At 41.5% G+C, this 123523-nt stretch overlaps 2 protein-coding genes across 9 annotated transcripts; one reads left to right on the plus strand and one right to left on the minus strand.

Moving 5' to 3' along the window:
* Positions 20587–27241, minus strand: LOC109728235 (transport inhibitor response 1-like protein Os05g0150500). The gene is made up of 5 exons (XM_020258599.1): positions 26831–27241; positions 26394–26771; positions 22473–22965; positions 21841–22181; positions 20587–21553 (listed from the first exon to the last, which is right to left on the minus strand). The coding sequence occupies exons 1-5, from the start codon at positions 26941–26943 to the stop codon at positions 21109–21111; spliced, it is 1770 nt and encodes a 589-aa protein (XP_020114188.1). The 5' UTR covers positions 26944–27241; the 3' UTR covers positions 20587–21108.
* Positions 41133–73253, plus strand: LOC109728023 (protein DECREASED SIZE EXCLUSION LIMIT 1). Of its 8 annotated transcripts, none has more exons than XR_002220896.1 (14): positions 42530–43073; positions 43223–43285; positions 43919–43987; positions 44071–44127; positions 44295–44527; positions 50085–50143; positions 50327–50420; positions 56905–56971; positions 58783–58865; positions 59001–59092; positions 62594–62700; positions 65975–66026; positions 72449–72512; positions 72982–73049. XR_002220896.1 is itself a non-coding variant. In XM_020258287.1 (13 exons), exons 6-13 carry the CDS (start codon positions 50096–50098, stop codon positions 73084–73086), a joined length of 660 nt encoding a protein of 219 aa, XP_020113876.1. In that variant the 5' UTR covers positions 41133–41142; positions 43223–43285; positions 43919–43987; positions 44071–44127; positions 44295–44527; positions 50085–50095; the 3' UTR covers positions 73087–73253. The 8 variants fall into 8 exon arrangements, 4 of the variants coding, with proteins under 4 accessions (XP_020113876.1, XP_020113875.1, XP_020113873.1 ...); XR_002220897.1 differs by lacking the exon at positions 72982–73049 and adding an exon at positions 69326–69405; XR_002220898.1 differs by lacking the exon at positions 72982–73049 and adding an exon at positions 66312–66385 and having other exon boundaries at positions 72449–72511.

Consider the following 123523-nt stretch of genomic DNA (forward strand, 5'->3'; position numbering starts at 1 on the left):
ATTATTTATGTTTTAAAAAAATATTCTTAAAAAATAATGTATTTACAAAAAAGGTTCAAAATACAAATAAGTTAGTACTCTCATTTCTAATGTATTTGAAACTTTTGAATTTTGTTTTGAATTGTGATTGATATTTTTTATTTTTATAATTAATATTGTTAAATTATATATATAATAATATTATTAAAAATTATTAATTTATAATTTATAAAATATTAATAATATTATAATTTTATAAAAAATATTAGTTGGCGGAGCAGATTCAGGGCGCCGGTGGGAGGCAGGTTGTCACCCCCCGAGCCCGCCTATTTGGTCGGTTTTAGGCACGCCAACAGACCGCCGAACGGACAGGGTTTTCCTTGTACCGCGGACAGGGTCTCCCCTGTACGTCCAAGGCGTCACAATCCATACAATGCGTGATATTCCAACCAGGAACAGCATACAAACATAGATTGCATAAGGAAAGTATCGAAAATATAAACAACTAAGTTATTACATGCATTCAACTCACTTATTACATTTTACATCACATATCACATTCTTTAAGTCTCTTTTTAGCTTCCAAATACAATCAAGTTTCCAACATAATTATTACAACATTGTTCTTTCCATCACTAAACCCCTAAGCTAAGCCGACTTAGGGTACCGCTATCTCTCTGGTCTCGGTGGTAGAGCGCTAACTATGGAGCTACGCCCTCGCCTCGCGCCGCCGCGCCGCTCACGTGTGAACCTGTACCCCTAAAAACAACATGGGGGTGAGAACTATTGTCCATAGTTCCCAATGGGTACGGCCACCCAAGGAAAAAGCTCAACCCACCAGGTCCAAATGAGGCACTGCAACATGTTAGTCCAACAGATATCCACAAATATTCAATGTAAATATTAAATATATGTTTATGCCTCAAGACATGCAATATGCAAATCATGCAACTCATGCAAGTAGATTAAATGATTCTACCCTCTATCATTTTTCATTCATTATGATATTAGCAATTCTTTATCACTTATCATTCTTTACGACTTGCAACTCTTTATTCTTTGACATTCTTTATTATTTGCTCAAATGTCATTCTTTCCTAAGATTTCATTTACCTTAGCCAACTATGTCACTCGACTCGATCTTGAGTCAATTCGTGATGAATACAAGATCCACTTTCCAATTCTGGGTCCTTTTGGCTAACCCATAGGTTTCGCCTCAACTCTCAATCTGATAGCTAACCCATCAGGCCCTCAGCTTCCTCCCTTAGGGTTCCATAACTCACCAACTCAAATCCCAAATAACGAGCCATCAGCTTCCTCCCGTTGGGACCGTCTTCTGGGGATTCCCCTTCCCAATGATGACAGCTCCGGAGCTCATCGCTCAAGAGGGAGCGACCTCCCTCAAGCCAAGACTATAGGCGAGTATGATCAATCCTTAACTTTAAGGATTCCAATGCTCATATAACCCTTAACTTTAAGGTTGCTATGTCATAATGTCAACTATCTCTTTTTACTTGCAATCTTTAACTTGCATTAGTGTCATTCACACTACTTGTTCTTTATACTCATTTTCATGCCACACTAAGTGTTCATTAATGACACACTTGTAATCTAGCATTGTTGTCCCATTGATGTCACTATTGTAACACTAGTATTCAAGACTCATCAATGCCACTCTCTACATTTATGTCAACATTTCACTTTGTTTCTAAGTTCTCATTGTTATGTAAATGCCACAATGTCACAATTGCACATGCATATACTTTTTAGTACATTTTACAACTTGCCAACATGCATAATTTCATCCAGCATACTCCACAATGCCAACATGCATATTCCATTTATCATATTCCACAATATGTCTATATACATATACCAACTAGCATATTTCCATAATGTTATCATTCATATGCCATCCATCATGTACCAGGATTTATCAACATGCATATTAGCTCTAACATATACTAACAATATGTCAACATGCATCTATCCTTTAGTTCTCCAATGGTAGTCAATACATGCAGTATATATCTCATGCTTTCAACTAGCATCAATCACATGCATTTATGTCCACAATTACAACCACTATATGCATCAATTATGAACCACACTTTACTTTGACATGGAAGTGAGCTAGATATTTTGGTGAGCACAACCCACCTCAAATCGCTTTTTGATTGCTTGTAGTCACTTGCAATCGGCCTCCCACGGCACACGTGACCCGGTTCGGCTCGAACTCGCACTCAACCACCTAACGGCCACCAATCCGCAATCCGAAAATTAATAGTCTATAGCTTGATGCCACGATGCTTCGAATCCGTTCTCGTGATTTTTGGACGTCGCCTTGGCCCTCTAGGCGGAAACGAAGCCGAAACGTCCGTTTCTTCAATATCTTCGCATAGGCTCGACGAATCGCCTAACCGACTTCGCCAACGCGTTCGTATACCTAGCAATTAGGTTTACATAGGGTTAATTTAGATCAAACCCTTATATTTTGCAAAAACCTATTTTTGAGCCCTAAGATGTACTATTATTGTAAGAAATCATCACATAATCTCTTAATTCATGCAATAGTCATCCATTTAGCATCTATGGGTTCCTCTAAATCCAATTCTAGGGCATATAATTCAAAACCTAGAAATCCACCATTTTAAACCTAGCCTCTACACATGCTCCAAATAACCCAAATTAAGGATTTAACATGCTAACAACACATTAGAGACTATTAGAACACTTAAGTATAAGGATTAAACCAAATCCCAAAAGCTTACCAAAATGTGAACGCCGAGACGGAAGCACGCCGCTCAACCGGGCGCACGAAGGCCCGATCCGACGCTCCCAACGCGTTCGCAAGCTCGCTCTCCGCCAACGCCGCGAATTTGAGAGAGAGATCTAGAGAGATGAAGGAGAAATCTAGAGAGAGAAAGGGAGGGTTTCTCTCTCTTCCTCTCCATACGTGTGTGTGTTTTGTGGGGGTGGTGGTGGTCGGCTGAGGAAGGAGAAGAAAAGGGTCAAAATCCTTTTTATAAATAACTCCTCAACACTATTCAACTTTCAGCTCAGGTACAGATATTTTTCGCCTGCCCTTCTGAATGTCCGTTTGGGCTCAAATTTGACAGTTAGGCTCGGTTTTACTTAACTTGACGAAAGAAATTTTAATCTTTTAGTTTCGACCTTGTTTAGTCACCGAAAGCTCTACCGAACTGTAATCTCTAGCAGATAGCAGTCGGATTTTATTTTTCACCTTCCGGGTGTCAGAATGATATGAAACTTTAAATCTAGCCTCATAAAAATAATTCTGACATATTCTCCAGTTTTCATAATTTTCTGACACTGTGCATTTTCTGCTAAAATATAAGCCCCGTTTCTCATAGAAAATTCTAAATTTCTGTTTTCATTCCGATTTCAGTACAAGTCACTTCTGACTTATATTTTACTTCTCTAAATCCAATAAAAATAGCATCTTACACTATTTTTATTTATTTTTACTTTTATATCAAAATCCGGTATGTTACATTCTCCACCCCTTAAAAAGAATTTCCTCCGCGAAATTCAAACCACACCTCAATTTAGCTCCTCGAGCAATTGAGGGCACCAATGCACTTTCCCACTGTGGAATGGCCTCATGTTCATCGGAACGATTCAAAGGCCCGCTACGAAGGATACGAAATCAAACGCATACACGTTTACAAGGCGCAGCACATAAAGTGCGTTACGGCCTCCATGATTCTCGGTGGCAGCGCAAGTCGAAACGAAACGACACTACGCAGTCCAACACTTCGTGCCACTCGGCACCCAAGGCACTCTTCCTTGTATTTACCTTCCCCTCAAAGAATACATTCCGATTCGATCACCAATATTGCTTAGAAGCAATATCACCAGTGCATCGCTCTATCGTGAGTGCTCCAATTCCGCACTGACCCTTAGCTCTAACGTGAGATGGCCCACCTCGGCGCATCCCAATTCCAATCCTCAAACTCCACGTGGCTTGCCACTAGCTCAAGGTCTCACCAAGAGCACTTCATCTTCTGATACCACACGCCACGGTCAACGTCAAATTACCTTCGCAATGAGCTCACACGAACCCTCCGTTCGTGAATCCAAGTCAAGCTCCTCGATAAGGCTATCCGCCAAATAGCTTTCCTTAATTTCACAGGTGGCCCACAGACGGCCAACACTACATAGGCCCACAGCCTAAACCTATCTCAATACGCAGCGTCTATCGCTCGCAAACGCAGACCCAATCATCATTAGGGTGAAATTCTCACTTGGGAATTCGCACACACTCCAACCAGGAGCAACTAAAATCCCAAACCGTTACAAATCCTCGGGTTGGGTCACAATCGTACTCTCGGTATACTATCAATCGCACGACACGCTCTACCGAGCCACACGTACCACTATCGGCTCCTATGCACCTAGTGCGAGTCACCAGCCCTACGAGTGATCCCTGGCATACCTCACACCTAGCAAAGCTCCAGTGCTACTGCCAACTCACTCACTCGGCCGAACCCAGTTCGCACTCCATGAGTAACTACACTCAAACGTCACACGCCTCTATAGCGCTCCACACTAAGTCCAGCATTAGGCAACTCTTGCCTACGCACGCCAACTTTACGAGCACGACCCTCCTACCTCACATCGAGGTACTACTAGGCGCACAAGCCAAACTTGGCATTAATCAACTAATTCCGCAACAGTGATTCTACTTTCACTGTTCGATCTACCGGAATGACATCCGAAATTTTCGAATTACTCGGGTGTCCTCAAATATCATGGCTCAACTCTCGCAATCTACTAATTAAGTTGCTCTGAGAGTCGCTTAACCATTTCCATCTCTACCATGAGTCTCACCATTTCTCACCATAGATCACCACTAGCACTTCGCTAGTGCCATCTGGCTTTATACCTGCACTGGCAGGTACTACGCTCTCACAACACGAGCATGCCCGGATATCTATACTTACCCGTCCACTCAGTCTCTACTATGCTCATGTATAACAATAGTAATTAACCACATAACCATTGCATGCAATGCACCAACTTCATGTCATGCAAAACATATGCTTGCATCAATAACTCATACCTGCAACGACGTCGTCAACAGTAGGGTCCTCAACCTGGGTCGCGTATCTACGGCCACCCGGCGCTCGCCGCGAACCCTTAGGTTTGAAAGTTTTGAGGAGCCCAAGGATCTCTCTAGATTGTATCTATCACCTAGAGGGGGGTGAATAGGTGAAATAGCCAAAAACCACAAATCTCAATGCGATAAAAATAAATGCGGAAAATAAAAATCACACCGAGATTTACGTGGGAAAACTCCAACTTGGAGAAAAATCCACGGAACCAACACGCGAAAAAATAATTCACTAAGAGAAAAGATTACAAGCTGATTACCGACTCCATGGACTCAACCTTTCTTAACCTCCTATGAATCTAGCGCAATCCTCCGGGTTGTCCACGCCCTCACGTTCGAATCCACGAAGCTTCAATCCACGAAGCTTCAATCACTTCGAATCCACGAAGCTTCAATCACGCCGAATCCACGACGCCACTCGAATCCACGAGCCCACGATCCGAATCCACGAACCGCCTTCGTTCACGCCGAATCCACGACGTCGTTCATGAAGAGCATCATGATTATGGTGATCCTTCGCTTAGGAGTATCGTAGAAAACCAGGGAATAGAACTTCAAGCGAAGCGGAGATCAAATCGACATATAGATATAAAAATCCGATATCTTGATTTGACCTAAAAGAGGCTTTATGTACAAAATAGGTTTTAGATGAAATCCGAGCCTCTAGGGTTTCTCAAACATGTACTTTCGTGATGCTTGATATGTTAGAGAAGCCCAATAGCTTATTTGTAGACTTTAGAATCAAACGGAGTCGGATTAGAAAGTTTTCACGATTTTATACTGTGTACCGGTACGCGAAAAGCTGTCACCGGTTACACAATGACGGAACGAAAAATTGCATTGCCAATGTTGATGGCTGTACCGGTACAGGGCAATTGCTGTACCGGTACACAATGCAATTTTTTGGATTTTGCACTGTTTTGGGTTCCGCAAAGTTCCGAGGCACTTTCTAATCCATTAAACTATATGTTTATGATTCTAATGCCTATAACTAAGTATGAATTATCATAACATGAATTAAAACTTTACCTTTACATCGTGATTCACATTGTGAGCTACTTTCCAAAATCTTCGAAATCTTGAATTCTTCAATCTTCGTCAATCCGCTTCGATCCTTCAAGACTCCGACTCACTTCACGAAACTTGCCAATACAAAATCATTAACAATCTCCCCCTTTGGCAATTTCGTGACAAAACTCACAAAACTCAAAAACACATAAAAGATTCGAAGTTCAATTGTCATCACCAAACTCCTCGCGTGTAATCCAAATACAATTTGAGATTCAAAATTACATCAAAAACTCCTAAAACAGACTCTATGACTTAGACGCAACTAGGAGTCTTGAAGTCTTGATTTCCTGCAAAATAATTCATTCAAAAATGATTAACCTTAAATTCTTATACCTTCTCCCCCTTTGTTCACATCTCGATCACATCTCCCCCTTTGTTCTTGAACTCATCATCCTCTGCTTAGTTCAATACCTATCATCTATGCTCTCCACCTGTTCATCTTCGCTCTCCCCCTTTTTGTCAAAAATTGCCAAAATGAAAGCAAATAGAGAGGAAACATACTAAAAAGTAGTCAAGTCCTAATTACAGGCCTAAAACAAAAGTAAAAACATGCCAAAGAAAGATAAGCAAGAAAAACTAAACTAAAACATCATCCTATCATCCTAAGCTCGACGAACGATCTCATATTTCAAAAAATTTGCTTTAAAAATCCATCAAATTAAATTAATTTCAAATAAATTAAGAATTTTACTCCAAAAATCATTGTAATGAGAATAAGATATTATAAAATTTCAAAATATATCGAAACATCGACATTTCATTACCAAAAAATGATCTCAAGTTTCAAAATCATCAAGATGTAACGATTCACGAAAAATGATTTTAGAAATTCGACAAAATTGACACCAATTTATCGCAATCCGTTCAAAATAGAGATTTAACTAATATGATACCGAGGGTGGCTCTTTGAGCATCTTTTTCAAACTAACACCTTATTACTCCGAAAAATTCTAAAATATTCAAATTTTTTTCACCTTTTTTTTTCGGTTAATCGATTCAATCTTCATGTGGTAGCTTCACACACTTGCCGGACGACCGGGGTGGTAGCTCTTTCCTACATGTGGTGGTAGTTTTCACACTCCTTTTGGATGTAACTCTTTCCACATCTTTTTAAACATAGGAGTTTTCTTCCCTTTTTTTTTAATAATTTCAAACTCCCCCTAAATTAGACAATCTCACAATTGAAAATATTTTGACAAATTTAGTCGATTAGCGAATATCCATTCATCATATTCAACACACACAACCAAGATGAAATAATCACCAAGAGATCAAATTTGATTTCAAAATTTTGATGAATATATGCATTAAGAAATCATATATTAAATTATCGTCAAAATAATAAAAACATCCTCTTAAAAAGATTTCCTCCCGAATCAACCACACCTCAATTTACTCCTCGGCAATTGAGGGCCACCAAGCCTCCCACTGTGGAATGGCCTCATTTCATTACGAACGATCAAAGGCCGCGCTACGAAGGATACGCAATCAAAGCTACACTACAAGCCAGCACATAATGTGCGTTACGGCCTCCATGATTCTCTGTGGCAGCGCATCGAACAAACGACACTAACGCAGTCCAACAACTTCGTGCCACCGCACCCAAGGCACTCTTCCCTTGTATACCTCCTCAAAAATACATTGCCTATTCGATCACCAATATTGGCTTAGAAGCAATATCACCATGGCATCGCTCTACTTGCTCGTGAGTGCTCCAATTCCGCACTGACCCTAGCTCAACGGGAGATGGCCCACCTCGGCATCCCAATTCCAATCCTCAAACTCCACGTGGCTTGCACTACTCAAGGTTCCATCCCAAAGAAAGCCACTTCATCTTCTGAACCCACACGCCACGGTCACGTCAAATACCGTTCGCAAGACTCACAGCACAGAACGAACCCTCCGTTCGTGATCCAAGTCGACTCCTCGGGATAAGGCTATCCGCCAAATACTTTCCCTAATTTCACAGGTGGTCCCACAAGACGGCCAAAACTCAGCATAGGCCCCAACCTAAACCTATCCTCAATTACGCATAGGCGTCTATCCTCGGCAAAACGCAGACCCAACATCCATTAGGGACATGCTCACTTGGAAATCGTACACACTGCCAACCAGGAAGCAACTAAAACCTCAACCGTTTAAAATCTCGGTGGGTCACAATCGACCTCGTATAGCTATCAATCGCACAGACACCTCTACCGAGCACACTACCAACTACCCCTCATGGACCTATGCGATCATCCAGCCCTAACAGTATCCTGGCATAACCTCACACCTAGCAAAAGCTCCTATCGCTACTGAGCTTCGACATCACTCACTCGCGAAACCCGTTTCGCACTCATAGTAACTACACCAATTAACCGTCAACAACGCCTCTATACGCGCTTCCACACTAAGTCCATGCCCTTAGGCAACTCTTGCCTACCACGGCCAACGTTACACAGAACCTCCCTACCTCACATCGAGTACTACTAGGCGCACAAGCCAAACTGGCATAACAACTATATTCGCACGTGATTCTACTTCAGTTCGATCTAGCGCGGAATGACATCCGAAATTGTCGATTACCTCGGTGTCCTCAATATCATGCTCAACTCTCGCAATCTACTAATTAAGTTGCCTTAAGCGCTAAACCATTCCATCTCGACCATAGTCTCAACCATTTGCTCACATACGATCATCCTACTAGCAACTTCGCCTAGTGCATCTTGCTTGATACCTTGCACTGCATGTACTGACCTCCTCACAACACGGAGCATGCCCGATCTCTAATACATTACGCCGTTCACTCAGTCTCTACTATGCATGATAAGACATATAATTAACACATAACCATTGCATTCAAATGCACCAACCTTCATGTCATGCACAAACATATCTGCAATCAATAACCAACCTGTCAACACGTTTTTCACCTTCCGGGTGTCAGAATGGCATGGAACTTTAAATCTAGCATCATAAAAATATTTCTGACATCTCCGCTAATTTTCATAATTTTCTGACACTATGCATTTTCTGCTAATTTATCTGCCCCGTTTCTTACAGAAAATTCTAAATCTTCTGTTGTCGCTCCGATTTCAGCACAGGTCATTCCCAACTTATATTTTCACTTCTCTAAATCCAATAAAAATAGTATCTCATACTATTTTTATTTATTTTCACTTTTATATTTAAAATTCGGTATGTTACATTCCGCCGCAACCTCACCGGAGCCATTTAAATGTACACCGTAACTTCATAGTTTTAGAAGTCCGGTACCTTACATATACCCTCATACTGCTAGCATGCTCGAGTACCTACTTACCCGACTACTCGGTCCCTACTATGCAATGTAGTAATAGTAGCAACTGACCAACGATGAATGCATGCTATGCTTCAACTCGAGATCATGCAAGAATATGCTTGCTCAATTAACTCATACCTGCCACGACGACGTCGACAACGGCAGGCCCAGCAACTTGGGTCGCTTATCCATGGCCACTTGGCGCTCGCTGCGAACCCTCTGGTTGCAACGTCCTCAATGGCTGCTCCCCTGACCATGCCGCAGGTGGCACACCCGCAGGCTGTCCCGGAGAGGAATAGGTCGTCGCCAGTGTCAAGGCCCGGCTATCACCTTGCGGACACTCGTCCCGCATATGGCCCGGCAGCCCACACTTGGAACACTTGCCCTCTCGCTGTTCACACTGTTGTGGGAAATGAGGGCCCCCACAAATCACACATCTCGCCGAGGACCGAATGTGATACGTCCCCGGAGCTCTAGATCGAGAGCGCGACTTCCCGGAGGTCTGCTGGGAACTCAACTGACCATCATGTCCACCCACTGGCCGTCCTTTCCCTCTTTCCTTATAATGCTCCTCACGCTTCTCCCGCAGGAATTCGTTGCCTTGCTCTATCCACAAGGCCCGATCCAGGACTTCAGCAAAAGTCTGCAACTTGAGCACCAGCACCGCCTGGTAGAGATCTGGCCGAAGTCCACGCACGAAGCAGTCAGCCTTGTCCTTGTCATCCCGCACCACGTTTGGGATACAATGCACGATACGGGAAAACTCCCGCTCGTATTGCCTGACCGTGCGACTTCCTTGCCGCAGCTTAAGGAACCTTTCCTTGAGCTTCCGCTTCTCGCTATCGGGGAAATAAGCAGAGAACACCAATCCCCGAAATTCTTCCCACGTCATAGGAGGGAGACTAGGCAGTCGATCTCGCTTGACGCCTTTCCACCACACCTTCGCCGACTGTTTAAGATAATGCGCGGCTAGGTTTACCTTGTCTCACTCCAACGTGTACAAATCCTCGAAAAGGGTTTCCATGGAGTCGATCCACATCTCAACGACCCACGGATCCGTATCTTCTCTATCGAAGGTAGGCGGATCAAATTTCTTGAAAGCCATGAAGGCAGCCAAAGCTCGCTCCCTCTCCGCCGCTACCTCTGGACTAATAGAAGTCGGGTCGCCCGACCCCGAAGGAAACAACTCCGCCGCGACTCCCGGCTGTCCTCGACCAGCCACAGCTGGTGCAGCCACCAGCTGATCTAGCGTCTCTTGGAGTCTCCTCATTTGCTTCTCTTGGCGCGTAGCAGCCTTCTGCTGCCGCTACACCACATCAGCCTGTTGCCTCACCACTCCTACGAGTGTGGCCAATTGATCACAAAGCTACGAGTCTCCGCTCGCGTCGGTTTGCTCAGGGACACCACTTGTCCCCTCCCGCGCCGATCTGGACGAAGATCGCCTACGCGGTGCCATCGCTTCCTGAAACAGGACAACTCGATTAGCTCTCGACCAACTTGGGTCGAACACGAGACCACTAACGCCGGCTTAAAAGCCAATCAGGCGAAAGTCAAACAAGGGCGTCTATTCTCGTCACTCGGCTTTATGTTGTGCATGCCCAACATAAACACACTTGGTCGAGAATAAACCATACTTTGAGTTTGCCTTTAATGTCCGTCTTAGAGGTTATGACACAACCCAATCCATTACCTTTCGCCACAACGCATAAGTCCTCGTCTCTCGCGAGCCTTATTCTCCTATGGTTTCACTATCCTAGGGTCTCCTAGGTCTGTCTAAACCATTTTCATCTCATTTTCTACTTTATGCTCTGATACCACTTTATCTGTCATGCCCCGCGACCAACCGCCAATTTGGATTGGGTCGTGGCGCCGCTAACAGACGGCCGAACGGACCGGGGTTTCCCCTATACGCGGACAGAGTCTCCCCTGTACGTTCTAGGCGTCGCAATCAAAACAGAATACAAGAATGTTCCAAATAGGAACGGATGTCAATCTCGATTGCAAAGGAAGTATCAAATACATAAAACTAACGCTATTACAAGCATTCATTAGCCATTACCTAGTACATCTTAGTTTCAGATTACATTTTTCTTCCAAATTACAATCGCATTTATTACATCATTTATTTTACAAGTTTGATACATTTTGATTCATTGCCTTCTAGTCCCCTAAGCTAGACTGCCTTAGGGTACTGCTACCGCGGTCTCTGTGGTAGGGCGCTATCGACTGAACTACGCCCTCGCCTCACGCCACCGCGCTGCACACGTACAACCTGAAAACACCCCAAAACCACGTGGGGTGAGAACCAACTCCATGGTTCCCAATGGGTACGGCCACCCAAGGGAAAAGCTCGACCGATAGGTCCGAGGAGGCACTGCAACATGTTAGTTCAACAATATACAACAGATATATATTCAATTGAAATACATGCCATGCCTCACGATATGCGATATAGAAATCATGCAACTCTATACAACATCTAGTAGATCCATTGATTCTACACTTTACTTAGCTACTCTTAGCTCATAACTTTACTCTAAGGTTTCTATTACCTTAGGATCTCAACTCAGTCCACTGGCTTCTAAGGTCTCTATTACCTTAGCTCAAGCCTCTATCTCTAGCTCATAAGGGTTCCTCTACCCTATCATAGCTAACCACCCGACTCGGCTTCGAGTCAATCATCTGCGGATAGTCCGCGCACTGGCTGCTCAACAGCCTACCGCACTCTCTCTGACTCAGCCTCCTAGCGGCGAAATCGTCGCACACGCTGAATACGGCTCGAGTCACAAGACTTGACCATCGGTGGCGATCGCGTTGCACATACCCAGCGTGAGCTCGAGACATGACATACCGTCTGGCGGCGAACGGGTCGCACCACACCCAACAACGATCATGTCAGACTCAGTCACCTGGAGGCACCCGCATCGTACTTACCCAGCATGGATTCAGTCTACTCTGGCGGTCTGATCCTCAAATGGCTTAACCACTCTGGCGGCGAAATCGTCGCACAAACGCCAGCACAATGGTTCAAGCCCCGGGCGGTGATCTCCATGTGATCGCCCCCAATCTACCCACGGTACCAAGCTCGGCGGCGAAATCGTCGCACGAACGCCCTAGCCTGTACCAGGGACATCATAAGTCCTGGGATTCCGGAATCCACTTACCACAGGTCGAGGGTTCATAGCCAACCCTATACTGTCGACCTAGCTCAATCTAGTGGCTATACCACTATACTCATCAACCTAGGTTCCAACACTCTAGGTTCTATGTCCACATCACTTAACCTAGATACACTTGCTAGGTTCTTATCATCTTTGCCTAGATGTCCACTTCTAGGTTTACTAGTTCAACCTAGGTTTACTAACACTAGGTTAGATGCCACACACCTAGATTGTTCAACTCTAGGTTTACTAACCAACCTATGTTCTTTAACACTAGGTTAGATGCCACTCGATCTACCTAACAACCTAGTTGTCCAATCAACTCTGCTCATACTGGAGTTATAATCTAGTTTATGCATATTCTCCTAGCATATTCCTTAATGCCGATTATGCATTCTCACTTATCATGCTCATCATGCTATCTACTTAGCATTTTCATCTATGCATTGTTGTTACTCTGCATTCTTTACTTAGCCTTTACTTTATGTATATTTACATTCATCATGCAATACTTATTCCTTGTCTACATGCACATGCATCAACATGAGATTACATTGCTAAGACATAAAGGGCGACCTAGTCGCTTCGGTAAGCACAACCCACCTTAATTAGCTCTTCCGATTGCTCGTCGACACTTGCAATCGGCCTCCCGCGGCACTCGGCACCCGTTTGGGCCCGATCTCACAGTTGCCCTCCAAGAGCGCGCCGCTTTGCCGCTTCAAGTGCTAGCGATCTTCGCCTTATCGCTACGGTGCTCGGGACCCGATTTCACGATTTATGGACGTCGCCTCGGCCCCCAAGGCGGAAACGAAGCTCCGAGCGCCCGTTTCTTCAATATCTTCGCAACGGCTTGTCGGATTGCCGAACCGACTTCACCAACGTGTTTCGTTACCTATCAATTAGGTTTACAAGGGGTCAAATGAGATCAATCTCACCTATTTACAAAAACCCTATTTGGATGCCCTAGAATGCCCATACCATCAAATCCACCAAATCGAGCTATGAAATGGGGAAAATCCATCTTAATAACATGCTAGGGTTCCAATAATACCATTTCTAGGGTTTAAAACCCACTCCCAAATAAACTATCATGAGAAGCCATGAAACTTACCTCTCAAGGGAGCTCCAAAGCGAGAAGAAGATGAAGATGAAGATGAGGGAGAGGATCTCCTACTTGGTCCTCTTCACCTTCTCCTTTCCTTTCTCTTTTTCTTCTCCTCTTTTCCTTTCTCTCTTTTCTTCTTTTCCTTCCTTTGCTACGAACAGAGAGAGAGAGGGAGAGAGGCAGTGAGGGAGAAAGAGAGAGAGAGGGAAATACATCTCTCTAATACCCTCTCATATTGTAACAAAATGCTAGGAAGCCCCTCAACTTTTCATCTCTTACACAGCCTTTACTGGGCTGTCTGTGCGCGGAGGGACCGGTCTCCCCGACCAGAGACCGGTCCCCGAGAGCTCCCCCCGACACCACGCATTCGGGAACCGGTCTCTCCCTGAGAGACCGGTCCTCGAGAGACCGGTCTGCCCATCAGAGACCGGTCCCCGAAAGCTCATCTCGCGGGACTTAGCCAATTTCTTGCTCTTCTCACTGGTGTCGCAGGCTGGGACCGGTCCCTCCCCTGTAAGGGACCAGTCGCATCAGCGACCCCGCAGCTTTCAGCTGATGGGACCGGTCTCTCACCTCCAGAGACCGGTCCCCGAGAGCAACCTCAGCCCAAAAATGCAGATTGCATTACTTGCTCTCGCGAACTCCATTCCAATGCACTTCTTGGACTTAGTGCATCCTAAGCTTTTCCAAAGCTTATCAACTCGACCCTTGGTCGATTATGGACGAAGCACAACTCTCGGATTTGGAGAATTCAGGGTATGACATATATAGAGCCCACCATTTTTGTATGTTTAGCACTTATATTTGGGTTTTGTTGTTATGCTACTTTATGTTTATGTTAGTGATTTAGTTCTCTTTTCATCCTACTTGTTATTAGAATCTAGTTGTTGTATGCTCTGATGCTCCTAGATGCACATTTATTATTGTTTTATTTATTGCTTTGTTGTAGACGCCTTATATGTTGTAGGCATATGGCGGGTCTGGACACGCACCGGACAGGCTTCCGCTAGGTCTCGGGGCGTGACATTCACTATGCCATAAGTGTTGTCGCTACATAACATCAAGTTCATCTCTTATTCCGGCACTATAGGATTTCCAATGTTAAGACCCAATCCTTACATATCCACTATATCATGTGTCTATCTCACAATATGATATCAACTAGGAAAGCACATAAGGAATGGAAATACAACAACTACAATCCTACAATGCATGCAACATAAGAGATGCAAGGTCAATAATGCAATCTTAGACATAGAAGGCAGCTCAACTGCTTCGGGATGACACCACCCACCTTCTAATAATGCCGCGACTCTAAATTCCGAGTTTCGCGATTTTTGGATGTCGCATCGGCCTTCCAGGCAGAAACGAAGCTCAAACAGTCCTTTTTTTCAATATCTTTGCGCAGATTCGACGGATCACCGAACCGACTTCACCAGCGCATTAGAATACCTAGCAATTAGGTTTATATAGGTTCAATTTAGATATAACCCAAACATTTCATAAAACCCTATTTTTGAATCCTAGAAACTTGCTATTACAACATACACCATAGAATCCTTTGATTCAAGCAATAATCACCTATTTAGCATCTAAGGGCTCTACTAAAACCATTTCTAGAGCATAAAAACTCAACCCTAGAAATTTACCATTAAAGAACATCAAGCTTACCTCAAAAGCTTGCTCCCTCCAAGCAAAGGAAGAAGATGATGATGGTGTTCTTCCTCCAAACTCCAATCTCCACCAAATTCCCCTCTTACTTCACACCTTAAAGAGAGAGAGGAAGAGAGAGGGAGAGGGAGAAAAGAGAGAGGAGTAGTCCTCAAGTAACCCTCATAAGGCACAACTGCTGAAAACCCCCTCAACAAGCTGTTTAGTTGTAATACACTGAACTTTCGCAAATTGCAGAGTTCGAGTGTGTGGAATGAAATGTGGAGCTATTCTATATGTTCTAAATGACTTGGACAAGTTTTTGAATAAGTTAGAGAGTGATTGGAGGGTTAAAAACGAGAAAGTGCATTGAACTGGCGAAATCAGCCTTTTTCTGCTTGCTGTACCGGTACAGCCATTATCTTGTACCGGTACACCTTGACAAATACGTGGCAGCAAGGGTCTTTTGGTTATTTCACATCTTGTTCTCATCTATTTCATTCCAGCACGTCTCTGGGGACTCAGTGAAGATTGCTGAAGCTCAGAGCAAGCTTCTTGCAGCTTCTTCTCTCTCTCTCTCTAGGGTTTTTCTCTCTCTAGATAAAAGTCGCTGTTTTGCACCGATTTCGCGCCGCGCTCGATTCTCGCTTGTTAGAAGACTCAAGGGAAGTCTTTGGAACGTGGGAAAGAAGGGTTTTATTGTGTTTTCTGTGAGGATACTGCCAGGGAAGCTGACTCTCAGCTTTAGAGAGGTAATTAACTTGATTTCTCTCTAAATTACGGTTTAGTATCGAATTTGGAGTTGTGTTGGCTTTCTTTGCTACCAACTGAATTAGAGGCTGTTTTCAGCAGTAAAGATGACTTAAGTAGCTGTGAATTAGCCCAAGGATAAGCTGATTTGCCACTTGAATAAAGTAATGAGTAATTATGATGCGAATTCGGAACGATACGAAGTTTAATTGCATAATTGATGCAGTTTGGAATTGGTATCTTCGCAGCAGGTTTCCTGATTACATTGAGCTTAATTGGTGACCTTGGGACTTCGTTTACAGGGTGTTCCATCCAGGGGTAAGCTGTAAGTTAAGTTAGAAAACTGAATTCGCATGGTTTCGGCTTTTGGAACTCGTATACGAGCGTTTTGACGCCGTTTACCATTTCTTCGCAGCAGGAATGCAATCGACCCTTAGATTGTTTTCAGCCGAGTGTTGAGGTAATGAACTGAACCAAAACAAGGAAGTAAGCTTCCACTTTGTATCTATTAAGAATTTTGCCGAAATTGGAATTGTAAGTAATCGGCTCGACACGGTTTTGTTACCTTGTTTTCAGCAGGATTGGGACCTTGTTGAGCTGATTATTGGGACATCTTGTGACTGATTTGAGCTTAGTACGAGGTGGGTTTGACCTAACCAGAGCAAGTGGAGCTCCCCTATATTCTATATGTGCTATAGAATTGATACAGTTGTATGATTCCGTGATTGATATAGAACTTGAGACGAGTCACTAGATTATAGTGTTGATCTATATAATTGAGTTGAAATCTCTATGAAGTAGAGAACACTCATGCATATAAGTCTTTATATACATGTTTAATTTGGTTGAGTGATTAATGGACAAGTTATCATGTTTCTAGAAAATAGAAAACCGTGACATCTTTATGACACTTTCTTGACTCTAACGTAGAGAATGACGACATGCTTATGCTTATGTTTATACTGCCAGATGTAAAGTAGCATTACTCTTGCATGTTTATTAATCTAGTGGATACTAGCTGTTATCAATACTTGTTATATTGAGATTCCGATCAAAGGATCGAGAGCAAGAACAATGCTAGTTGGAAAGTGATGAGTAAGACGTATTGAGCTTTAGATTTGCTTGCTGCCATTGTGCTCATTCGCACACGCTTGTAAGGGTCGCTCCCTACAAGCCGGCACTCCGGAATTGGCCTACGCGACAGTTGCTCGCTGTGCGGGATTGGGTGCCGAAGTGGATTGTCGTGGGGAGTATACACTACCACGGGACCATTAGGCGCGGCGCAAGCTGGACTACCTTGAGTAGGTCCCTGTGAATGAAAGGAAAGTGCTAACGGACTTTGAACAGTAATGGCTGATTACCAGTTACAGTGTACAGTAGTTCCTTACACATTTTATGCTTATGTTCATGTTATATTCATGCTTACCATAGTTGCTAAGCTTTATGGAATCAGTTAATTCATTACTGTGGGAAGTATCACTACATATTGCTTACATGTTTATTACTTGTTAGCATTGTAAACATATCATGCAAATTACTGCTTTTATTTTTATTTAGTACATCATGAGCCTAGTGGTGTAATTCGCCGAGACTGACAGCTTACCCACTGGGAACTATTATTTATAGTTCTCACGCCTTTTTCGGTGGTTGTTTTTACAGAGCCATCTACAGGAGAGGCTAGGGATCGTGGCAAGGGAGTCGCGTCTAGCTAGACATTGCTAGGAGCATACTAGTCGATCACCTTGCTACTCGGGCTACGACCGAGGGTGATGTCCCTATGTATAGAGAGACCACCATTGTACCTATTCTTTTGTATACCCCGTGATGTATATGTACTTTGTGGACAGTCACTATGGTTTCACTATGGTTATGATACTTTCTCTTTTAGTCGAGGTTTTGGATTGTACACTTTTTGTTCTTTTGCTGATAGCATATCGACTTGTACTTTGCTCTGATATCAGGATAGGATTTTACTATGCTTCTTCCTATCGACTTGCTTCTTGTAGACGCCTTATATACTGCAGGTGTATGGCGGGTCTGTGTACGTACCGGATATGCTTCCGCTGGTACTCGGGCCTGACATTAGTGCACAGCCCGAACTGGGCTGTTTCGGGCTACGGGGTCCGGACCCTGTAGCTAGGGTCCGGACCCTGAGAGCGTATAAATTCTGCAAATTGCAGAATATTAACATCTTGCTCTCCAAGGTCCTCACTAACCCTCTAAAGTTATTTTCGACGATTTTAGCCTTTCTGAAACGTCCAGAACTCGCCTTCGATCAATTTTGATTGAAGTTTGGTTTCGCGTATCGAGGTTTCATTTCCTCACACCCCTCAACAACATGCAGACTGCATCTGCAGTGCATACCTGTACGCGGGCTGGAGTACCAGTACCACGCAGCCGAGCGCGTCAACCCGAGCCTCGATCAAGCGAGAAAAAATATGCAGGGTACCGGTACCCTCGCGATGTCGTACCGGTATCAGGTCCAATACCGGTACTCAGGCAATGCAGTACCGGTACTCTACCTCGCGGAGCTCAACTCGAGAGCAATCCAAAACCTACAGTTTAGATGTTTTGGTGCAAAGTACTCATCCTCGCTTCTCGAAACACGAGTAATAGGTCGGAACACAGTCAACGACCCTCCAGAAAATGCGAAAAAGCTCAGAACACTAATTGAACACTCGAACCTTACAACTTGCTAAAGTTTAATGTGTTACACCTAATGAAGACGGTGAACCGTTCACCGCCTTCATAGAGCGGTGAAACGGTTCACCGTCTCCATAATGTGGTGAACAGCTCACCACTTTCAGAAAGCGGTGAACCTTTCACCACTTTCTCAAACATTCGAGGTCCCTATTTTCTTCTCAGACATTTGGGTTCACCATCTCCATAAAGACGGTGAATGGTTCACCATCTTATCTATATTTTAATTCCATAGTCGAGAACTTAGAAAAAAAATCTTCTCTCAAATTTCGGAGGGTGTAGGGTCGCACTAAAGACGGTAAATAAATCGCCGCCTTAGTGAAGACGATGAACCATTCGCCGTCTTCAATACTTATATTACGAAAACGGTGAACGATTTACCGCCTCAGTACTTATATTACGAAGATGGCGAACCATTCATCGTCTTCAGAGGAAATATTTGACCTGACTCCTACGTAGCGAAAAGATGGTTAGTTTTCCAAATATAAATTTGACAGAATTATTTCACAAATTGTAAAATTTTAGAGTATTATTTTTTTAAAAAGTTCACTCAATTTCAATCAAAAGAAATATTGTTGAGAGACTTATAATTGAGGGGTCTTTTTTCATGCAGTAAGAAAGTATTATTAAAAAATATTCACATATCACAGTGAGTCAGGTGCAATAATTTAGTTATAATAAATTTTTTGCAACCACATTAGTAAATGGAGGAAGTGCATTTTTACATATTTTTACCTCAACACTCTTTTTTAGCTAATAATGTTACGGGGTTTTGCTTATTTATTGCTTACTACTATTGAAAATTTTAAAATTTATTATGAAATTACCAAAATATCTTTATAAAATTAAATCCCATTAGTAAATCCTTGAGAACACAAGAATATTTTAAAAAAAATATTTAAAATTACTAAGGATATTTTGATCCTTTAGTGATAAATAAAATATTTTTGGAGTTTTGAGAGCCCATCGTCAACTATGCATGATTGTTTCACGAATCTCACTTTAACAGCTGCCATAAATTACCGGGCAATAAATTTTAAAACTAGAAAACAAATACAAATGAATATTTGTATGGTTAAGTAAGAAAAGAAAGAATATTTTATCTTAGGCTTAACAAAGTATGGGCATTGAGAATTGGGAAAAATATAAGATAACCTACTAAACTTTAGATTTTTGTCAGATGACCTGCTGAACTTCTAATATTAATAACAAGACCCCTTAAACATTGACAAATAAGGGAACTACTAATTGAACAGTCGTATTAACGACATCTTACAATAAATCCTGTAAAGCTTTACAATACCCAAAGGAGAAAAAAAAAAAAATCCTACTTATTGTTAAACCAATGAAAATAAAATATTAGTATTGAAGAAAAATGAATCCATCTTCGCTTTTTTCTAGCTTTTTCCCAAGCATTAGAATGTTCTAAAACTTCACAAGATAATATATAAGACATTTGTGGAGAATAACTATTTAATCAGTAATTTTGCTTCTACAGGAGGATTTGTTGAACAACTTGAAAAAATAAAAAAATTAGGAAATTTACTAGCCAAACAAAAGTGAAAGTTCAAGAGAGGTCATCTGCCAAACCTCTAATAAAGTTCAGTCGGTGTTTACACATTTATTTATCCCTTTGAGAATTTGAGATACATGAGATAGCACAAAGCTCATCATTACCAATATAAAGCCATATGAAGGTATAAACACGTGAAATACTAAATATGGCAAAAATAGTTTGGAGAATATGATAGACGATAAGCTTATTGTAAGCATTCATAGCAATATTTTCTCACGCTAAAATCAAAACAAACTAAATTTAACCCAAAAATTCGAATCCTCATGGAAGTACAGAGTTGCTGTTCCATTTCTAAACACAGCTCTTCTAAGAGAACGTAAAAGATCCTCATATACATGAAATATCAGCCTAAAAAATAGAAAAAGAAAAAGGAAAGGAAATACAACAAAGCTAATCTTAAGATTGCTCTCACTAGAAATTTATGTTTTTAGTCATGTAGTCCCTTACCACCTGCTTTGTTTTTATTGACAATTAAAAGCTCTACTCTCAGGTTTACTACACTTCCGAAACAGCTTAAATTGTCGAAAGAAATTGCAAACCTCTGTTTCCCCTTGCCCCATTTTAGCTACCAACTTTCCCCGTCACTTGTGAATAAATAATTTGCGAATCATAACAAAAAGAAAAAAAAAAAGAAAGAATCAAATATTTGATATTTAGAAATTTAGTTACCTCCGTGCTTCTAATTCGATGCCACCCCTAAACAATCCAAACGCACGGTGGTTTGTCAGCCCTCCGCCCAGCTAGGGTTCTATAAACAAAGAGCTTCTCAACGGGGCAATCATTGGGCCGCAATTCCCACGATGGCCTTCCTCCCCTCTCGTCGATCACCTCCACATTAAGCTGCGGCATTTTTTGGGCCAGAAGCCGACAGGCACCTAAAGTGACGGCACATGACGACATCCAAAGGGATCGCATTGTCTCGAGCTTGGCCGCGTTTGCCAGCAAGGGCTTGGCCCCAAAAGGACAATCCCTAATTTCGAGTTTCTTTAGGCTCTTGCAACCAGAAAGAATGTAGTGGAGGCCTGCATCACTATCCCCAGCGAACGCAACCGAGAGCATCTCAAGGCAGTCAGCATAGGCCCCAATAGATTTGAACACACGATCAGTGAGAAGGCCGGAGAGGGACAGGCGGCAGAGGTCCCTGCAACAGGTGGAGCCAGAATCCAAACTTAGGGGGCCAAGGAACTAGTGCATTGAGATGGAAAGATGAAGACAGCTGTTTTCACAATGAGTAGTGCTTTTGATTCAAATAAGAATTATTATTGACAAAATAGATTCACTGAACTTGGCCAGTTTTACCAAGCAACACTGACCTAGTTCAGTTATCATAATTTGTAAGTACGACCCTTTAATAATGAAAACTGTTTCCTTAAACTTAGGAGGGGCAATTGCATTGCCCCTCTCAACACCTGGCAGCACTGCCACTACCTGCAAGACTCGACGATGGCACTGAAGCCGGCGTCGAGGGGTTGGAAAGTGAGGTAGTCAGGGGTATGAGGCTCAAGGATGCAAAGGCGGAAGCGGATCAGATTAGGGCGGTTGTGGGCCACGGTAATGAGGGCACTGTTGGTCATTTGCCGGCAAAAGTAGAGGACGGAGTGAAGCATTGGGCAGCCAGTGGAGACAGCGATAAGGCCACGTTCGGTGAGGGAGACAGGCGGCTGTGCCACTTCCCCATATGGGTCGGACGGGAAGACGCGGAGTTCTTGGAGGAGTTTGCACGAGGACGCCACCACAGCTAGGCCCGCATCCTCGATGAAATCCATTACCTGTAATTTGTTTTTCAATTTTAGTCACAAGAATATTTAAAAGATCTTAACAGCTAATGTAGAAAGATCAATATGGGAATTTTGACTACAGTCGTCTCATAAACTGTTAAAATGTAAGAAACCCAAATAATTCACACTGCCTCACCCAACCCAATATAAACTACAAAACTATGAGAATGGTTAAAAAAGTATGTCCTGCCTGCAACAAGAAAGATAATTCTTTGCTTTAGATAAATTCCATGTGATACAACTACAAAACCAAGAAAATAGAGAGTAATTAGAAATATATACCCATAATTTTTGCAAATTCTTGCACTGGCTGACTAGTTTTATAAGATCAGGGCTTTGTATAGTAGCGTAGCTCAAATTCAGCGATGTTAGACCTTCACAAATAGAGTATAGAGCAGGTAGGTGAGCCGGAACAGCCTCCCAAATCCCAGAGAGGCCTCTAAGACTTTTGCAACCAGAAAAGGCCGATTCAAGCTTATGAAAAAGCTCTGGATAATATTCAGCGTCGAACCGCCCGGTACCGAGGTCAATTAGCTGTGGAGCCCTGCGAAGCAGGATGTTGAGCTTGTCTAGAGGAAAGGCCTGGTTGAGTCCGAGGGTCTTGAGATTGGGGCATCTGCTGACTAGGCGCTCGAGGACGGAGACATTCACCTCTCCTTCGAGGCAAGCAATGTTCAAGTTTACCAAAGAGGTGAAAGATTCAGGAAAGTGGCTAAGCCAATGGGAACAATTTTCCTCGATCATGTTTTCCTGTAGGTCGAGCTCCCTTAGGTTTCTGCAACCAAACAAAAAAGGTAAACAAAATAAGGAAAAAAAAAAAAAAAAGGATTCAATAGAAAGTGTGAAAGCAGCTGTTATGCTCTGGAAAAATATGTATTTTGAAAAGGCGCGAGCTACAATGAGGCGCAAGGACCTTCCAGAGCCTAGGCGCAAGGTGCACCGCGAGATGCACATTTAATAAAAATAAAACATTCTTAACAAGCCTAGTTTAATTTGAAATTCAACATAAAAAGAAAATCCCAAAATAACCATAGGAAAACCAAATAGCCACAAAAACCCAAAGCCCTTGCCGCATGCTCCCGCTGCTGCTTGCTGGCTTGTTGCGGTTGGCAGGAGATGGGAGGTGGGGAGGAGAACACGAGACGAAGAGAGAACGACAAAGAGGAAAGTGGGAGAAACGTTTCTAGATTCTAAGTAGGGTTTCTTTTAAATCCCTTAATGGGTTAGTTTATATTAATAAACCTGAGAACTGGAGAATCAAACCCAAAAACCCAATTAACTTAAACATTACGAGGCGCGCCTGAGACGCTCACCTCGCACCTCTCCTAAGGCGCGTGCCTCAGAGCCTAGCGTACGCCTGAGGGAGGGCGCTGCACCTCAGGGAAGGTTCCCTGAGGTGCTAAGGCGCGTGCCTTTTCAAAAACTATTAGTAGCTTAGATAGAAAAGCAGAGTTTGAAAGAGACCTAGGAAACAAATTACTAAAATTGTACAACAGTGCAAGTGAATAACCAGGTTAAATCAGTAATGAATAAGTCAAAAATCCAAAAACATCCAATTTTGTTGTTTTTCAATATAGAATGCAAGAAACCCACAATGTTTTTTCACTAAAGCTTTGCAAACTGAATAAGTGAGTGAGTTTCATGATACCATAGTTGCAAGATTAATACATGGATAGAGAAAAGGAGTAAAAAAAAAAAAGGAATAGAGTTAGCAGTTATTCCTCAATAAGTTAATGAAAAAAATATATCTGATTGACATCTTCCCCAATATATCAAACAAGAACCACAAGGTTATTTTTCTTCAAAAAAAGGTATTGGAGGCCATAAATGGGAAAAAAAAGTAGATTTAATTTATTTTGGTTACTATTATACAAAATTCTAATTCTAAGTCCCATATATGTATGAAATTAGTTTTTAGATTATGAACAACAGCTGGTTGAGTATAAGACAAAATGTTCTTTTTAAAGGATTAGTTAAGATTTCTTTTGAAATTCCAACTGATGATTCTTTCAGATTAGTAGAATTCCTTAATTTAAGGGATTTGTTAGATTTAGATAATGTAGTAAGTTTTAAATATAATAATTTTTTGAAAATTAGAGTTTACCTAAGTGCCTCATTGCATTCTCTTTCTGGCCTGGGCTTGCTTGATCAACCTCTCATGTCTCATCTTCCTCATCATTTATTTTATTTTTTACGCAGCTTAAAGTGCTGTCATTTATTTATTTTTAAGCAGCTTAAAGTTCTCTTTGAACTTCGGATTGCATCAGTTTGATATCAAAGCCAGCAAAAGATTCTAGCCAAAAGAACACATTGGCTTTTCTATTTAATTTCATCCTCGGTCTTCTACTACAACTTTCTGTTGTCTTTCTTACTTACTCTTTCTCATATACTCTATAATCTGAATCACCATAATGCCAAACTGACAGCTCAGACAAAGCAACACGATTCTCCAAAAATGGCCGCACAACCATCATGCAATGATAGATCCCTAAGAAACAGAACCTGGGTAACCTCATAGCAGCATCCCTAGTTAGAGGCATTTTTTGCAAATACTTACCAATTCAATAAGAAAACTACTTTAATTTTGACACTTGGAACACATGAAGTAGTTTATTTACAACAAAGAGAACCCCGCAATTACAAAGTACACTTAAATTGAACAACCTTATCTCAAGCTGAAAGCATCCTGATTTTGCCATGCACTCAAACTTAATTCCAAAAATTTTGTAAATCATAACATTTTATTCTAACTATTTACTTCCAACATTGCACATTTGCACTATAAAGCACTAGTTGCTTATTGCTGCTTTAGACCTTGAGAAGGCCATGGAACTCGAGGACAACTAATAATGGTTCACACGCTAACACCTAACTAGGCAAAAATTAAGAAACAAATAGCACAAATAACAAAGGTAAAAAGTCACAGGGGCCCTCCAACTATAGTACACTTTTTATGGAAAACCCCTAAACTTCTTTTCTTATCAGAACCCACTAACTTTCATTTTCTTTTATTCCAGTAGTTTGCCTATCTATGTAGATTTGCCAATAAAATTAACAGTAATATCAATGTGAATTTTTATTTGTTAGATTCAATAAGCACACCATAAATTTCACTTTTTCCAATTTGTGCATGTTGTCTGTATAGGTAGATTTCCCAATAGAATTAACTGCAAATTCAGCATCAGTTGTTACATAACAATGAAGAGTCCAACTATAATTACCATTGACTCTAAAATCAAAGCCACTAAAACGGGAGCAAGTCATCAAATCAGCAAGGAAAAAAAAAAAACCATGTTCAGGAAATGCTGATTGAGCGAAATACAGAGACCAAAACGAAAACAACGGATAGTTGAAGGTCCTCTATAGTTTTTTCAACATCTACAAGGCACTATAGAGTTCGAAGTAGTCTTAAGGGCTCCCGTGAGTATGAATCAAACTCAGGTAGTAAACAATAAGAAGCGAGAACTACTTAAAGGCAGAAGCACAGAATCAATGCAGTTTCTTTGCAAGTGACAAGAACAGCATCTTTTTGACAGCTAAGAGCCAGATAGGATAATTCCCAATCCAACCTTAAAAAATAAAATAAAATAAATCTATTTGGCATGAAAAAGAAAAAGAAAAAAAAAAAAAAAAAAAAAAAAAAAAAAAAAACCACAAGAAGCGATTTAAAATCAGCTAGAAACATCAGAAAATTATAGCTCGGATCTTCCCACCCAAATCACTGAGCTACTTTAACAAACTGAATAATTATAATCCCCCCCACGGGTCACCCAAATAAAAAATAAAACAAATAAAAAAAAAATTCACTGGGCTAAGATGCATCTAACTTCAGATCTGGTCAAAATCATATAAACTTTTGTAGGCAGTTCTCCTCTACTCAAATGCAAACAAACATATTTATCCACCAAATTAAGAAAAACTGAAACCCAAAAAAAAAAAAGGGGACTATATCACACTTATTATCAAATTAAACCAACCCATTCAAAATCCTAACTTTTAAACAAATCCAATACTCAAAATGCAAATAAACACTTTACCCACTAAATTAAAATAAAAACAAGAAAAAAAAAAAACGTACTATGTCACACTAATTTTCGAACTAAACCAACGCAGTCAAAATCCTAATTTTTTAAGCAAAGAAACATCAAATAACAAGACGGAGAAAGAAATGATTCAAACAAAAAAAAAAAAAATGGCTTTCACCTGCAGTGTGCGGCGATGGCGGCGAGGCCCGCGGTGGAGAAGCCGTCGCAGGAGGTGAGGGCAAGCACGCGGAGGTTCTTGAAGGCCCTGGCAAGGGCCTCGAGGCAGTCGTCGGAGACGACCATGCGCTTGAGGCGGAGCTCCTCGAGGAGGGGCCACCCCTCGGCCATGGCGGCGACCCAGGCGTCGGCGCCGCCGCCCCAGTCGCCGGGGACGAGGTTGAAGTCGGCGAAGTGGGGCTTCCCCTTCACCGCCGCCGCCCGCGCCTCCGGGAACCGCGCCACCGCCGCCGCGGGCGCCACCGCGTAGCAGTTCCCCACGAACACGCGCCGCCGCGACCGCCGCTCGGCTCGGCGTCCGAGCCGAGGAACGAGAACACTTGCTCCCACACCTCGTCCGGGAACATCGCCCACGCCGGCCCTCCGCCCCCGCACCGCATCGTGACGAANGCCGCGTTCCGATCCGCGTCCGAGCCGAGGAACGAGAACACTTGCTCCCACACCTCGTCCGGGAACATCGCCCACGCCGGCCCTCCGCCCCCGCACCGCATCGTGACGAAACCCTAGAAGATCCCTCCGCCGCCGCAGAGCATTGGAAAAGACCTAGATCGCTCAGCCGTCGCCGATGCCAACTCAGAGAATGGGATCGCGCCGTGATGAAACCGTAGAGCGCTCCACGGCCGTCGTCGCCGCACGGTCGCTATCCGCTATCCGACGGCGGAGATCGGCTCGTCGTCAGAAGAAGAAGCCATCATTGAGACAGAGAAAGAGAAAAGAAGAAGAAGCAGAAGCAGCAACAGCAGCAGCAGCAGATGATAGGCTTGTGAAGGGAAAGAGAAAGTGGTGGGGGTGGGGGGAGACCAACAGACGAAGAATTTTCTTTTCTTTTCTTTTCTTTTGGGCTTTTTTCGAAAATAACCCTGTAAAATTTCGTATTTGCCAAACTAATCCTGTGAAATTTTTATTTGTGAAACTAACCCTCCTCTCGCCACGTGGGCGCCACGTCAGAGGTTCCTCAAAAAGACGGTGAATCGTTCACCGTCTTTGTAATTTTTGTTGTAAAGCGGTGAATGGTTCACCACTTTTAGAAGGCGGTAAACCATTCACCGTCTTTAGTGCAAAATTTTCCTTTCCACCCTTTCCCCTTTCCGCCCTCTCAAGTCCGTCGTTTTTGTGCCCTCGAGAAGACGGGAAACGATTCACCATCTTATCAAGGACACCATATTATGGACTTGAAAAGATTTGCGCAGAGTAGGGATTTGTACTAAAGACGGTGAATGGTTCACCGCCTTATGAAGACGGTGAACTATTCACCGCCTTCACAACAAATATCAAAGACGGTGAACGATTCACCGTTTTTTTGAGGAATTCCTGACGTGGCGCCCACGTGGCGAGAGGAGGGTTAGTTTCACAAATAAAAGTTTCACAGGGTTAATTTGGCAAATACGAAATTTTACAGGGTTATTTTCGAAAAAAGTCCTTTCTTTTCTTTTCTTTTTTTTTTTGCCCCTTGGTAAAAGTGGATGGAGACTCCATCAATTTTTATTGAACGGTCTATATAGGCTCTCTCCGTAACAAATTTTCTTTTATAAATAATCTTACTTATTTTTATAATTTTAAAAATAATTTTTATTGAAATTTTATTGTAAACGTAGATCTGAAATAGGTGGTCAGTTCAGCATTTACGGGTAATTTCTTCGTATGCGGATTCCATTTTGCAATGAATCATTCACCGCGTTTGTAGGAAACGAATGAAAAATTAAGAAAGCAATAAATCGTTCACCGTATTTATAATATACCGAAACTTCGGTAGAGAATGTCGAACTTTAGTCAAATTGACCAAAGTGCGAAATCGGTTGCTTCGGAACGCTTCGGAAAGTCCGAAACGCGTTGAAATGACTTTTAGGGGTGTTAGGGGACCTTAGTGAGCAATTGGGAGTGTTTCTGCACTTTTGCAGAAAAATGTGTTCACGGGGTCCAGACCCTAGCTGCAGGGTCCGGACCCCGTAGCCCGAAAATGCCCAGTGCGGGGCAATGTGAAAAAAGGCTTGTTTGGAGTGTTTAGTGCAAATGTGCATAAGTGGAGTGTATATGAGGGTTGAGAGCTCATTCCTTCTCATTTCCACACACCCTCACACAACACAAGAGCTCTCTCTCTCTCTAAAGGATATCTCTCTCTCTCCAATGGGTGGAAGCAAAGGAGGATTTGGTGGAGAAGGAGGCTAGGAGGTGAAGCCATCTCTTCGAGTTAGCTAGCGAGGAATCCTCGAGTTAGCTAGCGAAGAATTCGACGATAGGTGGTCTACCTCTCTTCTGAGTTTTGTTTGGAGAGGTTGAAAGACTTGTACTATTTTTGTAGAGATCACCCCTTATATGTAACTTGAGACTTATTGTCACGCTCCGAGACCCAACAGAAGTCCGCCCGGTGCGTGTCTAGACCCGCCATACGTCTAAAACATATAAAGCATCTACAATAAAACGACAAATAAAGCGATAGAATAAAGACATCTAGAAGTATCAGAGTAAAGTACAACTAGATTCTACAAAAGAGGAGTAAGCAAAAGGCTAAAATCCACTAAAAGTAAACCATAAGTAGTACATTCGAAATCCGAAGTACAAAAGCTAAAAGTAATACATAGGTGGTCTCCATACATGGGTACAAAACCTCACTCTCACACAACAAACAAACAATAAGAGAGAAAACCACCTAAGCAAAATGTAAATCTTTACTATCTAGCTACGCGACCCCTTTGCCACGATCCCATGCCTCCACCGGTGCTGAAGGCTCTGAAAGAAAACCATAAAACAGAGGGCGTGAGAACTATTAAATAATAGTTCTCAGTGGGCAGTTACTGACTTCAGTGCAATGCTCCATTAGGCCTGAAAACCAAGCAGGTAAGTAAGAATAAATAAGACAAATATTTAAACATGAATACTTACTAAACCATGATATCTCTACTTAGCATGAATTTGCATAAATAATAAGCTACTGTAACATGAATGTACAAGAGTACAACTATCATAATGTCCACAAGCTAAATAGTAAAATGGCGTTGTTTACTATTCTAGTCAATGTCCACTCAGTATACTAAGTTATCAATGTTCCAATCCTGTAGGACCTATCCGTGGGTAGTCCGGCCTGCGCCGTGCCTAATGGCCCCGTGGTAGTCAACATCCCCACTCTAGAAATGAGCCTCCCCCATGGCATCCCATTTCGGCGCCCAATCCCGCACGGGCAAGTATGTGTCGCGATGGCTATCTCCGGAGTACCGGCTTGTGGGGAGCGACCCTCACAAATATGTGCGAATGAGCGCAATGGCAAGCAAGCGTAAAAGTCCGTCTCAAGTCTCAAGTCATCTGTCTAAAACATGGAATGTAACAAATCTCTCAATGGCCTATCACTATGTTATCATGTCTAAAACATGGAATATAGTCGATGTCACAATGGCCTATCAATATGTCACTATGGTACAGTTCAACTGTTTACTAGTTTGGGTGCCTCTTTATGGCACTTTTGTCCAATGTGTTCAAACATGAGTTTGGTGTCCCAGAGCACTTAATTCTAACCATTTCCAACACATGAGACATGTTCCAATTTACAAAATAGAATACTAATCATATGCATGAGTAATACATTTAACCCTCTATTACATAAGAGTCAATTTTTCATAAAACATAACGCATGCATTTTAAGTATTCTAAAATTCATAAAAATCCTATCTAGCATGAATATGCATGCATTTCGATAAAACAATAACTTTTAACCACTTAGGAGAAGATTTCTCCTGTTCCAATGAAGCCAAACCCACCGTGACTTCACGAAACCCTTTGTTTGCGCCGACGAAGGTGCCTACTACGCTCCTAGTACCCTAAAGGTAACAAAAGGAGGGATATACGAATGTTACGAACAATCAATTGCTCAAATATTAAGCAACTCAAGCAAAGGTGAAGGAAACTCATCGAATGCGAAGAAACCTCTCACGATCTCCAAATGGGAATTAGAGGCCCTCAAATCCAACCTAAATAAAGGTTCTAATAAAATCAATAAGGTTCCAAAAGCCTCAAATCCAAAATCCCCATTACTAACCCTAAATCTCTATTTCTAGGGTTACAACTCAAAAATCATGCAAATCATGATCAAAAGAGAAGGAGCAAGCAACTAACCTCTCTAAAAGCTCCAAACAAGACTCAAGATCCACCGAAGTTGAGGCCCTTCCCCCAAGCAAGCTCCAATCCCTTCTCCAATGCTTCTCCAATAGTGAAAAGATCACCCAAAAGCCAAAAGAAGCAAAAGAGGAGATCAATCCTCTAAAAATCCAAGAAAATGAGAAGGTAAATCAAAGAGGGAGAGTGGAGGGGCTCTCTCACCTTGTTCCCTGCTGGCCCAAGCTTAGGGAACAAGAGAGGAGGCGTGGGGTTCAAATAGATAGGCCACAAATGCAAAAACACCCCTCAACTCACGCAGTCAGAATTCTACATTGTGTACCAGTATACGGGAAGGTGTACCGGCACAAAACCCTGTGCATGCAAACCGAGGCTCGAGTTGACAGAAAAATCCATCTGTACCGGTACAACCATCGAGTTATCACCAGTACACTTTCTGTACCGGTACAACCATCAAGCTGTACCGGTACACAACCCCCCAAAATGCAATCCGAGAGCAGCCTAAGTCCATTATTTTGGCCACTTTAGCGCTACTTTAAATACTACAATTCTCGAAATACGAGCCATAGGTCGGAACACTGTCAACGACCCTCCAGAATATCTGAAAAAACTCAGAACACAGATCAAACACTCAAATCTCGCAATTTGCAAAGGTCCAGTGTGGTACACTTATGATGTATTATTTTAAGTTTTGCCTTAGTGGTTTAGTTTCCTTTGTTTCTACCTGTTGTTAGAACCTAGTTATATACTTGCTCTGATATCTCTAGATACGCTATATTTATTGTTCATTTATTCACTATTGTTGCAGACGCCTTATATGTGTAGACATATGGCGGGTCTGGGCACGCACCGGGCAGGCCTAGGCCGGGTCCCGGGGTGTGACAGATCCAATCCTTGCTAACAGAGGATACCCTATCAACTAGGGTCAACAAACACTCGGGAACTCAACTATCCCTATGTTTAAATGCCGTAGTGTTCCACTACACTAGTTTCACATGCAACATATCATTACTTGGGAAATTCCTTTATTCCTAATGTTCACGTTCAAGTGTTTCATCTACACTATATTCACGTGCCACTCGTCCATGTTTTCATCTATTTACATGCCACTCGTTATGTTAGGAAGTGAATTCTCGAAACTCGAGGATTAGACTTCAATTAGAATCGACTAGTTGTCGAGTGCGTAAGCTTCGGAAAGTCCGAAGGTGATTATAATGCATAAAGTGCATTAAAGAAGGGTCTGCGGGAGCACCAGTGCAAAATCTGCACTGGAGCAGAATTGCTCTCGGGGACCGGTCCCTGGCAGGGAGGGACCGGTCCCATCAGGCTGGGCTGCGGGGGTCTCTAATGAGACCGGTCCCTGGCAGTGAGGGACCGGTTCCTGAACGTTGGCCCAGCGAGACTAGCCGAAATTTGGCTAAGTCCCGAGAATGCAGCTCTCGGGAACCGGTCTCTCGAACAAGGACCGGTCTCCCGGGGACCGGTCTCTCAAGCAAAGACCGGTTCCCGAACGCGAAATCCTTCTGCCCGAGATGGAAGGCTCTCGGGGACCGGTCTCCCCGAGCTGGGACCGGTCCCTCACTGCGAAAATGCCCAGAGAGGGCTGGTTCAGAGGATGAAAAGTTGAGGGGGCTATCTGCAAAATGGCCTTTAATAAAGGCTGGGGACCCCTCTCCCCCTCTCATTTGCTCTCTCTCCCTCTCACACTTTTTGCTCTCTCTCTCAAGAAAGAAAAGAAAGAGAAGAAGAAGGAGAAAAAGAAGAAGAAGGAAAAGAAGAGAAAAGAGAAAGAGAAAATCAAGAAGAAGAAGAAGATCATCTTCTTCCCTCTCTCCTTCAAGCTAGAGCAAGCTTGGAGCCTTGGTTTGAAGGTAAGCTCTAGACCCTCTAATGGTATTTCTAGGGTTTGGGGTTTTTGTTGTTTAGAAATGGTTCGAACGGAACCTGGAGAAGATAAGTAGATGGTTCGGGCTCGCAATTGAAGCTCGCACCACGGATTTCTTCCACGTTGCCATTCTAGGGCACGGAATTGGGATTTTGGAAATCTAGGGTTTTGATCTAATCTAATAAGTCGCAAACCTAATTGCTAGGTCCCGGAACGCGTCGGCCAAGTTGGTTTCTCGATCCGACGAGCGAGTGCGGAGAAATCGCCGAATCGGGTACTTGAGGGCTCGCTTCGCCCCGAGGAGTTAGGGCGACGTGCAAGAACCGCAACGTCGAGTTTTCTATCATCGCGGCATCACCAAGAGGTGGGTGGTGACCATCCCGAAGCAACTGGGCCCCCCTTCTATGTCTTAGTACATTTCGATTCTTGCATCTTGTATTATTGCATTATAGGATGATTGTGCATGCCTTCCCTTATGCTTTCCTTGATGATATTGTAGCATGTATTGGATACTTGACATAGTGGATCGATAAAGATTGGGTCGAGACTTGTGAATCCTATAGTGCAGAGAAAGAGATGGGCTAAATGGTTGGTCTAATGTTAAACAAAGAACGAGTGGCATCTAGTCGATAGTAAACAATGGACGAGTGGCAATCTAGTTGATAGTGTATAAGAAAATAAGTGATACATGTTAAACTTGGTGTATACGACGCCTATGGACTACATGATGGTAGTAACCCTAGAGGTTAGGGTACCCTAGAGTGGAGAGAATTGGGTCATGCTCACGGTCTGTTTTTAACTTGTGATGGAAGCCCCACACAAGAAGTGCACTCCGGAGTTGGTCACGTGGGATTACCTATTTTGGGTCCCAAGGGATTGCCTATTTTGGGTCCCGGCAGACGGTCTCGGTTCGTACTGCGAGTTGACCCTCCCTACCTTCGAGATGGCTAGTGAGCAGTAGGCGAGCTTTCAGAGAAGCCACGAGATTAAGAAACAAGTAAATGAGATTGATGAATAAGTGCATAGCTTTACTTTTTGGACATGTTGACGGGTTAGTTGCTTACCATTTCATTGTACATGCATCCATATGTTTATGATTCGGGCATAGTAGTGTAGCTTTACTATCCTGTCTTTACCGCTTTGCTTATTACCTATTTATCTATCCGGTTATCTACTTGTGCCCACTTGGACCTAATAGGGAGACCGGCGGAGTCGGTGGCCGAACCCACTGGGAACTAAGGAAGTTAGTTCTCACCCCCATTTTACTGCAGGGCCGAGCGCGAGTTCACACGGCGAGGATCGCGGTAAGGGCCTAGCGCCCTAGTTGCATTAGCTACCTACCTTTTGCACTAGCTTTACCCTGTATTTATGTTCGAGAGTAGATGCTGTATAGGGTGAGGATGAGAGTGCTTGTACTTATATTTTGAAAGTTGTAAGAGATGGAATTAAATGTATTAAGTCGAATGAATGAATGTAATAGATAGAGTTTCTCTCTTTGCCTACTTGTATGCTTCATATTTGTATCTTGCTCTCGTTTTGTTAGCACTAGTGGTGCTCCCTGTGGTCATGTATTCATGAATTGATTTCCTAGGCAATTCCCTATACATGATCGGTTGGCTAGCCTTGGGCGGACAGGGGAGGTCCTGTCCGTTCGGCGTCTGTTCGATGCGCCCGGACCGGACCAAATTGGTATCGGTTTCGGGGCGTTACACGTTATGTCATTTCATATTCGTCAAGTTCATCACTCGCTTAGGCACTATAGGATTCCAATGTCAAGACCCAATCCTTACACATCAACTACATCATGTATCCGCCTCACAATGCAATATCAACTATAGAAATATATAAGGAATAGGCAATATCCCACAACTCAGATCCTGTTTGACAATGAAACAGCCCCAAAATCAATATCCAAGGTAACATCCCTTCCGATAGTAACGGAAGCTAACGGATCATCTCAACTCGCTCACCAAAGGTGATTACGTGATTCACTAATCAACGTTGCATCACAATGCCTCCACACCATTCCCAATTCCACCACTAGGGTAGTAATCTCAAGTTCACTTCTATAAATGTTGTAGTGGATCAACGCAAAAAAAAAAAAAAAAAAAAAAAAAAAAAAAAAAAAAAAAAAAAAAAAAAAAAAAAAAAAAAAAAATTTCACAAATTCTACTAAGGTCATCTCCTTAGTTTCAATGCTCTTAATCTCAATCATAAGACAATCCATAACCGTTGTCAACGAGGAATTTCCTCCACGGTTCAACTTGATGCCCAAATAAACTCTTCACAAGCCTAGGTCAAGGGCTTGTCTTTGAGAGAATAACTCATCACATTAATCACTTTGTTGCTCATGAAGAACCACTCAAAATTCTTATCGTCAATACTTTCCGTAGCATTGGCTACTCCAGGTGTCCATAGTCACCGAGTTCAGCTCAAGCAATAGAGAGGGGTCAATTCATACTTCACTAGTATGCTCTCTATTGATATCATCTTATATATAACTAATAATCCAAGTGTTAATTCCATAAACTCTTTTATGCAGTTCTATCCAAAGAACTCAATTCCCTTGTGCATAAACCGGAAAATGGAAAATAAATAGCTTGGTAGTTCCCTCTTTGAGCTTTCCAAACCACTCAATCAAACGGTGAGAGTCCCACACTTCAATCACCTCAACCTGCCTATGCAGTCATCCGTCTCAGGTCCTCATCAGGATCTCTCACGGTCATCAGCAACCGGTTCCACAAATCCATCCAGAAGGGCTTAGAATTATAGTTTAGCAAGTCCCTAACACTGGTGGAGTACTAAAAGCTTAGGCAACATCACAATAATTTCGTGATGTCCCAGCCAAACATCAAAATCCGTTTAAGGTATAACCTTAAACTCCAGCACAAAACTGTAATACTCAGATTGCATTTCAATCTATTGAGTACACCTAACTCTCAAGGCTAATTGAAAAGATCAACGAGCCTCTACCACAGGTCCAAATACTTAATCGTGGTTCAATTTAGATCACGATAGTCGACATACAGTCGAAATGACCCAACCGGTCTCTCGACAAGTGAGCGCTTCTCAACGAAGCGAAACACTAGACACAAAAACCTCCCCGCCAATCGAGCTCACAGTTTGTGACTCAGTCGGGAATACAACGACAACTCCTCAAAAGATATCCTTCATTCCGAGGATTCTCAACATCCAAAAAGTTAAAGGCCAATCAGGCCCCAAATCCTCTCCAATAATTACCTGATTTTAGGTAAGGAGATAGTCATCGCAAATAGCGGAATTACATCCTCAAGACGCACTATTTCGTGCTCAAGTTCCCAAAGCGAGTCAATTCAGCTCGCACGACCAAAGGTACAAGGTACCCCACAACTAACCCACTACAAGTAGAGCCAATCCATTTCGTTGGCTCACTGACACCTCTCTCAAGGCAGGGTGTTAAAACGACACATCCGACCATCCAATCATCCTACATGCATCGAAAAGAATCAATGCTAAACAATTCAGCGAACAGCCGATCAAGGGATGCAAATGATGCAATCATCACAACTATGCTCAAATACTAATAGCATTACATATCATGCTACCTGTGGCATCCATCCCGGTCGTCTCAGCTCGCTCCAGCAATTCTGTAGGCGTACATCCACTACGTGCCTCCCTCAATAAAGTCGGTGCAGATGCTTCTGCTGACACGCCATTCCCTGGACATTCAAGCTGAAAATGGCCTGCCTGACCACACGAGTAACATCTCCCTCTATGCCGGGGACACTGAGGGGGCAAGTGCGGACCTCCGCAAATCACACATTGCATTGGCGGTCGACGATGCAACATCCTTTTTCCAACAAATGGACCACGCCCCTGAAATCCACTATTCTTTAATTTCCTTGATGATCCACCGACATGCAACTTGTCGCTCTTGGTGGTCTCCTTTGCTACTCTGGTAACTTCCGTGCCTCTCCCTGCGGTCAAGGCTCGATCTGAACCCTCCTGAAATCTCTTAAGGTCAGTCGTATGCTGGATCAACAGGCTCTCTAATCGCCTGATTCCTTCGTTCTGTCGGCGCAAAGCTTCGGCCTGAAGTAGCGCCACGCTCGACTGTCGCTCCACCACGCCAACTAAAGTGGCCAACTGTTCCCTCAACTCCCGAATCTCGCCGGACCGGGGGGATGTAGGCTTCTCCGACTCGGTCGCCTCGACTGCCGTAGGGCGTGTGGTCAACATTACAAGCTGCAACAAGCATAACAAGCCAGGTTAAAACAACCCATGCTATCGCAGCCCCACTCATAACTACAATATCCCAATCATGCGAAAGTAATGAAGTGACCTCCCACTATTCCTCGATATCACGTTGTCGGCCGCCAACGTGATCTTGCAAGGACATAGATGTTATTCACTTCGATCCAACTCCAACACTTTGGGAGTTACAAATATGACCCAATCATAATACTTTGGCCCACAGGTGGTCCCACAGACCCCGTCTCTCACGTTCCTATCCCTTATCGTCCAACCGGCATAAGGTTTGCTAGGTTCTCTAAGACTCAACCCTAGACTCTGATACAAAAATAATCTGTCATGCCCCGGGCCTAGCGGAAGCCAGCCGGCGCGTGCAGAGACCCGCCGTGTACACCAAACAACCACAATGCACACAAGGTGTCTACTAAAACAAGAAATGAACATAGTAAAGTCCTAACAAGGCTATCAGAGCGAGTGCTATAAAATCACTAATGTTCTATCACAAGAGATCCACAAAAAGATACAACATGTATACAGCTAAATCCAAAAGCCTAACATAATCTCTAAACCAAAATACATAATACATCTTTCTACAAAGCACAAAAAGAAAGATGATGTCGGGTCCCTCTAAAAGAACTCCGTAGGGCTCTAGTTAGTCGCTAACCCTTGCCACGATCCCTAGCCACTCCCGATGCGGATGGCTCTGAAACAAACAACAAACAGAGGGCGTGAGAACTATTAAAAATAGTTCCCAGTGGGCAAGTCGCCGACCTCAGCGAAATACTTCACTAGGCTAACATAGGCATGCTATAAGGGAAATAATTAAACAATTATATGAAAAGCAAGTATTTAAACAAGATTAAACATGGTCATGCCTCCACTACAAATTTAACTATCATGTATATGATGTTCTACTTTCACTTGATCAACTATATGTCAATGTTGATTAACATGCATAATCAAATGTATGCCAATATCCATTTACATGCATATTCATAATATTCATAATATTCATAATGCTACAATGAATGATTATGCCTTTTATTATTATTCTAACCATGCATTATGCCAATCAATATAGGTATGATATACTACCACTAGGGTGTCAATGCTAAGAATGACTAACATAAAGTCCACAATATGCACTATCATGCATGTCCACTAGTCCCACTAGGATGCACTCTCTAGTAGTAGTTTCCACATTATACATTAAGTATCATAGCTCAATCCTCGTTATGGACCTACACGTGTGTAGTCCGGCTTGCGCCGTGCCTAAAATGGCCTCGTAGTAGTCAACATTCTCACTCTAGGAATAAGCCTCCCCTACGGCATCTCATTTTGGCGCCCAATCTCGCACGGGCAAGCTTGTGTCGCGTAGGCTATCTCCGGAGTGCCGGTTTGTAGGGAGCGACCCTCACAAGCATGTGCGAATGAGCACAATGGCAAGCAAGCATGATCAATAGTATCCAACTCTCGGTCATCATGTCTAAAACATGGAATAAGTAGCAACGACCCCAAAGGTCCAATATAGTATCACCATGTCAAGGTTTGTCATTTACTAACCCAGATGTCACTACATGACGTTCATATTTACTATGTCAAGTAAAAGTCACTAGTTCATAAGCACATAACCCTTGTCATTATCCTATTTAGGATAGTTCACTATTGTTCAAGTCTCAATGAGAGTTCACATTTAGACTGTTCTACTATAGCTAAGGAAGTCACTTTCTTATGCCATACGCATAGGTGCTATAAGATATATTAATGTCCATGATGCACGTCATGCATAAACTTTTCTATAAATGCCTCCACTACATGGAGTAATAACTATCATGCAAATGATTTCATACATTTAATGCTACATGCAGTTATCTCTATTAAGATTCGGCCCAAAGGCTTGTATTCACTTTTCCTCATGTCTAAAACATGGAATATAATTATCGATCCCTAGATCGAATGCATTATTAGAATGGTAAATACTAGTTGTTCTACTAATTCAATGTATCAAGTTACCATGTCACATGTTCAGATCTAGTTGTCCATCTAGGTTAAATACACCAAGTTTAGCTTCATGGTGACCTTATTATGTTCTATATCACATTCTCACAACTACCTTGTCTACAAAAAGTACAATGCAAGAAATGCTAAGTTCCATTCAAACCACATTCAAATAGGTTCACAAGATAGGTCCCTATTCTCTCTAACATGCTTTCTACCCAGCAAACATATGTCATATAGAATACAAGTTCACAAGATACCTCTACTATATCGAGTATAACTTTCTACATGCAACATATATGTATCATATACTTTATAATTCTATCATGTCCCAATATGCAAGGATATACTTCCTAAGATTGCATAAGGAAGAAATCATCAAGATATGTCACTCATGCCCAAATCCACATATATGCCCCTACTACATAGAGCATAAATTTCACTATACATAACATGTATGTATTATGTTCTCATAAATTCTAACATGTCATAATGAGCATGAAAAAGCAACTATTTATGTCTTAACCCCAAGAGGAAGACATAGGGGGGAGTTCACCCATTTCGGTGAGGTCAAACCCACCGGAAGCTCTTCGAACTCCTTTCGTTTACGCCGACGAAGGAGCCCACACGTCTCCTAGCTCCCTAGAGAAAATTCTAGGAGGGTTAGACACAAGGAACAAACACCCAAAGTGTTCATCTCAACTCAACCCAAGAATAAGGCAAAACTTACCTATAGTATAGAAACCCTCTTAAAATTCCAAAAGGAGGCTAGATCCCTTCAAATCTATCTCAACGAGTTATTCTGCACCTATCAATTAAGCCCCAAGAGTTATAAATCAAAAATTCCCAAATAAACACTAGATTTCTCATTTCTAGGTTTCCAACAAAAAAAATCCCCCAAAACAAGAATCAAATGGAAGATCAAAGTTACTAACCTCTTTAGAAGCTCCAAATCAAGTTAGGAGTGAGTTAGGGGTTAGAAATCCTTCCTCAAATAAGCTCCAATCCAAACTCCAAAGCTTCTCCAATGGTGGAAAGGTCACCAAGATGCAAAAAGGAAGCAAATGGAGAGATCAAACCTCAAATCCAAAGCAAAAGAGAGGAGAAAATAAGAAAAATGAAGAGGAAAACCTTACCTCTTCTCTCCTTTGGTTGCTGCACAAAGAACCCCAGCCAAAGGGTGTGGGGTATTTGTAATATTGTAACAATTACAAAGAGAACCCTCAAAAACATGCAGACTACATACGGCACTGCGTACCGGTACACGGGAAAGAGTACCGGTACCAACCACTGTGCGCGCAAACCCGAGCCTCGGGTTGGCAGAAAACTGCACTTGATACCGGTACAAGCCCGATGCTGTACCGGTACTCTGCCCTGCAGAGGCAAACCCGAGAGCAGCCAATAATCCTGCACTTTAGAGGTTTGGTGCTAAGTTTAAAACCTTAATTCTTGGGATACGAGCCATAGGTCAGAATACTGTCAACGACCCCCCAGAATATCTAGAAAAATTCGGAACACAGATCAAACACTCGAACCTCGCAATTTGCACAGGTCCAATGTGTTACACTACCAGTCTCCAAGCTTCCCGCACCTATAAATAAGCTAAGGTCGATTGGAATGAACGACACAGCAAAATGACCAAAAAGCCCCTTACCAACTGGCTTTGCTGTTTGGAGTACCGGTACTCAACTTGGGTACCGGTACTCGGCCCTCATTCTGTAACCTCGCGCGCTGGGTACCGGTACTAGCCCGATACAGTACCGATACTCAACGTCAAACTGCGCAAACTCGAGAGCATTTAGTTATGTAATCCCTCAGAGGTACCGGTACTCCTCCCAGGTATCGGTACTCAACATTGAAATCATGCACTTTGCAGATTTCAGTGTCAGAACTCCACTCTCGCACTGCGCCGAGTCCACTTTGTGCCCAATTTGTGCTAAAACGACTTCGACTTGTCCCGATACCCACCAGACCTGTCAACAAGCCATAGATACTGAAGTCTCACAGACAGCCAAACACCAGGGACACTACATTACAGTGTGCCCGCTCTCTGCCTTCCATCCCTTCGACTCTTTTCTCTCATTTTTTTTCTTTTTTTTGTTTTCTATTTTCTCATTCTCTATCCCCCGCGCCTCTTCCCTTCCTCTTCTCTGTCTCATCAATTCTAGGGTTTTGTTTTCGGTGTCGTGTGAGCTCCATCTCCCTCCTCGTTCTCAATTTGCTTGTAGAGTTTCTCCTTCAGATTCGTGGAAGAAGAAGCTAATAGAACGGCTTTTTCGGTGGAGAAAGCTAATTGGACAAATCCCGGTAGAGGAACCTCTTGTGCTCTTCTCAGAATCACGAATTGCGGGGCTATAAGTGGCAGCGGTGGCAAGCCACGCCCTCCTCCCGACCCGATTACCGTCATGAGGGGCCATCGGGCGCTCGTCATGAACACCTGCTTCCACCCTTCCCACCCTCTACTCTTTTCTGGGTAAAGCCTCTCGTCTCTCCCTACACCCTCCCTTTCATATCTCCCTCCCTTTCATATCTATTCTTTTCATTGATCGAATTATTTGTCGGTTCAACGCTGCAATAAATGGAGGGCTTCGTGTCTGGGACACACACAACACCGCACACTATCTTCCACCTTGTACTCTTCTTTACTTGTTGCCATCTATTGTGCCTTCTTCTATTTTTAATTTACTTGTAATTGACGACTATGTATTTAGTGGATCAGTATGGTCACAGAAAAAAAAAAAAATCCTTCTAAGTCATTTTCTTATATGAAGGTACTATGTTGTAGGTGAAATATACTATCTATGATAATCACTGGGGCCTTGTAAGGAGCTAAAGTTATTTTTTAAAAAACTCTCCACGAAATTCAACAAAAATTTTGAGAAAAATAGGTGAAAAATATCTCAAAACAAGAAATCTTTGTCCAAGCTTCAAATTGAGTCAATGGGGCTTCAATTCCAATCTAAATGAATGTTTTAAACACATCAATTCTAAGTTAAAAGCCCTTATTTGAAAATTTTCAAAATAAATTCTAATTTTAGCAAAACTAGAAATACTATTATAACCTCTCAATTTCAACAAAATTAGAAATACTATCATAACGTCTCAATTTCTGCAAACTAGAAGTATTAAGAAGCTTAATAACCTTGATTCAAGCTCTAAACCCCAAATCCAAGTGTTGAGGATAAAAACTGGAACAACAACACTCCTTTTAAGCCCTAACTCTATACTCAACAAGATTCTAGTTAAAAAGAGAAGGAAGAAGAACAAAAAAAAAAAAAGGACAGTTAAACTAATCCCTATACTAAACAGTCCCTAAGTGGAAATGCAAGAAAATGAGGAGGAAGGAAAAATAAAATAGAAGAAGGAAAGGTGCCCGACCTCTTTACTGCTGTGTACAACAGTGGAGTGGAGAAAAGGGTTGCATATATAGATTGCAACAAAATCCCAAAAGGTCATCCTAAACTCAGAATTTGCAAACTGTGTGAAAGCAGATTTTACATTATTGAGTATCAGCGCACGAGGCTGAGTATAGATACACAGACGAATCATTTCGATACTTAGGTCTAGTTTCTCAAAACTCGAATGTTGTACATAATAGCTATCTAATGTGTACCATTACTAAACGAATTAGTAAGATACTCGAAAAAAGTTATGCAAAACTCGAGAACTACTCCATCCAATCTTTTGGTGGGTATGAGTTACCCTAGTATCAAATTATAATAAAACAAATAAAAAATACTTAATTTTCTTTTAAATATATATATATATAAATTATATCAAAATAAATAATAAAAAAATAATTATATTTTAACGAAACTCCTACCCACCATACTCATCATGTACTTATTTTACTTTGGATATAAAAATTCTTCAATCCAAACAACCTCCTTTCCTTCCACGTTAATTTTCTTGGTGGGTTACAGTGGGCCGGCTCCCCGCCTGCCGTCCCTCCGCCTCCTCTCTCTCATTTTTCCTTTTTATTTTTATTTTTATTTTTATTTTCTGTTTCTTTTTGCCCGTCCGTTCCTCCGCCGTCTCATTCTCCATCCAGTGCGCCTCTCCGCCTCCTCTTCTCCGCCTCCTCGATTCTAGGGTTTCGTTTTCGGTGTCGCCCGAACTCCACCTCCCTCCTCGATCTCCATTCGCTTCTGGGGTTTTCATCTTCGGATTCGTGGAAGAAGCAGCTAATCGAGCGGCTTTTGCGGTAGAGGAAGCTCATGGAACAAATCTCGGTATAGGAACCTCTCGTGCTCTTCTCAGAATCACGAATTGCGGGGCTATGAGCGGCGGCGGCGGCGGCGGCAAGCCACGCCCTCCTCCCGACCCGATCGCCGTCATGAGGGGCCATCGGGCGCCCGTCATGGACGCCTGCTTCCACCCTTCCCGCCCTCTACTCTTTTCTGGGTAAAGCCTCTTGTGTGTGTGTGTGTGTGTGTGTGTGTGTGTCTCTCTCTCTCTCTCTCTCTCTCTCTCTCTCTCTTCCCTGGCACCCCCCCTCCCCTTCACACTTCATATTTGTTCTCTTTATTTGATCGAATCGTTCGTTGGTTCAGCTCTGCAGATGGAGAGCTTCGTGTCTGGGACACAGCACAGCACCGCACGCTCTCCTCCACCTTGTACTCTTCGCTACTTGTTGTCATCTATTATGCCTTCCTCTACTTTTATATGCTGAGGGCCTGTTTAGATTTATGAACATTTTATTCAGCACACTTGTATTTGGTGGATCAGTATGGTCACAGAAAAGCATTTTTTTGCTTTTAAGTCATTTTCTTATAATAAGGCATGGGCACCACATCGCAGGTGAAATACACTACCCTTTGCAAGGAGCTAAAGTCGGCTCCTAGCTAGCAATTATAAAAGAAAATCCTGGTCGTGCATTGAGTAATCACCGGAAAACTTGTTCTTACACCTTGACATAGCCTGCATGTTAATCGCTTAAAGTGTGCACATTGTATCTGATAACTTGCTTTGTAGTTAAAAATTGGATTTTATTGTTTGGCTTGGCTTTTTTTTTTTTTGGTTATCTAATGGATAATAATGGATTTAATTGACGGTTCTAGATTGTGGGCATAAAAGATTAGTTTCTTATCTATAGGTATAATGAAGAAATGATATTTAAATAAATAAATTGTATGTGTGATGGTCTTACACGCGGTACATTACACTATAAATTTCATCCGCGCGACGAGCTTGGAGAGGCCTTCTCTCCCTAAGCTTTACTTATTTTATCTGGATTTGGCAATTTCTAGGGCTCATGGTGGAGGTGCTGGCGTGTATTCTGTTGCGACCAATTTCGCCATAGGCAACAAAGTTGTGAGGTGGCTTTTGTTTTCTTTGCAATTCTCTTGCTCTTTCCTTTGTGTAAGGTTGACTGGTTATTGTAAATTCTTAATTGGTGTAGTCAAGGTAGAGATGGAACATGTAAATGTTGGGAGATTGAAGAAGCTGGTCTGTCTAGGTAAAAATAACTCAGTTTTATGATTAAAGAGGGTTTTTGTTTTACTTGTTTTTTATCTTATTTTATTTTCTATTATAAATGAAGGGTAATGTAGGGTTTCTTTTGGTATGGTGAGATTGGGTTAGTAAGCTTGGTTTTTAACACATATGCTTGGATTATGTTGGTAGGAAACCTTTGGTCACATTTAGAACGAACTCGTACCATTTTTGCAAGATTTCGTTGGTGAAGTCTGCCTCTTGTTCGTCACAATCTAGCAAAGCAATCCCTGCAAGCGAACGTATTGTGGAATCTGATTACTCCATTAATGAACTTGAAGAAAACAAGAAAAATGGTGTTTCAAAGGAGAGCATTAGATTTTCCGATGTCAATTGTGCGGAAAGATCTCAAGCACACCTTAAAGGTAGCTTACTCCTTTTTTTTGACTTTTTTTTTAACCGACCCTTGAAAAATTTATTATTTGCCAAATAACCATGTTAAAATTTTAATTAGCAAACTAAACCTATTTTGTCCCGCCACGATGGAGAGAGAAGTAAAAGATGGTAAGTTGTTCACTGTGTTCAATAGTTCACCGTGTTCAATAGAAACTTTAAAAGCGGTGAGTCATTCACCGTCTTTAGAAAAACTTAAGGTTATTATTGTCGTTTGTGGAATTTTTATGTAGATAGGATTTTTATGGGATTGTTATGGTTGTATGTGTGATGTTGGGATTTCTATTTGGTTATGATTGTATTGCGGGTTGTTAGAATTTTTGTGAGTTTATTAGGATTGTATGTGGGTTTGTTGGAATTTTTGTGTGGTTATTAGGATTGTATGGGGGCAATAAGAAAGAAACGGTGAATCATTTACCATTTTCTCTCTAAAGAAAATAAGGGTAAACAGTTGACTGCTTTTTAAGTTTTATTAAAGCCGGTGAATCGTTCACTGTTTTCTAGTTTTTGCTCTAATCTGGCGCTAAGTTGAACAAAATAGGGTTATTTGGCCAAATAAATTTTAAATAGGGTTATTTGACCAAATATAAATTTTTTTAGGGTTATTTTGAAAAAAGTCCCCTTTTTTCCTTTGCTGCTTTAGTTCAAGATGAGGAGATGAGATTTGTAGAATAAAGCAAAATCTTACGCAGATGGCTACAAAATGTAATTTTAAATCTTGCGTTTATGTGCTAGGAAATCAACTTTGAGGCATTACGCTTATCAATACATTGTTTGTGTCAATGCCTCGGTTCAGAAGCTCAACTAGGCATGCGATAGATTCGCTGCATAGACAAAGTTTGCCCTGTACGTGCAAGGCGTCGGGTCACAAGCAACCTGTAACAATGTTATGATTTCTACAATTTAAAGAACTCTTTATTTAGGCCTTTGATCCAATGACAATTTAATTACAATTACATAGGAACGTTTACTTATCGAAATTACTTTGATTGACTTAATACTTAATGCCTCATTTTAGTTTCCAGACTGCTACTAATTAAATTTTGGACTACCAGATTCTAACTATTTCATAGATGCCTCACTGCGTGGTCTTCTTATCGCAATCTAAAAGTCACCCAACATCTCATAACTATTTTGTTTTAGCTGTTATATAATTTACTTAATGTGGCTACCATAATTGGTTAGTTCAAACTAATACCAGTTTAATCCTGATTACGCAAAAATGTTTAATTGCATTTTAGGTTTGGGTCTCATAGTTTGATCCCTTGATCTTCGGTGTTGGGTCAGCTTAGGGTTTGGCATGATTGTGAAATGCACATACGAAGCCTTTACTATTGTTTTGTGGAAAAACTTAATTATTTTGAGTCATCTTCCTAGTCTATACAGGGAGGCTAATTTTCTATATGTTGATTGCATATTGTTATATTGGCCTGTCAAGCATATGAAACCGATAGAGATTTGAGAAGGAAAGATGGTACTTCGTGGTAGCTATTGAATAGGTAGGAATAAATCGTCCAAGAATTTTCCTATTGTTTTTATCCATTTGAATTGTTAGGACAAAGATGGTCTTTATGTTTTTTTTTCTGTTGTTTTTTTTCCCCATCCATTTGATACTTTGTCTTCACTTCTAGTCTGTTTTCATCTATTCGAATTCTTCTATTTTCCCTTTTGTGTAAATATTCGACAAGTTTTTAATTGGCACTTGAACTTTTAGGTTCCCTAACTATTGGTGAGTAGAATTTGCAATCTAAATCTGACACAATTTAGTGTGGTTTGGGTCCTATATGCTATACCACTGTAATGTGTATACTAGAAACATGGCCTGATCTCTTCTTTATTTGGACTTTCAACTAACGACACTACTTAATTGTCGTTGTTCATTCAGATCTTGTCTGTATATATGTATGTGTGTATGTTAAATTGATTTTAGGTAAGAATGTTGTTGGATTCCTTCTAAAGCTCAATCACCAAGTGGGAATCCTTCAGAAAGAGGAGGAAGAAGGGTAGAGTGCGAGCGAGTGAGAGGGAGGAGGAGAGGAGAGTTCTTCTTGGGGGGGGGGGGGGGGCGGGAAGAGCTAGGCTTGACCGCACCGCATAACGGTCGCTTGATTGCACCGTATATGTGGTTGCGTAGAGCGCTTTTTACAGCAACGTTGTGAAATGTTTACAACTATGTGAATTTAAATTATATGGTAAATATTTCGTAGTTATGAACATTTGAACACTTCGAGAAACTTATTACTTTTTATGAATGACATTTGGATTTTCCTTTTAAATGATTTTCTTATACTTAACTTTGTTCTAATTGAAAAGTAGATTATATCTCTCTGGGAAACTAGATTTTTCACAAAACCGTAATTGAAAAGTAGATTTCTGAAAATTAGTTTTTTACAAAATCGTGAATCAAAAGCTACCATGAAATTGACAATCCAACTGAAGAAAAAGGAGTTAAAAAGGCTCTACCATCATCTTTATATTTACTAATGATGATTCTACGAAATATTTATGTTCACACAGCTATTCTTGGCGCTCTTACAAATGTGGTATGCATCTATCGTCTGCGCACGTGTGGCGCACAATCAACGGTCGGCATTGTGGAATCAAGATCGTTGGTTCACCCTCGTAGTAGATCCTATATACCCTCTATTCCTTGCCTCCTCTTGAATAATTTGGTCCATAGCAATACGACTCAACATCTTTTCCCACGTCAGTGTTTTTCTCCTACTAAATTCTTGATTGTGATATTAATACGTGCTCAAGATTTGGTTGAAAGCACATTAACAATACCCTTTGTTATTTGTGCCAGGTCATGCTATATTTAGTTCTCAATGTAGTGGCTTTACACCTTCTCTTCTAATGCTCAATCTAGTTTGATTATTTTCTGAGTCTCTTCTTCTTTTGCCTAGAGTTGTTTTACTTGGCCATCTTTGATCGTGGCTACTATTTGCCTTGTGAGGCGACCTCGTCGCTTCATCTCCACTCATGCTTGAATAGAGATATAAAATAATGTGGCATGCATAGGAAGTTGAATCCATGACTTTATAAAACTGACTTAAGATTGACTCTAGGATTGTATTACGTAGGAGATTGATTTGTTAAGAAATGATCCAAGAGTAGAAAATTAATTACATTGCAGAGAATGAAGCGTTTGATGTTGAACATTGCTGCTGAATGAGAGCTGAGATGTCCTTGCCAAGGAAGGAGATGACTTAAGAATGTCTTTTACTATTGGTCGTATTTCTTTTTTTTTTTTTAAGGTGCCATTTCAGTTGTATTATTGTTTGTCATGATACTTTTAAACAAAGATTTAAGTGCCTATCGGCACGGGCCATATCCATCGTGCCGTATCGTGCCAGCAAGATATCGGTACGATACAGCTCCCGTGTTGATGGTACAACTCAAAACCCTCTAGTCTTTAAATTAGAAAGTAATTTTCTTAATAAAGTTCAAAAGATTTGATAAAAATACATAATAAATAATTGGCATATTTTCTTGCTAAAGAAAATAAATATTTCATGCCATTATGCGTCGGCACACATATTTTTTGTGACCTGCATGCATCGGCACCACCCGGCAGGCACCATGCCGTATCGTGCAAGCTAGTTTTCGGCACGACCCCGTCCCACAATACTTAAGTCCTTGCTTCTAATTAATTTTGTCAATCACGAAATGATTTCAAGGTTCTCCATCTTAAAACATATTTCCTCTAATGGAATTGGAAGGACCATGCATTTTCAGACATATGCTGAAGATTCCAAATATAAAAAGGAATTATATGTTGTATAAGCAATGAATTTTCATTATTATGATATCTCTTTGCCTTATACCTTATTAAATTTGTGGAACCTATCCTAATTGACCCTTTCTTTTGTTAGTATCTAGAAAGGACAATCACACCTCAATATTTTATAAAATACATTTGAATATCTTGCTCATGCTATTGAAGTTCTTACCTATGTAGGGTTAAAAGCATGGTGAAAAGAGCACCCCTCTAGGGTTTTCATTAGTATTTATAAACAATGTATAAAAGTAATACATTAGATATATATAAGTAATATACTCTAACATCCCACTGTAATTTGAGGATCCGGTGGTCGGATACGAAGATTGGTTTGCAAGATTGCATAATGGGAGGTAGATAATGGCTTGGTGAAGAAATCAACTAGTTGTTTGTCAGAGGAGATGTGAAAGAGATGGTCTCCACATTGATTCTCAACTAGGCGTGAGACGTGAGTCTCAGCCCCTCAGGGAGTGAGCCGCGTGCCTCAGACGCGCTTCATGATATTTACGTTTAATATGTCTAGGGTTTAAGTTTTCGGGTTTTGGGTTTCTTCAATATATTCTAAAATGTTAAGAAATTTGTTTTAAAAAAATTCCTAATTTAAACGCTTTCTTTTCCTTTTCTTTTGGTCGTTCTTTCTTCCATCCCCCAATGGCAATAAGTAGTAGCGGTAAGAAGTAAGAAGCAGCAGCAAGCACTTTTAAGTTGAAAGTTGAAACATAGTTTTTTTATTTTTAGGCTGAGAACATTTATGCATGCGGCTTCTTTACTTTTTTATGATTATTTTGTTTTTGTATAGCTATTTTAGAATTTTTTTTAACATAAAACATTAAAGCATCTATTTAAAATAGGCATGTTAAGAGTGTTTTCTTTTTATTAGATATGTGCCTCACCTTCTTGAGGCGCGTGCCTCACCTTCTTGAGGTGCGCGCCTCACGGTGTACCTAGCGCCTAGGCTCCATAAGGTCTTTGCGTCTTTTTGCGCCTTGCACCTTTTTGAACACTGATTCTCACAAAGAAAATGATGGTCAATCTCAATGTGCTTAGTTCAAGTGTGTAAAATAGGATTTGCAGCAAGAGAGGTGGTGCTATGATTGTCACGGTAGATTCAGATAAGACGCCATGTGGGAACGCTAAGGTCATGAAGTACTCATCGGATTTAAATACTGTCAGCAAGAGCAGAAGCATCTGCCCGATATTCAGCTTTAAAACTCGATTGAGATAGTAAATTGGTTCTTCGTAGAGCAAGAGATAAGATTAGGCCCAAAGAAAATACTAAAACCAAAAGTATGTGTATCAGAGCCAACCCCTCGCTAGGGGATAGAGATCTAGCCGCCACCAACATTCTCGTCGTATTTCTCATTGGCAATCTCTTTCTGTATCAATCTCTCCTCCCTTCTATCTTTCCCATCCTTTGTTCTCTACTGCAACTAGATCTTTGCAACGGTGTCCTGCTACAGTGCCACTATAGTATTGTGCTGCAATACCGCTACAATATTGTGTTGCAGTACTATTGCACCATGAAAGCATGGCGAAAAGAGCACCCTGCTAGGGTTTTAATTAGATTTATAAACGATGTATGAAAGTAGTAAGGTGACAGTCACGTGACTCACGAAATTAATAATATATCATAATACATGAAGTATATAATATACTCTAACAAGGGTGATTGGTCATTCTTTTTCTCATTGTTATTTCTCTCATCACTTCCCTTTACCTTATATAATTTGTATGTTTTATGTCCTCAGACTTTTCAACAATGGGTGAAAGAAAATTGATGGCTCTTGCTGGTGAAGACTCTTCTATGGTGAGCACATATAATCCCTATTTTTCCCCAATTCTGAATTTCAAGAATGGTCACCATTTAATGACACTCATTAAGATGCGCCGGGTAACTTTTACATGTAGGCATGCATACTGCATGGCCCAAAGAAATAATTGTTTGTAGTTTGTTAATTTCCTTGCATAATTTGCACTTCAACATGCATAGGTTGAAATATGGGACCTGGCAACTGCGAAAAAGTTGATGCGTTTCCCCCAGACCAGCAATGTTGATGCTGCTAGTCATCCTACGATGCAAAGAGGTTTGTTCTTCTTAAATTTGGTGTGTTAGCTGCTTCTTTGGATGGACATGACATAGGAAGTTTGTGCATTAGTATTTCTAGTATCAAAACTTCACTAGTATGGAGAAATGTTTTGCTGGTGGATTGTTTTGTTGGAGATGCCATTGCTTTCCATGTACCTTTTTGTTTTCATTGTCATTTTTTTTTCCTGTTTCTCTCAAAGTGAATTTTTTCTTGCCCCGTCTTTTCTCTCTATTCTTTTATCTTTATGGTTCTTTTGTTGTAATTCAGGGTCATAGAAGTTGTGAAACATGTAGAACCATTAGCTATGCGAGCCTTGCGATATACACCGTAGAACTGTTGTATTGGTGGATTGTTTTGTTGGAGATACTATTTTTTTCATGTACCTTTTTGTTTATCGTTATCTTTTCTTTTTCCTTTTTCTCTAAGTGTATATCCTCTTGCCTCACCTTTTGTCTCTATTCTCTAAGTGGTTCTTCTATTGTAATTAGGGTTGTAGAAGTGTTAAAAAGCATTAGCTACGTGATCTTTGCTATAGTGCATATTTGCAATGACATTTACTTGGCATATGTGCTTTGTTACTATCCCATTTTTATTGATAACCTAGTTAACTGAATAAGAAATGGTTAATGTTCACACCTCGTGTTAATGAGCATTATTTTTCAACTTGACGCTATGGAAACTAGATTTATTATGTCTAACTCGTGGAGAACCTGCATTTGCAAAGAGCAACTGTCCTAAATTGTGTCTCTAAGATATACATTGTGGATGAATCAAAATTATCAAAACTTGACAACATATTATCGACATCAATCACGTCCATCAAATTTTGGTTTATACTATCGAATCATTTATGGGCAATCAAATCCTGATTAATATTGAATTAATTAGGACTACTTGTTTTTGTAAGTATATTATTAAGGTTGTTGTCGAATATCATTTCTTTGTTGAATATACTAATTTATAAAATGGTAATAAATCTTATTGAGTTAATTAATTATTTCTTCTTATTGTAGCATAGGTCCACATATTTTTCTCCATTGGAGTTTGGAAAGGTAATTGCATAATCCTGGGGGCCTGCCCGTATATACTACATAAGGCATTTGGTTGGAGGGAGGGACAAGAAATTGTTCCGTGCACCTAGTGTGTGTGTATATATATATAGAGTAGGTCTACTCTATTAGGAGCACAGCAACTCTTGTGCTTTTAACTTCCTAACCATCCATCAATTATGATGGGTGGTTAGAAATAATATCTCATTTCTCTCTTAATTTCTCTTCTCTCTCTCACCCTAACCATCCATCAAAATTGATAGATGGTTAGGAACTTAGAAGCACAAGAGCTGTTGTGTTTCTAATAGCACAGTAGTCCTGCTCTATATATACATATATATATGTTTTAAATACTGCACCTTAATATTTCGATTATTAATATTTTAAAATTAAAATATCATCCAATAGATTTGATTACTAATATTTAAATAGTGTATGTATAAAAATATGTATTTAAATGAACTATTAATTTATGTATCAGTTGTTTTAATAATCAACTGTAGATGAAGGACAGTTATTTAATTTGTAAGAAATTTGTGTCTAAAGTATATTATTTATTATATGTAGGTTTCTAATATCATTGCATGTATTAAATTAGTTAATATGATTTTGAGACCTCTGTTATAAAGTTTTGGAAGTGCATATGAGATGTACTGATATATCGGGAAGGGGGGTGGAAGTCTGTAGCTGCATTAGATGTATAGTAATATTTCTTATACCACACCTTATATTTTTAGATGATTACTATTCTATCTAATAGCTGTGATCTACATCATCTAAAATTTTTTTGTATTTAAAAACTTTACTTTTCAAATTAATAGATGTAATTTACATTATCTAAATATTTTACATATAACAAATTAGGCATTTAAAAACCTATTATTTTGCCATCAGATAATCTCAATAATCAAGGGTAGAGAAAGGGTCACGTTTGATTGGTAAGAAGTTGGAATTCAATTTATAAATTTTAATAGGCTAAAATGAAGAAAACCCAACTATGGATATTCGCTTTTCCACTTTAACCCCATCTTTTAAGACCCTCTATTTTATCTCTTTAAAATTTGGAGTTGTAGCACTTAACCCAGCCCTGTTATAATTTTATCACTATTCGTGCATAAATTGTGTGGTACAGCCGACAAACTTACAGAGATGCTAGTTATCTTTTTGGAAGTGATGAAAATGCATAAGAATCTTATATTTTCTCTCAAATTAGGTAACTTCATGAAAGAGATCCCCGGCTAATCTTTCGTCATTTCTAAGGGTAAAATGAGTATATTGGTAATTACTTAATTGTACCACATAATTTATGGATGGAATTGTGATGAAATTGTAACATTTTGCGTTAAGTGCTACAACTTTAAATTTCAAATGGGCAAAATAGAGGTTTTATAAGACGGGAGTAAAGTGCAAAAACGGATATTTATAGAGAGGTTTTCTGCATTTTAGCCTTTTTAATACGTAGTCCTTCTAAATTCATGGAACACATTTAATGAGTTGGACTGTGATTTTTAAATCTATACAATTTTAATTGTGCGGTGCATAACATGCACCTAAACCAAGGATTTAAGTGCCGTAGTTATGCACCTAAACCAAGGATTTAAGTGCCGTGGCACGGGGTCATGTCGGAAACTTGCCGGCATGGTACGGCACGGCACGGCACGGTGCGTGCCGAGCCGTGCCGGTCAAAAAAATTCTTGTGTGCCGACACATAATAGCATGAAATATTTATTTTCTTTAGCAACAAAATATTCTAACTATTTATTATGTCTTTTTATCACATCTTTTGAACTTTATTGAGGAAATTACTTACTAATTTAAAGAATAGAGGGTTTTGAGCTGTGCCATTGGCACGGGGTCTATATCGTGCCGGTATCTTGTTGGCACGGTACGGCACGGTGTATACGGCCTGTGCCGACGGGCACTTAAAACCTTAGTCCTAAACCAAGGATTTAAGTCCCGTGGCACGGGGTTGTGCCGGAAACTTGCCGGCACGGTACGGCACGGTTCGTGCCGAGCCGTGCTGATTCGTGCCGGTCAAAAAAATTCTTGTTTGCCGACACATAATAGCATGAAATATTTATTTTCTTTAGCAACAAAATATTCTAACTATTTATTATGTCTTTTTATCACATCTTTTGAATTTTATTGAGGAAATTACTTACTAATTTAAAGAATAGAGGGTTTTGAGCTGTGCCATCTGCACGGGGTCTATATCGTGCCGGTATCTTGTTGTTACGGTACGGTACGGTGGATATGGCCTGTGCCGACGGGCATTTAAAACCTTAACCTAAACACATGATGCAGGAAATAAGTTTTCGTGTGATGTCTAGTCCATGGTATGAACTGTCAAATGCATGCTCCCATTGAAATTATTGCCTGCACCAGGTGTACGCTAACTCTCCATATGCCACACCTTATATTAGATTATTAGTGTTCTAAAATGAAAAATCTAATCCAATAGGTGTGATCTACAACATGTAAAGAGTCGACATATGGGAAGTTGTATATTCAAAATCTACTAGGCATCGCATAGTCCTAATAATCAATGGGTAGAGAAAGGCTCAGTGTTTGATTTGTAACAAAATGGAATTCAAATTTTATAATTTTTGACATGTAGACTTTTAAATTCATATAACACATTTAATGAGTTAGAAATCTCAATAATAAAATTTTAGGTGTGTAGCGATAACATCAACATCCAGTGCAGGAAATAATTTGTGTGAGACGGTAGAGATGCAGGGCGTGGTATATACTGTGTCAAATGCATACCGTGCGAAATAGGTGTGGAAGGCAAAAAGGGGAAATCCAATGTGTCGTGGTATGAAGTAAGGGTACTGTAATGATTTCACCTGTTATACCTTTCAATATATATAGTAAATACACTAGGACCTTGGATACCGTGCGAAATAGGGACTACGAAATCAACAAATATATAACATGTATATAGCATCAAAGTTGGTTGTTCTTATTTTGTCATATTGTGAAGAAGCCTCATCGGTCCTCCCTGTCAGTCAAAGAAGTAATTAAAAGTGAATGGTCAAATCATTTTTCATCATCTCTGTCAGTGTTTTGCATTCTCTTGTTTTTCCCACCTCTCTCTCTCTCTCTCTCTCTCTCTCTCTCTCTCTCTCTCTCTCTTCTCCCTCTGATTCCAAGCAACGTAAATAGTATACAGCATTATCGTAACATTCCTACTGCTTAGTATGAGCATTATTACTGTACTTTTCAGAATTCCGAAGGCAATATTGTGTATCCTATAAGATGCTCTCAAAACAGTGTGATGTGATAAACAATATCCTGAACGCTTCTACACTGGTATATATATTTATATATTTCTTTTATATTCTCAGAACAAATAGTAGGATATACAACATATTCCAGCACTGAATATTACATTTTTCCTATCAGGCATCGTTGTGCTGCTGACATCAAATTTAGATTCAAAGTAGATGATCATGCACTTAAGCAGGAAATATTTGTAGAAAGGAGTTACAGTGCCAGATTCACTCATCCACTTATTTATAGTCTAAGATTGATTCAAGTGCAAGGTTGCACATTCTTTAGTTTTTTATCCAATTCTGTGCCTCTTTGAATAAAATAACTCCAGCATTTTGTCAAACATTTAGTGGCTTGAGCCATCAATACCATATTAGGAATTGCTTTATGCATTTTTATTTGTGCCCAGTTTGCTACTTTGCTGCATGAAGAATTAGCAAAAGAAAGAACTGAAGAAGTGAAATACTGCTTTCATAAATCCTGCCCTCTACATAATTCATCAAGACTTTAAAAGAAAAACTTCTCAGTTTTACTAGGGCCAAATGAGTCATTTTTTTCCACAGTATATTTTTGGTAAGCCATCTGTAGTTTTGGGAAGCTAATCAGTTTTGCCTCAAAAATCTGTAGATAGAAATAGAACAATGAGGACAAAATATATTAAATTTACAAAAATAAAGGGCATATGAGAGAAGAAATGAACAGTGAAGGTAAAGTCCTAAGCAGACTCATGACTCATGACTGATTGTTGCAAGGATTACACAATGCTATTTGATTTCAGATCTCTTTCTAAATGGAGGGGTAAATAGATGTCAGTGAAGGATGTAATGTTAGAATAATAAGAAATAGTCTCTCTTAGAGTAGACTGTATGTGTTTTCTTATAAATGTAGCTGCTATGGGTATACAATGTGAATGTTTAAGTGGTGATCAGAAGGATTGTGCAACTCTTTCGGTGACAACTAGCGGTGTCAACGAGCCGAACACGAGCGAGATGGGGCCGGCTCATGTTCGGCTTGTTTAATAAACGAGTCGAACACGAGCTGGCTTGTTAAAGTATCGAGCCGAAAAATTCAGCTCGTGTTCGGCTCGTTTATTAACGAGCCGAATACGAGCTAGCTCACGAGCTGGCCAACGAACAATAAGTTAAAAGAATTAGATTAGATATATATAAAAAATAAATTTATAAAATCTTATCCATTAGATTTTGATCTAATGGTTGAAACTTTACATATAAATGAGCCATTTTATAATTGAGCTTGCCTTTATATTTTTATTTTGCTAAAAATTAAATAGTAAAAATATATGTTATGTATATAATTATTTATTTATATATAAATATATACAAAATTAAATTAAATAAATTGTATAAATATAAAATATGTGTATTCGAGTTGTTATCGAGCCGAAGACAAGCGAGTTGACCCCAGCTCGTGTTCGGCTCGTTTATTAAACGAGCTGAAAAATTCAGCTCGTGTTAGGCTCGTTTGCTAAACGAGTGATTCGATCTCGAGCTCATTTCGAGTCGAACATGAGTTGGCTTGCGAATGGCGAGCTGGATTGCCAACCCTAGTGACAACTGCATGCCGGTGTGTCGTACTTTTAGAAAGGATTGTGTGCATGCATACCATGCCGATGAAAGTTGGTTGTTGGCATGATATATACTAGGATCTAGATGGTCTATGCCAGACCATGCTAGTCTATGCCTGTGGCGCATGGCATTAAAATGGCATATGACGTTTCGCTTGCTGTTTAAGTAACCCTGTGGTATTACTGAGACCTAAAACATTTTGCCATGCCAATATTATATTGAGGTAAATGAATGTGTATTTGAAGTAAAAGAACTGGTCGTGTGACATAGTAGACAAGTAGACAGGTTCTCTTATTTTTGTTCTTATTTTTGCATGCAAGAATTTGCCAGTGGCTTGTAGACTTGTCTTGTTGATGTTTCTTTGACAAATTACTTGATTCTATTCTTTGATCTCCCACTTAAGCTCAATTTTTATACGAGTATCCACTCATGCTGTTGAAACTGTTGCTTATCTGTTACCTATCATTTTTTTTCTTTCATCTTTTTGGTCAATGATTTTGAGTTTACTTACAAAATAGATTGTTATTTTATTCATGAGCTGATACAGTCTGGTTTTGTATTTCTATGTAGGAATGTGTATGGCTATTCAAGCTTTCATACCATCCGAATCAGGGTGTTCCCTAAATCTTTTGTCTGGGTATGCTAAGGTTTTGTATATTGAAGTTTCTAGCTTCTCGAATTATTTTATTTTCAGCCAATAAATCCCTTTGACATCTGTCAAAATGACTTTCTTTCAGTTACTAAATTTGTTGATTACATGCTAGTAGATACTGGCCTAATTTATAGTTATGTCCAAGTACAAATAAGTCAGCTAACTTTTTTGTTAACATGACACCGACAAAGCAAAGCACTTAATTCCCCATCCTTGTGCTCTCTCTCCCCCCCTCCCCCACCCCCTCCCCCCTACTCTCTCTTTAAGCCTTTGTATCTCTACAAACTAGCTCTCCTTCAACCTTTTCCATTAAAGCCAGAGATGACGATGTATTTTTCCTGCTTTGGTTGCAACTGTGATAATAAGTGAGTATTTAATTTTCATTGATATCTTTTTGTTTTCTTCTGTTATTTTACAACCTATCATTCCTTGTCTCTAGGGTCATTGCTCGTTTTCTTTATCTCTTATTATTGATTTGACTTGGACTCTAGGTTTGCAGAATTTCAAGTTGGTTGTAGCTATAGTTAGTAGTATCTAGAATACTTATTGAAATATAGAAATGTTATTTTGAAGGCATGTAGAAGATGCCAAACTATGTGCCGTAGCTCTACTGAATGTTGCTCCACAACATGTGTCATAAATTATAATGTGATGTGTCGGACGTATAATATATAAAAAGATGAGAAAAATTTGTAGTGGCTAAGAGAAGTGAAATATAAAAGGTTTGTACTGCTCCTGTGTTTGTTCTTTATTATAAAACTGTGTTAGCATAGAATTTTTCTCTATCTGAGTTACTAAATGCCTAATAATCTCAACTTTCATTAAGTTCACTAATTCTGCAGAAGGGATCAGAGTATATTTACCAAATCTAATGAAACTACATTGTATGCTTTCTATATAGAGGTTATAACTAGGGTGTAAATACTTTGCAGTTGTGTGAAGTCTAATGTTAGGATTGTAATCAAAGTTATTGCAATGTTAACTGACTTGTATAATTGAGTAATGTTCTCTGTGTTAAGTGGTGGTTTATAGTTTATCAAATCCTTCCCACAGGCTACAGCAGATTCCAATTCTCTTTGCTTATCAAATCCTTCCTGCTGCAGATACCAGCTCCCATGGTTATATTAGACTTGCGAACCATTAACCTGAAGAACTGATCATGGTTCTGTTTGAAGAGTTTTTCTTCTATTGTTGGTGCACCTTTGGTTTGGAAAAGTTTTACACCCCACCCCCCGCCAACAAAAAAAAAAAAAGAGTTCTATTGTGCTTTGTATTTTAAGAAACCGGCCCATTCCAAGAATCCCTGTATATAGATGTATATTGTACACGAGAACATAGTGGAAGTATCTTCTCAGTATATTTTTAATGTTTAATGTTTAGACTGTCTTTCTAGCTGACTTGTTTGAATATTGGGTGTGAAAGCCCATATAAAAATTATGGGAATACATGAAATTTGGTCACATATCTTCAGAACTTGATAAACCAAAACGAATTTAGTTTGTTTTTTACAAATGGTTTAGCAACTGTTTCATTTTAAGAAACCGTTGAATTTGTTTAGTATCTATCCAATTCCTCTAAACTGACTCAAAAAATCCGTGTGTACACCTACTGCAATCTGTAGATATCTCCTGTCAATTAGCCAGCTAACTAGTTATAATAATGATAATTAACAAGATATCAAGTAAGTTACTAATTTTGCGTGTACAGATAGTATTCTTTCCTCTTTGATTATTTGATTCTCTGTTTATTTTGTAACGAGCAATTATTTATAATATAAAGTCTTTTCTTTGTGATAGTTATGAAGATGGAAGCATGCTTTGGTGGGATATACGAAAACCTAGTTTACCTCTATCTACTGTCAGATATCATTCTGAAACAGGTTTGCCATCATGATATGTAGCTGTTATAAAGTTGATAAATTTGTAACTAGGGAGATATCTCAGAAATTCATCTGATCTCTATCTATTTGTCGAAAATACTTGATGCACAATCCTAATGAGATTCCTGGTTGCAGTTTTATCTCTTGCAGTTGATGGGACATGCAGTGGTGGCATCTCCGGATCTGCTGATAACAAAATAGTGATGTTTTCTTTAGACCATAGAATGGTATATCATGATGCCTGTTACTAGAGTAAAGTATCTCTACAACCAGATACTCTTTTAATTTATTGCTGTTTACTTGTTTCGATTTATTCAACCTTGTTACAATTTTTTATTTATTTATTTATTTTTTTTATTTAGCCTCTTTTTCTAGTGAGAATATGGAACTGCAAGGATATGTGCCAGGGAGATATGTATAATCTGAATGTACATATTACTACTATTAAGACTAATGCTATAAAGACTAAAGCCCCATATGGCTGAAGCACAAGAAAATTCAGAACAAGAACATTCTACTTAGGTAGTAATTGTTGTGCCCATGGCTCAAACTCGGTTCAAATTATTGGAGAAGATGTTTCTAGTAGCCCGGCCAGTTCGTGTCTACAGTTATTATTTATGTAGTATGTAGAATACAATTTATAAACTAAATTATATAGAGAATATATCATAAAGCAGGGTGGAGAATTTTCATCACTCGGGAATACTTGATAAAGAATTAGTTTCGATTGTGTGCGTGTGCTAATAATACATACCACCTAAGGATGGCAAATTTACCCAGGGCCCCCTAGGGATGTCAATAGTTATGGATACCTAGAATTTTGCCCAAACTCGAACTTGAAGGAGGCGGGTTTACCCGATGCTAAGTGGATATGGTTTCGGATATGGGTATAAAAAATGAAAACCTAATTGATTTGGATTTGGGTTTGGATTTTGTTTGTACCCAACCTGAACCCGAACCTGAATCCGAATTGTACATTATATAATATATATAAATGTTTGATGTTATATTTGAATATGTATTTTGAAAATTTAGATTTTAATATAATATGATTTGAAACATGGAAAGAGAAATAATTGTATTTGTTGGGTTTGGGTTCGGGGGTTGGTTTTAGGTTTTGGTCGTGTTCGGTTTTGAATATGGATTTTTAAAATCTGCTGGGTTCGGGTTTGGGTTTGGATTCGGATTCGGGATTTGGGTTTGGGTGTCAGGTTCGGGTTCGGGTTTGGATTTTTGAAAATCCGCCCCAAAGTTGACCCATTGACATCCCTAATGACCCCACTAACTACCTTCAACATTGTGGGCATGGGAGCTATTTTGGCCCTACTGGAGCGGGGATAGGGAAAGTTTTATCCTTGATCATGGAGGCAATGTGGGGATGGCGACACTACTCGCCCCATAAAATCCCCAATCTCCACCCTAGAAGACCCCCTATATACCACACGTATCTAAGGTATATGCTATGCACATGCATATAAATATGGGTTAATATTGATGGCCTTAATGATTAGTAACATAATCACATGTAATTTTTGTTAGTATTTTGTAGTCAATTAGTTTTACACTGTGATTTTATTACTTTTTAGTTGAAATCATATATCTAATAACTTTATTATCTCACAAAACCTAATTAGTTCATAATTTTTTTTAGGAATTAACTTTAATAATTCATAAAAATTAAATGATTCAAATTCAAATCAGTGTTTGAAAAGGCACGAGGCGCGGAGAGGCACAAGACTCTCTTGGAGCCTAGGCGCGAGGCGCTGCAAGGCGCGCGTCTCAAGGAGGCGAGGTGCACATTAACTAATCCTAGTTTAATTTGATGTTCTACATTAAAAAACCCCAAATAACCATCAAAAAATAAAGAAAACACATGCATATAGTTTAATTTGATGTTCTTGCTGATGCTGCTGCTGTTTACGCTGTTGCCGCTGCTTGTTTTCCTACTGCCGCTGCTGCTAGTTGCTTGTTCTGGCCACGCTGGTTTGCTGCCACTACTAGCACAGCTGTTGTTGGATGCTCGACAGGGAGAGGATGTGGGAAAACAAGAAACGGAGAGGAAGGGGCGAGCGGCTGGTTTTTTTAGGAGTTTTTTGGGTTTCTTTCAAGATTTTCGAAGTATCTTATCAGGGTTAAAGTATAGATACAAATTTAATACCCGACAACCTGAAAATTTAAATTTTTTTGAATTTCTTTTAAGATTTTTAAGTATCTTATCAAGTTAAAGTATAAGATGCAAATTCAAAATCCGACAACTTGGAAACTTGAATAAAAAACTCCTGTAAACTTAAATATTGCGAGGCGCACGCCTGCGCCTGAGGCGTGGGCCTCAGGCCCGAGGTGCATGCGCACGCCTGCGCCTGAGGCGTGGGCCTTAAGCCCGAGGTGCATGCCTCAGCAATAGCGCTGTGCCTCGCTATTGCTGAGGCGCTAAGGCCTGCACCTCGGGCCTAAGTGCCTCAGGCGTGCCTTTTCAAACAATGATTCAAATTAAGGCTAATTAATTAAATTTGTAGCTAAAAGTATCTTGTTAACTACTTTCTTTTGATTTTTTATATTTTTGCAGGGATCCCCACGAGGATAGGGAACCTCTGCAGGAAATCCCAACGAGATAGGGTAGGGGAGTCCCATAGAGGGGTACGGGGCAGGAATGGGGTTCCGAAAGGTTAATGGGGACGGAAATGGGGAAGTGATCCCTGTCTCTTCGCTGTCTCATTGCTATATCTAGATTCTAAAACCATGAATCTAGGTCGCCTTGACATGGCCGCATGAAATTTGTTATTTTGTGATACTTTCAAATGAAGCATGTGCGCCCGTACTTCCCAATGTGTTAAAAATAAAAATGTTTAAACACCATCCTCTAACAGCTTAAACTTTTAGAGTTCAACGGTTGTTTCACATGGTATCAAAGTAGGAGGTCCTGAGTTCGAGTCAAGCCAGGCTCCTAGCATATTAATTTCCTCTCATTTAATTCAAGCCCACGTCATAGGCCGACTAAAAAGTCTCGAGTCCAGACGTGAGGAGGAGTGTTAAAAATAAAAATGTTTAAACACCATCCTCTAACAGCTTAAGCTTTTAGAGTTCAACGGTTGTTTCACACAATGGAACAGTTGGATCTACATGTAGGGAAGCTGACTAGGTGCTTTATAAAATGGTCAATAGTATTCTTATATTTGGTTGACCATCACAAAAGTGCTTCATTATATTATCGGTTCTCATAAAAAGTTACAAAGCTATCAGTCTCCTGTATTTTTGAACTTAGTCATTTTTACTTTTTTAGTCATTTTTGCTCATCTATTTTTCCTATGAGTTGTCACGGGCTTAAATGTGGATAATGAAAAATAATGTGTTGTCCTATAATTGGTTTCCTTGAGTTGGATGCTTTGTTCCATAATATTATGTATGCTTTGTTCGATAATATTATGTAGTTTCAATCCAATGTTGGCAAGATTTTTGCTTCTGAAATTTGTTGCTTTCTCATGTGTAATCTGTTCCTTTTATCTCATTCTAATAATTTTTCTACTTCTGTAAATTTCTAAGATATTTGCTACTAGTAGAAGGATGGGAGATCCTGGAATACTGGAAATACATGTTGTTGGATTCTTTCTTGAATTGCCTTTTTTGACTGCTCTTGTGAATTTTTAACCTTCGTTTCTTTTAAATCTTATTGTGCTGTACCTAGAGCTTCTTTGAAAGAACTTTTTTGCTTTTCTTTTCTCTGCTGACAGGGAACTTGTACCATGAGAAAAGAAATAAGTCTAGAGAGGTCCGGCATAGCAGGCACAGCAATTCGAGGAGACAACAAGATTGCAGCAACTGCTGGCTGGGATCATAGGTTGGTTTTCCCATCAAAATGTCTTCTCTTTCCACTGCCATTGATAATCTAAATAGTTTGTCAAGTGAAAGCTCCCAACAAATTTGTCACTTTCCTCTTAATGAATATACCAGAATTTCTCACAGATGTTGATTGATTTACTATAATGTACTTCGAATCACCGTCGAAGATGATGTTCTATGACAGCAGCCTATTATAGGGGGTGTTTGGCCTAGCTTTTAGAGAGTGATTTTAGGGCCAAAAGTGATTTTTTTCCTCCAATAGAGCGTTTGAATCACCTCTTTTGTGCATTTTGATTATGATTTTAGAATCAGATTTCTGATTTTACAAGCCACAAAATTAGGAGCTAAACCTGCTTCCTAAAATTTGACTCCGATTTTGGATTGAAATTTCAAATTTAAATTTTGATTTTGTATTTGAATTTTAAATTCAAATTCAGATTTTAATTAAAAAATGACCAATTTCAATTTTTAAATATTAAATTGCAGATTTTAAAATTTAAAATTCAAAATTTTAAATTTCAAATATGAACTTTTGCATTTCAAATATAAAATTTAAGTTAAAATTTGAAAATTGAAATTTGAAATTTGAAATTTGAATATTTAAGTTCTAAATTTCAATATTTTAAATTTTCTTTATAATATTTTAAATTTTAATTTTAAAATTTGAAGTTTCAAAAAGTTGAATTTTAAATTTTTAAATTCAAATTTAGATTTGAAATTTTAAAATTTCAAAATTTAAATTCTAAATTTTAAATTTCAATAATTTAATTTTTAAATTTAAAAATTAAATTTATATTTTAAATTAAAATTAGATTTTAAATTTCAAAATTTTAAATATCAAATATTTAATTTTCAAAATTTTAATTTTAAATTTAAATTTTACAAGTTCACTTTAGAAAATTTGCTAAATAACTTTTCGAAATCATTCAGAAAAATTACTTTCCTATCAGACACGGTCAAACTTATACAGCTTTTAAGTAAAATCAATACTCAGAAACTAAAATCGCTTTAGGGAAAATCATGTTTCCAAAAGCTAGGCCAAATAGGCCCATAGACTATCAATAAATCTTCTAGTATTAGTATTGCTATGTGTCACGAATGCTGGGAAAAACCCTGTGTCTATGCTGAACCCGTGTCTGATGCGGACGCTCGTGTCCACCATGGACGCCCTATCAAGGTGTGTCCTTGGCGTGTCCAGTAAAACAAAAAAAAGAAAAAAAGAAAAGGAAAATAAAAGGACGCTCTAATGCGCGTTTGCTAGGAAAAAAAAAAAAAGAACTTGATGCGGTGGGCCTACATTGAGGCCCATTTAAGAAAAGGGGAAAAAACTTATATGAAAATCAAAAAGAAAATCGCCTATCTTCTCTTCTTAGTTCTTTCTCTTCCCCGACTGAGCCTCTCTTTCTCTCTCTCTCCCCCCCCTCTTGTTTTCAAACTTCTCTCTCTCTCTCCCTCTCTCTCTCTCTCTCTCTCTCTCTCTCTCTTCTTAGGGTTATAACTTTTTTTGAATGAGGGTTATTATTTCTTTTTTTACAGTAGGTTTTTTTTTTTTTGAGTACGTGTTTTTTTTTGGAGTTAAGATGATTTTTTTTAGATTTTTTTATTTTAATCTAATATGAAACCTTAATTTTTTAAATTGCTTTCTTCAAATTAATTTTATCCCTACTATATTTTATTAAAAATATTATATTTTGTTAGCCGTGTCCTTGTCGTGTCCATGTCCTAATTTTTTTTGGTGCTATCGAGATGCCATGTCCGAGTCGTGTTGTGGCCTGTATCCTATGTAGATGTCCATGACGCATAGTAGTGTTGTCAAGGGAAATCAAGGAAGTGCAGTTATTTTACATTTGAATGAGCTACTGGTACTATGGTATTCTGCTGGATGACAACTGTTGAGATTTACTGTAATATCTAGCTAGCTATGGGGCCCAAATGGATATATAATTTATTGCATGGCTATATATGTACAAAAGACTTTTCTGTTATTATTTTCCAAGTCGTTCATGTTATGCATGTTAGGTAGAGAAGTAAGAAAAGAAAAAGGGAAACTAAGCACTTGACTGAGAAAAAAGAGATGGAACCAAATCCTGATTCCTGAGTGAATGCAACATACGATGTTAAGCTCTTGACTGAGAAAAAAAGATAGAACCAACTCCTGAATGGATGTGACATATGATGTTTCTTTTGACACTTTGTCCGTTATTTAAGATTTAAGAATTTGTTCTGTTGTGTGCATTAGTTCATATTTTGAGATTTATCAGCGGTCTTGGATTTTCCAGCAGTTGGAGTACAGAGTTGACTGGTTTAATATCATGCCTTTGTCACATTTCGCTTGGCCATTAAGCGCACTTTATCTGATTTAGTACGAGAATGTCGTTCTCTGGTCTTCGAAATGAACAGATTAATGGTAGAGCAATTAAGTGTGCTGTAGTAAATATTTAACTTTTGTGCAATCTGCATATACAGGGTTAAGATAGCTCAAGGATCTGAGTCTCATGCTCCCATGCCACGTAGACTTGTCTACCTTAAACCTTGGGCCCTGCCAACCCTGCAAGCCTCACATCCTACATGCTTGTGGCCACTAGATATGCCAGCATTGTGCTCCAGCTCACATCGATCTAGCAATCTTGCCAAACTCACACCCCTTGCAGCCTTGGCCCTACCTGCTATTATAGTCCTAAATACTAATGATAGTTTACTAATGATAGTTACTAGTCCCTTACTAGAACTCTTGCCACATGCTTCTGTCAGCTCCCCCTTCTTTCTTTTGTTGATGGTAGATTTTAAATGCTACTACAATGGCTTGCTGTTATTGTTCGTGTACGATCTACCACACTGCTGACTGCCTGTCCATTAAAAGCGTATCACCACATCAGCTGATTTCATTGTCATTTTGATTTTACATATATTAGAGATGCTTCAATCAGGAATAATTCAAGCTATATATATGTAAATATAGAGCAGGACTAGGATACTTCTAAGGGCGTGTTGGTTCGCACTATCTTTTCAAGATACCCAGTAATCCAATCGGACGGAATAGAAAAATAAATGCACTAGGTAATCTGCTCGGTAATCTTAGATTCACTTGGGAATGAGATTAATTCCAAAGTGCTAATCTTATTCCCTTGATAGAGGGTTGGTATCTAACATTAATTACTTAGGGCAATGTTTAATTTTCTGACCTTATTACTTTCTCCCTGCCCCATTTGAGAACCATCCCCGATCTCCTCTCTCAACCTAGGCCACAGCATGATCACCTCTATTAATCGCAGGAGCATCGTTCGTCATTTCTGAGGCTCCTTCCTCTTGAGCGAGGTTCGTGAGGTAATTTCTTCTCCCTTTTTCTCCTCCCATCTCAAATTCAAACCCTATTTTTTTGATTTTTGATGGATTTATTGTTACATCATGGGCAAAATCTTTTTAGGTTGTTTTAATGTTGTAAAATGTTGTTTAAATACATTTAGTGCTCTATTTGCTTTTATTTTGAATGGATTTATTGTCTAAAGGAGTTTTTTGTTCTATTAGCTTTGATTTTGGATTGATTTATTGTTTAATTAGTTTCGATTTTGGATGGATTTGGTTTTCAAATAAATTTTATTGTGCTTTTAGCTTTCAAGTTGAAGGGATTTCTTGCTCAAATGGGAGTTCTATTAGCTTTCATGGTGAATGGAGTTGCTATACAAGTGGGTTTTATTATTCTTTTAATAACTTTCATCTGAATAAAATTTATTGTTTAAATAGGTTTTGTTGTTCTATTAATTTTCATGGTGAATGGGGGTTACTATACAAGTGGGTTTATTATTCTCTTTTCATCTGAAATGAAATTGGTTGCATAAATGGGTTTTGTTGTTCAATTAGTGTTCATTGTTTCTTTGGAAAATGTTGTTTTTGGGGCTGTGATGAGAATTTTGTATATGACTGGTCTTTCTTTTTTACGTGTTCTCTACCCAATCATGTTTAATTTTTGTGACTTGTCAACGGTGCATTTTCTCTTCTTTATCATGCAGTAATATACTATATTTGCGTCTTTTTTTAATTAAAGATTCTTTAGCAAATTCCTTGTATAAAGCATTGCCACCAATTTCTTCAGAAAATAAAAAGGAAATGAATTTTGGCTTCCAGTAGTTGAACACTAGGTTTATGCTGTGAGTTGTTTGCTGTAGTGCCATACTAACTTGGGTAAATAGGAATCAATTCACTTAATGTTGCTATCAATTAGAAAAGAACATACTTCCATGGTGTTCCTTTCTACTCAAAAGAACATTGACAACTACTAGAAACATCAAAGAAGAAAAGGAAGATAAAAAAAGGCAGCAACATTGTAATTTTGTAATGAGAATTTATGGTTTTGGGCCACTATGTACCAAGTAGTTCAGATTTGGATCAATTTGGGTTTTGGAATACTCTAATCTAAAAAATCTTTGTGATTTTGTTTTATTCATATTTGATTTTTGGGAAAACTTCAAATACCACCCTTATGGTTTCACACTTTCTCGCTTTAGTATCCTGTGGTTTAAAGTGTATCAATTTATTGCCCTGTGGTTTCGTTTTTATCTTTTTATTAGCGATTCCACTAATTTTTTTCGTTAAATCAGTAACAAAGTTAAAACTAAAGGGTACTAAAATGAATATTCGATAAACCTATGTGGGGTATCTGAACTTTTTTGGTATATATAATTTAACAAAATATTAACGGAGAAGCTGACGAAAAGATAAAAATAAAACCACAGGACACTAACTTGATATACTTTAAACTACAGGGTACTAAAGTGAGAAAGTGCGAAACCATAGGAGTGGTATTTGAAGTTTACCCTTGATTTTTTTAGTAACATAGCTTTATTATAAATTTGCCCCTGTTGAACTAAACTTCAAACTATAGTTCTATTTTAGATAAGCTGTACTTTAGATAGCTCGATCCAGTGGCTCATGGTCAATAGTATGCCTATTTTCTTGAATTCTATATCTTAAAATCATTATTATAAGTATTATTTAACTACTTTTTACTTTAGACTTTAGTTTGACTAAATTTTTTTTTTATATTTTCTTTATTTTAGTTGTTTTGAAGATGGATCTAACTTCAAATGAATTCCTTCCTGCCCGTGGATGTGAGCATTATAATGATATACTAGTGAATTACCCGCGCGATGCTGCAGATATAAAATTATTTTTATAATAAATTATATATTTTTTAATATTTTTATATAGTTTTATAAGTCTAATTATTAATTAAATAAAAAATTATATAAAAATAATTATGCGCAAAGTAAATTTATACAATAATTTATTTTATAAAATTTATATGAAAAGAATTTGAGATAAATCTATCAAAATAATTTAAGAAAACCAATAAATAAAAAAAATTGTAAAAAAAATTATTTAATAAAATTAATTATAAAAATAAACATATGCACTATATTTCTAAAATTTTAGTTCTGAAATTTAAATTCTATATACAGCGATATTTTATGTAATTTAAATTGCATTTATTAGGTTAGATTTTATTACGCGATTTATTACGCGTATTATTAGAATTTAGAGATTTAAAATTTTAAATTTTGAAAAGTTTAAAATTTGGAAATAAATATTATAATTTAAAATATAAAATATTAAATTTAAAATTTAAAACTTTAAAATTTAAAAATATCAAAATTTTAAATTTTGTATTATATATATATGTGTATGTGTGTGTGTGTGTGTGTCTGTGTGTATAGAAGGAGAGAGAAGAGGAGGGTTGGGGGGACACGTGTCACTCTAAGCTCTCCCCAAACCCTCCTTTAATGTAGATAAATAAATAGAAATAGATATGGAGATGATTAGATCATTGCTGCTTTTAAATTTAGTGGTGGTACTCTTTTATTTTAGACAACACATGAGATACCATTGGAGAGGAAGACACGCATTACAAAGGCACTTCATAAGGCATATAAATATTAGGAGAATAATCTATGACAATAATCTGGCATGTTATGAGAACACTCGTATGGATCGAAGGGCATTTCATGCACTTTGTGACCTACTATCGACCATTGGGAGATTGAGCGGGACCCGAAATATGTCAATAGAGGAAATGGTTACTTTATTTCTACATATTGTTGCAAATGACGTAAAGAATAGGGTAATTAAAAGAAAATTTGGCAGATCGGGGGAGACAAGAAGTATACATTTTCGTAATGTCTTAATTGCTATCTTGCGATGCCATGGATTTTACTAAGAAAGCCTGAATGGATTTTTTCGGAATTCCGGCGGAGTTTAGAAAGGAATATATTGAGTATATTCTAAGTGCACGTAGATAAAGCTGTTTTTTTATTTTGCCATGACTAGGGGATATCAAACTTTGGTATTGTATTTATGCTTTTAATGTCTATAAAGTGCAGAACTTATTTGTTATTTACTTTCTATGGTAGATGTTGCTTTCTTGTTTGGACTTGCTATGGATATTTGATGATGCTTAAAATTTTTTATTTTTGAACAATTGTTGATGATGATGCTATTACTGTTCAAATATTAGAATTTTTGAGCTGTTTGAATATTGTGATGCAAGTTTTGTTAAATTTGTTTGAATATTGTGATGCGAGTTTTGTTAATTTGCAATAAATATGTTAAATTAATTTGAACTTTGTTAGTTTGACATATTTCGGGTCCCGCTCAATCTCCCAGTGGTCGATAGTAGGTCACAAAGTGTATGAAATGCCCTTCGATCCATGTGAGTGTACTCATAACATGCCAGATCATTGTCATAGATTATTCTCCTAATATTTATAGCCTTATGAAGTGCTTTTGTAATGCGTGTCTTCCTCCCCAACGGTACCTCATGTGTTGTCTAAAATAAGCAGCAATGATCTAATCATTTCCATTATATCATTATAATGCTCACAACCACGGGCAGGGATTCATTTGAAGTTAGATCCATCTTCAACATAGCTACAATAAAGCAAATATAAACAAAATTTCAGTCAAACTAAAGTAACAGTAGATAAATAAGACTTGTAATAATGATTTTAAGATGTAGAATTCAAGAAAAATTGGCATACTATTGACCATGAGCCACTAGATTGAGCTATCTAAAGCACAGCTTATCTATAATAGACCTATAGTTTGGAGCTGATTATATGAATGAAACAAAACCACAAAGCTCTTTTTAGATTAGAGTATTCCAAAACCCAAATTGATCCAAATTTGAACTACTTGGTACATAAAGTGGCCCAAAACTAGAAATTCTCATTACTAAATCACAATGTTGCTGCTTTTTTTTTTTAAATCCTTCTTTTCTTCTTTGATGTTTCTAGTAATTGTCAATGTTCTTTTGAGTAGAAAGGAACACCATGGAAGTATATTCTGATTGATAGCAACAATAAGTGAATTAATTCTTATTTAGTATGTCACTAGGGCAAACAACTGACAGCATAAACCTAGTGTTCAAATAGTGGAAGCCAAAATTCATTTCCTTTTTATTTTCTGAAGAAATTGGTGGCCATGCTTTATACAGGGAGTTTGCTAAAGAATCTTTGATTAAAAAAAATAAAAAAATATAGTAGATTATTGCATGATAAAGAAGAGAAAATACACCATTGACAAGTCACGAAAATTAAACATGATTGGGTAGACAACATGTAAATAAGAAAGACCAATCATATACAAAATTCTCATCAGTCCCAGAAACAACATTTTTCCGAAAAACAATAAAAAACGAACTAAACAACAAACCCATTTACACAACCAATTTCATTTCAGATGTAAAGCGAGTAATTAAACCCACTTGTATAGTAACCCCATTAACCATGAAAACTAATAGAACAACAAAACCTATTTAAACAATAAATTTTATTTCAGATGAAGGTTATTAAGAGAATAATAAAACCCACTTGTATAGCAACTTTATTTACTATGAAAGCTAATAGAACAACTCCCATTTGGGCAAGAAACCCCTTCAACTTGAAAGCTAAAAGCACAGTAAAATTTATTCGAAACTAATTAATCAATAAACCAATCCAAAATCAAAGCTAGTAGAACAAAAAACTCATTTAAACAATAAATCCATTCAAAACTAAGGCAAATAGAGCACTAAACGTATTTAAACAACATTTTACACCGTTAAAACATCCTTGAAATATTGTGCCCATGGTATAACAATAAATCCATCAAAAATCAAAAGAATTGGGTTTGGATCTCGCTCGAGAGCAAGGAACCTCAGAAATGGCGATGATGCTCCTGCGATTAATGGAGGTGATCATGGCGGGGCCTAGGTCGAGAGAGGAGATCGGAGAGTAGGGGTGTAAAACGGGCCGGGCGGCACTTGGGCCGCCCGGCCCAGCATGGCGCCATGCTGGGCCGCGACTCTGTGGCCCTATTGCCCGGCAGCCGGGCCAGCACGGCCCGGATCCTAAAGCCCAAGGGCCTCTGACTCCAACAGCTCCACTTTTCCCTCAAACCCGCTCTGCTTCAACCCCTCGCTCCCTCCCTCTCTCCCTCAACGCGTCCTTCTCCTCCACCGCCACCATCACCCTCTCGCACTTGAGCGCCCTCAACCTCTCCTCCTTCCCCTCCGCCATGGGATTCAACCTCGGATCCTTTGCCACCTCCGCCTCCTCCGCCCCGATCTCCTCTCCGCCTCCCAAAATCCCTTCATCTTCCCCCTCCTCTCGGCCCTCTCCGCCTCGATCTCCTCCTCACCCCAGAACCGGGTGGATCAGGATCAAGCCTTCGATCCTGACCCCTAAACCCTCGGCGGCAACCCTCATGGCGACGTTGTGGATGATGTTCGCCCCGGCGTTGTCCCCGCCGAGGAAGACTCGTGCGAGGTCACCGACCTCAGCGAGCCACGGGTCGGCATGCGCCGTGTCCCAGTGCAGCGCGGCCCACGCGTCGTCGTAGGCTGCGGGGAGCGGGTGCTCCGGGGCGCGGCGGTACTCGACAGAGACGACGAGGATCCGCGCCCTAGAGGCAGCCCAAAGCACGACCCGGCCCGGCACGGCCCGTGCCTTCCGGGCCGAAGGGTCGTGCCGGGCCGGAAGTTAGGCAGCTCGGGCCTGGCCCGACACGGCCCGAAATTGAAACCGGGCTGGGACGGGCCGACCACTGGCCCGTTTCAGCTCGAAAAATGTGGGTCGTGCCCACATTACACCCCTATCGGGGAGGTTAAATGGGGCAGGGAGAAAATAATAAGTAAGGTCACAAAATTAAACATTACCCCAAATAATTAATGTTAGATACCTACCTTCTATCAAGGGAATAAGTAATTTGATCTAAGGTTACCGAGCAGATTACCTAGTGCATTTAGTCAAATACCGTCATATTTTTCTATTCCGATTGGATTACTGGGTATCTTAAAAAGATAGTGCGAACCAAACGCGTTCTTAGAGTTGTGACTTTGGCATCTTGAATTATCTCTAATATTATATATTGTTAATTATTAGTCATAATTAGCATTTATATAGTTTCATGAGTTGGATATGACTATTTCGACTTGGGCTAGGTGAGATATAATTTGGATAAAGTTTATCTGAATTACAAACCTTAAAACATCCTAAAAACCTACATTACTTTAAAAAAATGTCAAATGGAATTGGAAGCCTGGAAGGAATCTCTTACTGCATAACTTTCTGAACTAGAAGCTCAGGTTTTTATCGTCTACCATATTTTACTGAAGTTTGAGTTTTAGCTGTTGCCGCTGTCGCCCAGTTGCATTATTGTTTTTGTGATTTGGCAATCTTGCTGTCAATGCCTAATTATTACTGCTAACTGTGCAGAGTGCGGATATACGACTATCGCAAGGGAAATCCTCTGGCTATTCTGAAGTATCACAGCGCTTCGGTATGGCACTGTATTTGCTATTCTACATTACTTTTTTTCTACTCTGTAATTTTGCCTTTTGCTGGTTAAAAGAAATGTCTACACAAATCTAGTAGCTACCCCAGTTTTCCAGGAATTACTTTTCAAGCACATCCTGGTCTTGGAATATTTACATACATACCCATGCAAATATACACAGTTGCATAAATATTCCTGTGAAGTTGATAATTGTGTGCGCCGAAAGCCTTGAACGCATATGCGCGAATCCCCTGCTAGGGATTTCTATGCCAACTTTTTTTTTTTTTTTTTTTTTTTTGCATAAAATCCCTGCCGCCGCCAACTTTGCAATGGTATTTATTTGTCCGATTTGTCCGATTTGTCCTAGTTGCAGGGTATGAATGCATAATAAAATCCTGCCTGTCTGCCCTCTTTGTTTTGGAATTTTAAATTTTGATCTGTACTCTTTTAACTTCTCGTCTATTTGGTGCAGTGCAACGCGGTGGCGTTCTCTGCAGACTCCAAACTGATGGCTTCCTGCTCGGAGGATACGACAGTGGCATTGTGGGAATTATACCCTCCGAAAGGCACAAGTTGAGATTGGGCACAAGTCCGTAATCTGAGAATGAACACTTATATATATCCCCGCTTGTCACATTTTGTGTAACACAACGTTTTGCTTTAAACACGGCGTGTGGCACGTGACCTGTAAATTAGTTCGTTATCTATTTATTCGGCAGGGGAACTTTTCCTTTTATTGGCACAGTTTGGGCTCCGTTTGGATATCCAATAAAAAAAAAAAAGAAGAAAAAAAGCATAGTTAAAAAAATTATGCTATATCCATAGAAAAACTATCGTGTGAGAGCTTTGGAAGATCAAAAGAGCATTTATTTCGCAGAATATGGTAGAACTACAGCCCGAAATATAAAGTAAAAAAAATAATGCTCTTCAACCTAACAAAAGAGTTCTCGCCGTTCTTGAGCTCTTCTCTCCCCTGCGCTTGTCGTATATTAATTATTAAGATAAGAATTTTAGGGTTGTGATTGGTTCGGGTATAAGTAAGAACCGTTTATTCCAGAGATAAGTATAAGTTTAGGTACAAATAGAAATTAGATTAATTTTGCGTTTGGATGAAAATTGAATTGTTCATAAGAATATGGGAAATAGTGTTTGGATGATTAGATTAGAACGAATTGAATAAGAGTTATAATTTTAAGGGAAAACTTCAAAAACCCCCCCTGTGGTTTCACACTTTTTCATTTTAGTACCCTGTGGTTTGAAGTGTATCAAGTTAGTACCCTGTGGTTTCTCACTTTATCACTTTAGTACCCTGTGGTTTAAAATGTATCAAGCTAGTACCCTGTGGTTTTGCACTTTATCACTTTAGTACCCTGTGGTTTCACACTTTATCACTTTAGTACCTTGTGATTTAAAAAACTATAGGGTACTAACTTGATACAAAATTAAAATCACAGGGTACTAAAGTGATAAAGTGCAAAACCACAGGGTACCTAACTATCGGATACACTTTAACCAAGGGTACTTAAGTGATAAAGTGAGAAAACCACGGGGTACTAACTTGATACATTTTAAACCACAGGGTATTAAAGTGAAAAAATTGAACCACAAGGGGGGTTTTGAAGTTTTCCTAATTTTAAATTAAAATTATTTTATCTATAATTAACATCAAAATATTACATAATAATAAATTAATTAAATAAAAATAAAATAAATAGTAATTAATAATAAATTATTAATAATTATACATTATAAATTAATTAATCAATAAAAATTAATTAGATAATATAGTATAAATAATAAATTAATAATAATTATAAATAATAAATATATAAATTAATAATAAAATAAATTATAAATTATAAATTAATAATAAATTATAAATAATTATAAATTATAAAGTAATTAATTAATAATAAAATTAATAATTATAAAAGAATAATACATTAATTCATAACAAATTAAATAATTAATAATAATAAATTATTAATAATTATAAATAATAATAAATTTGTGAGACCCCTGATGTTCAGCAGTGAAGGCTTGTCGACAGCTCTGGAGAGTGTCGAGATAAGTATGAGTCGCGTTCGCGTGAAATAGACGCAAAACGGACTCTGTGCGACGCGAGAGCAGCATTTACCAAGAAAATCTGCAAAAAGCTGATTTTCTGCTTCCTGTACCGGTACAGCCATCATGGTGTACCGGTACACCGCACAGGTTGCGCGCAAATTGCTCTCGGGTTGGCTTCTTGTACCGATACGCGAGCCCGTGTACCGGTTCGCCAGGGTAGGTAGGGGGACTTTTTGGTCTTTTTTCACCTCGTTCGTGTCACCCTTTCCCTCTCTCTCTATTTAGACTTACATAGAGCTGAGAGAATGAGTTTGTACTGTCCTTCTACTCCTCTCTCTCTAGCTTCGATCGTGAGCCAAGGAGGGAGCTCGGGTGGAGGTTTTGCCGTCGACGTTGCGCCGCGTAGCCGTTCGAGGGTACGTTCGTCGCCATTGTGTCGCAAGGAGGCCGGGCGAGCGTGGATCTTCGCCGTTATTGACGTCGCACTGGTGCTAGTCGTGGTCAAGGTGGGTGTTCCGTTGAATTGCTTCTTTTCCAAGCATCATCAAATTCGAGCTAAGTGCTGATTTGCAGATTTTCCAGCGTCGACCGTTGGCGTTTCGGCCCGTTCTCGACGTAGGAGCGTCGGATTTCGACAAGATTTGGTTCGTTGGATTCAGGACTTAGAGAGGAATCCACGAAGTCCTTATTTGCTGGATTTGGTGAAGGTTAGGTTGGTCGAAATTATAATCTCCTCTGCTGCTGCGTTTCGGACAGAATTAATGGATTTCAGTGCTTTACCTTGATGTAGCTTTGTTGCTGGATTTGTCGGCGTTTCGGTTGATCCGGCAGGTTATCCCGCAGCTGAGGGATTTCATCGCTGTTAGGGATTAGCTCTCGAGGTGGGTTAATCATCGGTTTACTCCTAAGTGCCTATATAGTCGACATGTATTCGTGGAGTTATTTTGTGTGTAGTAATTGCTCGGTTCATTGATTTATTATGTTTAATAATCTGAATTGGAGCCTTAGTTATTATCTTTGGATATATATACATGTTGGAATTGGATGAGACTTAGGAGAAAACTCGCGATTATGATCGTCATATGCTTAAACTACCTGATTTAGCCCTAGGGGCCGTTGTATAAATTTTTACTGTTGCAGTATCCTCTTAGTGGGTATTCCAGATAGTTTAGTTTTCAGTTACGCTCATGCTGGGATGCCGAGTGTATTTTTACAGTAGCGTTCAGACTGTTCCGGATTGTTGGGTGCCGTCGGGGTTGACGGTGAACCCATATCGCCTGTTTGGCGTCGGATTGTGCTGAGAGCACATTATCTGTTGGTTGTTAGATCAGTTTGAGTCAGTTACTGGACTTTGGCTTTCGAGAGCCTGATTGAGCTTGACAGAGATATACTGCATACTCGGTTGGGTAGCTCCCACGAGTGCCACTCCGGAGACGGGCGCTGTGCTTTCTCGTTGGTGTCGCTCATGCCGGTTGGACTTGCTCTCCACGGACTAGTAGTGTGGAGGTAGCTGGATAGTCACAACTGGACAGGGACGGATGTGTTCACAGTCCCAGGGACGGGTATGCTTACAGTCCCGATTGGATTGGGTCAGATTTGGTTAGTGTAGAGCATGGTAGTGTAGTGATTCATAGCGGTAGATTTCATTCCTTCATTTACTACTATCTTTACTCCCTTCTGTAGACTTGGTGGGTGGACCGATGTTGTTGAGGGCGGCACCCACTGAGGACTACCTGTTTTTACAGTAGTTCTCACGCCCTGTTTTACCCTCCTGTTTTTGCAGAGCCATTATCTTCGGCTGCTACTGTTGCCGACCAGGATCGAGGCAAGGGCGTCGCGAGTTAGAGCCCTACCAGACGTGCCAAGCTAGAGGTACCCCTACTGCAGGTAGATGTTTATTTTGAGTTCATGTACATAGTATACTTAACTCGTCAGTGCGAGTAGCTCTGTGTTTTTGGTATTGGACTATGTATATGGAACTCTGTTTGTTTAGCTTCTGTTTACTCTAGTAGCTCTATACTACTGCTTGTAGTATTGTATGATTTACAGGTACAGCTATCACTTCGTATACAGGGGAAATTTCTTTGTATACGGCAGATTTGTCGGCGTGCCCAGGGAATGTGTAATCCGGGGCGTGACAGATTAAGTTGGTATCAGAGCTTAGCTTTAGGTCGTTGGGACCTAGAAAACCTAAATTTGGCAAACCTTAGAAAGGCAAGACGGGAGAGGCGTAATTTGTTGCGAAAGTCAATGATTAATTGTTCTAACTCCTCCTAGAGTGGAGTGAGTGACTGAAGGAGTTCCTGTTTTGGCCTGAGAAATTATGTTGGTTGCAGATAACATAATTTTGGAGGAAAACACAGCCCGCCTTCCAGATTTTCGTTGATTGGGTCGAGAGTGTTTGTGTTTCATCTCACCTCGATTTGTTTCTTTCAGCTATGTGTCGTCGTTGAGGTCGACCGTCGTTACGGGAGCGTGCCCAGTTGTCGCAGGATCGTGCGGGACCTTCCAAGATGCCTGAGCATGTGGAGCCGAGTGCCCGACAGGAGCAGAGTGCCCGACCAGAGGCGAGTGCACCCCGGAATTTAAGTGCACAGATAGCCGCCCTGACAGAGGTGACGAGGCGGCAGGGGGAGTTGTTGGAGAGGATGTGCGAGAGGTTAGCTTCGCCCCAGAGTTCAGCACCGAGGGCACCAGAGTCGTCTGTTCCACCTTCGACTACCCCAGTGACAGCACCAGCAGCAGCAGTTCCTCCGCCAGCAGCCGTTCCAGTAGCGCCAGTTGCACCTGCTGGGGGGCCGGTACAGTTGACAGAGGCCGAGCAGGAGCGGTGGACAGAGAGGTTGGCCCGTTTTCGCCGTTTTGATCCATCGATTTTCGATGGCAGTTGCACTGAGCCCTGGGTTGTTGAGGGATGGGTCAGTGAGATGGAGAAGTTATTTGAGGATCTGTTCATTCCTGAGGGGGAGCAGGGGTCTTTGGGAGTCCATTGCTTGGCAGGTGATGCCCAGGCCTGGTGGAAGAGAGTGAGGAGAGAGTAGGGACTGGTGGCGTTGCAGCTGAGATGGCATGAGTTCTGTGGAATGCTGTTTGGGATGTTCTTTCCCAACAGTGTGAAACAAAAACTCGAGGAGGATTTGAAGAGGATCCAGCAGGGGGATCGTCCAGTATAGGAGTATATTCGGGAGTTTACTCGACTCCTGAATTGTGTGCCATTTGTGACCAGAGACGAGGCACACAGGGTCTATCTATTTTAGCAGAGACTGAGACCCGACATCTTCAGGTTGGCGCGGACGCAGAGGTCGAGGACCCTGAATGCGTCCATTGAGCAGGCCTTGTGGGTAGAGAGAGGTGAGGTGTCACTACAGGAGAGGACTCAGGCCGCGGGGCAGAGTCAGGATAGGAAGCGCCCCTTTTCAGATGATGCTGGACCGTCGAGTAGCAGGCGTCCGCCGAGGTCTCCACGATCACGCTCTCAGGGTCGTGGGTCTTCGGGGCGTCAGCGTTCCAGGGGATCCCGTCAGCAGGGACGGACTCAGAGGACACCGCAGTGTGTGATCTGCGGGGGACCACACTGGCCCCGACAGTGCGAGCAGAGAGAGGGCAGGTGTTATGGTTGTGATCAGCCTGGACATATGAGGTCAGCTTGTCCCCGTGCAGCATCACCAGCGCCATCCACTGCATCAGCGCAGTCGGCATCTCAGCCTTCTTTTGGAGCAACTCTGAGTTTCCGTCACGAGGATAGATCGTCTGTGCCCCATCAGGGCGAGCGGCGACAGCAAGCTCCGAGTGGCAGAGTCTACGCAGCTCAGGTGGAGGACTCTACAACAGCCGACCGAGTGGTGGCAGGTATCATTTTGATTTCCGGCATTCGTACTCATACTCTTTTTGATACCGGTGCCTCGCATTCTTTTGTTAGCCGAGCATTTGCATTGTTACATGGTCTAGAGTTAGGGGCATTGTCACAGGCACGAGAGGTGCAGATTCCCAACCATGTGTTACAGGTTACAGAGTGTTGTTGGTCGTGTCCGGTGCAGTTCGATTCTTGGATCATGCCCGCAGACCTGTTGGTGTTAGGGCAGTTGCAGGACTTCGACGTCGTACTCGGTATGGATTGGCTGGTGCGGTACTATGCTACGATCGATTGTGGAACGAGAACGGTGACGTTCCGCGAGCCAGGCTAGGAGGAGTTCACTTTTAGAGGTTGCACGAGCACGCTGTTTGCCACCTGGATATCTTCGGCGAGGGTTCGACAGATGCTGAGTAGTGGATGTATCGCTTTCTAGCGACAGTTGTGGAGGTACCTACGGTGGCGCCGAAACTCGAGGATATCCCAGTAGTCCGCGAGTTTCCGGATGTGTTTCCCCCTGAGTTGACTTTGTTGCCGTCGGAGAGGGAGATTGAGTTTGTGATTGATGTAGTTCCTGTAACTGCACCAATCTCGAAGGTACCTTATCAGATGGCACCGGCAGAGCTGAGAGAGCTAAAGGCGCAGCTTCAGGATTTGATGGATAGACGGTTTGTGAGACCCAGTGTGTCGCCTTGGGGAGCGCCGATATTATTTGTAAAGAAGAAGGATGGTTCGCTCAGATTGTGCGTAGATTATCGGGAGCTGAATAAAGTGACCATCAAGAACAAGTATCCTTTGCCGCGCATTGATGACCTGTTTGATCAGCTGTAAGGATCTTGTGTCTTCTCGAAGATTGATCTCCACTCAGGTTTCCACCAGTTGAGGGTGAGGGCCGAGGATGTTTTCAAGACGGCTTTTCGGACTCGGTACGGACATTATGAGTTTACAGTGATGCCTTTTGGATTGACGAATGCCCCTGCCGCATTTATAGATTTGATGAACAGAGTGTTCAAGCCGTTCCTGGATAGATTTGTGGTAGTCTTCATAGATGATATCTTGATATACTCCCGGAGCGATGTCGAGCACGAGGAGCACTTGAGGACTGTGCTACAGCTTCTCCGAGAGAAGAAGTGGTATGCCAAGTTAAAGAAGTGCGAGTTTTGGTTACGGGAGGTCGCTTTCTTGGGTCACGTGATATCAGCTGAGGGAGTAGCAGTCGACCCGAAGAAGATTGATGTGATTCGGGATTGGCCCAGACCGACGACGGTGACTGAGGTGAGGAGCTTTCTTGGACTAGCAGGATATTACCGTCGATTTGTGGAAGGCTTTGCGAAACTTTACACACCCCTCACTCGATTGACGCGCAAGGGGATTAGATTCATCTGGAGTGAGGATTGTCAGAGGAGCTTTGGTGAGTTGAGACTGAGGTTGACATCAGCTTCTATCCTTGCCCTTCCTGTGATGGGGGAAGGATTTGTGATCTATAGTGATGCATCGCACAGTGGACTGGGTTGTGTGCTGATGCAGCATGGTAGGGTAATTACTTATGCTTCACGGCAGTTAAAGGATTACGAGAAGAATTACCCTACGCATGACTTGGAGCTTGCCGCGGTAGTCTTTGCGTTAAAGTTGTGGCGGCATTACTTGTATGGCGAGCACTGCGAGATTTTCACCGATCATAAAAGTCTCAAGTATCTGTTCACTCAAAGGAAACTGAATCTGAGGCAGCGCCGGTGGTTAGAGTTATTGAAGGACTATGACATTAGTATTCAGTATCATCCCGGCAGGGCGAATGTAGTGGCAGATGCGTTGAGCAGGAAGTCAGTGCAGAGCCTGAGTTTGATGATCACCGAGTAGAGGCCATTACTCGAGGAGTTTCAGCGGCTGAGGCTTGAGATAGTGTCCCCTGGATCTACTGCGAGACTGATGTCTCTGGTTTTGCAGCCCACTCTGTTGGATAGGATCCGGAAAAAACAGAGTGGAGATCCGTGCCTGTTGAGGATTCGAGAGCAGTTAGAAGGGGGCAGGCTAAGGGTTTTGCTGTGGACAGTTCGGGAGTACTACAGTACAGGGACCAGCTGTGTGTGCCTGTGGATTCAGAGATCCGAGAGGCTATTTTGAGAGAGGCTCATTGTTCACCTTATACGGTTCACCCTAGGGGAACTAAGATGTATAAGGATTTAAAGGCACAGTTTTGGTGGAATGGAATGAAGAGAGACATTGGCAGATTTGTGGCTCAGTGTTTGACTTGCCAACAGGTAAAGGCCGAGCATCAGGTGCCTGCTGGCAAGCTTCAGAGTCTGCCAGTGCCCGAGTGGAAATGGGAACAGATCACTATGGACTTCGTCGTGGGATTGCCTAGAGCGCAGGGTGGCTACGATGCGATTTGGGTGATAGTGGACAGACTAACCAAGTCTGCTCACTTCTTACCGGTTCAGATCACCTGGTCCAGAGAGAGACTCGCGCAGCTATATCTGGATGAGATTGGTAGGCTGCATGGCGTGGCGATTTCGATCGTATCTGATAGGGATCCGAGGTTTGTATCACATTTTTGGAGGAGTTTGCAGACAGCCTTGGCTACACAGCTGCAGTTCAGCACGACGTTTTACCCACAGACAGATGGTCAGTCAGAGCGGACCATTCAGACTCTAGAGAACATGCTGAGAGCGTGTGTCTTGGACTTTGGAGGGGGGTGGTATCGACATTTGAGACTAGCTGAGTTTGCGTACAACAACAGCTATTAAGCGAGTATTCAGATGGCTCCGTTTGAGGCGTTGTATGGACGCAGATGTCGATCCCCTTTGTGTTGGAGTGATGTACGTGAAAGAAAGACGCTTGGGCCTGAGATTTTGCTGGAGGCTGAGGAAAAGGTGAGAGTTGTTCGACGACACCTTTTGACAACCCAGAGCCGCCAGAGGAGCTATGCCGATATCAGGAAAAGAGACTTAGAGTTTCAGGTTGGAGATCATGTATTTCTTAAAGTCTCGCCGTTCAGAGGGATTCGCCGATTGGGAGTACGTGGAAAGCTCAGTCCACGCTTTGTTGGCCCTTTTGAGGTATTGGAGCGAGTGGGACCAGTTGCATACAGGATCGCTCTACCCCCGCGACTAGCTGGTATTCACGATGTCTTCCACGTCTCGGTTTTGAGGAGGTATGTTTTCGATCATTCTCACGTGATTGACTTCACTCCACTCGAGATTAGCGAGGATCTGAGATACGAGGAGCGACAGTTGCGGATTCTTGGCCGAGAGACGAAAGAATTGCGCAACCGGGTCATCCCGTATGTGAAAGTGCAGTGGAGCCATCACGAGGAGCGGGAGGCGACTTGGAAACCTGAGACGGTGATGAGGGAGTCCTATCCCTACCTATTCGATGCCCTGAGCTGAGGTATGTTCAAGTTTCGAGAACGAAACTTTTTGTAATGGGGCAGGATGTGAGACCCCTGGTGTTCAGCAGTGAAGGCATGTCGACAGCTCTGGAGAGTGTCGAGACAAGTTTGAGTCGCGTTCGCGCGAAATAGATGCAAAACGGACTCTGTGCGACGCGAGAGCAGCATTTAGCAAGAAAATCTGCAAAAAAGTTGATTTTCTGCTTGCTGTACCGGTATTGTGACACCCCAATAGTCCCACATCGGATGGGAATGATGTTGTCATTGGGTTTATAAGAGACTTAGACACTAGTAATAATAACTGGGCTTAAGCATTTTGGGCCGGTGGTTGGGCCCAACGAGTTATTATTACTAGTGGGCTGGGTCGTTACATTTGGTATCAGAGCCGGTTCACCAGCTGGACATGTGTGGCGAGTCTCGGCTGAGCCAGGGTCTGGATGACGGGCTAGCGAGACGAGTCTCACATAGCCTGGTGATCTTGGGCTGTGTGTGATTGGACTGACGAGGACGTCAGGACCTTAACGGGGGGAGTCTGTGACACCCCAATAGTCCCACATCGGATGGGAATGATGTTGTCATTGGGTTTATAAGAGACTTAGACACTAGTAATAATAACTGGGCTTAAGCATTTTGGGCCGGTGGTTGGGCCCAACGAGTTATTATTACTAGTGGGCTGGGTCGTTACAGGTATAGCCATCATGGTGCACCGGTGCACCGGTACACCGCACAGGTTGCGCGCAAACTGCTCTCAGGTTGGCTTCTTATATCGGTACGCGAGCCCATGTACCGGTACGCCAGGGTAGGTAGGAGGACTTTTTGGTCTTTTTCCACCTCGTTCGTGTCACCCTTTTCCTCTATCACTATTTAGATTTACGTAGAGCTGAGAGAGAGAGTTTGTACTGTCCTTCTACTCCTCTCTCTCTAGCTTCGATCGTGGGTCAAGGAGGGAGCTCGGGTGGAGGTTTCGCCGTCGACGTCGCGCCGCGAAGCCATTTGAGCGTACGTTCGCCGCCGTTGTGTCGCAAGGAGGCCGGGCGAGCGTGGATCTTCGCCGTTATTGACGTCGCACTGGTGCTAGTTGTGGTCAAGGTGGGTATTCCGTTGAATTGCTTCTTCTTTTCCAAGCATCATCAAATTCGAGCTAAGTGTTGATTTGCAGATTTTCCAGCGTCGACCGTTAGCGTTTCGGCCCGTTCTCGACGTAGGAGAGTCGAATTTCGACGAGATTTGGTTCGTTGGATTCAGGACTTAGAGAGGAATCCACGAAGCCCTTATTTGCTGGATTTGGTGAAGGTTAGCTTGGTCGAAATTATAATCTCCTCTGCTGCTGCGTTTCGGACAGAATTAATGGATTTCAGTGCTTTACCTTGATGTAGCTTTGTTGCTGGATTTGTGGGCGTTTCGGTTGATCCAGCAGGTTATCCCGCAGCTGAGGGACTTCATCGCTGTTAGGGATTAGCTCTCAAGGTGGGTTAATCATCGGTTTACTCCTAAGTGCCTATATAGTCGACATGTATTCGTGGCGTTATTTTGTGTGTAGTAATTGCTCGGTTCATTGATTTACTATGTTTAATAATCTGAATTGGAGCCTTGGTTATTGTCTTTGGATATATATACATGTTGGACTTGGATGAGACTTAGGAGAAAACTAGCGATTATGATCGTCATATGCTTAAACTACCTGATTTAGCCCTAGGGGCCGTTGTATAAATTTTTACTGTTGCAGTATCCTCTTAGTGGGTATTCCAGGTAGTTTAGTTTTTAGTTACGTTCGTGCTGAGATGCCGAGTGTATTTTTACAGTAGCGTTCAGACTGTTCCGAACTGTTGGGTGCCGTCGGGGTTGACGGTGAACCCATATCGCCTGTTTGGCGTCGAATTGTGCCGAGAGCACGTTACTTGTTGGTTGTTAGACCAGTTTGAGTCGGTTACTGGACTTTGGCTTTCGAGAGCCTGATTGAGCTCGACAGAGATACGCTGCATACTCGGTTGGGTAGCTCCCACGAGTGCCACTCCAGAGACGGGCGCTGTGCTTTCGCGTTGGTGTCGCTCATGCCGGTTGGACTTGCTCTCCACGGACTAGTAGTGTGGAGGTAGCTGGATAGTCACAACTGGACAGGGACGGGTGTGTTCACAGTCCCAGGGACGGGTATGCTTACAGTCCCGATTGGATTGGGTTAGATTTGACATTTCCTACAGTTGGTTAGTGTCGAGCATGGTAGTGTAGTAATCCATAGCGGTAGATTTCATTCTTGTATTTACTACTATCTTTGCTCCATTCTGTAGACTTAGTGGGTGGACCGATGTTGTTGAGGGCGGCACCCACTGAGGACTACCTGTTTTTACAGTAGTTCTCACGCCCTGTTTTACCCTCCTGTTTTTGTAGAGCCATCGTCTTCGACTGCTGCTGTTGCCGACCAGGATCGAGGCAAGGGCGTCGCGAGTTAGAGCCCTACCAGACGTGCCGAATTAGAGGTACCCCTACTGCAGGTAGATGTTTATTTTGAGTTCATGTACATAGTATACTTAACTCGTCAGTGCGAGTAGCTCTGAGTTCTGTTTACTCTAGCAGTTCTATACTACTGCTTGTAGTATTGTATGATTTACAGGTACAGCTATCGCTTCGTATACAGGGAAAATTTCTTTGTATACGGCGGATTTGTCGGCGTGCCCGGGAACATGTAATCCGGGGCGTGACAAAATTAATTAATTATAATTAATTAATAGTAAATTAAATAATTAATTAATAATAAATTAATTAATTAAGAATAAATTAATGATAAATTAGTTACTTATAAATAAATAAATAAATAAATTATAAGTTAATAAATAAATAAATTAAGTAGTTATTAATAATTATAAATAATAATTTAATTAATAATTATAAATAATAAATTGAATAAATTATTTTATTATTTAAGCAATAAATAATTATTTAAATATATTAATTAATTAATTATTTATTTATTACCATAATTAAAATTATTTTTAGACTTTAATTAACTTTATTCTCACCTAGGAACAAGCTTGTTCCAGGAAAAAGATGTAACAACAGTTCCAGTCTTATACCTGCTTATTTCAAAAATCTAAAAACTACTGTTCTTGAGTACCAAACGTAGCATTTGGAAACAAAGAGGGAAACAAGGACTTATTCCTCCTCTTGTTCCTGAACCAAACGCTATCCTAGGTGAACTATATCTATTTGAGCTTGATATCAAGCCAAACACAAGTGAATGACCACAACTCGTGTTCGACTTTATTAAACGAACGATTCAATTATGATCCCATTTCGAGTCAAATACAAGACGGATTGCCGGCCCTACTTGTCACCCATTATTTGGTTAGCATGCATTAGAGGCTAATAAATCCTAACAACAAGAAAAAAGTCATTTCATCAGTACGTCCAATTTTATATATCTTTACCTGTGCTTTGCGTGCTGTTGTTATAAAATGTTATTATTAATAATATAGTTATTTATCTAACTAAATTTTGAATAAAAATTAAAATTTTAATATATTTAATAATAGGGAAAACTTCAAAAAACTCCCTTGTAGTTTCAATTTTTTTCACTTTAGTACCCTGTGGTTTAAAATGTATCAAGTTAGTTTCCTGTGGTTTCTCACTTTATCACTATAATACCCTGTGGTTTAAACTGTATCAAGTTAGTACCCTGTAGTTTTGCACTTTATCACTTTAGTACCCTGTGGTTTTAATTTTGTATCAAGTTAGTACCCTGTAGTTTTTTAAACCATAGGGTACTAAAGTGATAAAGTGTGAAACCACAGGGTACTAAAGTGATAAAGTGCAAAACCACAGGGTACTAACTTGATACACTTTAAACCACAGGATACTAAAGTGATAAAGTGAGAAACCACAGGGTACTAACTTGATACACATTAAACCACAGGGTACTTGTCACGCCCCAATCCCCGCCAATTTGGTTGGGTTCAGGTCACGTCAACAAACGCTGAACGGACAGGCCTCTCCTGTCCGCCCAAGGCTCGAACAACATGTATAAATAAGCAATCAACAAGAGATTTGCATATATAATACAAGGCTTGCACGTGGGCAAGCAACAACGGAAGTGAAAGCTCTAAGCTAAATATACAACATACATGATATTTGATTAAATTTAAACCAAATACAAGTAAATAAAACTATTATATTCCATTCAACCATCATATCTTTTTACATTTAGCCATGCACCAATTACATGATTGTTTACAACTTTATATCTCTAAATCACCAAAAGAAGTTGATACATGTGAGTATAGGAATGACTACAAAATGCAAAATATCCCCGGTGGCCGCTACTTACGGAGCTAAACCCTTGCCTCGGTCCTCCGCCGCCCCGCTCGTGCTAGGACCTGTAGGGTTAGTGGTGTGAGAACTACAACGAAGTTCCCAGTGGGTTCGGCATCCGACCTCACCGACTTACCCACTAGGTCTATCCAGGCATAGGTATTTCAAGGAAAGAAAAGTAAACAGTACTAATGCATCTAATACCATGCCTGCAGAAGAATGTCAGTGGATACATATGCTTGCTGCAATAATAGAAAATGCATGCATTCTCAAATCATAAATAAGCTTTGGCTCTTACCCAATCTTACCGGTTAACCTTGTTAACCCCAATAACTCACAACCCAAAATCCCTTAATAACGGGAGACTCGAACCTCCCTAGGGACCGTCATCTGGGGGGACTTTACCACGCCCAGTGGTGACCAACTCCGGAGCGCACCGCCCGAGGGGAAGCGACCTCCCTCAAGCCAAGACGTATCGTGAATATTGATCCAATCCTCACTTGAGGATTCATAGCCACTAGTCACAATGCCGGTGTCATGATAGGTCTCTACCTATTCATTTTGGTCACTCTCTAGGCTATACCTGTGATGATGCCATAATTGGTAAAACTATGTTTAACGGTTCATCTCTCAATGCCAATCTTGTTTCTATGTCAATGTCACCTTTGTTTTCTATGGTCCATGTCCAAACCTCACATTCACACAACTTGAGGGTCCAATCACACATGTCCATTTTTTGGTTCTATCATTCTCTATGTTCAACTACGTTAGAAGCATATAAGTGAAGTCAAACCATGTTTCACATGTATCTACCCTACTATGCATGAATGGCTGTATATAGACATATGCTCAATAAAAGGAAAAACAGATATAGAAGGGAATACAACGATTCCGGCGTGCACCCCCCACCTCTAGTAGTCGTGTGGGTGTAGAATACGAAGACTCCCGAACGCTACGAACGTCGGCTCCGCGTCCTATAACCAAGTTAGTGCCCTATTAGGCCGTTTATACATGAACTATACCTGAACATTTTCGTAACGTTGAACGGAGTTGTCCAACATGTTTATTTGACCCCCAATTAGGTTTTTACGGGGTTAGCCCTAACAATGCCATTTAGGGTTTCCACCTAGATTGATCTTGTTGCTAAGCAAAAGATAGCATAGAATCACTTAGAAAGCATTCTAATAAGGTTTCCAAGCTTTTGGAACCAACCCTAGGGCTTCTATGATGAACCCTAACCATCCACCATGAGAGCACTTGAGCTCTTATGGGTTCCATGGAGTTCAAGGCCTTTAGAAGGTTCCCAAGGCTAAAAACAACCCAAAACTCCAAATCTTAGGGATCAAAACCAAACCCTAAACTCATTTATACCAAAAACTCACCTTAGCCCAAGCTCCTCCAAGTCCTTCTTGTAGGAGAGCTTGTAGAACTCACCAAAGCCTCCAAATCCACCTTCTCCTTGCTTCTTCTTCTTCTTCTCCAAGCCCTAGAGCTAGGGTTCTAGAGAGAGAAACAGAGAAAATGAGAAAGGGGGAGAGAAATGACTGTGGGAGAGAGGGGAATAGCCATATAACATGTTGTGACAATTGCACTTAAGCCCTTCCACTTGTTTCATAGTGCACTGCCCAGACTGGGCGTTTTTCGCTGTCGGGGACCGGTCTCCCCGACCAGGGACCGGTTACCGAACGATGGGTTTTCAGGACTTCACCAAATTTTCGGGTTTTTGGCTGGCTGCGCAGCGAGGGACCGGTCTCTCCTTCAGGGACCGGTCTCCTGAGGATCGGTCTCACAGCCAGGGACCGAATGCCTCAGGATTTCCTGGCAGGCTACGCGTACGGGGACCGGTCTCTCCTTCAGGGACCGGTCCCCGAGAACACAAAATCTGGGACTTAGCCAGATTTTGGGATTTCACTCTCTCGGGTCCCTTTGCCCTATAGATAGGCTCCAATGCACTTAGGGCCTATACTCACTCGTTCCACTCCGCGTTCCGCTCATTTCGACGGAACTCGGCACGATTTACGAGGGATGTGGTATGTTACAGTACTAAAATGAAAAAGTATGAAACCACAAGGGGGGTTTTTGAAGTTTTCCCTTAATAATATGACTATTTAAAATCTACTTACAAATATAAAAAGAATTAAATAATTATCAAAGAACGAATATAATTTATCTATTTTTGTTATAAATAACATGTCAGATCGTTGGCGCTAATCATTAATCTCAAAAGCTCAAGCTGTTAGAAATACACAACTAATTCAGTTAAAGCGTACAGACACGGCGTCCACGGGTCTTGATTGTGATTCGGCTCAACCAGCCTCACGCCACTTCGAACATGATTCGATCTAATCTAGCCTCACGTCATTTTGAACGTGACACAGCCAACCTGGTCTTCTGTCACATGGCAGGATGTAAGATGCTGGCCCATTTAAGCAAACATAACACAATATTTAAATTTTATAATAATAATTTTATTATGTTGAGACATGTGGCACAATACGTTGCATTGAATATTTCTTTTATATAATATACATGAAAGATTTCGTTAGTGTTTAAAAAATATAAACACATACAAACGTATAAAACTTATATTAAGGATGGACAAATTTATGTTTGATATCCGGCTTCTAAAATCTTAATTTCACTATCCAATTTTTCAATTTATTTTATTTGAATCGATCAACGGCATTTTGACATTAAAATATAAATGCATTGTTTATTTTTAATGGTTTAGCTAGTATACTTTATGTAATTCTCGCAACTATAAATTATTAAAGTAAATAATTAGCTTAAAATTTCAAATCAAAATATTGTCGACTAAGTCAAATCAAATAAATTGAAAGGTTGGATAGTAGTAAAATTAAAATTTTAAATAATTAGGTAGCTAATTTTCAATGGCCTGTAGTTCATATAAGTTTGGTATGTTTTAACCAAAAAGAAATAAAAAAGGCAACTAAGCTGAACAAGGGCTAAGCTTATTAACTTTGATATACTTGCTTGTAACTAAACATAAGTCACTTCTTTTTAGTTCCCTGAAAAACTAATTATCACATGTGAATTTTGAACAATCTTACTTCTCCGCGTACAAAATCCTCTTGAAAGGCCAACTTAAACTTTTCTGACTAAGTTTTCTCTACAAGAGATATGATAGCATTGCTCTATTTCGTGTAAGATTCGTGTCTGATCAATTCCATTAAGCCGTACGAGATGATAAATACCTGATTAAGAGCAATATATAAGAAAAAAAAAACAGTTTGATTGAAGGATATTATTATTTCAGTGAAATAGCTGCTACAAAGCAAGCTTCCACCTTTTCAACCCAGGTAACTTATTCCAAAGTCTTATCTATTCCACTCAATTTGACCTGATTTAACTATAATTGATCTGTCCGAACCCAAAATTATAAGTCTAATTACATTGTTCACTCTAATAAATTGGACTACAATCTAATCTGAAGTAGGAAAATAAGCGAACCTGTAGAACGCAGCGGAAGTATTCGTTCGTACCTTTTTGCGGGCGCGATTCGTACTAGAACGCGACGAGCCCGGATCGTAGAGATTGATTCATGTGTCTTCGGATTGTCCTTGAAGGTCCTCTAACACTCCAAACTCGCGGTGGATCGAACTACAACCGAGCACGATTTCCAATCCACCGTTCAAGGCTTTCTAGAATAATAGATTAATGGAGGATATGGTTTCTACGTCTCTCTTCTTTTTTTTTTTTTTTCTTATTCTCTTTCTTATTATTTTTATGTGAGATCGCCCGCATATTTGTAAGGGATTCCAAAATCCTAATAGGTGCGTTGTGTAAGAGATAAGGCCAAATCGGTTATTAATTGTTATTCTAATATAACTAGAATTTATCTCTAATTAGCTTTCCAATTTAAAAGCGAGATTAATCCTGATCCAATTAGATAATATAATAACCGTCGAATCGAGCCCGATCATGAGCGCACTCGATTTGATTTAACCGAATGTCAGCATCTTCTACTCGCACATGACGGGATCGATGCCATCATAACCACTTCCTCAACATTACATTACTATTAATTCTATTCATACAGGAAAATGAACAGTGCGACTGCTGGTCAACCTGCATTTTGGGAGCTCTATACTAGAAACCGCATGCGGCCAGCATAGAGACATCAACTCTCAAAATAGAATATTAGACTCGTGATGCTCTAGACTATTGAATTACATCAGGTTCAGTATCTCTAATCCCTCAAAGAGCCATACTAACCTCTATTGTCCACATTATGACACTATACTCATGACTGTTTCGCTATGTTGAAGCGACACAACCTGTTGACAATGAGTCAAAGTGTCTGAATGTAATTGAACTAGTCTTCCTTGAGTCCTCATGCCATTGAGTTGAGAACTGATTGCTTTCCTAGTAATGCCCCATAAAACCGCATCACTCATAGCCGTAGGTAACATGCCAAAGTAGCAACATCAATTTTTTCACTTAATGATATAGTCAAAAGTCACTAAGGACATCTAACATATATAGGACATCGCCTCAAAATAATGTCCATACATCTAACATATATAGGACATCGCCTCAAAATAATGTCCATAAGAACTCACACGATGAGGAAGCAGGGATCCATTCACTCATCTTCTTTATTTTGTCGTCTAGCACGTGTAGTATGAAATACATGCTATGACAGAGAGTCTCAATGAGCGTATGTCTTTCTCAATGTCATACGAATCTTAGCTCAGTCACTCCCGGAGTGTCTAGCCTGAGTTCTCCATTTGCTCGTTATCTCAAGTCGCCAAACGGTGAGCTCACATCCGGCTTTTAATGTACAGGCCATATGAATCGTGGGACTATTCGTATGCGGTCTTATTAATGATCTCATCTTGGTGCCAACCGAGACGGCTTCCATTAATGCCTCAATTTTCGCTCGCTCTCTACAGCGTCGAAAAGAATGATTGCCCGTGTGAGAGGGCCAATCGGCCTGCGACATACTATCAATCCGTTCAACAACAATATAGGAAATATATGCACGTGTGTTAATCTTACCAAATATCTTTGTCAAAATAATAATTTGTAATTAAATAACCAAAAATATCACAAAAAGAAATGGCTTAAAATAATCAACTGTTTACACAATCAAATCCTACGGAGTCCAAGAGCTTTAACATGAGCCAAAAAGGATTCTCTAATAATTGGCTTAGTCAGAGGATCTGCAACCATGCGACTCGTAGAAATGTGTTTCAGGATTATTTCCTTCTGCGCAACTACCTCACGAACAAAGTGATACTTTAAGTCGATGTGCTTAGTCTTGCCATGATATTTTGGATCCTTCGTGTATGCAATCGCCTCCATACTATCACAATAGATCGTCACAGGAATGTAAGTACAAGTGACAACCCCAATATCTCGAAGGAACCTCCTCAACCAGATAGCCTCCTGAGCCGCTACAGAACACGCCACGAACTCCGCCTCTATCGTGGATAGAGCTACGCAGATCTGTTTCTTACTACTCCAAGATATGGCACCATTGTCAAGCAAGAATGCATATCCTGAGGTCACTTACGCTCATCTAGGTCACCAGCCCAATCCACATCGCTATAACCGATGAGACGAAATCCGTACCTTGATAGCACAGCATATAATCTATCGTACCTCTGAGGTAATGAAGTATCCTTTTAACAGCATTCCAGTGGTCCAATCCCAGATTGGACTGAAAACGACTAACCAGACTTACGACATAGCATATATCAGGCCGAGTACACATCATAGCATACATCAGGCACCCGATCGCATTAGCATATGGAATCCGATTTATCTTTTTTTTTTTCTTCAGAAGTTTTAGAGCACTAATTAAGGTTCAGACTCTCACTTTTAGCAATAGGAGTATCAATGGGTTTGCAATTGTATATCTGAAATCGTTCTAAAACTTTTCTTAGATAAGTCTCTTGAGACAAACCTAAAAGTTTTTTTGAACGATCTCGTAGGATCTTAACTCCGAGCACATAATTCGCTTCACCCATATTTTTCATTTCAAAATTAGAGGACAACCATGTCTGAGTGATGACAATCATCTTTTTATTAGTCCTGGCCAATAAAATGTCATCAACATATAAGGAAAGGATTAGACAATATTCTTTGGACCGTTTAACATACACACAGTGATATCCTTCAATCATCGTAAACCCATCTTCAGTGATGGCTCGATGAATCAAATATATCACTATCTGGAGGACTACTTTAATCCATAAATAGATCGTCGGAGATTACAAACTTTATGCTCCTCACCCTTTGAAGGTTTTCTCGTAATCAACGCCTTCTCGTTGGGTAAAACCCTTTGCTACCAAGCGAGCCTTGTACCTATCGATTGAACCGTCTGTCTTGTGCTTAATCTTGAAAACCCATTTATTCCCGATTGTTTTGTGCCCTGGTGGCAAGTCAACCAAGTCTCAGATATGATTTGACTTTATCGATTCTATTTTCTCCATCATTGCATCCAACAATTCCTTATGAGTAGGTAATGAGAGAGCCTCTTGGAAAGATCTAGGCTCAACATCATCATGTGCAGCAATCATGAAAGCTTCCCCCTTAACCATTCCTTATCTAAAGGTAAGTTGTCACGCCTCGCGACCCGCCAATTTGGTCGGATTCGGGGCGTCGATCAGACGCCGAACGGACAGCACCTCCCCTGTCCGCCCAAGGCTAGAACAACAAGATCATGTACAAGAATTGCCCAGGAAAATTCATTCAACATACATGATCAATACGAAGCACCATAAGTGCTATACAAATTAAGAGCAAGAATCACAAGTATCATACAAGTGAAATAAAGAGAGATACATCTAGCTATTACATCACATTTAACCATTACACATTGATTTACATTTTCATGTTCCAAAATGAATACATATTCTTCTCATAATACAAAATGGCTCTCTAAATACATAAGTAACTCTCAAATACATCATATCTCTACGTACACGAGGGTACTCTAATGCATAAGAAAGCTACTAGCTATTAGGGCGCTATGCCCTTACCACGGTCCTCTGCCGGTACACTCTTGCTAGGCCCTGCAACAAAGTTGGGTGAGAACTATATAAATATAGTTCCCAGTGGGTTCAGCCGCCGACTCCGCCGATCTTCCCACTAGGTCCAAGCAGGCACAAGCAGCTAGATAGATAGATAGATAGATATGAAATTGAAGTGCAACATAGTAAAGTAATCTGCACAAGCCGGCATAAGGTAGCGCAAGGCTCGCGAAGGCAAGTGTGCCGAGCGGGGATTCGTGGGGCGCGGCGCCTACGAAGGCCAAGGAGGCGGGACTCAATAGGAATGCTAAAGGGAGGCACGCCGAGGGAGAATTCGTAAGGTGGGTGGCCTACGAGACTCGAGGGGCGGAACCCAATGAGGCAAGCGGTATCGGTATCCGTATAGTGAACCTTGAGAGACTGGACCAATGGTGTGAGCGGCCAGACGTGGCCGAGCCAAAGACGGGGCCAGTGGCTAGCGATGCGGAGCGAGGCTGGTTCGTTTGTATGGGGCCTTATGAGGCGAACCTATGGGAGTCAAGGGCGCGGAGCGCCGTGGCAAAGCGAGGGTCGCCGAGACGGTCGAGAAGCACGGTGTGGACATGTTGGTTCCCTTGTCAGGAGCGATGGGACACGAGGGCCGCACAGGTCGAATGCAAAGCACGGAGGTGCGGAGCATGGACGTGCGGGGTGTCATGCTAAGGTGCTGATGTTGGGGACAAGCGAGCTTGTGGCGCACACTTGGGTGGCTTTTCGGAGGTAAGCCGTTGGACCGAGCAAGCAGGCCGCGTAGGCGGTATGGCCATGGACGTTGTCTGGCGCGTGAGGCACGATGGTGAGGAACTTATGGTTATGAGTGCTCTTCGTGGCATGTGATGTCGCGAAGCCCGGACCTCGACGCTTGAGGCGTGCGGATGGAGTCGCGGGAGCGAAACGCGTGGGAGGCGAGACGCTTGGCTATACTCAAGTTGGGGAGAACTTGTAATGTCCTTGGGGCTAGTGACAGAGGCAACAAGGCATTCGGTTATGAAGCACTCTTGAGGAGAGATCGGTTGGCAAGATGGGATGCACCTAGCTTGGTGGCCAACCTCGGTATTAGGGTTGCTCGTTGGAAACTCGAGGAGTCCAACGAGGGGTTCGATTACAGGCGAAGGGTCGGGCTGTAAGTCTCGCGGAGGAGCAAGCTTGGCAAAATGCTTGGATTGGTATTCCGCTGTTAAGTCTGGGAGACTTGTCCATGGAGAGGACTCGAGAAGGCTGGCTCGGGTGTGCGACACTTGAGCGCCGCGCGGGGATTTTCAAAGCGAAAAAGCTGACCCCGCGACAAGTATGCCTTCATTAATCAAGGATATGAGCTACAATATAGTATATGATCTATGCCTCAATGATCCGATGTATAAGCAACTACATAGTATGCAATCTACACATTCTACTATACCTCAACAATAATGGAAATGAACTACTACATAGTAATGTAAACTATACATGATACTATGCCTCAACAATAAAAGAAATGAGTTACTACATAGTATGCAAGCTACATATGATACTATGCCTCAACAATAAAAGAAATGAGCTACTACATAGTATGCAAACTACACATGATACTATGCCTCAACAATAATGGAAATGAGCTACTACATAGTAATGTATCCTGCAACATGCTACTATGCCTCAAATATCCGAATGTCATATCCAAAAATGCATGAGCTACTACATAGTATACAATCTACATATGATATTATGCCTCAAATAATCACATGAATGAACGAGCTATTACATAGTGCGTCATGCAACTATGCCTCGATAATATCCAATCTCATGGCCAACCCGAAGGTTGCCGACTCACTCTCAATCTCATAGGTGAGGAGAAGCTGCAATCGCACACCGAGACAGTCTGCGGGACAACTATGTCTACCCCTATGTGAAGTACTCCGGAGACCACTGCTTCGGTGGAGCAACCATCGACAAGCGAAAACAGACTAGTGAGTATGATCAAATCCTCACAAGAGGATACCCTATCTACTAGGGTCATGGTGTCTCTACTGCACTAATGCCAATGCATAATGTCCACAACATGACAATTGGAAAAATCTACTATCCCTAGGTTCAAATGCCATAGTGTTCCACTACACTAGATTTGATGCCACTCATTTATGTCATGATGTTATATGTGTTTCGATACACTAAATTGACATGCCACTCGTTCTTGTTATAGTGTCTCTATTACACTAATCCATATGCCACTCAATATGTCATGAGGTTGTATGTGTCTCAATACACTAAATTGACATGCCACTCGTTCACATTACAGTATCTGTACTATACTAATTTGAATGCCACTTGTTTTCATCATCACAAGTCTAAGTTCATCATCATTCGTGTCACTATAGGATTCTTGTCACATGACCCAATCCTCATGCAACCTAAGATCAAGTGTCAAGCCCACAATGCTACACTACCATAGGAAACATGCAAGAAAATGGAATGTAATCATCTACTAATCATATAATGCACACTATCAATATATGAATATGATCAAAATAGAACTTAGACATAAAAGGAAGTCCGGTTGCTTCGGGATGGACACCCCCCACCTTTTATGGCGTTCTGATTGCTCGTAGTCACTTGCAATCGGCCTCCCGCGGCACCCGCCGGCCGGTTCGGCCCAATCTCACGCTCGACCACCGAACAACCACCAATCCGCAATCCAGAAATTAAAGATCTATAACTTGATGCCACGATGCTATGATCTTTATCTCATAATTTTTGGATGCCTTCTCGGCTCTTCAGGCGGAAACGAAGCTCTAACAGTCCATTTCCTCAATATCTTCGCGTAGGCTCGACGAATGCTCAAACCGAGTGCACGAACGCGTTCGGGGATCTAACAATTAGGTTAGAGAAAGGTCAATTGAGATCAAAACCCCTCATGAGCAAAAGCCCTCTTTTTGGAGCCCTAAATCACCATTGATGCAATTAGCTTCCTACAAGCTACTATTCTTGCAATAAATGAGATTAACTACTCTTAGAGCACCATTAAATTCCATTTCTAAGGTATTTAAACCTAATCCAAGCCATTCACCATGAGAGGGGTTCAAAACCTTACCTCTACTAAGCTTTTCCCTAAGCAAAAGGAAGAAGAAGATGAAGAAGGTGATGGAGCTTCTCCTTCTAGCTCCAAATCTCCACAAATCCTCCCTCTTGATCCATTTCTAGAGAGAGAGGAAGAGCTTCTAGAGAGAGAGGAAGAGAGTGTTTTAGTGTTTGGGTTGAGAGAAAATGAGAGGAGAGGTCTCATATCACCTCTATACAACCTTCACTAATGCAGAATTGCAAGAAACCCCCTCAACTTTGTGTTTTATGCACTGCCCGCGCGGGGCTATTTTTTGTATAGGGGACCGGTCCCTGGTAGTGAGAGACCGGTCCCCGAAGTTCCAGAATTCCAGCATTTTTAGAACTTAGCCAAATTTCAGCCTTTTTCGTTTTCGGGGTCCGATTTCGCTCGTTTTCGCTCGTTTGACCTCCGATTCTTTTCAAATCGAACCGAAACTCTCCAAACATGATTTTGAGCGTATTTTCATCATCTTTTCATCCGCGCTAATGCTGGATTTAGTCCATGGTCCAACATAGCCTTCGGGTCCAGTTTTCGCTCCTACGCGCTCCGAAAACGTCCGAATGCTTCCGAACTTTACTGGAATCATTCTAATGGCTTTCCAAACCAACATACCCCGCAACTTCATAATTTTAGAAGTTCGGTACCTTACATCCTCCCCTCCTTAAAAAGAGTTTCGTCCTCGAAACTCAAATCATTCCTTAACTCGACTTATCGAGCAATCGAGGGTAATAACGCACTTTTCAACTCTGGAGTGGCCTTTCACTCACTGGAACTATCCAAAGGCCCACAACGGAGGATGTGAGATCAAACTCACACACATTTGCTAAGCGCAACACCAAAAGTGCATTACGGCTTCGCAAGTCTCGGTGGCAGCGTAAGTTGACTGTAACATACCAGATTTTGGTATAAAAATAAAAATAAATAAAAATAGTGTGAGAAGCTATTTTTATTGAATTTAGAGAAGTAAAATATAAGTCAGAAGTGACTTGTGCTGAAATCGGAATGAAAACAGAAGATTTATAATTTTATGTTGGAAACGGGACAGGTAAATTAGCAGAAAATGCACAGTCTCAGAAAATTATGAAAAATGAAGGATAAGTCAGAAATATTTTTATGAGGCTAGATTTCAAGTTTCATATTTTTCTTACACCCGTAGAGTGAGAAATAAAATCCGACAGCTATCTGATAAAGATTACAGTTCGGTACAGTTTTCAGTGACCAAATGGGGTCGAAACTGAAAACTTAAAATATATTCTTACTCAGTACGTAAAACCGAATATGACTGTCAAGTTTGAGCTCAAACGGACATTCAGAGAGTTCCGGCGAAAGTTATCAGATTTCAAGCTGCTTGGAAGTGAATAGTGTTGGGGTGTAATTAAAATAGAAGCTCTTGGCTTCTTCTTCCCCAACCAGCCGCACACACACACCCGCACGCCACACACACACGCATGGAAAGAGGGAGAAAGAGAAACCTCCCATTTTCTCTTTAAATCTCTCCCAAAATTGATGAATTTGGTGGAGAAGCAAGCTTGGAGGTTGATCTTCATCTCCTTTATCTTCTTCTTCTCCATTAAAGCAAGCTTTGAAGGTAAGCTTCAAAATCCTTTAATGGCATTTCTCTCTAGTTTAGTTTTTAAGCTTTAAGAATGGGTTTAGAGGTATTCTAGCATGCTAATTAGAGGTTTGATGCTTGAAACCAAGGCCCTAATAGTGGGTTTTTACCTAATAGTAAACCTAGGGCTCAAAAATGCTAGTTTTGTAAATATGAGGGTTTGATCTCATTTGACCCTCCGTAAATCTAATTGCTAGGTAAACGAACGTGTTGGCGAAGACGGTTCGGCGATTCGTTGAGCCGTTGCGAAGTTATTAAAGAAACGGACGTTTAGGCTTCGTTTCTGCCTGGAGGGCCGAGGCGACATCGTAAACCCATGAAATCGGATTTGAAGCATCGTGGCACACAACCGAAGACCTTTAATTTTCGGATCGTGAATTGGAGGCCGTTCGGATGGTCGCACGAGAGATCGGGCCAAACCGGGTGCCGGGTGCCGCGGGAGGCCGATTGCAAGTGTCGACAAGCAATCGGAATGCGAAATGAGGTGGGTTGTGCTTACCGAAGCGACTAGGTCGCCTGTATGTGTAAGAGAAATGAGATTTCATATTGATGCATATTGACATAATGTAAGAATGTGAAAAGAATGCATGTTAACATACTATAGAAATACTAGATAAATGCATATGATTAATGCTTTGAATGCATAATATAAAGGGCGTATGAATGTTAGCATTATAAGAACATCATAAAAGGAATCTATGATGACATGTTGTAGAATATGCTGAATGTAATGCATAATGAATTAAGTGCTAAAAGAATGCATGAGATGCTAAGTATGGACTATTTTGGATAATGACTATATGTATGTTGACATATCATGTGATGCTAGTGGTATATGTGCATGATGATATATTATGAATTTACATATTGTGGATTATGTTAAATAGAAAAACATACTTGATGACATATTGCCATGTGGTGGAACATAGTGGACAATCTACATATATATTAGATCGAGTGGCATTAAACCTTGTATCTTGAACCTAGCAAACACTTGTGGTGATTGAGCATGTATATTCTGGTGTCATTCATGTATGTTAGGACCCTATTATTGTGTGAATGTGAGAGTCGGACTTGGACAATAGTAAACAAGGGTGACAATGAAAATAGAGACATGATTGGCATCAAGAAAGTGGTTGTTAAATATAGTTTAACCATATTGACATTGGTCCAAGTTGACATAGAGAGTGGCATGATTAAATAGGTAGAGACCTATCATGACATTGGCATTGTGACGAGTGGCTATGAATCCTCAAGTTGAGGATTGGATCGATACTCACGTTACGTCTTGGCTTGAGGGAGGTAGCTCCCCCTCGGGCGGTGCGCTCCGGAGTTGGTCACCACTGGGCGTGGTAAAGTCCCCCCAGATGACGGTCCCCAGGGAGGTTCGAGTCCCCCGTTATTAAGGGATTTTGGTAGTGAGTTATTGGGGTTAACATGGTTAACCGGTAAGATTGGGTCATAGCCAAATGAGTGTACAACAAGTATGCATTATGAGTTATGGATTTGGTATCCTAGTCGAGAGGATCTAGGGCTGAGGTGTATGTGAGACGTCCATCGCCTCGAGCCTGGTTCTAGTGCGGTACTCCGCAGACGATTGACTCAAGACCGAGTCGGGTGGTTAGCCTTGTAAAGGTAGATGAAACTTTATGATTAAAACGGTGATTGACAAGAATCTAAGATAGAGGAAACCTTAGATATCAAATGGATGAGCTATGGTTAGCAGAATTGAAAGTAGTATCGAATGAACTACTAGTTGGTTGCATAGTTGCATTATTGCATGATTTGCATATAGCATTGCATTATTGCATTCGTGAGGCAATGCATGGTTTTATTCGTTGCATAATCAAGATATATATCTATCTGTTTATTGAACTAACTTGCAGTTGCCTCCCTTGGACCTATTGGTCGAGCTTTTCCCTTGGGTGGCCGTACCCACTGGGAACCATGGAGTTGGTTCTCACCCCACGTGGTTTTGGGGTGTTATAGGTTCACACGTGAGCGGCGCCGCGCCGCGAGGCGAGGGCGTAGCTCCATAGTTAGCGTCCTACCACCGAGACCAGAGATAGTAGTACCCTGAGCCGGCTTTACTTAGGGATGTAAGAAAATGAAAGGAATAAGATTGTAATAATTTGTAATAAAAGCATGATTGTATTTGGAAGTTAAATGTATAATGAAATTGTGATGTAAATGTATCTAAATAATGTGAATGCTTGTAATAGCAAGTAGGTTATACTTCCTTATGCAATCTTTGATTGAAATGTGTTCCTGATTGGAACTTCGTACATTATATTGATTGCGACGCTTTGAATGTACAGGGGAGACTCTGTCCGCGGTACAGAAAAAATCCTGTCCGTTCGGCGGTCTGTCGGCGTGCCCGAAACCAACCAAATAGGCGGGCTCGGGGCGTGACAGATAAGATGGTATCAGAGCATAAAAAGAAACATAAAAAGAATAATAGAAAATGGTTTAGTTGGAACTAGGAGACCCTAGGATAGCAAACCATAGGAGATTAAGGCTCGTGAGAGACAAGAACTTGTGACAATTGGCGAAAGATAAATTGATTGGGTTGTGTCGTAAACCTCTAAAATGGATGTTAGAGATAGATTCAAGGTGTGGTTTATTCTCAACCGATGGTGTTCGTGTTGGGCGCGCACAACACGAAACCGAGTGATGAGAATAGACGTCCTTGCGTGGCTTTCGCCCGATTTGAGTCGGTATTAGGTGTCTCGTGTTCGACCTAGAGGGTCGAGGATTAATAAAGTTGTCGTGTTTTAGGAAGCGATAGCACCGCGTAGGCGATCTTCATTTAGATCGGCGCGGGATGGGCCGAGTGGTGTCCCTGGGCAATTTGAGGCGAGCGGAGATTGGGAACTTCGCGAGTGTTGGCGTCTCTCATGATCTTTGAGAAATTAACGGAATCCTCGCCGTGTTAGATCACTTTTGGTCAGATTGACCCAAGTGCGTCGAGAGAAGTAGTTGGACAAAGTCCAATTGACATTCCAACAATGTTGGAAGGGTTAAAATTGAGTTCTAAAAGAGTTAGAAAGGTTTTAGCGTTGCTCGGCGTGAATTGGAGTCGAAGCGGTGCAAAATCGAAATTCTGGAACATGTGTTACCGATTTAACCCCAGGGGTGTACCAGTATAGTATGGTTGTAACGAAGTAAATTCTCAAGAGTCGAGAGTTGGACTTCGACCAGGATCAGCTAGTTGTCGAGTGGGTATGTAATATACCGAAACTTCGATAACCAAGCATCGAACTTTAGTCAAATTGGCCAAAGTGCGAGGTTGGTACACTTCGGAAAGGCCGAAGGCGTCAAATAATGCAAAAGTGCATTACTGGGGATCTTCGAGAGCTTTGTAAATCAAAATCTGCAAGACTGCAGGTTTTGTGCTCTCGGGGACCGGTCCCAGGTCGGGAAGACCGGTCCCCGAACGCGCAGGCAGCAAGAGGAGAGAAAAATCGGCTATGTTCCCGGTGGACAGCTCTCGGGAACCGGTCCCTGCGGGTAGAGACCGGTCCCCAAGAGACCGGTCCCATCAGGGGAGACCGGTTGCCTCGTGCGTAGGTTGCGCAGACCGCGGGAGAAGCTCTCGGGGACCGGTCCCAGGCAGGGAGAGACCGGTCCCTCAGCACGAAAATTGCCCAGTTTGGGCAGTGCACTGGATAGAAAGTGGGAGGGCCTATTTGCAAATATTGCAACATGTTATGTGCCTTATCCCTCTCTCTCCCACAGCGGTGTGAGCTACGAGAGGGCGTTGAGGACAATGCAACCTAAAGGTTCGCGGCGAGCGCCGGGTGGTCGTAGATACACGACCCTGGTTGAGGAACCTGCTGCTGACGACGTCGTTGCAGGTATGAGTTATTGATGCAAGCATATGTTTTGCAAGATCTGAAGTTGATGCATTGCATGCAATGGTTATGTGGTTAATCACTATTGTCATGCATGAGCATAGTAGAGACCGAGTGGATGGGTAAATATAGATATTCGGGCATGCTCGTGTTGTAAGGGCGCAGTATCTGCCAGTACAGGTATAGAGCCAGATGGCATTAGCGAAGTGCTAGAAGTAATTTATGGCGAGAAGTGAGACTCGCGGTAGAGATAGAAGTGGCGAAATGACTCTCAGAGCAATATGAGTTGTAAATTGCGAGAGTTGAGCCATGATGCTTATGAGAACACCCGAGTGGCTCGAAAATTTCGGATGTCATTCCGGTAGATCGAACAGTGAAAGTAACATCACTGTTGAGAGAAAAGCCGATTAGTGGCCAAGTTTGAGCACGTGGGCCTAGTAGTACCTCAAGGTGAGGTAGGCAGTTGTGCTCGTGCAGCCGGTGTGCATAGGCAAGATTGCCTAATGCTGGACTTCGTGTGGAACGCTGTAGAGGCGTAGAGCGCTCGAGTGTAGAAACCCGTAGAGTGCGGATGTGGATTCAGCCGAGAAAGTGTATTGGCAGTAGCACTTGAGCATTGCTAGGTGTGAAGCGTGTCATGGATCACTCGTGGGACTGGTGACTCGCATTAGGTGCATAGTAGCCGGTAGTGATACGTGTACTCGGTAGAGCATGTCGTGTAGGACGACGACGGCGGGTAGTGCTTAGGGACGACCCGTGCATGGAACATTTGTGGACTGTAGAGCCTGGGCCCTTTGGGCAGGCGCAGTCAGCTGTGAGTGACAGCGGCCCGGTACCTACGGGTAGGGCAGAGTTCTGATCAGGACGGTAGTCCGAGTTTAGGCCCGGGAGCGTGGAATGCCACGCGATAGATTGTGTGACCGATGGTACACCGAGTATGGTTGTGACCCAACCCGAGCACTTGACGTGGTTTGGGATCTTAGTTGCTCCTGATTGGAGTGTGTGCGAATTTCCAAGTGAGAATTTCGCCCGATCATGATTGGGTCTGCATTTGCGAGCGAGAGACGCTGCATATTGAGACGGGTTTAGGTGGTAGGCCTACATAGGATTGGTGGCCTTTGGTCCACCCGTGGAGACCGACGAGAGCGATTTGGCATATATCCTTATCGAGGAGTTTGACTCGAATTCACGAACGGAGTGCTTGCGTGAGCTCGTTGCGAAAATAGTTTGATGTTCATCGTGGCATGTGGTATCAGATGATGAAGTACTCATTGTGAGACATCAAATGAGTAGAAAGCCACGTGATGTTGGAGATTATGGTCGTAAGGGAACTAAGACTTGAGAGGTGCCGAATTGGGCCATCTCACGTTAAAGTTAAGGGTCAGTGCGAAATTAGAGCACTCATAATGGAGCGATGCATCGGTGATATTGCTTTTAAGCAATGTCGGTGATCGAATCAGAACGTATTCCCTGAAGGGAAGGTAAGTGCAAAGAAGAGTTCCTTGTGTACCGAATGGCGAGTGGTGTTGGAGCGCGTAGAGTCGTCGAGTATCGACTTGCGCTGCCACTATGACTTGCAAGACCCGTGTTGTACTTTTGTATCACACTTTGTAAATGTGTTCAGGATTAAATCCACGTCCTTCAGTATGAGCCGGTTCTGGAACAACGACTGTGTGAAGCCGCTTTGGAGTGGGAGAATGAGTTGGTACTCACGGAGCTGAATTGAGGCGTGGTTTGAATTTCGCGGACGAAATTCTTTTAAGGGGTGGAGAATGTAACATGCCAGATTTTGGTATAAAAATAAAAATAAATAAAAATAGTGTGATAAACTATTTTTATTGAATTTAGAGAAGTAAAACATAAGTCAGAAGTGACTTGTGCTGAAATCGGAATGAAAACAGAAGATTTAGAATTTTATGTTGGAAACGGGACAGGTAAATTAGCAGAAAATGCACAGTCTCAGAAAATTATGAAAATTGGAGGATAAGTCAAAAATATTTTTATGAGGCTAGATTTCAAGTTTCATATTTTTCTGACACCCGTAGAGTGAGAAATAAAATCCGACAGCTATCTGATAAAGATTACAGTTCGGTACAGTTTTCAGTGGCCAAATGGGGTCGAAACTGAAAACTTAAAATATATTCTTACTCAGTACGTAAAACCAAATATGACTGTCAAGTTTGAGCTCAAACGGACATTCAGGGAGTTCCGGCGAAAGTTATCAGATTTCAAGCTGCTTGGAAGTGAATAGTGTTGGGGTGTAATTAAAATAGAAGCTCTTGGCTTCTTCTTCCCCAACCAGCCGCACACACACACCCGCACGCCACACACACACGCATGGAAAGAGGGAGAAAGAGAAACCTCCCATTTTCTCTTTAAATCTCTCCCAAAATTGATGAATTTGGTGGAGAAGCAAGCTTGGAGGTTGATCTTCATCTCCTTTATCTTCTTCCTCTCCATTAGAGCAAGTTTTGAAGGTAAGTTTCAAAACCCTTTAATGGTATTTCTCTCTAATTTGGTTTTTAAGCTCTAAGAATGGGTTTAGAGGTATTCTAGCATGCTAATTAGAGATTTGATGCTTGAAACCAAGGCCCTAATGGTGGGTTTTTACCTAATAGTAAACCTAGGGCTCAAAAATGCTAGTTTTGTAAATATGAGGGTTTGATCTCATTTGACCCTCCGTAAACCTAATTGCTAGGTAAACGAACGCGTTGGCGAAGACGGTTCGGCGATTCGTCGAGCCGTTGCGAAGTTATTAAAGAAACGGACGTTTAGGCTTCGTTTCCGCCTGGAGGGCCGAGGCGACATTGTAAACCCATGAAATCGGATTTGAAGTATCGTGGCACACAACCGAAGACCTTTAATTTTCGGATCGTGAATTAGAGGCCGTTCGGATGGTCGCGCGAGAGATCGGGCCAAACCGGGTGCCGGGTGCCACGGGAGGCCGATTGCAAGTGTCGACAAGCAATCGGAATGCGAAATAAGGTGGGTTGTGCTTACCGAAGCGACTAGGTCGCCTGTATGTCTAAGAGAAATGAGATTTCATATTGATGCATATTGACATAATGTAAGAATGTGAAAAGAATGCATGTTAACATACTACAGAAATGCTAGATAAATGCATATGATTAATGCTTTGAATGCATAATATAAAGGGCGTATGAATGTTAGCATTATAAGAACATCATAAAAGGAATCTATGATGACATGTTGTAGAATATGCTAAATGTAATGCATAATGAATTAAGTGCTAAAAGAATGCATGAGATGCTAAGTATGGACTATTTTGGATAATGACTATATGTATGCTGACATATCATGTGATGCTAGTGGTATATGTGCATGATGATATATTATGAATTTACATATTGTGGATTATGTTAAATAGAAAAACATACTTGATGACATATTGCCATGTGGTGGAACATAGTGGACAATCTACATATATATTAGATCGAGTGGCATTAAACCTTGTATCTTGAACCTAGCAAACACTTGTGGTGATTGAGCATGTATATTCTGGTGTCATTCATGTATGTTAGGACCCTATTATTGTGTGAATGTGAGAGTCGGACTTGGACAATAGTAAACAAGGGTGACAATGAAAATAGAGACATGATTGGCATCAAGAAAGTGGTTGTTAAATATAGTTTAACCATTTTGACATTGGTCCAAGTTGACATAGAGAGTGGCAAGAATGAATAGGTAGAGACCTATCATGACATTGGCATTGTGAATAGTGGCTATGAATCCTCAAGTTGAGGATTGGATCGATACTCATGATACGTCTTGGCTTGAGGGAGGTAGCTCCCCCTCGGGCGGTGCGCTCCGGAGTTGGTCACCACTGGGCGTGGTAAAGTCCCCCCAGATGACGGTCCCCAGGGAGGTTCGAGTCCCCCGCTATTAAGGGATTTTGGGTGGTGAGTTATTGGGGTTAACATGGTTAACCGGTAAGATTGGGTCATAGCCAAATGAAAGTACAATAAGTATGCATTATGAGTTATGGACTTGGTATCCCAGTCGAGAGGATTTAGGGCTGAGGTGTATGTGAGACGTCCATCACCTCGAGCCTAGTTCTAGTACTGTACTCCGCAGACGATTGACTCAAGACCGAGTCGGGTGGTTAGCCTTGTAAAGGTAGATGAATCTTTATGATTAAAATGGGATTGACAAGAATCTAAGATAGAGGAACCTTAGATATCAAACGGATGAGCTATGGTTAGCAGAATTGAAAGTAGTATCGAATGAACTACTAGTTGGTTGCATAGTTGCATTATTGCATGATTTGCATATAGCATTGCATTATTGCATTCGTGAGGCAATGCATGGTTTTATTCGTTGCATAATCAAGATATATATATATCTATCTGTTTATTGAACTAACTTGCAGTTGCCTCCTTTGAACCTATTGGTCGAGCTTTTCCCTTGGGTGGCCGTACCCACTGGGAACCATGGAGTTGGTTCTCACCCCACGTGGTTTTGGGGTGTTATAGGTTCACACGTGAGCGGCGCGGTGGTGCGAGGCGAGGGCGTAGCTCCATAGTTAGCACCCTATCACCGAGACCAGAGATAGTAGTACCCTGAGCCGGCTTTACTTAGGAATGTAAGAAAATGAAAGGAATAAGATTGTAATAATTTGTAATAAAAGCATGATTGTATTTGGAAGTTAAATGTATAATGAAATTGTGATGTAAAATGTATCTAAATAATGTGAATGCTTGTAATAGCAAGTAGGTTATGTTTTTGATACTTCCTTATGCAATCTTTAATTGAAATGTGTTCCTGGTTGGAACTTCGTACATTGTATTGATTGCGATGCCTTGAATGTACAGGGGAGACTCTGTCCGCGGTACAGAAAAAACCCTGTCCGTTCGGTGGTCTGTCGGTGTGACATCGACGCTCAACGACTCTCCCTGCTCCAACCCCACTTGCTACCGAATCCAAGGAGTACACTTCGATTCGATCACCGGCATTGCCTAGAAGCAATATCATTGGTGCATCGACCCATCGCAAGTGCTACAATCACAATCGGATCTTTGCTCTACATGGAGAAGGCATACTCCGGCACATCTCCCGTCTCAATCCTCAAAAGAGCATCATCCTCAAACTGCTTGGCTATCCGGTATTCAAGTGTCTCCAAGAGACCACTTTACTTTCTCTTTCAGTCGCCACAACCAACGTCAAATTGCTCTACAACGAGCTCAATGTCTCACTAGAGCATTTTATCCTTTGCCATCATAAGCCATGACCAACTCAACTTCGCCTCTACAACGAGCTCACACGAACACTCTTCGTGAATCTATGCCAACTCACTAGCTAAGTTACCTGCCAAACCGCTCGTCTCGGCTTCCATGGGTGGACCAATGGTCACCAACTCGACGTAGGTCTACCGCCTAAATCTGTCGCAACCCGCGCGTCTCTCGCTTGCAAGCGTAGACCCAATCAGCACTGGGTGACATTTTTATTGGAGAATTCGCACACACTCCAGCCAGGAGCAACTAAGACCCCAAACTGCATCAAATCCTCAAGTTGGGTCACTACACACTCGGTGTATTCTCGATCTAGCGATCCAACACGTGGCATTCCACTGTCTCGGGTCTCAGCTCGGACTACTGTCCTGACCAAAACACTGCCCTACCCGCAGGTATCGGGCCGCCGCCACTCACAGCTGACTGCGCCTGCCCAATGGGGCCAGGCTTCACAGTCCACAAATAGTCCAGGCACAGGTCGTCCCCAAGCAATACTCGTCGTCGTCGTCCTACACGACATGCTCTACCGAGTCACACGTACCACTATCGGCTCCTAAGCACCTAGTGCGAGCCGCCAGCCCTACGAGTGATCCATGGCCCACTTCACACTTAGCAATGCTATAGTGCTATTGTCAACACACTCTCCCGGCTGAATAAAATTCGCACTCCCCGAGTATCTACACTTGAGCGCTCTACCCCTCTACAGCGTTCCACACGAAGTCCAGCTTTAGGCAATCTTGCCTATGCACACCGGCCGTACGAGCATAACCGCCTACCTCACCATGAGGTACTATTAGGCCCACGTGCTCAAACTTGGCCACTAATCGACCGTTCTCTCAACAGTGATTCTACTTTCAGCGTCCAATCTACCGGAACAATATCCGAAATTCTCGGATTACTCGGGTGCCTACAAGTATCATGGCTCAACTCTCGCAATCTACTAATCACGTTGCCTTGAGAGTCGCTTCGCCACCTCATCTCTACCACGAGTCTTATTTCTCGTCCAAGAATCATTACTAGCAATCCGCTAGTGCCATTCGGCTCTCTACCTGCTCCAGCAGGCGCTACCTTCTCATTGCATGAGCATGCCCGGGCATCTACACTTACCCGTCACCGGGTCCCTACTATACTGATTCATAAATAGTAGCAACTGACCCCACGACAAACGCATGCAATGCATCAACTTGACATCGTGCAGAAGCACAAGTCTACTCTGATGAACTCATACTTGCCATGACGTTGTCAGTAGCAGTAGGTTTCACAACCTCGGTCGCGTATCCATGGTCACTTGGCGGCCGCCGCGAACCCTCTGGTCGACATACTCTCTTCGCTCGCTATCCAGACCATGCCGCAAGTGACACACACGCAGGTTGTCCAGGAGAGGAGAAGGCCGTCGCTAACGCCGAAGTCTGGCCATTCACAACGAATGCACATCTCATCATGCAACGTACATCGCCACGCCCAGTGAGAACTTCTACAATCCCACGTCCCGAAGAAGTTTAACAGAAGACACTTCTGGGGTTCGGGATTGCGTCTGCAACCCAAGAAGGTGCACTGCCCAAACTGGGCAACTTCGGGGGACGGGGACCGGTCTCTCAAGAGGGGACTAGTCCCCGAGAGCAATCTCTCGGGTAAAAGGGCACTTGCCCGATTCTCTCCGCGTACGGGGACCAGTCTCTCATTGCAGGGACCGGTCCCCGAGAGCAAGATAACACAAAATAGGCCTCTGCTACTCTTTTCAAGTGTACGGGGACCGGTCTCTCCCCAGAGGGACCGGTCCTCGAGAGCAGAAATGGCTGGGTAGCCCTTTTTGTTGCCTTCCACGCCTACGGGGTTCGGTCCCTCACCACAAGGACCGGTCCCCGAGAGCTAAAACTGCACTTTGCAGTTTTCCTCCCAGCTTGCTCTCGGAGGTCGCCAACAATGCACCTTTTGCATTTTGACCTCTTTGGCCTCACCGAAGCATACTAACACGACTCTTGGTCGATTCTACACGAAGTCCAATCCTCGTATTTCGAGAATCACTTCTTACATGCACAACCTTGAAAATGTTCGGCCGAAGTCTCCACACAAACGAATCGGCCACATCCTCGTCATCCCGCACTACATTCGGGACGCAACTCATGGTACGAGGGAATTCCCGTTCGTATTCCCTCACGGTGCGGTCTACCTACCGCAGCTTCGGGAACCTTTCTTGAAGCTTCCTCTTTTCACTGTCGGGAAAATAATCGGAGAATATTCATCCCCGAAATCCTTCCCGAGTCATAGGAGGGAGGCTAGGCGATCAATTTCGCTTAACGCCATTCCACCACACCTTCACCGACTGTTGTAAGCAATGCACGGCTAGGTGTACCTTGTCCCACTCTGCGACGCACAGATTCTCAAAGGAGTTCTATGGAGTCGATCCACAACTCCACTATCCACGAATCTGCATCCTCTCCATTCAAGATAGGTAGATCAAACTGTTTAAAGGTCATGAGGGCCGCCAAAGCTCGCACCCTCACTGCCTCCATCTCTGAACTGATACGAATCGAATTGCCCGACCCCGACGGAAACACCTCCGCCGCGACTCCCGGCCATACTTGACGAGCCTAAACTGGTGCGGTCACCAATCGACCAACCGTTTCTTGGAGTCCCTTAATCCGCTCCTCCTGGCGCAAGACAGCCTCCTGCTGTCGTTGCACCACTTCAGCTCGTTGCCTCGCCACTCCTACGAGTGGCCAACCGCTCGCGAAGTCCCAAGTCTCCGCTCGCCTCGGATTGCTCAAGGACACCACTTGTTCCATCCCGCGCCGATCTACACGAAGATCGCCTACGCGGTGCCATCGTTTCTTGAATCGCGACAACACGGTCAGTCTCGACCCTCCAGGGCGAACACGTAACAACTAACATCGGCTCGACTCAAATCGGGCGAAAGTCACGCAAGGACGTCTATTCTCATCCCTCGGTTTCATGTTGTCGATTGCCTAACATGAACACACTTGGTCGAGAATAAGTCACACGTTGAGTCTACCTCTAACATCCATTTTAGAGGTTTAATAAACTTGACCCAATCGATCAACTTCCGCCACCGTATAGGTTCACGTCACTCACGCACCTATGGCCTTAAGGTTTACCAACCTAGGATCTCCTAGGTCAATCCTAGACTCTCTCTTTACTTGCTCTTAACTTGCTCTGATACCACAACTATCTGTCACGCCCCGCGACCCGCCAATTTGGTCAGATCAGGGGCGTCGATCAGACGTCGAACAGACAACACCTCCCCTGTCCGCCCAAGGCTAGAACAACAAGATCATGTACAAGAATTGCCCAGGAAAATTCATTCAACATACATGATCAATACGAAGCACCACAAGTGCTATACAATTAAGAGCAAGAATCACAAGTATCATACAAGTGAAATAAAGAGAGATACATCTAGCTATTACATCGCATTTAACCATTACACATTGATTTATATTTTCATCTTCCAAAATGAATACATATTCTTCTCATAATACAAAATGGCTCTCCAAATACATAAGTAACTCTCAAATACATCATATTTCTACGTACACGAGAGTACTCTAATGCATAAGGAAGCTACTAGCTACTAGAGCGCTATGCCCTTACCACGGTCCCTTGCCGGTACGCTCTCGCTAGGCCCTCCAACAAAGTGGGGTGAGAACTATATAAATATAGTTCCCAGTGGGTTTGGCTGCCGACTTCGCTGATCTTCCCACTAGGTCCAAGCAGGCACAAGCAGATAGATAGATAGATAGATATGAAATTGAAGTGCAACATAGTAAAGTAATCTGCAACAATCTACTATACTTTCAATAATCAAGGATATGAGCTACAACATAGTATATGATCTATGCCTCAATGATCCGATGTATGAGCAACTACATAGTATGCAATCTACACATTCTACTATGCCTCAACAATAATGAAAATGAGCTACTATATAGTAATGTAAACTATACATGATACTATGCCTCAACAATAAAAAAAATGAGCTACTACATAGTATGCAAACTACACATGATACTATGCCTCAACAATAAAAGAAATGAGCTACTACATAGTATGCAAACTACACATGATACTATGCCCAACAATAATGGAAATGAGCTACTACATAGTAATGTATCCTGCAACATGCTACTATGCCTCAAATATCCGAATGCCATATCCAAGTGAAATGCATGAGCTACTACATACACTGCAACAAAAACGGTCTATAGCGTCACTTTTAAATGTCGGTATAAGTCAAAAAAAGTGCTGCTGGCTAAATTACCGACACTTTTAAAAAGTGTTGCTATATGTGGGGTCGCTAGGTATATAGTGACAGTTAAAGAGTGTCGTTATAATCTAAAAGAGTGCTGCTAATTTACGAATATTTATTTAAGTATCTAGCAGCCACCGAAACTCTACCTCGTTGACTGCGGTGGTGGAGGAGACGAGAGGAAGGGATCTTCGTCTAGAATTTCAGTCAATTGAGTGAGAGAAGAAGGAGAAATGGTAATCGATTTTTCTTTCCTTTTTCTTTTATTTTTTTTTTCTGTTTGTAATCGAGCTGAATGGGCTCGGTGGGGTGGGTTGGGTAGAGTATCTTTCTATTTTTGGTTGGATTAGACTTTAAATTTAGGCATTAGTAGGTTTTTTTTAATTTTTGACATAAATATGACACTTACACAAAAGTGTCCCAAACATGTATCCCTATAACCAAATTCTGTTGTAGTGATAGTATACAATCTACACATGATACTATGCCTCAAATAATCACATGAATGAACGAGCTACTACATAGTGCGTCATGCAACTATGCCTCGATAATATCTAATCTCATGGCCAACCCGAAGGTTGCCGACTCACTCTCAATCTCATAGGTGAGGAGAAACTACACTCGCACACTGAGACCGTCTGCGGGACAACTACGTCTGCCCCTATATGAAGTACTCCGGAGACCACTGCTTCGGTGGAGCGACCACCGACAAGCAAAAACAGACTAGTGAGTATGATCCAATCCTCACAAGAGGATACCCTATCTACTAGGGTCATGGTGCCTCTACTGCACTAATGCCAATGCATAATGTCCACAACATGACAATTGAAAAAATCTACTATCCATAGGTTCAAATGCCATAGTGTTCCACTAAACTAGATTTGATGCCACTCATTTATGTCATGATGTTATATGTCTCGATACACTAAATTGACATGCCACTCGTTCTTGTTATAGTGTCTCTATTATACTAATCCATATACCACTCAATATGTCATGAGGTTGTATGTGTCTCAATACACTAAATTGACATGCCACCCGTTCACATTATAGTATCTTTACTATACTAATTTGAATGCCACTTGTTTTCATCATCACAAGTCTAAGTTCATCATCATTCGTGTCACTATAGGATTCTTGTCACATGACCCAATCCTCATGCAACCTAAGTTCAAGTGTCAAGCCCACAATGCTACACTACTATAGGAAACATGTAAGGAAACAGAATGTAATCATCTACTAATCCTATAATGCACACTATCAATATATGAATATGATTAAAATAGAACTTAGACATAAAAGGAAGTCCGGTTGCTTCGGGATGGACACCCCCCACCTTTTATCGTGTTCCGATTGCTCGTAGTCACTTGCAATCGGCCTCCCGCGGCACCCCCCGCCCGGTTCGGCCCAATCTCACGCTCGACCACCGAACGACCACCAATCCGTAATCCAAAAATTAAAGATCTATAACTTGATGCCACGATGCTACGATCTTTATCTCATAATTTTTGGATGCCTCCTCGGCCCTCTAGGCGGAAATGAAGCTCTAACAGTCCATTTTCTTAATATCTTCGCGTAGGCTCGACGAATGCTCAAACCGAGTGCACGAACGCGTTCGGAGACCTAACAATTAGGTTAGAGAAGGGTCAATTGAGATCAAAACCCCTGATGAGCAAAAGCCCTCTTTTTGGAGCCCTAAATTACCATTGTTGCAATTAGCTTCATACAAGCTACTATTCTTGCAATAAATGAGATTAACTACTCTTAGAGCACCATTAAATTCCATTTCTAAGGTATTTAAACCTAATCCAAGCCATTCACCATGAGAGGGGTTCAAAACCTTACCTCTACTAAGCTTTTCCCCAAGCAAAAGGAAGAAGAAGATGAAGAAGGTGATGGAGCTTCTCCTTCTAGCTCCAAATCTCCACCAATCCTCCCTCTTGATCCATTTCTAGAGAGAGAGGAAGAGCTTTTAGAGAGAGAGGAAGAGAGTGTTTTAGTGTTTGGGTTGAGAGAAAATGAGAGGAGAGGTCTCATATCACCTCTATACAACCTTCACTAATGCAGAATTGCAAGAAACCCCCTCAACTTTGTGTTTTATGCACTGCCTGCGCGGGGCCTTTTTTGTATAGGGGACCGGTCCCTGGCAATGAGAGACCGGTCCCCGAAGGTCCAGAATTCCAGCATTTTTAGGACTTAGCCAAATTTCAGCCTTTTTCGTTTTCGGGGTCCGTTTTCCTTCGTTTCGCTCGTTTAACATCCGATTCTTTTCAAATCGAACCGAGACTCTCCAGACATGATTCCGAGCGTATTTTCATCATCTTTTCATCCGCGCTAATGCTGGATTTAGTCCATGGTCCAACATAGCCTTTGGGTCCCGTTTTCGCGCCTACGCGCTCCGAAAACGCCCGAATGCTTTCGAACTTCACCGGAATCATTCTAATAGCTTTCCAAACCAACATACCCTGCAACTTCATAATTTTAGAAGTTCGGTACCTTGTAAAAGTCGCTCCCACTATCCCCAGGAGGTATCGGAGTCGCCTCCTCTACCTCAACTGAGCGAATAGAAGCGCCAATACCAGAGTCATCCATCTCATGGAGCTCAATTTCATTTCGAACCTCACTTTTATAAGGAAAATCCTCCTCGAGGAATTCAACATTTCGTGACTCAATCTCAGTCAAACTTCCATCTGGCTGCTTTCCGATGAACACGTATCCCTTAGAGTGTTTAGGGTATCTTATAAATATACACTTCTTTCCTCTAGGACCCAACTTCCCATACTTGTGAGAAGTGTTGTGCACGTAAGTTGCCGAACCCCAAGGACGCATGTGCTCCAAATTTATTTTCCTGCCTGTCCATAATTCATAAAGAGTGAAAAGTACTGTCTTGGAGGGTACACGATTAAGAATGTAGGCAGCAGTTAACAATGCTCTCCCCAAAAGGAGATAGGCAAATTTGCTTGCGCCATCATTGACCTAACCATGTCAAGTAAGGTGCGATTTCTTCTCTCTGCTACACCATTTTGCTGCGCAGTGCCAAGAATTGTCAGCTGTCTGATTATTCCCTTTTCATCATATAATTTTTTTAATTGTTCAGATAGATACTCGCGGCCTCGATCAGTTCTTAAGGTTTTAATTGTCATATCTAACTGATTCTCAACCTCATTAATATAACGTTTAAAACAATCCAATGCTTCAGACTTATGGGAGATCAGATAAACATGACCGAAGCTCGTATGGTCATCTATAAATGTAATGAAGTAAAAAGCACCATGTCTTGCCCTTACACTCATTGGGCCACAAATGTCGGAATGGATCAATTGTAAAGAAAATTTTGCCCTAGAAGCTTTATTAAATGATTTTCAGGTCACTTTTCCCACTAAACAATGTTCACATGTGGGCAGGTAGACTTTAGTGAGCGAGCTCAATAACCAAGGCGTGCATGCCATTTAATTGAAATATTGTGATCATTCTCAACAGAAGATAGCAAGAAAAAAGAACCACTACCATTATTATTATAATCAATGTCCAAAATCATAAAACCATTTGAAATAAAACCTCTTTCATAATAAATAGTTCCAAGATGAATCTTAACTACATCATTCTCAAAGCGAAAAGAAAAGCCTAACTGTAGCATAGAAAGAATAGAAAACAAGTTCCGCCGAATTCCTGCAGCATAAAGTATATAATGTAGGTACAAAATTCGACCACCTTGCATGATCAACTTGTACGTGCCAATGCCTAATACATCGACACTAGAATCGTTCCCCATGTATGCTCTTCTACTCCCAACAGGCACACGACGGTACACGACGAATCCCATCCGATCCCTTGCTACGTGGTTTGTTGCTCCTGAGTCTACAATCCACACAGGGAGAGATTCAGCAACAAACGTGTTAGAAGAAACAAAAGAGCGAGAATCAGGATAGAGAGGTACCTTCTTCGGCTCAGTGCAATCACGAGCGAAGTGTCCCAGCTGGTTACAATTAAAACAGGTCATCTTCGACTTGTCTTTCTTGCCATCTCATTTGCTTCTCTTTCTTTTAGTGTTCTTCGCGTTCTTTGGCGTGGATCCGCTACAATTTCGAGGCCCGGTAGTCCTCTTTCGCTTGAACCCAGATGTTTTGCGAAAGTTTGACTCAGCAGCATTGGCAGTTGGGGTTTTAACAGCATCAAGGCGCTCTTCCTCCAACTCCAGATGCCGCGCAACATCCTCAAAAGTTTTGATATTTTCATTATGTGTCAAATTTACTCGCATATGTTCTCACGAATTGGGAAGTGAGCGAATCATAGCTTGGATCTGCTGCTCATCAGTTAAGGTGCCGCCAGCCAACTTTAACTCGTGAATCATGTTTGACATTATTCTCACGTGTTGTTTCATAGTCTAATCGGCACGCTTCTTATAACTGTCAAACCGCATAGTGAGACTGCGCAACCTTCTGGTCGAAGTCGCACCAAATTTAGCTTTGAGAGCCTCCCACATGTCATACGCAGTCGGATACTGCTCATACTCGCACAAGAGATCATTCTGCATACCGCTCAACAACGTGATGTGAGTAATGCAATCTTTTTTAAGCCAATTATTATAGGCTTCCATATCTCGGCAAGCCTGGGCACTAGTGCCCTCTGTGGGTTGGTCTATTTATTACTCAAGTTTTCTAGAACTTCTTGCTCGGCGAGAACATATTGAATTTTACGGTGCCAAATATCATAACTGTCACCATCCAATTTCTTGCCTTTGATTAAATCCGCAACAACTTATTTGGAGGCCATTGAATCTCACTAAGTTCACACAATGTGAAGAAAAAGATATTTTAAAATTAGCACACGATACATGTAATAAACTGAAAATTTGAGTTGCGATGCTAACTTTCATCTGGAAGATCAAAGTGAAGTTTGAATTGGATGTGCATCATTTCAGAGTGTTTCTAGACGTGTGGGAATGAACTTTGGGGTTAATTGAGTGTTTCGGTGCAAATTGTGCGCGAAAATGAATTTGAATGAAAATTTTCGGAGGATGAGGTTTATTTTGATTCAATTGCTCAAAGAGAAGCAATAATGTAAATTGTGGTATTCCCGAGTTAATTGGAGGCTTGGGGATAGTTAATCATGAGTTTGGAAGGGGTTTAGAGATATTCGGAATTGTAATATATCAAGTTTCCAATTACATTGCTAATCTTGATCAAATTGATTAAGATAATGCAAAAAATAAAATTGGTTTATTCCCGAGCTTAATTGGTAGCTTTGGCATAGTGTTTAGTATGTTTTGGAGGTGTTTGATGGACTCGGAGTGAACTAGACGCGAAAAAGGGGCTGAAAACTGCTGCTGCCAGCTGCTGTTTAGTGCAGAGACTATTTTGTAAACCTGTAGGGGCTGTTTTGTAAACTGCATGTCACGCCCCGGGACCGATACCAATTTGGGCTGGTCCGAGCACGTAAAACAGACGCCGAACGGACAGAGTTTCCCCTGTCCGCCCAAGGCTCATCACATGTACATTTTCAACAAAGAAGTGCACTAGCGGAAACATACAATTACGGCTTACACGAGGGAAAGCAATAGTCACGAGTGAAAGAAAAGGAAACTAGCATTCATTTTGTACTATGATTCAATTTAGATCATAAACATTACCATCAACTTGTACAATTTACGATACATTACATTTCACTACATCATTTCATCATTTCTTTCTTACATCACATTTACCCCAAAATGATGCTTTACATTCTTTTCTTTACATCATTTATCATTAAGTACAAAAGATGATCATAGGGTACTTTACTACAAAATGTGAACCCAACTCTAGTGGCCTCTGCCTAAGGCGCGATACCTTTACCTCGGTCGCTCGCCGGCTCGCTCGGTCCCGGCTTTGTGGAATAGTGGGGTGAGAACTACAACAAAGTTCCCAATGGGTTCGGCCTCAATATCACCGACTTTTCTACTAGGACTAACTCAGGCATAATAGAAAGGAAAAGCTGCATATCGTAATGTAACACACTGGACCTTTGCAAATTGCGAGGTTCGAGTGATTGGATGTGTTTCGAGCTTTTCTACACTTGGTGGAGGGTCGTAGAATGTTTTCCGATCCAAAAAGTACGAAAACTTGAGTTTTGGACGAAACCTGAGAGTTTTTACTCTCGGGGACCGGTCTCTGATTGGAGAGACCGGTCCCCCAGTGAACAGTGTTGCGCAGCCGGCCAGGCAACCGGTCCCTAGCGGGCGAGACCAGTCCCCGAGCGCGTCTTCGCAGTGAGAGACCGGTCCCGCGTAGGAAGAGACCGGTTCCCGAACGATGGTTTCTCGGGTGCGGCATGAGAGACCGGTCCCTTGCAGGGAGAGACCGGTCCCTCTGAGCGAAAACTGCCCAGTCCGGGCTATTGTAATATTGGATTTTTGGGGGGCCTCACTGGATTTTGTTACACTAGATGGGCTTATTAGCTATTCCACCCTCTTTCCTTCCTCATTTCCTCATTCTCACCCTCTCCCTACACTTTCTAGAGAGAGAAGAAGAAGAAGGAGGAGAAGAAGAGGAGGAGGAGCTTGCTTGAGGAGGCTTGGAGCTTCAACCCTTTCTCTCCTTCCCACCCTTGCAAGGTTTGGAGCTTGGTTTTGGAGCTTAGTGGTGGAGAGATCTTGGAACCTAGAGGGTTTTGAACCTAGATTAAAGCTTCTAGGAGGTAAGCAACTTGTTTTTCTCCAAGATTTCTTGTTTGGTGCGTTTTTACCTTATGGAACCCTAGAATGGATATTAGGGTTGATTTTGGGGCTTTTTGATCTAGGGCTTTTGGAGCTTGATCACTTGGATTAGAGCCTTCCTTTGGGTTGGATTGGAAGGGATTTAGCTCTCTTTTGGAGCTTAGGAAGAGGTTTTGCACTAGAGGTGAGTTTTTGACTCTATTCTTGAGATGGTTAAAGTTTGAGCCTAGAGTTGCTCGTAATGCTTGTGTATCTCTTCGCTGATCACTTTTAGGGTATTTTGAGACTTGTGGACAACTGGCGAAACGAAGGACACCGCGACGGTTCGGTGGGTTTGACCTAGCCACACAATGAGAAAATCTCATTTGTGATGTTTTGAGTATCGTTAAATGGAAATGCATGCATATTCATACTAAATGTATTTATTATGATTTTTGGAAGGCTTAAAATGCCTATGTTACATGTAATGAAATTTTGAATCTCTATGTAGTAGAGAGTAGCATATGAAGCTTATGCGGGATTTTTGGCGTTCTCATGTTGGACCATGTTCCTTATAGTGTAAATGAGCTTTGATTCATGCATTTAAACCTAAGTTTAATTGAGACATGAAAGACAACAAAATTGCCATATAGGAGCACCGGACTAGAACATTATGTAAATTGGAGAGCTAATGTCATCAAGCGGCATTGAGCTCGGGACATGTGTGAACCTAGTGGATAGGGCCATTGAGGATGCGGAACATGCGTATTTATTGAATGTCTAAGTGTCATAAAGGGGCACTAGACCTAGAGAACATTGGAACTTCACTTGTGACTTAGAACTAGATCTTCGAGATNGCTTGCTTGCCATTTGTGCTCATTCGCACATGCTTGTGAGGGTCGCTCCCTACAAGCCGGCACTCCGGAGTTAGCCTATGCGACCTATGTTCGCTCGTGCGGTATTGAGAGGCCTACGGGGTCGAGTAGGACAGACACATTCCAAGAGTAGGAATGTTGGGCTACCACAGGTACTTAGGCGGCACAAGCTGGACTACCTTTGGTAGGTTCTTAATTGGAAATGAAAATCGACACAGTGTTGAGAATGAATAATCACTACTAGATAGGCTTAGTAGTTGGATTACTTGACATGCTCATGACATAGCATTGGGATATATAGTATACTTGCCTGTTTCATTCAATTGCATCATAGTATACTGGGTTGCTTTGATAGAGCTTACTCCTTATGCATTGACATATTGCATCGTGAGGTTTACTTGTTCATTATGTTATGGCATATTAGTATGCATTGGACATATCATCTTATGATAACGTTGATGTACATCACTATGACATCATGCTTACTTGAGATATAGTAGTATAGTATTTTATTCGTACTTTCTTTCAGCAGTTCTTATACTCGCTCTTTATTGTTTATTATTATTGTCGTTACTTACCCTTTTCTTTTGGGGCCTAGTGGTGCATTGAGCTGAGGTCAGTAATTACCCACTAGGAACTATAAATTATAGTTCTCACGCCCTCTGTTTTATGTTTTCTTTCAGAGCCTTCCACCCCGGGAGAGGCTAGGGACCGAGGGAAGGGCGTGACTTCGAGCTAGCTCTTCAGCGAGTGACGAGTCGCTAGGTGGTCTACCTCTCGATGTTTTTTTTTTGGAGAGGTAGAGAGCTGTACCAGTGTACTAGAGACCGCCCTTTTGTGTATTATTTTTGGAGATGATATTGTACTACTTTATGTTTTACTCTTATTATTTTTGTATACCTCTTTTACCTTGTTATAAACTATAGATATGTCTGTGCTCTGATATCTCTAGATGTAGATTATCTTTGGTTTTATTTTTCGCTGTTGTTTTAGACGCCTTATATGTGTTGATATATAGCGGGTCTGGGCACGCTATCGGGAGGGCCTCTGCTGGTTCCGGGGCGTGACAGATTAATTTGGTATCAGAGCCTAGGGTTGAGTCTTAGTGGACCTAGCAAACCTTAGGCCGGTTGGACTATAGGAATTAGGCTCGTGAGAGACGAGGTCTAATTGAGTTGTGAGCGAAAGTATTATGATTGGGTTTATGATAACTCTAAAAAGTTAGAGTTTGATCGGAGTGTATGGCTTCTAACTTCGCGGAGGGTTTCGTTGGCGGCCAACAACGTAACATCGGGAGTTAGTAGTGGAGGACACTTCTTGACTTTCGCACGATTTGTGTTTTGTTATTTGAGTGGGGATTCGATAGTGCGGGTTTCTAACTTGCACTTTTATGTTCTGTAGTATTGATGCCGATTACACGCTCCCAGTCTGCCGGGGCGGATGATGCGGCACACCTCGAGGAGGTTGAGACCTCCGCTACTTCCGGATCTATTGCGGTCCGTGACTTGAGGACCCAGCTCGCGGTCCTCATTGATCTGTTGGCGCAGTAGGTGGCGGCCGCTCAGCGACAGGCCGAGATGGCACAGCGGCAGGAGGCGCGGATGAAGCATCTGGAGGATCTCTTGCTACAGCAGGCAGCAGCTTCTAGGGAGACTCAGGTTCCCACACCGCCAGCACCCATAGTGGACGTTGCGCCGAGGGCGCAATCCTCCGCACCCAGTTCTTCGCGTGCGGCACCAGCAACCGCACCTCGGGAAGAAGTGGTCGCAGCACCACCGGTTCAGATACTCGCGGCGAGGGTGGCTTTCCCTGTGATGGCCGAGGGAGCCAAGCGGGATCGGCTCATGGATCGCCTCAGTGAGTTCAGGAGGTGCAGCCCGAGGACGTTTGATGGCGAGAACGTCGACCACTGGATTGTCGAGAAGTGGTTGATCCACATGGAGAAGCTATTTCGAGATACCTTTGTGGAGGAGAGGGACAGAGTGTGGCTCGCCACACACTTCTTGGACGGCGAGGCCTACTGTTGGTGGTTGGATATCCTGGACAACCCCAACACAGATTTGGCAGTGATCTCTTGTGCGAGGTTCAAGGAGATGCTTCTGGCGCACTACTTCCCTACCAGCGCCAAGAGGAAAATGGAGCAGGACTTGCGCTGTCACGCCCCGAGACCGCTACCAATTTGGTCCGGTTCGAGCGCGTCGAACAGACGCCGAACGGACAGAGTCTCCCCTGTCCGCCCAAGGCTAAGCAAACGATTCATGTACAGAATTTACCAGGAACCAATTCATAAGTACACAATCACAAGAGCACAACAATGCTAACAAAGTAAGAGCAAGGACAAGTATAAAAGCATACAAGTAACGATAAAGAGAGAAGGTCTATCTATTCATCATTCAACCTCTTTAATACATCGATTTACACTTTAAACTGCCAAATACAACATGAGTTTACATTTCCAAAATGATACTCACACCCTATACATTCATCTACTCCAAGTACCAAAGGTGGCTCTAAATGCAAGGAAAGTAAACTAATGCATCTAGGGGCTAAGCCCTTACCGCGATCTCGCCGTGTGAACTCGCGCTCGGCCCTGTAGTAAAATGGGGGGTGAGAACTAACTTCCTTAGTTCCCAGTGGGTTCGGCCGCCGACTCCGCCGGTCTCCCCACTAGGTCCAAGTGGGCACAAGTAGATAAACAGATAGATAGATATGAAAGCTGTAAGGACAGAATAGAAAACTACGCTACTATGCCCGAATCATAAAATATATGAATGCATGTTCAATGAAATGGGTAGGCAATAACTCGTCATCATGTCAAGAAGTAAAGTATATTTACTGTTCATTAATCTTATGGCTCACCCGAGGGTTCCCTACTACTCACATAGCCATTCGCGCCGTAGGGAGATCAACTTCAAAACTACGAATTCCGAGACCGTTGCGGGACCCACATAGGCTATCCTCGGGACCCAAATAGCTATCCCACGTGACAACTCCGGAGCGCACACTTGTGTGGAGCGACCATCACAAGTATAAACAGACCGTGAGCAAGATCCAATCCTCTCCACTCAGGATGCCTATCCTCTAGGGTTACTTTCATCACAAGGTCCATAGGTTTCGTATACACTAGGACTCACATAGATGCCACTCGTCTTTTGTTTACTATCAACTAGATGCCATCTTCTTTGTTTACTATCAAACTAGATGCACTAGTTCTTTGTTTACTATCAACTAGATCGCACTCATTCTTTTGTTACTATCAACTAGATGCCACTCATTCTTTTGTTTACTATAAACTAGATGCCATAGTTCTTTGTTTACTATCAACTAGATGCCACTCTCTTTTGTTTAACTATCACTAATCCCACTAGTTCTTTGTTTAATATAAACCCAACCATGAGTCCATCTTCACCTGCGCACTATAGGATCAATTTCGACCAATGCCTCAATCAATCCACTATATCAAAGCAATCTAAAGCATTGTATGATATCATCTAGGTAAGCATAAGGAAGCAATGCACAATCATCCTATAATGAAGTGAATACAAGATGCAAGATTTAATGTACTAAGACATAAAGGGAGTCAGTTGCTTCGGGATGGTCACCACCCAGCTCTTGGTAGTGCCCGAAATTAAAAAACCCAACGCGCGATCCCTCGTACGTCGCTCTCACTCCTCGGGGGCAACCAAACCCTCAAGTACTTGTTTGGCGATAACTCCGCACCGCTTGTCGATCGACAAACCGTCTTCGCCAACGTGTTTATAGACCTAGCAATTAGGTTTACAGAGGGTTATATTGAGATCAAACCCCATATTTCCAAAATTGCATTTTGAACCCTAGGTTTCAACTTTTGCAAAAATTCACAAAATTGATCATGATTTAGGCAACAATCATCTATTTAGCATCATAGGATTCCAATAAATCCATTTTATAGCATATAAATGAAGGCCCTAAATTCTACCATTATAGGATTTGAAAGTGCCCTAGGTTTCAACAATGAGGAAATCATGGCTCAAGCTTCAAATTCGAGCTAGAACCATCTAACTAGCTCCAATAGGTTCCATTCAAAACAATTTAAACCATAAAACCTATCTTAAGGAATCTACCATTATAGGTTTGAGCTTACCTCTAAAAGCTTTCTCCAAGGTTGAGGGAGAGAGGAAGAGAGATGATCTTCCTCTTCTTGGTCTCTTCTGCCTTCTCTTCTTTCTTTCTTTTTTTTTTTCCTTTCTTTTCTTCTTCCTTTCTTTCTTCTTTCTTTTCTTTCTTTTCTTTCTAGAGAGAAAGAGGGAAAAGAGTGTGAGAGTGGGAGAGAATGAGAAGAACTGAGGGAGATAGTGTGTATGTGTGTGTGTACGCAGCAACCAGCCCACCATAGGCTGCTGTAAAATTCACAAACCCCTCTGCACACCTATTACAACTTGCATTTTCGCAGTGTCGGAACAGTCGGGGCCCTTCTGAATGTGTCGTTTGTGCTAAATTCGACAGGCATGCTCGGTTTAACGTACTGAGCAAGAATATATCTTAGTTTTCAGTTTCGACCCGTTTGTCACCGAAAACCTGTGCCGAACTGTAATCTTTAGTAGATAGCAGTTCGATTTTATTCTCCACCTTCCGGTGTCAGAATGGGCTTGAAACTTAAATATAGCCTCATAAAAATAATTCTGACATATCCTCCAGTTTCATATTTTCTGACACTGTGCATTTTCTGCTAAATTTATCTGCCCATTCCTTCCAGAAAATTCTAATCTATCTCTCTCTTGG

The sequence above is a fragment of the Ananas comosus genome, linkage group 23 (assembly GCF_001540865.1).
Source record: "Ananas comosus cultivar F153 linkage group 23, ASM154086v1, whole genome shotgun sequence".
Taxonomy (NCBI): Eukaryota; Viridiplantae; Streptophyta; class Magnoliopsida; order Poales; family Bromeliaceae; genus Ananas; species Ananas comosus.

Bases quoted from the DNA above. Each gene is read 5' to 3' on its own strand.
- LOC109728023 (XM_020258284.1), top strand. From the start codon at position 42,949: ATGAGCGGCGGCGGCGGCGGCGGCAAGCCACGCCCTCCTCCCGACCCG. The intron at 44,128-44,294 runs GTAAAAATAACT...TTATGTTGGTAG, and splicing joins GAAGAAGCTGGTCTGTCTAG to GAAACCTTTGGTCACATTTA. The intron at 50,421-56,904 runs GTTTGTTCTTCT...ATTTCTATGTAG, and splicing joins TCATCCTACGATGCAAAGAG to GAATGTGTATGGCTATTCAA.